The 144179-nt window shown below is 39.6% G+C and overlaps 8 protein-coding genes, 1 long non-coding RNA gene and 1 pseudogene across 13 annotated transcripts in view; 6 read left to right on the top strand and 4 right to left on the bottom strand.

Moving 5' to 3' along the window:
- LOC135620357 (uncharacterized) overlaps positions 1–4691 on the top strand; it is a 31190-nt gene extending 26499 nt beyond the window's left edge. Inside the window, exons 12-14 of the mRNA XM_065123290.1 lie at positions 1477–1692; positions 3069–3912; positions 4064–4691. The gene's annotated coding sequence lies outside the window, so the exon portion shown is untranslated. The remainder of the gene's footprint in view (positions 1–1476; positions 1693–3068; positions 3913–4063) is intronic.
- Positions 4692–5839: 1148 nt separating this feature from the next.
- On the top strand, positions 5840–9466 carry LOC135618295 (uncharacterized). The gene is made up of 3 exons (XR_010488960.1): positions 5840–6052; positions 6928–7680; positions 9150–9466. It is a non-coding gene; the product is annotated as an uncharacterized LOC135618295 (long non-coding RNA).
- Positions 9467–45065: 35599 nt separating this feature from the next.
- Positions 45066–55291, bottom strand: LOC135586163 (protein ROOT INITIATION DEFECTIVE 3-like). Its single transcript, XM_065123286.1, has 8 exons — positions 54514–55291; positions 54300–54413; positions 53844–53977; positions 53602–53749; positions 52766–52965; positions 51840–51967; positions 46472–46704; positions 45066–45446 (listed from the first exon to the last, which is right to left on the bottom strand). Exons 1-8 carry the CDS (start codon positions 54718–54720, stop codon positions 45348–45350), a joined length of 1263 nt encoding a protein of 420 aa, XP_064979358.1. The 5' UTR covers positions 54721–55291; the 3' UTR covers positions 45066–45347.
- A 29557-nt stretch (positions 55292–84848) lies between these two features.
- On the bottom strand, positions 84849–90246 carry LOC135620458 (brefeldin A-inhibited guanine nucleotide-exchange protein 1-like; annotated as a pseudogene).
- Positions 90247–92178: 1932 nt separating this feature from the next.
- Positions 92179–94566, top strand: LOC135620355 (probable pectinesterase 53). 3 transcript variants are annotated; one of them, XM_065123285.1, is made up of 5 exons: positions 92179–92462; positions 93281–93470; positions 93552–93758; positions 93896–94131; positions 94221–94566. In XM_065123285.1, exons 1-5 carry the CDS (start codon positions 92209–92211, stop codon positions 94384–94386), a joined length of 1053 nt encoding a protein of 350 aa, XP_064979357.1. In that variant the 5' UTR covers positions 92179–92208; the 3' UTR covers positions 94387–94566. The 3 variants fall into 3 exon arrangements, with proteins under 3 accessions (XP_064979357.1, XP_064979355.1, XP_064979356.1); XM_065123283.1 differs by having other exon boundaries at positions 92180–92579; XM_065123284.1 differs by having other exon boundaries at positions 92181–92579; positions 94224–94566.
- Positions 94567–97747: 3181 nt separating this feature from the next.
- Positions 97748–104408, top strand: LOC135581583 (uncharacterized). Of its 3 annotated transcripts, XM_065123280.1 has the most exons (12): positions 97751–98041; positions 98145–98193; positions 98285–98434; positions 98833–98966; positions 99042–99111; positions 99346–99436; positions 99552–99621; positions 101186–101281; positions 102045–102144; positions 102244–102330; positions 102700–102791; positions 103979–104408. In XM_065123280.1, the coding sequence occupies exons 1-12, from the start codon at positions 97835–97837 to the stop codon at positions 104120–104122; spliced, it is 1290 nt and encodes a 429-aa protein (XP_064979352.1). In that variant the 5' UTR covers positions 97751–97834; the 3' UTR covers positions 104123–104408. The 3 variants fall into 3 exon arrangements, with proteins under 3 accessions (XP_018685887.2, XP_064979352.1, XP_064979353.1); XM_018830342.2 differs by lacking the exon at positions 102700–102791 and having other exon boundaries at positions 97748–98041; XM_065123281.1 differs by lacking the exon at positions 98285–98434.
- Positions 104409–105426: 1018 nt separating this feature from the next.
- On the top strand, positions 105427–108977 carry LOC135620354 (RNA pseudouridine synthase 1-like). The gene is made up of 2 exons (XM_065123282.1): positions 105427–105805; positions 107915–108977. The coding sequence occupies exons 1-2, from the start codon at positions 105442–105444 to the stop codon at positions 108601–108603; spliced, it is 1053 nt and encodes a 350-aa protein (XP_064979354.1). The 5' UTR covers positions 105427–105441; the 3' UTR covers positions 108604–108977.
- A 1399-nt stretch (positions 108978–110376) lies between these two features.
- LOC103995513 (ubiquitin carboxyl-terminal hydrolase 14) lies at positions 110377–130965 on the top strand. The gene is made up of 19 exons (XM_009416110.3): positions 110377–110700; positions 110813–110984; positions 113045–113157; positions 113234–113570; positions 116030–116124; positions 117167–117300; positions 117403–117459; positions 117561–117638; positions 120888–120942; positions 121880–121960; positions 122867–123065; positions 123143–123200; positions 123281–123403; positions 128090–128178; positions 128271–128360; positions 128473–128643; positions 128777–128904; positions 129141–129267; positions 130495–130965. Exons 1-19 carry the CDS (start codon positions 110590–110592, stop codon positions 130671–130673), a joined length of 2397 nt encoding a protein of 798 aa, XP_009414385.1. The 5' UTR covers positions 110377–110589; the 3' UTR covers positions 130674–130965.
- Positions 130966–134058: 3093 nt separating this feature from the next.
- On the bottom strand, positions 134059–135139 carry LOC135618293 (NDR1/HIN1-like protein 1). The gene has a single exon (XM_065119172.1). It carries the CDS (start codon positions 134928–134930, stop codon positions 134301–134303), a length of 630 nt encoding a protein of 209 aa, XP_064975244.1. The 5' UTR covers positions 134931–135139; the 3' UTR covers positions 134059–134300.
- Positions 135140–138653: 3514 nt separating this feature from the next.
- Positions 138654–142392, bottom strand: LOC135618292 (ABC transporter G family member 22-like). The gene is made up of 10 exons (XM_065119171.1): positions 142344–142392; positions 141755–142137; positions 141223–141326; positions 140891–141129; positions 140665–140820; positions 140400–140583; positions 140018–140323; positions 139342–139920; positions 139109–139216; positions 138654–138983 (listed from the first exon to the last, which is right to left on the bottom strand). The coding sequence occupies exons 2-10, from the start codon at positions 142125–142127 to the stop codon at positions 138732–138734; spliced, it is 2301 nt and encodes a 766-aa protein (XP_064975243.1). The 5' UTR covers positions 142128–142137; positions 142344–142392; the 3' UTR covers positions 138654–138731.
- Between the last annotated feature and the right edge of the window lie 1787 nt (positions 142393–144179).

The raw sequence follows: 144179 nt of genomic DNA, 5'->3' as shown, positions 1-144179 counted from the left end.
GTACCTATCTGATACCTTATTCATTAGATAATTTTTTCGTACGAGTGCCCTGTGCTTAGTCTGTGAATTCAAAATTTTTTACTACCATTCATACACTTGTTGCTTTTCATGGAGTGTCTTTTGCAAATGGTTCTTCTTACGAATGACAAGCTATTAATGATGGATAGAATGATTACTGGCTACATAATGTAGTTTGCTTGTCATTTGCAAGGTTATAAAGTTGGACAAATTTTGAAGTCTATGTTTACCTAAAATCCAATGATTACAAACTAGAAATTATTTAAGCAATAGGAACATGTACATTGCCATGCAGATTTTCGATTATGTAGGTCCAAATGAAGGTTTTTTAAAGCTTTATTTTCATTTGGATCTATTATTTTAGATGTTTATTTTTGAAGAAAGTTCATTTGGCTCTGCTATAATAGTTGTTTATTCTGTGACTTGTTCTGGATTATTGTAACAGGGAAGCCATTGTTTTGCTAAGTGAAAGGCTTGCATTTACCATCTCTTTGTTCTTTATATAACTATATGCTTGTCAAGGATTTTAAGATGTCGACCATTTGGAGGTGTTACTGTATTATTTCCCTAAATCATGTGTTTCGTTGTGGCTTTCAGTTTCTAGAAGTGCCACTTTTATTGGGGTAGCAACCATGAAAAGTCAGAACATGTTCTGAATGTTGTTATATGGTTTAATTGGGAAAATGAACTGTTCTGAGTATGATTTCAAGTTTGTCATAATTTCCTTGGTGTAGGATACTTTGGGTCATGGGTACAATCCAAGCATGGGCCATGCTGCTTGGTTTTTGGTATGTGGGGGTAGGGATAATGTTGACTTTTTTGGATTAGTTCCTGATAGTTCTGTTGCTTTTCGATCTTGTCGTGTATGATGGCAATCTGGAAAATACAGTATTGCAAAACAGATCAACAACCTGCATCATAATTTCAAGTAGTATGATCAAAGTAAATAGAAAGCATCTTCTTGTTGGTTTGTCTTTTTCTCAACACTCCTTTTCTCTTTCTGGAATAATGTTGTATTTTGCAGAGAACAAAATTTCACATTTATTCCCAAGGTCTCAGTCCGTTGTCTTATTACTTTTAAGCAAGTCATTTAGGACTATCAGTTTAACAGATTCTGCCTGTAAATTGCTGCCCTAAAAAGGTGTTACTGGTTAGACTGTTGCAACAAAGCAAATGTTAATGGAAGTCTTGGTTTCTGTGCCAAAATCAGTTGATATGGTAGGAAACGTGAACCCTCTTCTCCATATTATTATTGGTTATGTTTGACAATTGTGTGTTGGTTTTGAACCATTGCATAATATGTTTTCTTTGTTCAACTAAATAAAATAATTAGATGTATACTTTTGTTAGGGGCTTGAGTGGTAAATATCTTATTGGAAAATAGTAAAACAAAATCTTTCTTGTTATTCTCCTTAGATTTCAGTTGTTTGTACTTTAGAGTAAGGCATTTTTTTGTAGGATGTTTCTGTATCTCTTGCAAAAGTGGAGGAAGCTTATAAGCACGAGAAACAAACCAAAGCAGCAATCTGGGAAGCAGTTCAGTTGCTATCACTAAATTATCTGAAAGATGGGATGGAGGCTGCAGATGAGGAAGCTGACGAGAACAGAGTGCTTCCAGCAATGAACATAATCTGGCCTTATTTGATTCTTTGCCTTAAAAATAAGGTTTCAGTGGTATGATAGATTTTTTTTTTGCTAATTTAGTAAATCTCTTTGGTCTTTTTTCCGTTAACATTTAGTCTATTCTGCGACATCGTACTTTGCTCAATTGTCTGATTTATGCTGACGCTTCATATATATTTCTCATGTCTTATCAATCTTTTGTTGACCGACCTAGCTGAAAAATGGACTTTTGGATGACTGGACGCATAGGAATCTTCTAGATCTTATTATTTTGACTATATTTGGCATCTTGGAAGATGTAACTTATATTGCACAGTTGACTTGCCATTTTAAAACTTGTGACATGATTACTAAGCAACTGGTATCACATTAGAAATCCTGTTATTTTAGATGTAGTTAGTTTATGTACCATATGTTATAACCATTTTCTGGCTGGAGGAGAGGCCTGATGATTGGTTAATGTTGGTCCACAACATCATTCCTAGATCAAGACAAGAAGAGAATGTCATCACAAGCATCGTGTAACAGACCTATATGTTGCAAGAAGAGATAGACATTTTATGTAATCCTTCTTGCTTTATTTGATAATGAAGTTGTAACAATTGTTAATGCTTGACAGCTCCAATAACACCATATTTTGTTTGATGTTTTAGTGGATTATGTATGGTTATGCATATAAGACAATAGGGGGGTTTGGAGCTTTAGGGCTTATGTAATGAGAGAGTTAAGAGGTAGGATAATTGGGGGAGAAATAAGATAGATATTAGGTGGATATCTTGGATTCACTCAAGTCTACCAAACTCACTTCATGGGAAGATTGTTGACATCACATCACACTGTATTGTGGTCACATGAAATTAAATCAAGTTAGTACAATCATAGGATACATGCTCATAAAAACTATAAGTATTTTAAAAATGTTAAGAAATTAAATGGTTGTTCTGAAAGTTTGGTGTCAGAAGGTGTTGATTTGGTTTTTGAAACTTTGCCCAATTGCAAAAAAATAAAAAATAAAAATATTTGGGCTACTGATAGGCCATGCCAATGTGTATTGTGTATTGTGTCTTATGCGGTGGTGTTGGAGCATTTGATACATATATGAATATGGAGTGTTGGTACTTCCAAGTTGAAAAGCCTTGACATGTGGCTCCATGTTATTTTGGACTTTTAGTAACCATTAAAGGATTTATGCTATTAGGGTTCAAATATTGTCTTCTGATGTTTCTAACTTGCTGTATTTAGCCATTAAAGGACTTTTAATATTTTGTCTTCTGATTATGCAGTGATGTTTCTACTTTGCTGTATTCCCAGTTAAAGGATTTATGCTGTATTCCCAGTTGAAGGATTTATGCTGTATTCCCAGTTGAAAAGCCTTGGCATGTGGCTGCATTAGATACAGCTTTGATTTTTCTTTTATTCTTTTTCAGGTTGTGATCAGGAAATGCTTGAATATGCTGCATAAAGCAGTTCAAATTGGTGGCGGGGACTTTTTTGTTCACCGGTTTCAGAATGATGGGCATACTATATGGAAGTTGCTTACTTCATCCCCATTTCGAAGGAAACCAATGCTATCAAATGAGGAAAGAATTCTTCTCCCTTACCGAAGTAATTCTATCACTTCAGAAGAACCTATGGCTGAAGTCTCCAGCCAAAAAATCCAGGCAGCAGTATTGGACATGATTACCATGATATGTTCAGACAAGAGGACTAGTTCAGCATTACAGACAGTCCTGAAGAAGGTTAGTGGTATTGTCGTAGGTATTGCTTGCAGTAGCATGGCAGGTCTCAAAGATGCATCTCTAAGGGCATTATCAGGACTTGCTTGCATTGATTCAGACCTTACCTGGCTTCTGCTTGCCGACGTCTACTATTCCCTGAATAGAAGGGATGTTATCCTTCCACCATGCCGAGATCTGGCTGGGATTTCTGAGCTGCTTCCTGCCGCATCATCCAAAAAGGAATATTTGTTTGTGAATTATGCAGGAGAAGATTTAGGCCTTGAGATAGATCCTTCATCCGTGGAGGTAGTATTTAGAAAGATGGAATCAGAAGTTCTTTTATGATAATATTTGTACAGTCGGATCTGTATCATGTTGAATGTACTCTGTAAATTTGTGGGAGATGTTAAAAATCATTGAGAATGTAAAAGGGCATTAGATGTCACTTTGCACATGGTAGTTATAAGATTATGTTACATGCGGAGGCTTTTAGTGCACGTTTCCCAAATGTTCGAGGCAATGTTTTCAAAAGGCATTTTCCTTTTCTAGCAAGGCAAGTTTGGGTAACTTTTCTTCAGTGAGATAATTTCTTGTATATTCTGCCTCATGGAGTTAAATGATTTCATTTGTATGATGTTCATGAAACTCTGAAATCAACTCAAATGTTTGGTTATCATACCATTAATATTGCAGTAGCATGGCAGGTCTCCAAGATGCATCGCTAATGGCATTATCAGGACTTGCTTGCATTGATTCAGACCTTACCTGGCTTCTGTTTGCCAACGTCTACTATTCCCTGAATAGAAGGGATATTATCCTTCCACCATGCCGAGATCTGGCGGGGATTTCTGAGCTGCTTCCTGCCGCATGATCCAAAAAGGAATATTTGTTTGTGAATTGTGCAGGAGAAGATTTAGGCCTTGAAATAGATCCTTCATCCGTGGAGGTAGTATTTACAAAGATGGAATCAGAAGTTCTTTTATGATAACATTTGTACAGTCATCTGTATCATGTTGAATGTACTCTGTAAATTTGTGGGAGATGTTAAGAATCATTGAGACTGTAAAAGGGCATTAGATGTCACTTTGCACATGGTAGTTATAAGATTATGTTACATGCGAGGCTTTTAGTGCACGTTTCCCAAATGTTCGAGGCAATGTTTTCAAAGGGCATTTTCCTTTTCTAGCAAGGCAAGTTTGGGTAACTTTTCTTCAGTGAGATAATTTCTTATATATTCTGTCTCGTGGTGTTAAATGATTTCATTTGTATGATGTTCATGAAACTCTGAAATCTACTCAAATGTTTGGTTATCATACCATTAATATTGTGTGATTCCTCTTGTTATCCTTGGTTGTTTTTTAGGTTTACATATGTATTTTCAATTGGGGTACGCCGTAGTTGCGAAGCACAGTATCGGTTTGTGATTCTATCTCAGCCAACCATTGAAAAGATGAGAACATCACCTTGTCAGTTTGCAAGCGGAAATGATGTCGTGGGTGGGATGTCGAAATAATCATCTGGCCCCAATCATGTTAAACAGTAGGAAACAGTAGGTGTACGCTTGGAGCATAGGGTAGCAAACGGGGGCAGTTGTACCTAAAAGTCGAAGGAATGTAGATTGCTTGTCTTCATCATCAAATCAAAGAGGCAGTAGTATCATTCGAAGAACAGACGAGCAATCGCTAATTGGTAGTTGAACACAGTGCCGATGAGAACACACGGGATGATCGTCAGCGTTTCAATACCATTGATTGATGAGTACAAGCTTATCCAGGTACCTTTTTCTGGTTGACATGGGAGACTTGATGTGGTGAGACCACAGATTATTCAGTTGGAAATCGTTTTGTTAGTGACTCGATTCGAGATGATCGGATAGGCTGACTAAGATCTTTCTTGTTGTAAGATTCCTTCCTGGGACTAGGTCATTCAGGTGTCTTCGAGCGATCGACAATCCTACTTGACAGGGCGACATAGGAGGTTGTCTGACGTAATCTTTTCGATGCTTAAGTTAGCAAAAGGGGGAAGACAACAATATAAACTGTATGACTGAGTTAGTGTATAGAGACTCCTCTTTTGACATCTACTTAGGGGTAGTTTTTATATGCCTATGGGGACGATCGTTTGCAGATTGTTAGTGTTTGTTGATATTTTAAACGAGTAGTTTATTTGTTTTAGAGTAATTATTATGAATGTGACGACTGTTATTATTTTTTTAGCGGTTGCACGTGCCCGTACCGGCGCGAATGGTACCGAAGGCATCTCGTATATTATATGTCACTGTAGAGGGTAACGTGGTCAATTCATAGCGATGCCGTTATGCCACGTTGCCTGACAGTGATTCCGTGTTCGTGATGTCGTTACGGAGACGGAGGAGATCGTATTCCGTAAACGGATCGTTTCTAGCAACCCGGGCCTCCCTCTCACCGACCTATGATACTAGACACTCCACCCCTATATATTCTCCTCTGTCCTCCCCATCATATTTCTTCAAACGCCTCGTTTGTTCTCTGTCTTCGTTCTCTTCGAGCTCTGTCGTTGCTTCCGAGTTCTTGATATTTTCTTGACGGAACTTTGTATGCTCCCTCAAAGAAAATAGGAATCAGTGTCATTTAGTACGCGAGAGGACCACTCTCAGCCACTCCTTGTCGCCTCTCTGCTTTGTCTCCGAGAAAAGAGGGAGCCGCTTCGGAAGGGTAAAACCTTAATATCATGTGAATTCTTCCTTGATTTCTGGAGATCTTTGTCTATTTTCATGTTTTCTTCGTTTATCTGGTTGCTGATCGTGTATCTGACCGGGTTGATCGGCTCCTGTGTCTTTCATTTCGCTATTTTCGAGCCGCTTTAAAGATATTTTCAAGTGTGTTCTCTACTAAATTATGGATCGATGTGATCTTTGATTAAGCACTCCGTCAGACAGATATCTGTTCTTGTTTCCAGATCGGTATCATTCTTGTCTTTTTCGTGTTCATTTTCTGATCGATCTAGCGCTGGGAATCTTGTTTTAGAGACGGATATGGTGGGTATTAGGGTTGGTTGTTTGTCATGAAAACTATTAGATCAGGTAGATCTGCAATGGTTTTAGGGGTGGCCTTGTTCTATATGCTTGATTTTCTTTACGGACCTTTGTATGCACCCTAAGAAAAAAGAGGAATCACTGCCATTTAATACGCGAGAGGACCTCACTGTCATCCCGTTCTTGCGTTTCTGTCGCCTCTCTCCTTTGTCTCCGAGAAATGAGGGTGCCGCTTCGGAAGGGTAAAACCTTAATCTCGTATGAATTCTTCCTTGATTTATGGAGATCTTTGTCTATTTTCATGTTTTCTTCGGTTATCTGGTTGCTGATCGTGTACCTGAGCGGATCGATTGAGTCCTGTGTCTATCATTTCGCTATTTTCGAGTCGATTTGAAGACATTTATAAGTGTGTTCTCTACTAAATTATGGATCGGTGTGTCTTTGATCAAGCAATCTGTTAGACAGATATCTGTTCTTGTATTCAGATCGGTATCATTCTCTTCTTTTTCGTGTTTATTTTTTGATTGATCTAGCGTTGGGAATCTTGTTTTACAGACGGATATGGTGGGTATAAGCATTGGTTGCATCATCAGCTTAGCTTCCAAGGTAGAGGCTAAAAACGAAGGTGGCGATCAACAAGGAGGGTTTTCTATAGTTGCATCGATGGTGATCTCTTGCTTTTGCTTGTTTCCTACGCTATGGTGGCCATTCTATCGCAAATTCTTGATCCTTGGTGCAGAGAAGTGTCGGTACAAGGATTCTTTTGAATTGATTCGTTTGGTCACAGATTTTCATAGCAAGCTCTGCTGCTGCCTAGCTTACAATGAAGATGGCAATTGATGAGGAGGTTTTTTTCTCTCATTAGGCCGGTGATGCTTTGTCTTTCTTCCAGCCCTATCATTGATGTTTGATCACAGATTCTTGATCTCTTGGTCCAGAGGAAAAGAGTCAGTAGGTTGGTTCTTTGGGATATGGAGTGTTCATTTGCCACATGATGGATTTCTGCCCATTGGCAAGGAAACCTTCTGTCAATGGCATAATTGTATTGATAAAGGAACCTGAGGTGGAGTAGATTATTTGGTCATAGTGTGTTGCTATGATCGTGCTGTTTGTGCTTCTTATGGATGAAGAAGAGATAATTGGATTGGTTGCCAATAAGTGGCTGAGAAAGTTTATTCATTAGTGTTTGATAAATCCAGCTAATCTGTTTGTAATACTATGATCAGCTTAGTGAGTGTGGGAAGTTCTTTATGGCAAGCTAAGGAGGGCACCGACCACAGCCAGTAAATCAATGTGATATTTATTCAGGTAAGCATTGTTTTGATTGAAGCTTATTGGACTTTCGTAGTTCTAATGCTTGAGTGAATATTCTTGTGCAATTTAGTTTAGTCTCTTTTCAATTCTTTTAATGGAATGTTATACGTAGGTTTTTATCACATGATATTATTTTAGTAATCTCTTTTTAATAGAAGCTATAATTGATTTGCATTTTCTTTCCATAATGCATTTTCATTACTAATTCTGTTACATCTGTCATATGATATGTTATACATGTCAATACGTCATCGTATATAAGACTTTTGGTTGACTTAACGAATATGGATTCATAAATCTAATATCTATATTTTCCCCTAAAATTCAATCTTTCTTGAACTTTTTGCTATTTCCCTCTTTATTGTAATTTTAATAATTAAGCTAGTATTTATTTTGTTGAAATTTTATTTTTGTGCCAAAAAGTGGGAATCCATCTTGAAATGTTAAAATTTTTTATTTTTTGAATTAATATATTATGTTATTAATATTTAAATAATTTTGTATACAATTTTAATAATATTTAATAAATTTCTTCTGCATTACTGTACTTATGATGATTATTTTTTTCTAATTTTTTAATTAGTATTACTTTTTTCCTATTAATGAACAATAATGGGCCTATTGTGAGTAGTAATGGCCTGCCTCTGCACAGTAAAAGGCTAGTCATTTACTATCGCCAATGTGGCCTAGTTATATAATTCATATATTTTAGTAATATTTATATGTTTTACTAAATCTTGATGTTAATATGATAAACTCTTCATGTTAATGTGATAAATCCCTTCGTCTCTACTGCTCTACGTAGCTCCCTCCCCTCGCTTCCTAACTCCCCACAACTACCTTCTTGAGCCTCCTCTACTCAATCCATAGACATTTTCATGATCGCCTCATTTGTCCCTTTTCTATCCTTCCTCGAGATAAAGGATGTCTGTCATCACCTTTGCATCTCGGGAAATCTATGGAAGAGCAGTTATCGGATGAACCAACAAGGCCTAATTTCTCTTGAACAAGGAAGGAGATGGTATTTTCCCATCTTTAAGGATTTGCTTTCTTTCTATGTCATTGTTGGTGACATTGTTGATATGTGAAATTATTTAATTATTTATTTAATACAAAATCTGAAGTTCACATTCGTTGAGCCCTATAGGAGTTTCTTAGAACCTTATCTCTAGATCTTGTTTGATTTTGATGATTATTTTGTTGTATGCGGTGTTGGCAATTGATGTTGAAAAGCACCATCGATTTTAATTTCTCACATGCTTGCATTTTGTTATAAAATATTTGCCTGATTGCTTATTTCTCTTTTGCTCTGCTTTCTTGAGGAAAGAAAAGTTATATAGTGTAGTAGGGCCTGTAAGATAATCTCCTCTTTAAAATTTGGATTGTGTCGGCAACCTAACTAGGTTTATAGCTATGAAATTTGGATTGAATTAAAAGATACTCCTCTTTTGGTTCTATTGTAGGATCAAATGACAAGGATGAGCTCTGGTATTTATTAGCATCAATGTCATCATGGAAGGTGGCATCTTTTATTACAATATGCAGTAAGCCAACTCTGTTTTTGACAGAAGACCATGTCCTTTCCAAATTGGATTAGTTCTTCCTGAATAATGTCTTTTTATCTTATCTATATTGAGATATTTTTGCAAAAGTGTATAATTTGGTAATTTTATTCAAAGTTGGTCTTTATGTTCTTTTAGAACTTCACTCATGTTTAAGTATGTACAAAATTTGCTGCTATTTTAACTTCGTATCCATAATTTATATTCTTCTTTCTGAATTTTGTCTGTTATTTTTCCAAAATTATTGTAGCCTACTTTTTAATACTCCGTGAGTCTACAAACCATGTTCTTGTATGGTAATTAAACTGGTATAACACAATTGCCTTCACATGAGAAATTTTAGAGTTTTTAGCACAGAAGTCCTATTCATGTGAGATTTTCAGCAAGAATTTATTGAACATGACATCTAGATCCTTCCTAGAATTATTTTTGTGCATATTTTTTTTGTAGGTAGTAGATCCTTTACTAGAAAACTACTTCATCTCATGAATCTGCAATTTAAACCTGCATTTGTCTTATGAACATGATCCTTTATTCTCTTTTCATGTTGGCCAGGTGGACATTTGTGCTGGTTACCATTTATTTTTTGTTGTCATTAAACTTTGAACATTTCTCCACTAGGCATTATGATTTATTCTCCTTATTATATTTCTTATGTGCATAATATTTTAGTCTAGAACATGTGTTTTTTCCTTAACATAGGCATTCCAAGTGCTCTTAAATCAATTTAAAAGTTCTTTGCTGAGTACTCATATATGAAACTATGCTTACAACTCAGCTCATAAATGAAAGTTTAGCTGGTGGTCCATCCTCGATGGAGGAGTGTCACTAGCAATCACCAAGGTCACATCTCCAAGAAGCTTGAGGAAGCAACCAATATTTGATTGCTTCCTTAGGGTTTGCTAGGGATGAGTTGAATTTGGAGATGTTTAATCTTTAACCATATGATTTGATGATCTTACAGTACAAATATTTAACCATAGAATTTGGAGATGTTTGATCTTGGCCGGAAGATGCTAAGGCAAAGAAAGGGGGAAGAGGAAAGGGGGATATGTTGCCAGCGATAGTGGGTGTGACAACAATTTCTGTAGAGGAGAAAGTGCAGTGGCTTCTAGGAAAGGGAGAAGAGGGAAGAAAGAGAGAGGGGGTTACCACCAGAGGAGACGGGTTGTCAGTAGTTGGTTATTGATTGCCAATCGCCAATCACATTACTACTGATTGCAAGGAGAGTTGCAAGGAGGGTAAGCCAATTCCGTTAGGCAAATCATTTCTTATTTAGGTATTCTTAGCTTTAGTGTGTTTAATTTAATATATATAATCATATATAAAAAAATAAATATATAAATTATTGGCAAAACATGCGTTAAATTTTGATGACAGAAAGTACACCATGCTTCATGATAGCATATACTTGATGATATAAGAAGGATTCGATATAAACTTTCAAGGCATTGACCATCGATTTGAGAGTGATAAGAAGTGCTAAACTTGATTTTCGTGTCCATAGATTCTTATACTTCTCTCCATAATCTAGAAAGCCATAAGGATTTAAAAGGAGACTATGGTCAAAAATTAAAAATCGGATATCATATTTAAAGCTCTGAGCATATGCTGATGTGGTAGAAAAAGCTATAATAATCGAAAAAAACATTGAGGATATTCAAGAGATCAAGGGCAAGGATGGTAAGGATAAGCTTCACTACAAAAATAATAGAGAAAATAAATCATAAAGTGATAACATGAGGGTTAAAGGCATCTAGATTGGGAAAGAGAAGCCATCAAAAAGGCTCAATCTTGTCCAAAATACATATTAAATCATTAAAAAGTCAGTGGTTTCGGTTGATTGGAGCTTGTTTTTCTTATGCAAAGTTGGATCGTAAAGTAAAAGATTGCCCTTCGAATAAAAAGAAATAGCCATTGCCTCCAAGATCATCGGCTCATTTTAGAGCGTTTAAATCGAGAGTCGAATGTATTATTCAAGTTTCTAATTGAAATGTAAAAGTTTTATTTAACCATGGTTACAATCTATCTTTTGTTTTACAATATTTTTATTATCACTTAGGTGTTCATCCTAGACTAATAAATTATATGCTATATGTAACTACGTTTGTTGGGGATTCTTTGACAATAAATTTGATCTATCCATCTTATTTGATTTCTATTGGAGAACACAAACTTTTTGCTGATTTGATTCTCTTAGAGATTCAGTATTCTGATATTGCACTTGGTATTAATTGACTATCTTTATATTTATCAGTATAGATTATTCTACAGAAGTGATCATTTTTTGCATATCAACTCAGCCAATTCTTTATTTTAAGGGCATTAGGCTTGATTCACCTTCTTGCCTTATATCGTTACTTCAAGCTCATCGACTTATACAAAAGTGCTATTGTTGCTATCTTGTATTTGTAAAAGAGTATTTAGATCAAGAAACTAATTTAAATAAAACTCTTGTATTTAGAGAGTTCTCTATTTTATTCTCAGATGACTTGCTCGGATTACCTCTAAATGGAGTAGGCGAATTTGCTATTGATTTCATCCTCGGGGATAACCCCAATATCTAAACCTCCATATAGAGTGGCACCTCTCAAGTTTGTGGAATTGAAGAAGCAACTACAAGAGCTGTTAGATAAGAGTTTCATTCGGTCTAATGTTTCATCATAGGGTGCTCCGATGTTGTTAGTTAAGTAAAAGGATGAACTATTGAGGTCTTGTATCGATTATGCATAGTTGAATCAGGTGTACATTAAGGATAAGTTTCCTTTACCCAAAATTGATGATTGATTTGATTGATTGTATAGTGCACAAGTCTTTTTGAAGATTGATATGAGATTTGGTTACTATTAATTGAAGACTAAGAAAGAGGATCTCTCAAATATAGCTTTTAGAACTTGATATGGTCGATGCGAATTCTTAATAATACCATTCGGATTGACAAATGCCCTAGCAGCTTTTATGCCCTAGCAGCTTTTATGTATCTAATGGATAGGATATTTCAGTCACTCTTGGATCACTGTATAATTATATTCATTGATGATATATTATTGTATGCGAGGGGTAACCAAGTGCATAAAGAACACTTGAGAAATGTGTTGTCAATACTAAGAGAAAAAGAGTTGTCTGTAAAGTCCATCAAATGTGAATTTTTGTTGAACGAAGTTGTCTTCTTAGGCCATATGATTTCAGCGAGAGGTATCTTTGTTGATCCAAAGAAAGTGGAAGTGGTAGTTAAATGGGAAATATCAATGAATATGATAGAACTTAGAAGTTTCTTGGGCATAGCAGATTATTACAAGAGATTTCTAAAGGGATCTCTCGAATTACTACTCCTCTCACCAAACTAACCCAAAGGAATGTGACATTTGAATTGAGTGAAGATTTTGAGCGAAGTTTTCAAGAGTTACAATAAAGATTGACTAGTGCCATGTTGTCTCTATTTCAAATGGTAGCGAAAGATTTGTAGTTTAAACAGGTATTTCGAGAAAGGACCTTGATTGTATTTTGATGAAAGATGGGAAAGTGATTGTTTATACTTCTAGACAATTGAAAAGTTATGAATAAAATTATTCAACTCATGATTTGAAATTAGTTACAATTATTTTTGCTATAAAGATTTAGAGATATTATTTATATGGGCGAACATTTGAAATATTTACTGATCACAAGAGTATAAAGTATATTTTTACCTAGAAAGAATCTAATATGAGATCATGGAGTTATATAAAAATTTTAAAGGATTATGATTGTACCATCAGTTATCACTTAAGTAAAGCTAATATTGTAGTTTATACATGTTTTAGAAAATATACCAGTTTTATGGCTAATCTAGTGGTGAAGCAACGGAAGTCATTGAAAAAAATTATGACCTTGAGTATAGTGCGAGACTCGATGATTTTGATAGCCTCTATCTCGGTTCTATCTTATCTCATTTGATAAATTAAAGAATGACAATTATAAGATCCACGTTTAGTCTATTTGAGGAATGAAGAAGAAAACTGATTAAAATCAGATTTTTGTGTCTTCGAGGATATCCTATTGAGATTTCGAGATAGATTATTCGTTCTTAGTAATCCAAATATCTAGAAACAATTCTAGTTGGGATGTTATAATTCCAAGTACACCATGCTTCTTGATAGCATATACTTGATGAAATGAGAAAGATCCGATATAAACTTTCAAGGCATTGACCATCGATTTAAGGGTGATAAAGAGTGCTAAACTTGATTTTCGTGTCTATAGATTCCTATACGTCTCTCCATTATCTACAAAGCCATAGGGATTTAAAAGGAGACTATGGTCAACAATAAAAAATCGGATATCAGATTTATAGCTCTGAGCATATGTTGATGTGGTAGAAAAAGCTATAATAATCGAAAAAATTATTGAGGATATTCAAGAGATCAAGGGCAATAATGACAAGGATAAGCTTCACTACAAAAATAATAGAGAAAATAAATCATAAAGTGGTAACATGAGGGTTAAAAACATCTAGATTGGGAAAGAGAAGCCATCACAAAGGCTCACTCTTGTGCAAAATACATATTAAATCATGAAAAAGTCAGTGGTTTCGGTTGATTGGAGCCTTTTTTCCTATGAAAAGTTGGATCGTAAAGTAAAAGATTGCCCTTCGAATAAGAAGAAATAGCCCCTACCTCCTAGATCATCGGCCCATATCGGAGTGTATGCTATCATTGTATAGGATTTCTGAGCTTTCAAATCGATAGTCAAATGTATTATTCAAGTTTCTAATTTAAATTCTAAAGTTTTATTTGACCTTGGTTGCAATCTATCTTTTGTTTTACAATATTTTTCTTATCACTTAGGTGTTCAACCTAGACTAATGAATTATATACTATATGTAACTACGTTTGTTAGGGATTCTTTGATAACAAACTTGATATATCAATCTTATTTGATTTCTATTGGAGAAAACAAACTTTTTTGCTGATTTGATTCTCCTAGAGATTCAGTATTCTAATATTACATTTGGTATTAATTGACTATCTTCATATTTGTCAATATAGATTGTTCTACATAAGTGATCACTTTTTGGATACTAACTCATCCAATTCTTATTTTAAGGGCATTATGCTTGATTCACCTTCTTGCCTTATATCGTTACTTCAAGCTCATCGACTTATACAAAAGTGTTATTGTTGCTATCTTGTATTTGTAAAAGAGTATTCAGATCAAGAAACTAATTTAAATAAAACTCCTGTGTCCAGAGAGTTCCCTATTCTATTCTCGGATGACTTGCTCGGATTACCTCCAAATGGAGTAGGTGAATTTGCTATTAATTTTGTCCCCTAGGACAACCCCTATATCTAAGCCTCCCTATAGAGTGGCATCTCTCAAGTTTGTGAAATTGAATAAGCAAGTACAAAACTGTTCGATAAGATTTTCATTTAGTCTAATGTTTTATCATGGGGTGCTCCGATGTTGTTAGTTAAGAAAATGGATGAACCATTGAGGTCTTGTATCGATTATACATAGTTGAATCAGGTGCACATTAAAAATAAGTATCCTCTACCCAAAATTGATGATTGATTTGATCGATTGTATAGTGCACAAGTCTTTTCGAAGATTGATATGAGATTTGGTTACTATTAATTGAAGACTAAGAAAAAGGATACCTCAAATATAGCTTTTAGAACTTGATATGGTCAATGCGAATTCTTAATAATACCTTTCGAATTGACAAATGCCCTAGCAGCTTTTATGTATCTAATGGATAGGATATTTGAGTCACTCTTGGATCACTGTATAATTGTATTCGTTGATGATATATTATTGTATGCGAGGGGTAACCATGTGAATTTTTGTATAATTGTCTGCAATGTCCAACAAATGTGAATTTTCTTGGGCATGGCATATTATTACCAAAGATATTTAGAGGGATCTTTCGAATTGCTACTCCTATCACCAAACTAACCCAAAGGAATGTGACATTTGAATTGGGTGAAGATTTTGAGCGAAATTTTCAAGAGTTACAATGAAGATTGACTAGTGCCCTGTTATCTCTATTTCGAGAAAGGACCTTAATTGTATTTTGATGAAAGATGAGAAATTGATTGATTATACTTCTAGACAATTGAAAAGTTATGAATAAAATTATTTTACACTTGATTTGAAATTAGTTACAATTATTTTTGCTATAAAGATTTAGAGATATTACTTATTTGGGCGAATATTTGAAATATTTACTGATTACAAGAGTATAAAGTATATTTTTACCTAGAAATAGTTAAATATGAGATCATGGAAATATATATAAATTTTAAAGGATTATGATTATACCATCAGTTATCACTTAAGTAAATGTTAGGACTTTAGCTTGGAGAATCCTAATTGAGAGGGACATTCATGTAAAACTGTTAGGACTCTAGCTAAGAGAGTCCTAATTAAGAGGAGCATCCATTTAAAACTATTAGGACTCTAGCTAGGAGAGTCCTAATTGAGAGGGACATTTTGTTAGGACTCTAGCTAGGAGAGTCCTAATTGAGAGGGGCATTCATGTAGGAGGTGTTTTCTTAGAGAAGAATTAGGAGTTGTAAGGGAATAGGAGTCTTGACTAGGAGTCCTATTAGGAGTTGGTTAGAAGTAAGAGTCTTAAGTAGGAGTCCTATTAGGAGTTAGGGTTTAGAAGCCCTATAAATAGCCATGTATTCTTTCTCTTTTGATAAGCGATAGATAAATCTTTTCTGCAGCTTTTGAGCAGCAACTTGGAGGGAGGAACCCCTATAGAGTTCCAAGGAGGCCGATCCCCTAAAGAGATCAACCCCAAGTTTAGAATCTGCAAGGGTTCTAACAGTAAAGCCAATGTTGTAGTTTATCCAGGTAGTAGAAAATGTGCAAGTTTTATGGCTAATCTAGTGGTGAAGCAAAAGAAGTAATTGAAAAAAATTATGACCTGAACATTTTGAGGATAGTGCGAGACTCGATTATTTTGATAGCCTCTATCTAGGTTCTATCTGATCTCATTCGACAAATTAATAATGACAATTACAAGATCTATGTTGAGTCTACTTGAGGAATGAAGTAGAAAATTGAATGAAATCAGATTTTTTATGTCATCGAGGATATCCTATTGATATTTCGGGATAGATTATTCGTTCTTAACAATCCAAATATCCATAAATAGATCTAGGAGGAATGTTATAATTCCAAGTACACCATGCTTCTTGATAGTATACACATAATGAAATGAGAGAGATCCGATATAAACTTTTAACGCATTGACCATCGATTTGAGGGTGATAAAGAATGTTAAACTTGATTTTCGTGTTCATAGATTCCTATACTTATCTCCATAATCTAGAAAGTCATAGGGATATAAAATGAGATTGTGGTCCACAATTAAAAATCGGATATCAGATTTATAGCTCTGAGCATATGCTGATGTGGTAGAAAAAGCTATAATAATCGAAAAAAGTATTGAGGATATTCAAAAGATCAAGAGCAAGAATGGCAAGGACAAGCTTCACTACAAAAATAATAGGGAAAATAAATCATAAAGTGGTTACATGAGGGTTAAAGACATCTAGATTGGGAAAGAGAAGCCATCACAAAGGCTCAATCTTGTGCAAAATACATATTAAATCATGAAAAAGTCAGTGGTTTCGTTTGATTGGAGCCTGTTTTTCCTATGGAAAGTTCGATCGTAACGTAAAAGATTGCCTTTCGAATAAGAAGAAATAGCCACTACCTTCTATATCATAGGCCCATATCGGAGTGTATGCTATCATTATACAGAATTTCAGAGCTTTTAAATCGATAGTCGAATGTATTATTTAAGTTTCTAATTGAAATGCAAAGTTTTATTTGACCCTGGTTACAATCTATCTTTTGTTTTACAATATTTTTCTTATCACTTAGGTGTTCAACCTAGACTAATGAATTATATGCTATATGTAACTACGTATGTTGGGGATTCTTTGATAACAAACTTGATATATCAATCCTATTTGATTTCTGTTGGAGAACACAAATTTTTTTTGCTGATTTGATTCTCCTAGAGATTCAGTATTCTGATATTACACTTGGTATTAATTGACTATCTTCATATTTATCAATATAGATTGTTCTACGTAAGTGATCACTTTTTGGATACTAACTCATCCAATTCTTATTTTAAGGGCATTAGGCTTGATTCACCTTCTTGCCTTATATCGTTACTTCAAGCTCATCGACTTATACAAAAAGGCTATTGTTGCTATCTTGTATTTGTAAAAGAGTATTCAGATCAAGAAACTAATTTAAAGAAAACTCCTATATCCAGAGATTTCCCTAATCTATTCTCGGATGACTTGCTCGGATTACCACCAAATAGAGTAGGTGAATTTGATATTAATTTCGTCCCCGGGGACAACCCCAATATCTAAGCCTCCCTATAGATTGGCACCTCTTAAGTTTGTGAAATTGAAGAAGCAACTACAAGGATTGTTGATATTTCGGGATAGATTATTCGTTCTTCACAATCCAAATATCCAGAAATAGATCTAGGAGGAATGTTATAATTCCAAGTACACCATGCTTCCTGATAGTATATACGTAATGAAATGAGAGAGATCTGATATAAACTTTCAACGCATTGATCATCAATTTGAGGGTGATAAAGAGTGCTAAACTTGATTTTTGTGTTCATAGATTCCTATACTTATCTCCACAATCTAGAAAGTCATAGGGATTTAAAATGAGACTATGGTCAACAATCAAAAATCGGATATCAGATTTATAGCTCTGAGCATATGCTGATGTGGTAGAAAAAGCTATAATAATCGAAAAAAACATTGAGAATATTCAAGATATTAAGGGCAAGAATGGCAAGGATAAGCTTCACTACAAAAATAATAGAGAAAATAAATCCGAAAGTGGTAACATGAGGGCTAAAGACATCTAGATTGGGAAAGAGAAGCCATCACAAAGGCTTAATCTTATGCAAAATAGTTATTAAATCATGAAAAAGTCAGTGGTTTCGGTTGATTGGAGCTTATTTTTTCTACGGAAAGTTCGATCATAAAGTAAAAGATTGCCCTTCGAATAAGAAGAAATAGCCATTGCCTCCTAGATCATCGGCCCATATCGGGGTGTATGCTATCATTGTATAGGATTTCTGGGCTTTTAAATCGGTAGTCGAATGTATTATTCAAGTTTCTAATTGAAATGCAAGGTTTTATTTGACCCTCGTTACAATCTTTCTTTTGTTTTACAATATTTTTCTTATCACTTAGGTGTTCAAACTAGACTGATGAATTATATGCTATATATAACTACGTTTGTAGGAGATTCTTTGATAACAAACTTAATATGTCTATCTTATTTGATTTATATAGGAGAACACAAACTTTTTGCGCATTTGATTCTCCTAGAGATTCAGTATTCTGATATTGCACTTGGTATTATTTGACTATCTTCATATTTATCAGTATAGATTGTTCTATAGAAGTGATCACTTTTTGGATACTAACTTAGCCAATTCTTAATTTTAAGGGCATTAGGCTTGATTCACCTTCTTGTCGTATATCGTTATTTAAAACTCATCGACTTATACAAAAGGGCTATTATTTGCAATCTTGTATTTGTAAAAGAGTATTCAGATCAAGAAACTAATTTAAATAAAACTCCTGTGTCCAGAGAGTTCCCTATTCTATTCCCGGATAACTTGCTCGGATTACCTCCAAATGGAGTAGGCGAATTTGCTATTAATTTTGTCACTGGGGACAACCCTAATATCTACGCCTCCCTATAGAGTGACAACTCTCAAGTTTGTGAAATTGAATCAGCAAGTATAAGAACTGTTCGATAAGAGTTTCATTCAGTCTAATGTTTTATTATGAGGTGCTCCGATGTTGTTAGTTAAGAAAAAGGATGAACCATTGACGTTTTGTATCGATTATACATAGTTGAATCAGGTGCACATTAAGAATAAGTATCCTCTACCCAAAATTGATGATTGATTTGATCGATTGTATAGTGCACAAGTCTTTTCGAAGATTGATATGAGATTTGATTACTATTAATTGAAGACTAAGAAAAAAAATACCTCAAATATAACTTTTAGAACTTGATATGGTTGGTACAAATTCTTAATAATACCATTCGGATTGACAAATGCCTTAGCAACTTTTATGTATCTAATGGATAGTATATTTCAGCCACTTTTGGATCACTGTATAATTGTATTCGTTGATGATATATTATTGTATGCGAGGGGTAACCATGTGAATTTTTGTATAATTGTCTGCAATGTCCAACAAATGTGAATTTTCTTGGGCATGACTAGTTATTACAAAAGATATCTAGAGGGATCTCTCGAATTGCTACTCCTCTCACCAAACTAACCCAAAGGAATGTGACATCTGAATTGAGTGAAGATTTTGAGTGAAGTTTTCAAGAGTTACAATGAAGATTGACTAGTGCCCCTATTATCTTTATTTCAAATGGTAGCGATGGATTTGTAGTTTATAATACTAGACAATTGAAAAGTAATGAATAAAATTATTCAACTCGTGATTTCAAATTAGTTGCAATTACTTTTGCTATAAAGATTTAGAGATATTATTTATATGGGTGAACATTTGAAATCTTTACTGATCACAAGAGTATAAAGTTTATTTTTACCTAGAAAAAGTCAAATATGAGATCATGGAGATATATAAAAATTTTAAAGGATTATGATTGCACCATCAGTTTTCACTTAGGTAAAGCCAATGTTGTAGTTTATCCATGTAGTAGAAAATGTGCAAGTTTTATGGCTAATCTAGTGGTGAAGCAAAGGCAGTTATTGAAAAAAAATTTTGACCTAAACGTTTTGAGGATAGTGTGAGACTCGATTATTTTGATAGCCTCCATCTAGGTTCTATCTGATCTCATTCGATAAATTAAAGAATGATAATTACAAAATATACATTTAGTCTACTTGAAGAATAAAGTAGAAAATTGATTGAAATCAGATTTTTGTGTCATCGAGGATATCCTATTGATATTTCAGGATAAATTATTCGTTCTTCACAATCCAAATATCTAGAAATAAATCTATGAGGAATATTATAATTCCAAGTATACCATGCTTCCTGATAGTATAAACTTGATGAAATGAGAGAGATTCGATATAAACTTTCAAGGCATTAACCATCGATTTGAGGGTGATAAAGAGTGTTAAACTTTATTTTCCTGTCCATAAATTCCTATACTTATCTCCATTATCTAGAAAGTCATAGGGATTTAAAAGGAGACTATGGTCAACAATCAAAAATCGGATATCAGATTTATAGCTCTTAGCATATGCTGATGTGGTAGAAAAAGCTATAATAATCGAAAAAAATATTGAGGATATTCAAGAGATCAAGGGCAAGAATGGTAAAGATAAGCTTCACTACAAAAATAATAGAGAAAATAAATTATAAAGTGGTAACATGAGGGTTAAAGACATCTAGATTGGGAAAGAGAAGCCATCACAAAGGCTTAATCTTGTGCAAAATACATATTAAATCATGAAAAAGTTAGTGGTTTCGGTTGATTGGACGTTGTTTTTCCTATGGAAAGTTGGGTCGTAAAGTAAAACATTGCCTTCGAAAAAGAAGAAATAGCTATTACCTTCTATATCATAGGCCCATGTCGTAGGGTATGCTATCATTATACAGGATTTCAAAGCTTTTAAATCGATAGTCGAATGTATTATTCAATTTTCTAATTGAAATGCAAAAGTTTTATTTCACCCTGGTTACAATCTTTCTTTTGTTTTATAATATTTTTCTTATCACTTAGTTGTTCAACCTAGACTAATGAATTATATGCTATATGTAACTACGTTTGTAGGGGATTCTTTGACAATAAACTTGATCTATCTATCTTATTTGATTTCTATAGGAGAACACAAACTTTTTGCTTATTTGATTCTCCTAGAGATTCAGTATTCTGATATTACACTTGGTATTAATTGAATATCTTCATATTTGTCAGTCTAGATTGTTCTATAGAAGTGATCACTTTTTGGATACTAATTTAGCCAATTCTTAATTTTAAGGGCATTAGGCTTGATTTACCTTCTTGCGGAATATCGTTACTTCAAGCTCATCGACTTATACAAAAGGGCTATTATTGCTATCTTGTATTTGTAAAAGAGTATTCAGATCAAGAAACTAATTTAAATAAAACTCCTGTGTCCAAAGAGTTCCCTATTCTATTCCCGGATGATTTGCTCGGATTACCTCCAAATGGAGTATGTGAATTTGCTATTAATTTTGTCACTGGGGACAACCCCAATATCTACGCCTCCCTATAGAGTGACACCTCTCAAATTTGTGAAAATTGAATAAGCAAGTACAAGAACTGTTCGATAAGAGTTTCATTCAGTATAATGTTTCATCATGGGGTGCTCCGATGTTATTAGTTAAGAAAATGGATAAACCAATGAGGTCTTGTATCGATTATACATAGTTGAATTAGGTGCACATTAAAAATAAGTATCCTCTACCCAAAATTGATGATTGATTTGATCGATTGTATAGTGCACAAGTCTTTTCGAAGATTGATATGAGATTTAGTTACTATTAATGGAAGACTAAGAAAAAGAATATCTCAAATATAGCTTTTAGAACTTGATATGGTGGGTGCCAATTCTTAATAATACCAATCGGATTGACAAATGCCCTAGCAGCTTTTATGTATCTAATAGATAGGATATTTCAGCCACTCTTGGATCGCTGTATAATTGTATTCATTGATGATATATTATTATATGCGAGAGATAACCATGTGAATTTTTGTATAATTGTCTGCACCGTCGTTGCTACTTACCGATCAGTGACCACCCCCCTCATCAGTGACCATCCCCCTCATCAATCCCATCCCTCAGTGACCCTTGGTGATGCTCCTCCCAGCTATGCCACCACCATTGCCTCTCGACCTCGGGCAGCAACTTCCCTCCTCGCGGCGACCTAAATAGGGCAACTCACCGATTGTCATTTTTCCCAATCGCGCCACCATTGCTTCTCCGCTAACATCGACAACAGCCATTGCAGCCTTGTCCTCAGCTACTCACAATCATTCGGCGTCGCCAGCATCTCCTTCTGCAGTGCGACAAAAACATAGCACCCTCTGCTGCCGCAACCATCGGTTGCCACCATCGTTGCCTCTCAACCCTTGTCAACGCCGCCTCCCAACCATGCCCTCAACACTTCCTTAGTCAATGCCAGCCTCCTAACCATGATAGCAGCTTCAGCAGCTTCGGTAGCTACTTCCAGTCGCACCACCATAGCCTCAACCCCCGTTGTTCGACGATTGCTCCCCATGGGTCACAGCAACTGCAGCCACACGCGCAGCTACCCTCAATCACTCCCCATGCTAACGTCGCCGCCTACTAACCTCTGGTGCTCTCACCCCACGCAACGATAGAAAATAAGAATTGGGGATTACATATTTACAATCTTACGCAATGGCTACCAACAACTCAGTGAAAGCTCAAATTGAAGTATTGGAAACCAGAATTGAAAACTGATTGTAAGAAACTCTTGACGATTTTAAAAACAATCTATTGGAGATCTTTAGCAAGTTTCAACAAGATGAAAATTCATGTCTTACATTGAATCAATCTGGAGACACAGGGAAAAGAAACCAAGAACAAGACACAAGTTATCCACGCATGAAGGTAGAATTTCCAATATGGAAAGATGGAGATTTTGGCTAATTAGATGTCTAGGGCCGAAAAAATTTTCAGTTTTCATAGAACTTCAGAAGAATACAAGGTGGAAATAGCTTCAATCCAACTAGATGGGGATGCAATCCAATGGTATGATTGGTACGAAACTTGACACAGGGTCCTCTCGTGGGAGCAATTCAAGAGAGGGTTTTTCGTTCTCTTTGGACCATCTAAATATGAGAATGTTGATAGGCAGCTCGCTAAAATTTACCAGAATTCTACAATGCTAGAATACCATAGCAAATTTAAACGATTTTCAAATCAAGCCAGAGACTAGTCCGAACAATAATTGGTGAGAACATTTATTAAAGGACTTAATCCAGATATCTGTTGTAAAGTCAAAGCTTGCCAACCCTGCACTATGACAACTGTAATCTCATTTACACGTTTGTATGAGGAAAAAATTAGCATGAAAAATCATCGAAATAGAAGCGACAACAAATAGATGATCAGCAAGCCACCCGCCCCATCTATTCCTAACCGAAACCCTAACACCCAAAGACTAATCCGAGGAGAACTCAAGGAAAGATCAGTGAAGGGTTTGTGATGGCACCGTGATGAAAAGGAGTAGGGAGCATCGATGTAAACAAGAGCAACTTCTGATAATTGAACCAATTGGGGAGGAACGAGAAGCTAATAATGTGGACTCCGATGTTATTAGTTAAGAAAATGGATAAACCAATGAGGTCTTGTATCGATTATACATAGTTGAATTAGGTGCACATTAAAAATAAGTATCCTCTACCCAAAATTGATGATTGATTTGATCGATTGTATAGTGCACAAGTCTTTTCGAAGATTGATATGAGATTTAGTTACTATTAATGGAAGACTAAGAAAAAGAATATCTCAAATATAGCTTTTAGAACTTGATATGGTGGGTGCCAATTCTTAATAATACCAATCGGATTGACAAATGCCCTAGCAGCTTTTATGTATCTAATAGATAGGATATTTCAGCCACTCTTGGATCGCTGTATAATTGTATTCATTGATGATATATTATTATATGCGAGAGATAACCATGTGAATTTTTGTATAATTGTCTGCACCGTCGTTGCTACTTACCGATCAGTGACCACCCCCCTCATCAGTGACCATCCCCCTCATCAATCCCATCCCTCAGTGACCCTTGGTGATGCTCCTCCCAGCTATGCCACCACCATTGCCTCTCGACCTCGGGCAGCAACTTCCCTCCTCGCGGCGACCTAAATAGGGCAACTCACCGATTGTCATTTTTCCCAATCGCGCCACCATTGCTTCTCCGCTAACATCGACAACAGCCATTGCAGCCTTGTCCTCAGCTACTCACAATCATTCGGCGTCGCCAGCATCTCCTTCTGCAGTGCGACAAAAACATAGCACCCTCTGCTGCCGCAACCATCGGTTGCCACCATCGTTGCCTCTCAACCCTTGTCAACGCCGCCTCCCAACCATGCCCTCAACACTTCCTTAGTCAATGCCAGCCTCCTAACCATGATAGCAGCTTCAGCAGCTTCGGTAGCTACTTCCAGTCGCACCACCATAGCCTCAACCCCCGTTGTTCGACGATTGCTCCCCATGGGTCACAGCAACTGCAGCCACACGCGCAGCTACCCTCAATCACTCCCCATGCTAACGTCGCCGCCTACTAACCTCTGGTGCTCTCACCCCACGCAACGATAGAAAATAAGAATTGGGGATTACATATTTACAATCTTACGCAATGGCTACCAACAACTCAGTGAAAGCTCAAATTGAAGTATTGGAAACCAGAATTGAAAACTGATTGTAAGAAACTCTTGACGATTTTAAAAACAATCTATTGGAGATCTTTAGCAAGTTTCAACAAGATGAAAATTCATGTCTTACATTGAATCAATCTGGAGACACAGGGAAAAGAAACCAAGAACAAGACACAAGTTATCCACGCATGAAGGTAGAATTTCCAATATGGAAAGATGGAGATTTTGGCTAATTAGATGTCTAGGGCCGAAAAAATTTTCAGTTTTCATAGAACTTCAGAAGAATACAAGGTGGAAATAGCTTCAATCCAACTAGATGGGGATGCAATCCAATGGTATGATTGGTACGAAACTTGACACAGGGTCCTCTCGTGGGAGCAATTCAAGAGAGGGTTTTTCGTTCTCTTTGGACCATCTAAATATGAGAATGTTGATAGGCAGCTCGCTAAAATTTACCAGAATTCTACAATGCTAGAATACCATAGCAAATTTAAACGATTTTCAAATCAAGCCAGAGACTAGTCCGAACAATAATTGGTGAGAACATTTATTAAAGGACTTAATCCAGATATCTGTTGTAAAGTCAAAGCTTGCCAACCCTGCACTATGACAACTGTAATCTCATTTACACGTTTGTATGAGGAAAAAATTAGCATGAAAAATCATCGAAATAGAAGCGACAACAAATAGATGATCAGCAAGCCACCCGCCCCATCTATTCCTAACCGAAACCCTAACACCCAAAGACTAATCCGAGGAGAACTCAAGGAAAGATCAGTGAAGGGTTTGTGATGGCACCGTGATGAAAAGGAGTAGGGAGCATCGATGTAAACAAGAGCAACTTCTGATAATTGAACCAATTGGGGAGGAACGAGAAGCTAATAATGTGGACTCCGATCAAGAAAGTATGGATTCTGTTGAAGAAGTTGGACTTATCATACATACAATACATGTATTAGCCGGCTAGTTTAACTCACAAACTATGAAAGTTTGAGAAACTTTGGAACATTAGTATGCTACAGTTTTGATTGATACTGGTAACACTAACAATTTTGTGGACAATAAGGTTGCTGACCGATTGGCCTATCAAATTAAAGGCTATGTTAAATTTGAAATAAAGATCGCTGATGGACGGATTTTAACTTGTGATAGCAACTGTTCGAAGATAAAATTGATTATATAGTGCCAAGAGTTGCTTGGGACTTCTTTTTTGTACCCTTAGAAGATTTCGAAGTGGTGCTTGGAATTAAATAGCTATCAACCCTGGGTGATGTTTGTTGGAATTTTTTTTAACTAATCATGAAATTTTTTATTAATGAAAAGTATGTGATCCTAAAGGGAAGACGTAGAAGTAAGGTCACAACTGCCACTAGCCATCGAATGGAGAGGGTTCTTCAGAAGACTATAATGACTTCTATACTGAAAGGCCGACCTATTGCTTACGCTATTAAGAAGTAGAGACCATATTTATTTGATCAACGGGTTTTGATGCACCATAGACCCTATGACTGAAGTGTTGAAAGAGAAGCTTCCCGAGTTTGATGCTGCTCAGCCTTAAGGACAAAGCTCATTTGAAGGGGGAGGAATTGTTAGGATCCCTTTATTTTGTAAGCTTTGAATAATATTTTGTTGAGTTGATCTAGTTCAGTAAGAGTCGAATAGGGATTTATTTGATATTTATTTATTTATTAAGAATCTAAGTCCTTGTGGGCTCTGGGTGGAACTCTATAAATAGGGATATATCTGTTTCTTTTCGGTAATTAATGAAATATAATTTCAGTCTTTTGACAAACTCTAGGAGGTCGATACCCTCGAAGTGATTAAGGAGGCTGATCCCCTCGAAATGATCATCCCCTTTTCCTCCCTTTCTTCTATGATAAAACCCTAGGGTCTTATCAATAATGGAGAGGTAGCGGTTTGGCTTCTTCTTCATCGCATTCTTCGTCGAAGGCCGAAGATGCCTACAACCTTCGTTGAGTTCTTTACCGAAGGCCGAAGACGTATGCGGCCTTCGACATCTTCGCCAAACACTACAGATGAGGAGAAGACCACGTTCTTCTCCTCATTTGACACGATGAGAAGAAATGGAGGTGACATCGCCGAGGCAGCTTATGCCTCCTTTTTATATTTTTTTATATTTTTATAAATTGATTTTTATATGTTTATTATGAATATAAATACATAATAAAAATATTTTTTTTTTAGTTGTACAATACGAAATTATGAACATTGGTTTAGGTGTTGCAACTTTGATCATTGTCATATGTGGTGTCCCTTGGGAGCCAGCCAATGCCTGTTGGTATTTGGAATATTATTTGAGTATTATTCAGGAGATTATTTGAAGAAGAATAAAGTGAATTTGTCATTACTCAAGCATATTAAATATAGATCAATTAGTTGTAGAGGGCTTGCCAGTTTCCGTAGATGTTGATTACATTGATAGCATGAATACACTTGCTCTCCTGTTGTACAGACTAGACTTATCTTTGCAATTACTACTTATTTGCATTCATGGATTTACATTTTTTCTCAATTTTGAATGACTTAGAAACAAGCATATTAGTTTTTTCCAAGGTCTATCTTTATTATGTCAACAAAGCTCAAAAGAAAACCAACGCTATGCATGGAGGAAGGTAATGAAATTTATTGGTTTTTGGTTTTTTGTCTGTTTACTCTTCTTAGACCTTTCACAAGCATTACTGAAACTTTAAATTACAAGCACTGCAGGTGCTGAAGCACTGTCCATCAGCATTCCTCTACTTTTGTTTCACCATCACTAGCTGAAGACATGTTCACTATTTGTTGCCAGAACTAAAGCCATAACTTAAATTTTGGTAATTATGCAAGACCATGATGTTCCTAAGCCTCTTCTATGGTATGACATATTGTTCCTACCATCTTCTTTGGTTTCTATTTTACATAGACTATTATACATCTGCTAAAGAGCAATTTTAGTTGGCAATATAAGATACTTGGATCTATTGTTCTTAGCCTTCTACATAAATAAATACCTTCTTTTCAGTTTCTCTACATTCAGTATTTATCTTGGTTCCAAATGATAATGTGGATTGCAATTATGCTTAATTATAGTTTCTTTTTAAACTAAGATGAGATTTAGGTTCAATATAAATAATTTTCCATGTGTATATAGGACTTGATAAACAAGTCTTTTCAGACCTTTGGTTTTTTTTGACTCAACTGTATCTTTATTAACATGCTTAATTAAATTCAGTAATTTATATTTTTTAATTTATATACTTAGGATTTAATAGTTGGTGATGGGCTTTGTGTGACCTTACTGTCATTTTTTTAATATTGATCTAAACTTTATTGTATGCCTTACATGATCTAAACCTCACATAAGCATTTTACAAAAAAGGAAGCACGATAAACCTTCAGAAGTTGAGAATATAATATTGAAATAAGATGAACTAAAAAATAAACATATCTGTAAAAGAAACGAAATGGTAACGTTCTCTCTCTTTTCTCTTGGAAGTGGAACAGCATAACTGTTGCTGATTTTCTTAGCATAAAATTTAGCTATTCCTTTTGCAGTTACTCTCTATATATTGATTTTGCTGAGCTTCATTTATTAAGGCCATACTTACAATCTTCTAGAATATTAGTTTGTGTTGATGTCTTACCAAGGTAATGCCTCCACTCTGACATTAATTTTTATTATATCATGTTAATTTTAACAAAAATAACAAAGAATGTGGTGCATTATGCCCATTGATATCAGGTTAACAAATTATCATTCAGAATTTATAAGCACAACACAACTTTTTTTTCCTAAATTGTTTATGAAATATACCAAAAGATTATGCTGAAAATATTAGGGCAAGAGAAAAACAATAAATATTGTTTGGGTCTTATTCAGGAGATTATTTGAATAAGAATAAAGTGAATTTGCCTTTACTCAAGCGTATTGAATCTAGATCAATTAGTTGTAGAGGGCTTGCATGTTTCCGTAGATGTTGATTACATTGATAGAATGAATGCACTTGCTTTCCTATTCTGTACAGACTAGACTTATCTTTGCAATTACTACTTATTTGCATTCATGGATTTAATTTTTTTCTTAATTTTGAATAACTTAGAAACATGCATATTATTTTTTTCCAATGTTTATCTTTATTATGTTGACAAAGCTCAAAAGAAAACCAACAGAGGCTATGCATGGAGGAAGGTAATGAAATTTATTGGTTTTTGGTTTTTTGTCTGTTTACTCTTCTTAGACCTTCACAAGCAATATTGAAACTTTAAATTATAAGCACTGCAGGTTCTGAAGCACTGTCCATCAGCATTCCTCTACTTTTGCTTCACCATCACTAGCTGAAAACATGTTCTCACTATTTGTTGCCAGAACAAAAGCCATAACTTAAATTTTGGTAATTATGCAAGACCATGATGTTCCTAAGCCTCTTCTATGGTATTACATATTGTTCCTACCTTCTTCTTTGGTTTACAGATGCCTTTCTGCTCTACTTTACATAGACTATTATACATCTGCTAAAGAGCCCTTTTAGTTGGCAATATAAGATACTTGGATCTATTGTTCTTATCCTTCTACATAAATAAATACCTTCTTTTCAGTTTCTCTACATTCAATATTTATCTTGGTTCCAAATGATAATGTGGATTGCTGGATCAGAAGAAAATTATGCTTAATTATAGTTTCTTTTTAAAATAAGATGAGATTTAGGTGCAATATAAATAGTTTTCCATGTATACATAGGACTTGATAAACAAGTCTTTTCAGACCTTTAGTGTTTTTTGACTCAACTATATCTTTGTTGACATGCTTAATTAAATTCGGTAATTTATATTTTTTAATTTATATACTTAGGATTTAATAGTTGGTGATGGGCCTTGTGTGACCTTAGTGTCATTTTTTTAATATTGATCTAAACTTTATTGTATGCCTTACATGATCTAGACCGCACATAAGCATTTTAAAAAAAAGGAACCACGATATACCTTCAGAAGTTGAGAATATAATATTGAAATAAGATGAACTAAAAAATAAACATATATGTAAAAGAAACGAAATGGTAACATTCTCTCTCTTTTCTTTTGGAAGTGGAACAGCATATCTGTTGCTGATTTTCTTAGCATAAAATTTAGCTATTCCTGTTGCAGTTACTGTCTACATATTGATTTTGCTGAGCTTCATTTGTTAAGGCCACACTTACAATCTTCTAGAATATTGGTTTATGTTGATGTCTTACTAAGATAATGCCTCCACTCTGACATTATTTTTTATTATATCATGTTAATTTTAACAAAAATAACAAAGAAAGTGGCGCATTATGCCCACTGATATTAGGTTAACAAATTATCATTTAGAATATATAAGCACAACACAACTTTGTTTCCTAAATTGTTTACGAAATGTACCAAAGGAAAAGGCTGAAAAGTTAGGGCAGAAGAAAAACAATAAATATTGTTTGGGTCTTATTCAGGAGATTATTTGAAGAAGAATAAAGTGAATTTGCCTTTACTCAAATGTAGAGGGCTTGCCTCTTTCCGTAGATGTTGATTACATTGATATCATGAATACATTTGCTTTCCTATTCTGTACATACTACACTTATCTTTGCAATTACTACTTACTTGCGTTCATGGATTTAAATTTTTTCTTTATTTTGAATAACTTAGAAACATGCATATTAGTTTTTTCCAAGGTCTATCTTTATTATGTTGACAAAGCTCAAAAGAAAACCAACAGAGGCTATGCATGGAGGAAGGTATTGAAATTTATTGGTTTTTGGTTTTTTGTCTGTTTACTCTTCTTAGACGTTCACAAGCAATATTGAAACTTTAAATTATAAAAAATAAACATATCTGTAAAAGAAACGAAATGGTAACGTTCTCTCTCTTTTCTCTTGGAAGTGGAACAGCATATCTGTTGCTGATTTTCTTAGCATAAAATTTAGCTATTCCTGTTGCAATTATTTTTTATTATATCATGTTAATTTTATTTAAAATAACAAAGAAAATATCGCTTTAAATTGAGCATGGTGCTCTATTTTTATAGTCTTGACTTTCATATCCTAGTTGGTAAATGTGTGCTTATCAAGATACCACATTAAGGCAATCTCTTTGGAACTAGGTCTACAAAAGAGGATATGTTTTGCTGGCAAGGGCTGCGGCCGTAGCAATTCTGAACAGATTGGGGTTTGACTACTCTACAAAATAGACCATTCATAACTTACAATCATATGTTATGAATCAAGCCATCGAAATGTGAGAGAATCCTTAGCAGCTCCTTTTCTTCAAACTTTCATCTTTATATAAATTTGGATGAAAGATAAGGATTTTCTCACATTTTTGATGGCTTGATTCATAACATATGATTGTAAGTTATGAATGGTTTATTTTGTAGAGTAGTCAAACCCCAATCTGTTTAAAATTGCTACGCCGCAACCCTAACCATCTACAGCGAAACATAATATATACACCAATCAAGAATGGACTCATTATAATACATAAGAAAAACCTGTTCCAAATTGTGTATGACCATAATATATACATAATCAATATCACAAAAATTGGTGAGCCCATGGATCTGTCGGTGGCAATTCCACCTCTCCTCATTTTTTTTAGGAATTTTGGGTGATGTCATTGCTAAAAATGTCTAACCCCATAATCCTTTTGGTTTTGGTGATATTTTAATAGATCTAGAAGAAACAAAAATAATTAAAATATTAGTTTAATGTGGGATATATATATACTTCATTTTGCTTTATGCCTTACTATCGTACTTAATCCTGCATATGTAAAAACACACTTCGATCTAGACAATTATTACTAAGCTTAAATCATGTTGTCCGTCATGTCATTGGTCCATCGACGCTTCATCCGATTCTTCGACGCATCGTTCTCTCTTGCGGCCTATTGCCCAATCAGCTAGTTGACTCCACAACTCTGATATCCTTGGCTCAATATACGCTCTTCTTGGCCCGATGCCCGAATCCATGACCCGAAGCCTTCTGTCGATACGTCAATCGATCCTTCGGCCCGACGTTCAATCTTCTGACATGTTTTTCTTCGGCCCAACATGATTTTTCCTGCTTTAATTGTCTCTCACTGATCGAAGCATCCTAGGTCACTCAAAACGCAGATTAAATCATAAACACTTATCAATTGGTTTCTGTTGAATCTAGTATTTTAATGATGAAACTACTTGATATATGTTTATGATTTAATCTGCGTTTTGAGTGACGCAGGATGCTTCGATCAAGATGAGACAATTAAAGCAGGAAAATCATGTTGTGCCGGAAGAGCATGTCAGAAGATTGGACGTCGGGTCGGTGGATCAATCGACGTATCGATAGAAGGCTTCGAGCCGTGGACTCGGGCATCGGGCCAAGAAGAGCGGGTATTGTGCCAAGGATATCGGAGTTGCGGAGTCAACTGCTCGATTGGGCAATAGGCTGCAGGAGAGGACGATGCGCCGAAGAATCGGACGAAGCGTCAAGGGACCAATGACATGCCGGACAACTTGGTTAATTGCTTAGGATTAATTGTCTCGATCGAAGTTTTGTTTTAAGTGTGCAGGATTAACTACGATAGAAGAAAGACATGCAGCAAGAGTTGCGCCGGAGTCAAGACAATGATCACGTTGGGAGTTCGAGAGTTCGACGGAAGTTCGGACAGTCATCGGAGTTTCTTCGGGAACAAATCCGAGAAGTCCATGAGTTTGCCAAAGAAGCTCGTCGGAACTCGCAAGTGGATCGTCGCAAGTCCAGGAGTTTGCCGGAAGTCCGCAGGAGCATCACCGAGGGTTCATCGGATGATCGACGGAAGTTCGCCGGAAGAAGCGATTGATGCACCGGAGCAAGTTACAGTAAATGTCTTAGGAAAAATCGTAGTTAGCACATTGATTAAGTTGAAAATGGGAGGTGATCCCATTAAGTTAATCTTAGGGCAATTGGGCCCCTGAAAAACCCAAATTGGGCCGAATGGATCAACCCATTCGGACCCTGATTTCTGCCAGGCGGTTGAACCGCCCAAGGCAGGAGGTTGCACTGCCTGGGCTTAGTCTCCGAGTGAGACTGGGAGGTGCAACCGCCCCAGCCAGGCGGTGGCACCGCCTGAGCTCAGTCTTCGAGCTCTGCTAGGCGATTCAACCGCCTCAGTCAGGAGGTGCAACCGCCTGAGCTCGGTCTTCGAGCTCTGGCAGGAGGTGCAACCGCCCCTGACAGGAGGTAGTACCGCCCAGAGGCTCAGTCTTCGAGCTCTACTAGGCGGTGCAACCGCTCCAGTCAGGAGGTGCAACCGCCTGATCCCGGAATTCCGGGAATTGACAGTTTTGAGCTCCAAATTTGAACTGGGTTGGAGCCTATAAATATCCCACCCATTCAGCACTGAAAGGGCAAGAACAACACCGAAATCTTGATCTTTTTCTGTGATTCTTAGAGCTCAAAATTGTTGTAAAGGCCAAAAGTTCTTCTCCCTCTTTTCTTCCAAGTTCTGAGTTGTAAAGAGAGGAGAGAAAATTCTGTAAGGGTTGTCTCCTAAGCCCGTCAAAAGGTGTGAAACTGTAAAAGGGTGGTTGGCCTTCGCCTATTGAAGGAAGGCCTCTAGTTGACGTCGGTGACATCGTCGGTGGAGGAAGCCAAAAGTGGAGTAGGTCAAGATTGACCGAACCACTCTAAATCTCGGTTTGCATTTACTTTGAGCATATTATCTTTACTGCAAACCTCCTCTAAAGCTTACTGCTTTCTACGTATATACGATCGGGTTTTAAGCTTTGCACTTTCCAAATCAGTGTTTAGACGTAAATCTGTTTTTTCGTACGATCATCATATTTCAGTTTGCGTTTACATTTTGGTTTTCATCATAACTGCAAACTGCCTTCATAGATTGACTTTAACGCCATCTCGCTTGATCTTAAGTTAAAGTAATCTTAGAATCGGCTTTCATACCGAAATCGTTTTTATCGTTCGAACTTAGTTTTTATCGTTGAAAGATTTCAACTGCACTAATTCACCCCCCCCCCCCCCCCCCCCCCCCCTTTTAGTGCTCTTGATCCTAACAGTTTCATCATCAAAATACGAGATTCAACACATACCATGCTTAGAACCCTATCACTTGATCTTGTTTTATTTTACGGATTGTTTTGTTGTAAGTGATCTTCAAAATTGATGTTGAAAATGTTGATAGAATGGTTTGTTTCTTATATCCTCTAATTCTAGGTGGAATGTTGGGAATGCCAATCATCTTCTTGACACCATCAATTTTAATTTCTCACTGGCTTCATTTTGTTGTGAATTATTTGCTTGAATGCTTGTTTCTCTTTCACTCATATTCTAGATAAAAGGAAAGTTTTATTACTTTAATAGGGCCAATAGATAATCTCCTCTTTAGAATATTGTATAGTTTCTGCCTCTTTTGTTTGAGTTTTTTTCATATTCTTGGTATCTAACGGAAGATGGCTCAACCGTTTTAAAAGTAGTTTTTGTCATGCTATTGTAACATATCAGTGATTTTTCATATATGCTTTATGTAAGCACTAAGCATTCATCATTTGTCTATCATTATTTACAAGGTGATAGTTTTTTTTTTTCCGTGATTTCTTGATTATCTTCTGAGCTATACTTATCCCTATAGGTTTATAATGTTTCTGGTCACCTAATATATATAGTTTACACAGTACGGATTTCCTAATATAGACAAGATTATTAGGAATCTTGGCTTTTCATTGTAGCACAATTTATATTTAAGATTGGGATAACAATAAATTGATTTAATAATAATTATTTTATCTATGACATTCTAGTGAATTTTCTGATTAAAATGTATAATCAAATCAAAGTTTAGAACAATTTAACTAGCTCTAAGGTTGTTGTCAATGATCTTAATATCCCCCAAAGATATAGATCAAGTTGACATTTGGTAGTTGATGGTTCATTGTTGATGTATAAGTCATGACACCTACAAGTTTAGTCACATAAGTTAGAAATATGGATTGAATTATGGATTGAATTAGCTGCTCTAATCAAAAAGATAGGAAATAAGATCCTCCTCTTTTGGTTTTATTTATTATAGGAACAAATCAGTAGAAAGATATGAAAAAACTGACTATCTATAAACGTTTATCTATATTGACCTTATTGTCACAAATAAAGTTGTAAACGGGATGTTTGATGGAATGTTCATACATGTCCGTATCTTTAGCTTTGTTTATGCTTTGCACAGCTTAAAAAGGTTGGCCGTAGGCTTGGCAGCCCCATTTTGATTGGCTTTGGTAGTCGTTTTAGGCTTGTAAATGAAGGTTGTGTCATGTGGGCACTTATAGGGATTTCAGTCTATAATAGACTATTTTGGACCCTCTGTTGTGCAACCATTCAGATCTTTTGAAGTCTATGTTTGTAATTTATATTGGCTATAAAGTGTTTGCTGAAATGGTTACTTGCGGATCCCGAGTGAAATGCTTTCTCTAACTCTTTATCTTTTTATAGATCTTAAGGGACCATTGGAGGTTTTATGAAGACTAACCTTTGTAGATGGATACACAAGCGTGCCGCATGACTTAAGCTAAATCAACTAAATTCGTGACATTACATAGGACCATATAAAGTGGTTCTACTACTCTTATAATTTCATTCATGACCTCCCAAAATCTAAAAGAAAGAAATACCTTTTCCATCTTTTTTTCATTACTCGATTTGGAATATCTTGAATTCGACCATTCTTGTGATATGACCATTGCTATGAGATTATGCTTCTTTTGTTGGATTGATTTTAAAGCGATGAAATTTATAACAAATCGAGTTATGGAGGGGTCAGAGATACCAAATAGCTCGAGAATTTTCTATTCGACATAGAACAATACTTTCGAGCTACGAGACCTGATTCTGAAGGCACCAAAGTTTCCACAGCAACCATTTATCTGAATGGAGATACAAAACTTTGGTGAAGAACCCGTTGGGAGATCCAACAAGGTCAATGTCGAGTTGACACATAGGAGGACTTGAAGCAGGAGTTGAGAACTCAGTTCCTACTGGAGAACACCGAGTTCGTCGCAAGAAGGAAGTTGAGACAACTCTACCAAAATACATCCGTCCGAGACTACGTGAAGCAATTTTCTGCGCTAATGTTGGACATCCAAGACATGTCCGAGAAGGATAAGCTGTTCAGCTTCTTTGATGGTTTGAAGCTATGGGCGCAATAAGAACTACATCGAAGGAATATCATCGATTTGATTGGGGCAATTGCTGCCGCAGAAAGGCTCACCAACTTTGTTTCCTCCGAAAACTTAGGAAGAAGGAAACAATCTTCAAGCAATCACCCTCTAAAATATTCTCGAGAGAAGGAGTTCGGAGGCAAACAAAAGAAGAAGAGTTCCCACAAAGGGCTAAGCCTGAAAGGCAAGGCCTCGAAACCTGGCTGATGCTTCTTGTGCAGAGGGCCGCACATGGTGAGGGAGTGCCCACAAAAACAGGCACTCAATGCTTTAACAGCTTCCATTCACCCCCCGAAATCGGACAATGGCAAGGCTATCGCTCTTAGTTCGAGTAGTTCTGAAGCTAGCAACGACGATGAGAAGTCGCAAGGACCCCGGATGGATACGATGCGTTTGTTGAACGCAATGCGGGGTCAAGTGGGGGAGAACACGAAGACAAGGCTACAAAAAGCAGGAAGTGGCAAGCTGATGTACGTAGACATAAAACTCAATGGCCAAACGACCCGTGCAATGGTGGACACGGGCGCTACTCACAATTTTATTGTCGATCAAGAAGCAAAACGACTTGGGTTGATCTTGGAGAAGAGCCCGAGTCGAATGAAGGCAGTGAACTCAGAGGCTAGGCGAATATCCGGGTTGGCAAAGGGAGTTCCCATCAAGATCAGAGCATTGAGCGGGAGCACAAACATGATGGCGGTGCCACTAGATGATTTCCAAGTGATTCTTGGAATGGAGTTTATGCACGCGGCAAAGTTGGTGCCAATGTCGTTCCTTAACTCACTATGTGTGATGGGCGGTGACGACCCCTGTGTGGTTCCCGTCTCTCAGAGGGGAACCGAGGAACCCTAACATATATCGGCATTACAACTGAAGAATGGGGTACGAAAAGGCGAACTGACATTCGTGGCTACTATGAAGCTAGAGCCACTCGACTAGAAGGCCACTCATGAACCTGCTATGGTGGCGAATGTCCTGAAAGAGTTCAATGACCTTATGCCCCCCAAGTTACCGAAGACTCTTCCGCCATGCAGAGGCGTGGATCATAACATCGAGTTGGAGCTAGGAATGAAGCCTCCAACAAGACCACCCTACCGCATGCCCCCGCCAGAGTTGGCAGAACTCAAAAAGCAGTTAGGTGAACTGCTAAGCGGTGGTCTCATCCGCAATTCGAAAGCACCCTTCAGAGCTCCAGTTTTGTTTCAAAAGAAACAAGATGGGAGCTTCCGACTATGCATCGATTACCGAGCCCTCAACAAAGTGATGGTGAAGAACAAGTATCCCATCTCGATCATCATGGACTTTTTCGACCTTCGATCGGGGTATTGGCAAGTGCGCATTGCTGAAGGCGACGAAGCGAAGACTACCTGTGTGACCAGGTATGGAGCATTTGAGTTCTTGGTGATGCATTTCGGCTTAACCAATGCTCCGGCCATATTCTGGACTCTCATGAACCAGCTATTCAAAGAGTACTTAGATAAGTTCGTGGTTGTCTACTTGGATGATATCGTCGTCTACAGTCAAACGCTGGAGGAGCATCTTGAGCACCTTCGGATAATTTTCTAGGTTCTCAGGGAGAACACTTTATTCGTGAAAAGGGAGAAATGCTACTTTGCTCAAACAGAAATCTTATTCTTGGGGCATCGAATTGGTGATGGCTCCATTCGGATAAATAAATCGAAGGTTCAAGCGGTTGCGGAATGGCGAACTCCAAAGAAGGTGCCAGAGTTAAGATCCTTCCTTGGTTTCGTCAACTACTATCGATGCTTCATAGCGTGATATTCGAAGCGTGCAACTCCACTGACGGAATTGTTGAAGAAGGAGCAGTCTTGGAAATGGTTTGATAAATGTGAAATTGCATTCCAAGATCTAAAGGCTGCTGTTTTGGAAGAATCGGTGCTCAAATTGCTAGACTATGGAGAGCCTTTTGAAGTCCATACAGATGCTTTAGACTTCGCTATTGGGTGAGTACTCATGCAGGAGGGTCATCCAGTGGCCTACGGGAGTCGCAAGCTCAACAAGACTGAGCGACGGTATCTAATGCACAAGAAGGAGATGACAGCGGTGGTCCACTATCTACGAGTTTGGCGACACTACCTTCTCGGATCGCGATTTGTGCTGAGGACAAACAACATCACTCTGAGTTATTTCCAAACGTAGAAGAAACTTTTCCCAAAGCAAGCATTGAGTCAGAAAGTGGAGCGCGTGAATGTCGTACAATTGGAGGGCAGAGGCCAAGCAAGTTAGTTGCACTCCAACTTCCTTTCTAGGATCAGGGATGGACTGTATAGTAGTGATCCCCAAGCAGTTATCCTGATGTAGCTCATCAAATAAGGCAAGGCACAATGATTTTGTGTCCAGGAGGGACTTGTGTACACAAAAGGGAATAGGGTTTATATTCCTCGAGTGGACAATTTGAGGCGTGAACTCTTAAGAGAGTGTCACGATTCCCTTTGGGCTGGACGCCCAGGTATTCACCAAACGTTGGCTCTCATGGAAAAGGCCTTCTACTAGCCGAAGATGGGGACTGGTGTGGAGGAATATGTTTAAACGTGCCTCACTTGCCAACAAGACAAGGCGAAGCAGCAAAAGCCGGTGGGACTTTTGGAACCATTGCCCGTACTAGAAAGGCCATGGGAGAGTATTTCCTTGGACTTCATATCAAGCTTGCCACTAGTAGGGAGACTCGGATCGATACTCATGGTTGTCGATCGATTTTCAAAGTATGCAACTTTTATTGCTGCTCCCCTACACTATTCAGTAGAGGAGGCGGCCAAGCTGATGATGAAGGATGTGCTGAAGTATTGGGGAGTCCCGCACAATATCATCAGTGATCGAGATGCTCGGTTCCTAGGACGATTCTGGATCGAGCTATTCAAACTGTTGGGATCCAAGTTATACTTCTCCATAAACCTCCACCCTCAAACGGATGGCCAAACCGAGAGGATAAACTCGCTCCTGGTGCAATATCATTGGCATTACGTGAGTGCCAACCAACGAGATTGGGTGAAGCTGTTGGACATTACCCAATTCTCCTACAACTTGCAGCGGAGCTCTGCATCCTACAAGAGCCCCTTCGAGATTATTACAGGACAACAACCGTCAACTCCTCACACCATAACAATCGGGTATGCTGGGAGTAGTCTGTCAGCCTACCACTTCGCAAAGGAGTGGCACTGAAATGCAGATATTGCGTGGGCTTACTTGGAGAAGGCGGCAAAAAGGATGAAGAAGTGGGCAGGCTTGGGAAGGCGACCGCAAAAGTTCAAGGTCGGCGATTTGGTATTAGTAAAGCTCCAACCAGCATCACTCCAATTCTTTAGGAGCAAAGTCCACAAAGGATTGGTGCGCAAGTATGAAGGGCATTTTCCAATTATCAGCAGGGTAGGCAACGTCTCCTATAAGTTGTAGCTGCCGGCGTGGTTCAAAATTCACAACGTTTTTCATGCCAACAACCTAAAAGCCTACCACTCGGATCCGCTAGATGCTTCCCGAAATGTTCCAACTTGATTACCCCCCACTAGAGTCTCTTACGAGAAGCGAGTTAAAACCATTTTAGCGGATCGCAAGATAAAGCTACCAATGGAGCTGAGCAGATCGAGTACTTGGTGAAGTGGCGAAAGCTTCCCTGAACTGAAGCCAACTGGGAGCCCGAAGATGCCCTATGATATGAAGAAACAATTATCAACAACTACCAACAAGCATCGACAGCTAAAGTGGGGGAGAATGTCACGAACAGTCGTCGCACACCCACAACAACTCCGTTCAATGAACCGTTCATCGCCCTCATCTACATGTACAGCTACTTGGCAGCATGTTTTGTCTTGGTTTTGAGTCCTTTTGTTTGTAAAAATATAAGTTCAAACAAGTTGCAGTGCTATAGTGTGACCGCTCACCGAACCAAGCAAAATAGCCCCCAAAATAGCCCAAAACGGCTCCGTTTTCACGTGCCACGGGCTGATTTCTGCAGCCCGTTGTTGCAGCCAAAACATCAGCCATCTCAGCCCCTTGGAATCACCCGAGTGGCACAGGGCTGGATGGGGCTTCGGTATAGTGTCAAGCGTTGAACAATCTTTCGGAAGTTCGCACGTTACCTTGATGGGAACTTGTTGTCACGCCCGGCACCCGATGAGCAGCTGTTTGTGGACTTGCAGCTGTTCGTTTAACCTTCTAAAGTCCTTGTTTTCCCCCTCTCCCTCTTTTCTCTTGTCCACGTAAGGTGCTCGCTGAATTGCTTGTAAAGCTTTCCTTTTTCGCGAGACGTCGGGACTTGTCCGTCGCTCGTTCTTTGAACTAATCAACTTTCTCCTTTTACAGGTCTTTCGGGACCTGCGAGAGGTTGCAAGTGGGCTGATCTTTACAGACACAAATCACAAGGGCGAAGCGCGACTTAGGCAATGCACGCTAAGTTCGCGTCTTTGCCGCAAGGGTGCCTCGCGACTTAGGCAACACAAGCTAAGTTCGCGTCTTTGTCGCAATGGTGCTTCACGCCTTAGGTAATTTCAGCTAAGGCCATGACAATGGAATAGTATTTTACGCTTGTTACCCAAGATTCAGAGCTCACGTAGGTACTAGTTATGTTTATATACGAAATGAAAGAGAAAAGCAATCGATGATTTTGAGTATATGCGCCAAAGCTTATATAACGTCGACATAAATCGTTGTATTTCCAACCATCGTATCATATTGAGATACAAATATACATATAAAATGTCAACCTTTGAGAAATTTTACACCTAACATATGAATATATACGCATAAAGTCAGCTTTTGGTTTATCAAGTTTTCTGCTGTTATAAGACGGAGGTGGATTGTTTAGTCTCTAGACTCTGTTTTGGATGTCAGGCCACATTGCTTAAAGGTGAGCCATATGCAAGAGACATGACTGATGTGATCTAGGAATTCCAATCTACTAATCAGATTCATGTTTGCAATTATTGGTTTTTCAATTTTGATTATGCTATTGGCTTTAATAATATTAAATTGATTTGATTTGGTTAATTCATATATGTATATTGAGTTAGTGGCATTACAAACACTAAGCAACGTAGTCATCGGTTATTAAAAGGCTAACATTAGTCATTAGTTTAACCTTGATTAATGATTAGTCTAACAAAAGGTATAAATTAGTTGGGTTTTGCATATCATGCTCCTTGAAATTAGAAAAAGTTCTGTGCTTAAAATACATGACAATTTCAATTTTCCATTTTTAGATTTTCTTCTGTATATCAATTGTTGATATTTATTGTTTCACTATTAATGTTAGATTCAAAATATTCTAGTAAATAGGACCAATAAAACTGAGCCATGAAATGTATACTTGTTTTTTAGATTTAAGACCTTGTATCCATTCTTATCCGTGTCATTTACTTGTATATCAGGAATATGTCCTAGGCACCATGTTGTTGTAATCTTCCACTTGTTACTTAAATGCCTATCATTGTAGTTCAGGCTGCTCAACTTTTACCACCAACAAGCATATTATTATTAGTTAAAAATATGTTGCAGTGTTTTAATTTAATGCTGATAGAATTCTACATCCTCTCTAAATTTTGTATGGCTGGTTCCCATTCAGGATTATGTACGAAAATACATTCTTTAGAGTTGGATTTTACTTAATAGATCGAGTGATTGATAATGCTGTCACTTCTGTCACCTTAAACATGCTTTTTCTTTGAGATTTTCAGGCTAAGATTTAAAGTTGCTTGACATGGCGTGGGAAAATAAAAAATTTCCATAATGTTGTCCCAAGAGCTCAGTTTTTTTAATGCCCTCAAGTCGTATGGGTATCACAACGATAATTATTTGTGAAATATAACACATTTCTTAGATATCGTGAGTTTTTTTGCTGGCTTGTAGCATAAGTGCTCTTTCTCGCCCTAAATCTATACTTTTTTTTTTTTTTGTGCATAAGGCTTTTTTTTGTGCTAATAATCCTAGTGTGATCGGATTTAATAGTACATTGTTGCGTGGCAAAACATCTATACCCATAGAGGCTTCTTACAACAATAATTATTTTTAAAATATAACGTATAACCTATACTATATGGATTTTTGGTTTTTTCATATTTATAGAGGTTTCCTATCAGTCCTATCATATTGGGTATTGGATTTTTATCCAACTATTCAAATCATTTAGATTAGTGGATCTTTATCCAATAATCTTTCGTTGACTCTTATTGAATCTCATCCACATGATCCAATAATTCAAGAGCTTATTGGATTTTCAATAAGATAGGGATTCCGATAGATATCTCATATCCAAACTTTTATTCGTCACAATGTGTACCATATGCGTGTGACCCTCTAGGCTCAATATCGAGCTAATTATGAGTTCTTCCGTCTATCCTCACTTATCATAAACCTTAGTCCCTTATCCATCTAATATCTCAGATATCATATATCGGGCATGGTACTATTAGACCCATACGGTTTCTACTCGAATCTCGCTCTAATCAAATTCTCTTGGAGAATTATTTTTCTCTCAATCCAAATGACTTAGATTAGAGATTTGTTTGAGGAAGAACACATAAGAGGTTAGAGATTTGTCTGAGTAAGAACACGAGATATTTCTCTCATGACACCAAGAGCATATGATCCTCTATGGACACTCAATAGCCCGCGTAAGTTTGATTGTCACTCCCGATGATCGGTTGTGCTAGATCTAGAATTTTCAAACCTATAAGTCTGATATCAAAAAGTAGAGTACTCATACAAAACATCCTTGGTATCTTAAGTCTAAGGATCAGATACACCATTAGGATAACAAAATCGTTGTTTGACAATAAGGTATCATTAACTATCTAACATTCCATAAGTGGAGCAATCAATGAACTTATTCTCCAATGAGCATATATATTGTAGTCCTAGTGTCTCCACACGAGCAATTATGAGACCAATTGCCTCTATCATATAGATGGGTATATAACACACTAGTCTATCCGATTATCTCGTTGTCCTTTTTGAGTAACCTATGACGAAGGTTATTTAGGTTATGTGTTTAAAGGTGAATCGGTCTCATTATCATGATCTTATCACCATGAGATGGATAGGTCGACAAAGCTCATCATAGATCGCACCATGTCTAATTGTGTACGATTTCTCTTTAAGATATGGTTCTGAACCAGTATCCCTTAGTCATCCTGGCATAGAAGAGGCTCTTAGATATCACATATCGTTGAGTTCTTCCATGTTCCATTATGGATTAGATTCGTCGGTATCTCTATGCTCATTATCGTGATCTCATCACGATCCATTCTCATTACACAAATCCATAGACATCATAATATATATATATATATATATATATATATATATATATATATATATATATATATATATATATATATATATATATATATATATAAGTAATATAAAGTGATAAAATACTAAATAATATAATAAATAAATAAAATGTATCATATCACACGTGTCATCACTCACGTGTTTATAAGGCACCTTTGACTAGCAGTTTATATACCTACGAGATAAGTATATATATTTGCATACGATATAGATATATATTGAATATGTATGTGTATAACACATCATATTAGGAGAAATAAAATCCTCCTGTCTCGATAATATTAAGTTGATAAACGTAAGGCTCACCTATATTATGATTCAAGATCTTACCTATAAAATAGAAGCTTATATGTTATAGTTTTAAAATATAAAAAAAATTAAAAAATGAGTAAATTATAAGGGTTTAAGAGATTCATGACTAGAACCATAGAAAATAAATCTTAAATCTAAATTGCATATATCATTATATTAATAATTTATTATGATTTAACATACCATGTAAATAAATTTTCATATTTATTAACTGATAAAAAAATTATATATTAAATTTTTTAAAATATATAAATTATTTTAAATATGAGTAAATCATAAAAACTTAAGAGATCCAAGATCTAAACCATTAAGGTTAAATAAACCTTAATTATTTTACTAAATATAATATTCCTTAAACTAAAATGTGCAAAACATAATTTAAAAGGGCATTAATCTGGCTGATTAAAAAGAATGCTCTCCGAAAAATGTGAGTAAAAAACAATAAACATGTTCAAGCGAATAAAAAGATGAAAGTATCTTCTCGTGCTACGTGTCAGGTGCATAAATGGACACATGATCTTACAAAATGTTTAACATTAATATAACAATCTTGGGCTAAGAAAATATTTCAACTGTTCAACATCATGCAGCCAAAAAGAATAGGACAGAACAACAATACATGCCTAAATATGAAAAGTAAAATTAAAAGTTGGCTATGTGAAATTGCAGGAATCTTATAACTGTTGCCCAGTAATTCAATTTTCTACCTGGATGATGAAAACCAGATATGGAAACCTCACAGACTGACAGGTAAAAAGTAAGGAAAGATGGAAGGTGAGAATAATAAAACGGAAGAAAAGCAAAAGCAAACATTCCAACAAATGCAATTGACGGGCTGACATAATCTCGTGACTTGCTATAGACAGTTGATCCCAAAGCAACGTTTTTAGATCTCCATCTTACAACAGTCTCCATAGCCATCCATAAAAGATAGCAATATAGATCACTGAAAAACCAACTCTAAGATACATGAGATCCAAGTAGAATAGCATATGATCCAAAGAGATTAGGCTCAGAGAAATAGCATATGATACAAGAAAAGCATGAATCTCCTTAAAGAAAACCTGATTAAAAAGAAACAATAAGAGAATCTGATTGTTTAACACCCATAGCACCCAGGCTAGACTAGATTGCACTGGCTGTGGCATGCTGGTTTAATACATGCTAGGTGCCGTGTGTTGATCCACACATGCTAGGTGCGGCATGCTGGCCGGCACATGCTGGGTGTGGCGTACAGGTTGAACTTACAAGATGGCAGCTGGTGCTGCATGCCATCAATGTTGAAATGTTGAAGACAATGAAACACATAGGTGCCTTTTATTTTCACTGGAACAGAAGAAGAGTTATCACAAGGCAAATGACATTTCCATGTAATTTGGAAACCTCTTATAAATATTGTACAAGCACAGACTTTGGTAACACTAAATTCTATTATAAAGATCTACATGCAAAATTTTTACCATGGGACCAAATCTTACACCCACATCCAAGCTGCATGGTTTGGCCATTCAATGTAATTTTGCAAATGTTAAGTCCATGTATTGCCTGTGATTTATCAGTGTGTGTCAAAAGCTAGAGCCAAGTTTCAAAACCCATGTCTTTTTGTCATCCTCTCTTGATAAGATGTACAAGTAATTGCTTTTTTATAGAAACTTCACTGACGCCTTGGGATAAGGAGTCCACGGAATCAGTAATTCTAGCACAATATAAAAGATGGTACATGGAGAAACCCAAGATTACACTAAACCATAGTAAGAGATGGCTTTCATGATTACACTAAAGCTGTTCTTATGCTGCTGCTTTTAGCTGTCGTTCACCTGGGTTCCATCCATCAGCTCATTTACACAGAGAGACTGCATGTCCTGTTACAACTTCTTCCACTGCTGAACCAGTTGTGTTTTCCTTTTACATTCCAGCATAAGTCTTTCCATCTCCATTTCAGCAGCACCTGAAGTGTTCTGTTTCTGAAGGGGAAAACAAAGAAAGAAACAGATATGTCATCATCAGCACTCAGCAGTGTGCTTGTTTCTTGATCATTTAGAGAGGCCAAGTTCATATGAAAACAGACAATGTCCTTGAAGAATGCCAGATTATATCATGAGCTAAGGACCATAAAATTGAACCATTCAAGTAGAGATAAAAGGCCATAATTCTTCTTTAAAGACTATTGTCTCTTGGCACTGAACCTCCTTCCCAGATATGGATACCAGCATTCCAGAATTATCAAACAGGGAAGGACATGGCACCTTCTTCAAACAGCTACTCTTTTTGTTCACTAACAATTGTGTGGGGCATTACACAAATTTTGAGCCCAAGCAATCAAGCATGCAGGAAGAGTTTTGATTTCATAAACAAGAGGCTTCACTTCTTATCACATATGCATTTCTTTTCAGAAAGTAGAGGTTTTACAAGACACGGATGTCATGGCAAAGTTATCTGTAAGAGGTTAGTGAGAAGCATTTTGATTCTTCATGGATCATAGTCAAAGTAATAGCCTAAGTTGGACTAATTAGAAAAAAATATCAAGGCTTTTGTGATGATAAAAAATGAATTAAAAGTGATAGAATAAAAAACTTCATCATTAGCAACAAGCAATATGGAAAGTTTCTCCAGCTACAAATGCATTCATTCTAGCATATTCCTTTCAGGCACGTGCCCAGACTGGTATAGTTTTGTGCAATGTATGATAAAATAACCTACCTGACGAACTATATCTAATTCAGTGCCTGAATATGGGTACAGGTTATAGCATAAAGGTGTTAATCATAAGTCCAATCTGGGTTTAAAATACCTACTTGGATGGTTTAGACTGAAATAAGCATTGCTAAGACAGACATTAAGATCATGCCCCTTCAGATATCAAAGGTTTCTTGGTAAGTTATACAATGTATATATAAAAGAAACTGCATCTAATGTTCAGATATACAGACATATTACTTGAACTCGAATGCTTTCAGCAGAAAATGGGTATCATAGATAAGTAAGATACCTGAAGCTCTTTGATTTGCCTCTCCATCACATATGAGCTGCAAAATCTTATTTCTTCTGGATCATGGCAAGGAGACTGAAGCAATACAATAGCATTAGTTTTAACTTCTGCATCTGTAGAATCAACATACTTGCTCAGTGGGGGTGGCAATGACAAATTCAAATGCTTCCTGTTCACTGATATAGGATTTCGAAGTAATGGCTGTCTAACTATAAGAACATTGTTGATAGGACCTGTCACAAAAAATCAACCATCAATTTAAGCCTCCTACTTGTTAACTATTAATCACTAGGAAAAGAAACTAAAAGTTGAGGTCTAAATTAGTAGTCACTGCAACAAACATACAACCGTATCGTATTGTTTTTTTCCGGATTAAAGGGGAGGTGCATCAAAGTGCATAATTACAATTAAGAATATATCAACATGAATTTGTATGCAGTTAGGGAAGTGAAGTATCATGGTGATAATGAAGATTTCAATTTTCAACAACTTCAAACAAGTTCTCAAAAAATGGAGAATAATCCATAATAAATAAATAAAAGGATTCAGTCTATGAAAACTGGGTAATTATATAGATAATAAAGCATGAAAATAAGCAATACGTCACGCTTTGCATTGACGAGATACTTGAGGCAATTGTAGAGATCTTTATAGCTAATAATAGAAAAGTTATAGAACAGAAGCATCAACATAGATCCTTTTTGTTTATGCATGTATGACTAAAAATATGTTAGGACCCTTTTTCTGAGTTTTTGAATAATGTTTATTAAGTCTATTTAGTTCAATTGCTTAGTGAGTCTGTTTAATTCAGTTAGAATCAAGTAGAGGTTTATTTATTATTTATTTATTATTAAGAGTCCAAGTCCTGGTGGACTCTAGGTGGAACTCTATAAATAGTGATGTAACCCTTTCTTTAAATCAATCAATCAATGAAATGTTATTCCACTCTGTAGACAAACCCTAGGAGGCCGATCCCCTCAAAGTGATCAAGGAGGGCCGATCCCCTCGAAGCGATAAAGGAGGTCGATTAACCCTTTCTTTAAATCAATCAATCAATGAAATGTTATTCCACTCTGTGGACAAACCCTAGGAGGCCGATCCCCTCGAAGTGATCAAGGAGGGCCGATCTCCTCGAAGTGATCAAGGAGGGCCGATCCCCTCGAAGCGATCAAGGAGGCCAAGCCCCTCGAAGCGATCATTATCATTCTCTTTTCTCCCCTTTCTTCCACAATAAGATCTCAGAGGCCTTATCATTTGATATCAGAGCGACAATAAGACTTTAGGGTCTTATCAATTGGTATCAGAGCAGCGTTCTTGTTACAGTTCATCTCAAAAAAAAATAAAAAGGGAAGAAAGAAATAAAGAAAGAAAGAAAGAAGAGAAAGAAGAGAGAGAAGAAGCCGCAGCCACGCACCCCTGCTTCCCTTGCTTGCGGCCAGCCCACCACCGGTCGTCGCTGCTCTCCGGCCAGCGACCGACCCTGCCCCGCTTCCGTCAGAGTCCACCGTGGTCATCGCCTCCCACTCGAGTCACCACCGCTACTAGGAGATGACACTGCCAGCGTCTCATCCTGCCGCAGCGATCATTACCATTCCCATTTCTCCCCTTTCTTTCACGATAAGACCTTAGGGTCTTATCATTTGGTATTAGAGCGGCGATCCTTGGTGTTCTCGCTGCAGTATTGCCATAGCTATCTAAAAAAAAAAAGAAAGAGAAGGAGATCGTTTGAGAAAGGTTGAAGCTGGCGGCCACTGACCACCATTGCCTTCTCCACCGACGCCGCTGCTTCCCGGCCGGCGGCCACCGCCGCCGTTGTTCCCCGACCAGGAGACGACGCTGCCAACGTACATCCGAGTACTACTACCGTCGCCCGCCTTCCCTTGGGTCGCAACCGCTCGACCTCCCCTCGTCGGCGATCGTTGGTGACGCTGCTTCCAACTGCGCCACCACTGCTACCTCCTTCACCGCCGCACCGTCGTTGCCAGCATCGCCAGCGGCTCCGACTGTGGTGCGATAGAAACAGAGCACCCTGTTTCCCATCTCTAGCATTGCAACTTCCAGGTCAGCGACGACGCTCGCTGCCGTTTTCTCCACCGTCGCCGCTGCTTCCCGATCGCTCGATCACCGCCGCCCGCCTCCCAGCCGCAACCCTCGCCGTGCCCCCCCTGGGGTCGCAGCCGCAGCCGCCGGTTGCCGCAGCCCTCGTTGCAACGGTTACAAAAACAGAGCTTCCTCTGTTGCTGCAGCCCCTGTTGATCCCGGTCGCGACCCTCGCTGCCTCCTCCACTGCCAACGCTGCGCTCCGGCCAGCGACCACCGCTGCTGCCAGCCACCGCAGCCTTCTCCTCAACCGCTCGTGATCCTTCCGGCCAACTCCTTCGGTGCTGCGACAAAAACAAAGTACGCAGTAACCACCATGCAGCAACAAAAACAGTGGCACCCTCTGCTGATCCCGGTCGCGACCCTCGCTGCCTCCTCCACTGCCAACGCTGCGCTCCGGCCAGCGACCACCGCTGCTGCCAGCCACCGCAGCCTTCTCCTCAACCGCTCGTGATCCTTCCGGCCAACTCCTTCGGTGCTGCGACAAAAACAAAGTACGCAGTAACCACCATGCAGCAACAAAAACAGTGGCACCCTCTGCTGCCGCAGCCGCCGATTGTAACCACCACCATCATCGCTCCCGGCCAACGACCAACCTCTCGTTCTGCAGCAGCCACCCTCTAGCAGCACACGCAGCAACCGCAGCAAGTACACTGCCCTGCCTCAACCCCAACAGCGCATGCACCACCGATTCTCTTCTCAACCCCGGCCGCTCCAACGCCACCTCCCTCATATTCTGCATCTACTGCTGCAGTTGTCGGTTGCCATCACCGCAGCCTCAACCCGGCTGCTCGGCGATTGCTTCCTTGGGTCACAACAGTCACAACCATCACCTTTCAGCCTCGGCGATCTCATCTCACGCAGTGATAGAAACACAGGGCAGCAACTCTTCCTCCGTCGCAGCCACCATAGCGGCGAGCCCTTGCCGGTGCTGCCCCAACCGCACCACCATCGCTGCCTCCTAGCCCTCAACAGCAGCGATCCGTCCACGCAGCGATCGCAACAAGCATCGCTGCCTCCCACGCGGTAACCGCAGCTACATCCTCGCATTCTCGCAGCAACCCTTCATTCCAATAGTGCTACCACCGATTGCATCACAATAATAGCACCGAGTAGGGCAATGATTTATGCCCTAGTCTTGACACCATACACAAGAGTTGAGATTACAGATTTGCAGTATTATGAAATGGCCACCAATAACTCAGTGAAAGCACAAATGGAAGCATTGGAAATTAGAATTGAGAACCGGTTGCAAGAAATACTTAATGATTTCAAAAAGGACTTACTAGGGAGCCTTAGTAAATGTTAACAAGGTAGGAGCTCAAGTTGTACGTTGCACAGATCTGGAAATACTGGAAAAGGGCCCTAAGATTGTGACACAATCTACTCATACACGAAGGTGGATGGACAACTCGCCAAAATTTATCAGACTTCTACAGTGTTGGAATATCATAGTAGGTTTGAAAGATTGTCAAATCAAGCTAGAGATTGGTCGGAACGACAACATCTGGATACATTTATTGAAGGGCTTATTCCAGAGATCCGGTGTGAAGTTAAGGCTCGTCAACCCCGCACTATGATAGCTGCGATCTCATTCGCACATCTACATGAGAAAAAAATCAACAGGGAAAATCATGGAAACAGAAGTGACAACAACCAGATGATCAGTAAGCCACCCACCCCATCTATTCCCAACCAAAGCCTTGACACCCGAGGACTAACCCAAGAAGAACTCAAGAAAAATTTAACAAAGGGTTTGTATACTATAATGAAAAGTGGAGTATTGAGCACCAATGTAAACAAGGGCAACATCTGATGATTGAGCCAATTAGAGAGGAACCGAAAGCAGAAGAGTTGGACACCAATTATGAAGGTGTGAAAACTAATGAAGATATTGAAGTCATCACATATACAGTGCATGCATTGGCTGGCTATGCTAACCCACAAACTATGAAAATCAGAGGAACTTTGAAGCATCAGCCTGTCACTATTTTGATTAATACGTGCAGCACTAATAATTTTATGGACAGGAAAGTTGTAGCCCGATTAGCTTACCACATTGAAGGTTGTGACAGATTCGAAGTAAAGATAGTTGATGGACGAATTTTAACTTATGATAGCAAAGGCCATGAGTTTCTTGCAACGATTACTACACTGAAAGACTTACCTGTTGCTTACACTGTCAAAAAGTGGAGACCATACTTACTTGATCAATGGATTATGATGCGTTGCAGATAGCCTATGATTGAAGTGCCGAAAGAGAAGCTCACCGAGATTGATGTTGCTCAGCCTTGAGGACAAGGCTGATTTGAAGAGGGAGGAACTGTTAAGACCCTTTTTCTGAGCTTTTGAATAATATTTATTAAGTCTATTTAGTTCAATTGTTTATTGAGTCTGTTTAGTTCAGTTAGAGTCAAGTAGAGGTTTATTTAATATTTATTTATTATTAAGAGTCCAAGTCCTGGTGGACTCTAGGTGGAACTCTATAAATAATGATGTAACCCTTTCTTTAAATCAATCAATCAATGAAATGTTATTCCACTATGTGGACAAACCCTAGGAGGCTGATCCCCTCAAAGTGATCAAGGAGGGCCGATCCCCTTGAAGCGATCAAGGAGGTCGATCCCCTCAAAGCGATCATTATCATTCCCTTTTCTCCCCTTTCTTCCACGATAAGATCTCAGAGGCCTTATAATTTGGTATCAGAGCGACGATAAGACTTTAGGGTCTTATCATTTGGTATCAGAGCGACGATAAGACTTTAGGGTCTTATCAAAATATGGACACAGTAGCTAAACCATCTATTTGTGGTCACCCTATATGGAATTCTATCCACAATTTTGCTCTATTGTAGGTAATATCACTGATTAAGATTAAAGGTTTGAAATCTCATCAAACATATTGTGAAAGTCCTAGCTAACTTAGCATATAAAGATTTTGACAAACTACCGAGCTCAAATCCCGCCTTCACTACTCGTCCGTTGCAAAAATATATATATCACTAATTAAACTAAGAACCGGCAGATCATTTTTTAATTGACTAATAAAGATTTTTTTAATCTTCCCCTATCTCTCCTTACACCACTAATCATAACTTGTGCATCTATTGATAGTGAAAGGTCCAAGTAAATACATAATTAGAAATCATAGTAACATAGGAATCCATTACATGCACATGTCATAACAGGAAGAGGAAACAGCATCACATACTTAGGCATCCGAAGTAATTTAAACATTTTTTATAATAGAATCCTAGTTATTGATGTACCTTTCGCATGTTTCAAAACACGAGTAACATGCTTGGTTTTCGTATCCCAAACTCTGACAATACCATCTTCAGTCCCAGACACTAGAGTAACTCCATCCGTGCTAAATGCTAGGCATGTTATTGCCTTACTGGATGACAAAAACAGCTTAAATTAAATCACGAAAAGGAAAATGCTGAAGAAGAAAGCAAAATTGTGATTGAATCAATATACAAGATACAGAAAGTGCACTTGAAGTACAAATATGTCTAACACATCTTGCAGTAACAAGACAATGACGATTTCCCAATTGAAACTTAACAAGGGTCAACAAAACATGAAACAATTATGATTACCCACAGAGCTTAGACTAAGCATTGAAGTTACACCTATATATTAGTGCATATAAGCATGCATGCAAGTCAAACTGCAAGCTAAATTACTTTAGTTATGTATCTCTCTAATGTAAAATGTTAAAGTCAAAAAAATATTTCAGCTAAATATTTCTTATAAAAGAAAGCGATTAAAGTCTTTTGGAAAAAAAAAATCAAAAATAAGCAAAACCTTTGGTAAACAGACTCTTGGAACCCCGGGTCTTCTGCTACTGTTATACTTGATGCAGCCGAACAAACAATAAGGGCAGGAAAAGATGGTGAGATGTAAAATTCCAAGACCCAAAGGTAAAGTTAAATTGACTTTTGAGGAAATGCAGAATGACAAGCAATGACAAGCTTACATGAAAAATTCAAACTAAAACATCAAGATAAAGGCAATTTGGAAATAGAAAGCATCAAATACAACAAACCTCTGATATATCTAAGAACACAAATTAGATATATACAGTCTAGTCTCTTCATAGAAATTTGCCAGAACACACAAAACACAATTGTTAGTAAATATATACATGTATATAAGTGATTATCAAAACTGACTAACAGCATATTGAGACCTGTGATCATATAAGGCACCAATGATGAACATCCCGTGTATGCTATTGCGGTTGCATTCAGCATTTAGCGCTGCAATATATATTTTGCCATCTCGGCCACCAACATAGAACACATGCTCCCCAGGATCCATTACAATAGCATCAATTATGGAAGGAAACATAATGCTCCTCAATAACAAACCCTCAGATAGGCTCCATATCTGGAACATATGCAGTAGTCAAAAGAAGTTATCTTCAAAATCTAAAATACGAACATAGACAATTAGCACTGGGAGGAAGGGGGATCAATTTTCTAACAACAGATTAAAATTATCTTTTCAGTTCAACATATAAGTAAATTAAGTTAAGCTTGCAGTAATAGAACTGACATTCTGCAAAAAAGGTGGTCATACCATTGAGAGCACCTTGACCCTAATAAGCATCTATAATCTACTTTATCATTACATTCATAAGGTCAAAGTTTAAATTGGGCTAGGACAAAGAAAGAATAAAGCAAATAACTTTTGTTCAAGCTACCAAGATACTGCCACTACAGTAAAATTTTGAAAAGAAAGATTCTTACCATCAGCATGTTCCACTTGAGGAGCAAAGTTAGACTTTGTTTTGAAACAAAGACTAAGAGTAAGTTATGAGGTAATATATTATAAGCTATCATCTAATTCAGGGAAATTAACCTCTTAATTCAGATGCATCATTTGTGCACCTCAAAATTTTTCAGTTGAAGTTACACAACAGTGAAGTCCCTCGGCATCTGGTTGTGTTCCTAGTGACAACTAATTTCCTAATATAACCAACTACTCTTTTCAAAGAAGTACAAAGTGTAACAACTAACGAACCTTACATGTTTGATCCTCTGAGGTTGAGATGATAATGGAGTTGCATAACCCATGTCCCGTAACAACATCAGTGACACATAAAGCATGTTCCAAAAAGCTATATCTATAAAGAACACCAGCAGAAGCCTTTGCCATGTCATCAAACATCCTGACAAACATTACAAAAATCATATTAGCATTTTAGACAAGACAACATAAAGGAACAATTTCGACAAGAAAAAAACTAAGTAAGAATTACATACATCATAAGGGACCAAACTCTGACAGAGCCATCCTCAGACCCTGATATTAGCAAAGACTCGTCCTTGGAGAGAGTGAGACAGGTGACAGACCGATAATGTGCATGCCACCTTGTGAGCAATTTCCCACTAGCAACCTTGATAAATTTAAAGATAAATCTAAGCTTTTCTTATGAGTTTTTCTATGAAGAGAGGGAGCTAACAAGACAAACATTAGAAAACAAAACAAAACAAAGTTTGCAATCAAAACCAAAATGAAAGCATAATACGGCCCCTTTGACTTTAAACAAGGTGGATGAGAGAATCAAGAACAGATTTGGACACACAGACCAAAAGTCGTGCATCAAAATTTTGAGTCCCAAGCAGACGGAAAATTCTCATACCAGTGTCTTAAAGAGAAGACAGACAGAAAAAGCAAATCTTGCCTAAGAAATCAGAAGTGGAAAAGCAAAAGATTACCTCCCATTGGTAGATGATGCCGGATGGTCCTCCTCCCATGATGTAAGTGCCTTCTGAATTGGAAACAAGCGATCCAATCGGCTCAGCCGGAAAGCTCCTAACTTCCACCTGAGGCTGAAACATAGAGCGAGAATTTTGAGATCGTTTATCCAACACGAGTATGAAACAGGGCGTGAAGTGGAGATGTGGAAGAAAGGTTCGGATTAGGACTCACCTTATCCCAGGACCAGAAGAAAATGGGGCAAGAGGCGGAGGAAGGGGAATCGCGGAGCTGCGAGGAAGCGAGAAAGCGGCCGGCTATGGAGAGGAGGCCATGTGGAGCGGAGGAGCACGAGCGGTACCGGAGCAGCTCGGAGCCCGAGCGTAGGTCCCAACAACCGATGCCGACGTCCACCGGGGAAGAGGCGATCACCACTTCCATCGGTGGCGAAGAGGCGCCGCCAAAGAAAGAAGGGGTTTTGAGGATTTTAGAGTAGGCGTTTCGGATAACGAGAGTATAAACGGAGCTCGCGGGCTACCACGGTGCGTATATGCTATCTCTGTCACCTTCAAACAAAATATGAGCAGAAACTGCCAATCTCTTCTCAAGGTTCCGGCAGGGTTGTGCGGCACTCATCACCCTCCACCGTGATCGGACTTCCGGAGAACCGCTGGCGCGTCGTCGGGGACAACGGAGGAGAGGAGTATTCGAAACGCCGGGGACTCTACGAAGGTGGCGGCGGAGACCAAGAAGTGGCCGGAGAAATCGAGGAGGCGGAGGAGGAGCCTGCGGACGCCGCTCTTGGCGCCGATTGCTCCAAGCAGGTCCTAAATCGTACCCTCCGGTTTTGTTTTCCCATGTTTGTCCACATCGATCTAACGGATGAGATCCATTGGCTGAAAGCATCTCAACCGTTAATCGATGTGTATACACCTATGATCTTATTGGACACCGACTTCGATCCACAAGATAGGCTAATGTAATGAAGATAGCCTAATTGGGTGAGCAAACGGATCAGGTATTGGGTTAAACGAATCCGAATCCGCATACAATTTCAAATAATACTAAATTCTAGTATTTTTTTTTATATGTGGCTTTACGTGTCTATATACTTTCAAGTTTGGCATTAACATATATTCCTTTCCAAATTTTAATATCTCATTTTCATATATAACTCATACAACACACTACACACACATACACAAACAACTCATAACACACACACACAACTCATAACACACATACAAATAACATACACTAACACATACACATACATATACAACTTATAACACACACCACATATATACACAACTCATAATACACACGAACAACACACAACACACAAAAAACAAATACTACACACACAAAACACAAACATATATAAACATAACTCATAACAATACACATTATATACAAAACAGGCATAACTCACAACAAACACAACACACTATACATAACATACACAACACACAAAACATACATAACTCATAACAATACAAACTACACACACAACACACATATAACATATACAACACATACATACAAATAACATACATACACACACACATAACATATACAAAACACACACATATATACACACACCACACATACAAACAACACACATATACACACAACTCACACTACACATAACACACACACAAACAACACACACTACATACTACACACACTGATAACATACACAACACACACACACAACATACTACACACACAAAAACACACTACACACTACACACACATATACACACACAACTTATAACACACACCACACATACAAACAACACACACTACACATAACACACACACAAACAACACACACTACATACTACACACACACATAACATACACAACACACACTACACACAACACACACACAACATACACAACTTATAACAACAACACACACACACGCAACATATACACACAACACACCCAAATACACACAACTTATAACACACACTACACACATACAATACACTACACACACATAACATACACACACAACTCATAACATACACACAAACAACACACACAATACATACAACTCATAACACAATACACACACATAAACACAACTTATAACACACAACTACACACACACAACACAAACAATACACTACACACACACCACACACACATAACATATACACACAACTAATAACAACATATACACACACAACTCATAACACACACACAAACAACACACACAATACACACACATAACATAACACAACACACACTATGCACAACACACACACAACATATAATATACACAACATATAATATACAAAACACACACACACAACGCACATAACACACACACAAACAACACACAACACACTACACACACATAAACACACTACACACACATATACACACACAACTTATAACACACACCACACATACAAACAACATACACATACACACAACTCACACTACACATAACACACACACAAACAACACACACTACATACTACACACACGTAACATACACTACACACACTACACACAACACACACACACAACATACACAACTTATAACAACAACACACACACACACAAAACATACACAACACACACACGCAACATATACACACAAACAATACACACAACACACACAAATACACAAAACTTATAACACACACTACACACACAACTCATAACATACACACAAACAACACACACACATAACATATACACACAAACAATACACACAATACATACAACTCATAACACAATACACACACATACACACAACTTATAACACACACTACTACACACACACAATACAAACAATACACTACACACACACACCACACACACATAACATATACACACAACTAATAACAACATATAAACACACAACTAATAACACACACACACAACATATAACACACACAATACACACACATAACATAACACAACACACACTATGCACAACACACACAAAACTCATAACATAGATACACATACACATACACATACACAACACACACACAACGCACACACAACGCACATAACACACACACAAACAACACACAAATAAAACACTACACACTACACACACATATACACACACAACTTATAACGCACACCACACATACAAACAACACACACACACACAACTCACACAACACATAACACACGCACAAACAACACACACTACATACTACAGACACACATAACATACACAACACACACAACAAACAACATACACACACAACATACACAACTTACACAAAACATACACAACACACACGCGCAATATATACACACAAACAATACACACAACACACACAAATACATACAACTTATAACACACACTACACACATACAATACACTACACACACATAACATACACACACAACTCATAACATACACACAAACAACTGTTAGGACTCTAGCTTGGAGAGTCCTAATTGAGAGGGACATTCATGTAAAACTGTTAGGACTCTAGCTAGGAGAGTTCTAATTGAGAGGGACATTATACTAGGACTCAAGCTAAGAGAGTCCTAATTGAGAGGAGCATTCATGTAAGATATTTTTCTTAGAGAAGAATTAGGAGTTGTAAAAGAATAGGAGTCTTGAGTAGGAGTCCTATTAGGAGTTAGTTAGAAGTAAGAGTCTTAAGTAGGAGTCCTATTAGGAGTTAGGGTTTAGAAGCCCTATAAATAGCCATGTATTCTATCTCTTTTCATAAGCAATAGATGAATCTTTTCTGCAGCCTTTGAGCAGCAACTTGGAGGGAGGAACCCCTATAGAGTTCCAAGGAGGCCGATCCCCTAAAGAGATCAACCCCAAGTTTAGAATCTGCAAGGGTTCTAACACCTGGTATCAGAGCAGCGTTCTTGGCGTCTCGCTGCCCTTCCACAGCCATCCATCAACCCTCCACAATCATCCAAAGCAATTCCCACAATTGCTTAAAAGATCGTCACCGAATTCCGCCATCATCTCCACCACCACGGATCATCCTTTGATCTCCCCGTGAATTGTAACAGGTTCTGGTTTCCTACCTTACTGCTGCTGCAATTTAGTTATCCTTATTCGAAAATCCAAAAAAAAAAAAAATCGTTCCTATATTGCTGCATAAACTTTTCGTCACAAAGTTTTCATCTCTACGACGAAAGATATATTGCAGAATTCCAGCCGCATAGCACCATCTGTTTGATCTTGCTACTGTGCTTTTTCTATCCAAATTTCTACGAAATTTTTATGACATCTTTGACACTTCTTAACAGTGGATTTCCCTTTAGTTTCATCAAAAAATTCTCAATATAAACTACTGATCTTTTATGTCCAATCTGCTGCACTTGAATTGTAGAATTCAAGCCGCATAGCACCATCTGTTTGATCTTGCTACTATGCTTTTTCTATCCAAATTTCTACGAAATTTTTATGACATCTTTGACACTTCCTAACAGTAGATTTTTCTTTGGTTTCATTGAAAAATTTTCAATATAAACTACTGATCTTTTATGTCCAATCTGCTGCACTTGAAAATCTATGCTGCAGAAAATTTCAGCTGCATATCGTTGCCTTAACCCATCTATTTGCATTTTTTTTTTGAATGAAATTTCTTATACACTTCATAGATCATCTTGGCTTCCATCTAAGATTGATCTATTAAGAAATTCATCTCTAAAAATGATTTTATGTTGCTGCAAATTTTCATCGTAACCTGTTGAAATTTTTTGACGATAATTCTGCAATTGTAACTTGCACCAATTTCCTTGCTGTTATACTGTCGAAATTTTCTTGATTGAATTAGATATCCTTGCTGTCATATAAACTGTGATTTTGCTATCAATTCCCTCCTCAATTCTCTCAAGTTTTTGGTGGAAATTACGTCAAGAAACCATTGTTTCTTCGACGATAATTCTACTCTTACAAGACAGCACATACTTGCTGCAACTTCCACGGATTTCTGTCAAACCTTTGCTGTCATCTACCACAGATCCAAAACTTTCATTCACAGCCCTAAAACTCCACTAAATTACACCCTCAAACTGCACCCAAAACTTCCACAAAACAAGCCTAAATCCTAGCCTACATCCACCGATCCACCAACCCTTTCGACCATCACTTCTCTCAACCTATACATGCCTTTAACCTAACAACAAAAGAGAGATCTTAACATCATAGATTTGGAGGCATATACTATGGCATCTAAGGAGGTAATCAATGCTAAATTCGAAGCCTTGGAGGCGCGAATGGAGGATAAGATTCGGACGCTCTTTACCGAACTCAGATTGGACCGCCGACGAAGCCCGAAGAAATCATATCAAGGAGAGAGCTTTGCCCAATCACACCAAGCCCAAAGATATGACTTCCAAAAGAGGGTAGGTTCTATGACCAACCCCAACTATCCATGCATGAGAGTGGACTTCCCTACATGGGAAGAAGGAGACCCGATTGGTTGGATCTCGCGCGTAGAGCGATATTTTTGGTACCACAAAACCGCAGATGTATCTATGGTGAAAATTGTAGCTATACATCTTGAAGGGGATGCTATACAATGGTTTGACTGGTTTGAACATACTTATGGAGTCCTTTCATGGCGACAATTCAAAGAAGGACTGCTGATTCGCTTCAGACCAACCGATTACGAGAATATTGATGAACAACTAGTAAAGATCCAACAAACCTCCACCATTCAAGAGTACCAAACCAGGTTTGAAAGGTTATCTAATCAAACTCATGATTGGTCTCAAAAACAGCTATTGTGGACCTTCATTGAGGGCTTGCAGCCGGAGATCCGAGGGGAAGTTAAAGCGCGACAACCGTATACGCTTATGGCAGCCATCTCTTTCGCACGACATCAAGAGGAGCAATTGAACCATGAAGCTCGGAGGACTAGTGTAACATCCCCCATTTTTGAAAATTTAGTAAAATATTTGTTTGTAAAAATAAGGATTATTTAATAATTATTTTATATTAAATAATATTATATTAAAGTTTATGGCTAAGGACCTAAGAGTAAATATTAAAATTTTGATATGATTTATAGAATATTCAGAATTGAGTAAATAAAAATAAAATAAAATAAAAATTAGTGGACATGTGTCACTAGCTAGCCTAATGGTGCCACTTATCTTTGCTCTAAAGATGACACCTAGCCCTTTTCATGCATGCATGACACCTTGCAACTTTTGCATTAGCCAAAACCCAAATAATTAGATGAAAAGTTAAAGAAAACAAACCTGAAGAGTTGCAGCCAACGTGAGTTTGAGAAGAGAAGGGAAGAAGAAGAAGAAGAAGAGGAATTGAAGAAGAAGATTTGATTGAGGTTTTGCATCAACTCCCCCCATTTGGGAATCAAATTTGTTTAAGGCAAGTGTTCTAACCTCTTCCTACAGAATTCCTAATCTCTGTTTTCCTTTTAATTCTTCATAAATGCAAAAGATTTCAGCTTAGTACCAAACCGTTCTTTCCTTTTGATACAAAGCCATGAATCTGAAATTTTTCGGTAATCTGACTTCTGTACATTGTTTTCGATCTAACTTTTAGCACTAAACTCTGATTTAGGTAAAACCTATTCCATTTGAAAGTAGACTCAAATATCTTTATTTTGACACTAAGATTTAATGATTTGGAGTTTAAATGCCTACTAAGACTTCTGTTTCAATTAACCCTACAGATTCTGCAAAATAGAGACTGAAATTTCTGACCTCTTGTTGCTTAACTACTTATAACTTTCTGCTGTGAACTCAGATTCATACAAAGTATGATTTATTCGAAGCTAGACTCAAAATGCTTTCTTTATATACCTGATTTGAAATTTTCGGAGAATAATTGCTAACTAAAACATCTGCTTTGATCGACCCAATGAATTCAGTAAAACAGAGCAAATATTTTCAGACCTTTGGCTACGAAATTATCTGTAACTCCCTGTTGTAAATTCCAATTCTTGTCAAACTTAATTTTCCTAAAATTAGATTGATAAAGCTTTCTAATGACACATATTTTGCATAAATTGGAGCATAATTGGTTATCGAAATAGTTCATACAATGTCCCTATCAAATTCTGCCAGAATCGAGCTTTGGTCGATTTCGGCTCTCCTTGTTTCTTCTCTTTGGAAATCGATTTCGGCAAACACTCTTCAGTTAAGCTTTACATTATTACCTTAAATTCCTGTATACTTTTGTCCTTTATTTATTTGTCTGCAGCTATCATCTAAAGTTCATGTTTTCAGCGTAATGATTCGGCACATGCATCCCATTGTTCCGCATTTGCTTTCGATATGTGCCTCTTCCAGTTTCATTTCTTTGGATATTGAATTCATCTAACTTTCTTATTTCAATTGAGCCATATGTGATTTCTTGAAATCCTTGTATACTCCTGCTTTTGTTTCCTTTTAAATCTGAATACATTTGTGAAAGATTCTGTTTGTATTGTATTGACTCGAAAGGCATATGTACATTTCGTTGTTCCGCATGTGCTTCTGATATGTGTCAATGTTATTGTTCATACTACCCTTTTGTACTCTGGTGTCTTGTGGGATATTGTGAACCTTTGCCAGAAATGGTAAAGGGAGTTATGCTTAGAGCCCGCGATTGCTCTGCCGGCCCCATTGACTTCACTCAGACGTGGGTGGATGGAGCTCCCAGACGTGGGAGACTTATGCTTGGTGGTCATCCAGAAATGGATGGACCATATTATGTTATGATCCCACTTCACCTTCTATCTGTTTGATATAAAATTCAGAGCCGACCTAGCACTTGGGCAGGGTGAGAGGGCTCGAGTAGGAAAGGGCTACCCGTGGATGGAGTCGAGAACTCATCACGGCGTGGAGCCACCACTGAGTTAATCCTCACATGCACTATGCTAGAGTACGACGTTTGAGCTTCTATTTCATATTTGTTCTTTGATATGTTATGAAATGCTTCTTATGCTTCCGAAATATTTCCATATGCCATTGATACGTTCTGAAGCATTTCATTCACTATTGATATGTTCCGAACTGTTTCATATGCCATAGATATCCAAAATGCTCCTTACGTCTTTGTTATGCCTTGAAATTATCATATGTCATCGATATGCTCCTTATGCCAATGATATGCTCCAATTTCCTTTCTCCTATTGTTATATCTAATGCCTGTTTTTGAACGAGGTAAACCTTTGTGATTTTATATCAAATGAGATGACTTCAAATGAAGACTTGTATTTCTACTTTTGTATCTTGATACTAAGCTTGCTTGAACTTCTCCTATCGCCATGGATATGTTAGACGCTTGCTGAGCTCTTTATGCTCACCCCGTTGCTATATAAATTTTTCAGGGTAGCTTGTCACGCACTGAAAAGCTAAAATTGGGTTAAAGCAATGAAAGGCTAGAAGATTTTTGAGCTAATCTTTGTTGGATGATGGTTTTTGTTGTATAGTAAACTTTACTTCTGATGTAATGTTAAGGATCTATTGATACTTATGTGTTGTAAAATGTCTAAGGACCGCTCATGTGTATGGAATGATAAGTTTAATATGTGTATGGATAAGAACTCATGGTAAATAATTATCTTTTTGTGATTGTATATACTTCTATGATTATGGATTTGTGGTGTGGTTGATGTTTAGTTGAGTTGTCTTTGGATTTTGTAAATCTCTGAGTGAAGTGGATTATGATTATGTAATGTACAGGTTTATGAATTTGTGAATAGAGATTTTTGAATGATTCTTAGTATCCTCAAATTGTTAGATTGGATCCTGGATTGAATTGATTGATGAATTATAATATTATTGATTTTTAGACAGGGTCACACTTCCTGAATGTGATAATTCAGGGCGGGCGTGACAACTAGGGTCTCTCCTCAACCAGTAATATTGAAGCCCTTAGCCCTCCCTACTGTCGACCAAGTCCCTACACTAAAGAGGTTAACAAGAGAAGAGCTTCGGGAGCGATATGCGAAGGGGTTATGTTGGCATTGTGACGAGCCATGGAGCCGTGAGCATCACTGTAGTAAAGGGGACTTCTTATGATTGAACCGATAGAAGAAGAGGTCATTGAACATCCAAAAGAGAGCCTAGAACATGAAGAAGAAGATGCAGAAGAAGAGCTACATAGTAAGCTTGATGTTCGGATATTATTACCTATCGAGAATTGCTGCAGGTTTGATGTTAAGGTCACCGACGGACGGATTTTGAATTGTGATCATAGGCGCTTGCAGGAGAAACTATTGCTGCAGGACCAAGAGATAATTGCAGATTTCTTCCTTCTCCCTCTTAACAATCATGAGGCCATGCTCAGAATTAAATGGTTGATGACATTAGGTGATATTTCTTGGAATTTTATGAAACTAATTATGAAATTTTACAGTAAGGAGAAACAGGTGACATTGCACGGGAAACGTGGGGGCGACATAACAACGATTTGCACATAACAAATGGAGAATGTTTTGCATAAAGCATGCAGCGGCTTTTTGGTACAACTTGAGCAGCAAACTAAGGGAGAGCCAACAGAATTTGAAGATCCAAATCTACTTCCTTTGCTTGCTGAATTTTCAAATATATTTGACGAACCGCGCAACCTACCTCTTACCTGTCGGCATGATCATTGTATAATGATTCTTCTAGGCAAATCTTCAGCAAATGCTCAGCTATATCAGTATCCACATCTCCAGAAGGATGAAATAGAAAGGATTATAAAAGAGATGCTCGAAACAGGAGTTATTCGACCAAGTTGCCACCTCTACTCTTCGCCGGTGCTACTTGTACGCAAGAAGGACGGAACAAGGCGAATATGTGTTGATTACCGAGCTCTCAATGGCATAATCATCAAGGATAAATACTTTATTCCAATAGTAGATGAATTGCTAGATGAAAGGGAGCACAAATCTTTACAAAGCTGGACATTTGATCCGGGTATCATCAAATACGAGCATGCGAAGAAGACATACGGAAAACCACCTTTTGAACACACAACAACCACGAATTTTTGCTTTCTTCAACAAAAGGTGGAATATCTTGGGCATATCATATCAGAGGAAGGTGTGGCAGTGGACCCCTTCAAAATTGGAGCAATGCAAAACTGGCCAACCCCAAGAAACATAAAATTGCTACATGGCTTTCTGGGTTTAACAGGCTACTACCGCAAGTTCATGAAAAACTATGAAAAGATCAGTGCACCACTTACTTCCTTACTAGAAAAAGATGTCTTCCAATGGTTGGACAGAGCCTCCGCTGCCTTCGACAAACTTATGGCAGCCATGACGACGAGGCCGGTGCTAACACTACCAGATTTCAACCGACCCTTCATTATTGAGGCCGACACATCTGGAGTCAGAATTGGAGTCATTCTCATGCAAGATGGTCGACCACTTGCATACACTAGCAAGGCATTATCTCCCTCCTATCAAAATAAGTCAACATATGATAAGGAGATGCTCGCCATTGTGCGCGCAGCAACGCGTGGAGACCCTACTTGATTGGTCGACGATTTCAAATTAAAACCGACCATAAAAGCCTCAAGTACTTTTTAGAGCAAAAGATATCATCCCCTGAGTAGCAAAAATGGGTAACAAAACTTCTTGGATTTGATTATGAAATAACTTACAAAATGTTGAAAGAGAATATTGTTGCATATGCGCTTTCACAGCTACTTGAGCAAGCTGAATTTTCGGTCGTTTTACTTCCAACCAACGACTTCCTTGAGGATATTAAGATGGAATGGCAGGAAGATTCGGAGACCAGTAAGATACACAAAAAATTAGAGGAAGCACCAAGCTCCGTGGCTCATTACAATCGGGACTCAAAAGAATTATGCTATAAGGGACGCATTGTGCTTGTGACAAATTCTACTTGCAATTTCAAGAGCAGATTTTGGACAAAATTATTCTATATGCAGGGTACTAAATTAGAAAGGAGTACGACATATCACCCACAAACCAACAGCCAGACGGAAGTTTTAAATAGGTGCTTGGAGATAGCCCAAAGCCACCCACCAAATATGACTAACCCAAAGAGAACTCCAGACCCAGCCAAGTGCCATTATTGATCGACAGATCGTGACTCGACGACGACGACCCACTAATGAAGTGCTAATACAGTGGACGAACCTACCAATAGAAGATGCCACTTGGGAGAACTATGATGACTTGAAGATCAAATTCCCAAAATTCACGAATCATCAGCCTCGAGGACAATGCTGATTTGAAGAGGGCAGGTCTGTTAGGACTCTAGCTTGGAGAGTCCTAATTGAGATGGGCATTCATGTAAAACTATTAGGACTCTAGCTAGGAGAGTTCTAATTGAGAGGGACATTATGCTAGGACTCAAGCTAGGAGAGTCCTAATTGAGAGGGGCATTCATGTAGGAGGTTTTTCTTAGAGAAGAATTAGGAGTTGTAAAGGAATAGGAGTCTTGAGTAGGAGTCCTATTATGAGTTGGTTAGAAGTAAGAGTCTTAAGTAGGAGTCCTATTATGAGTTAGGTTTAGAAGCCCTATAAATAGCCATGTATTCTATCTCTTTTCATAAGCAATAGATGAATCTTTTCTACAGTCTTTGAGCAGCAACTTGGAGGGAGGAACCCCTATAGAGTTCCAAGGAGGCCGATCCCCTAAAGAGATCAACCCCAAGTTTAGAATCTGCAAGGGTTCTAACAACAACACACACACACAACATATACACACAATACATACAACTCATAACACAATACACACACATACACACAACTTATAACACACTACTACACACACAAAACACAAACAATACACCACACACACACACCACACACACATAACATATACACACAACTAATAACAACATATACAAACACAACTAATAACACACACACAAACAACATACACACACAACATATAACACACACAATACACACACATAACATAACACAACACACACTATGCACAACACAAACAAAACTCATAACATAGATACACATACACATACACATACACAACACACACACAACATATAATATACAAAACACACACACACAACGCACATAACACACACACAAACAACACACAACACACTACACACACATAAACACACTACACACTACACACACATATACACACACAACTTATAACACACACCACACATACAAACAACATACACATACACACAACTCACACTACACATAACACACACACAAACAACACACACTACATACTACACACACATAACATACACTACACACACTACACACAACACACACACACAACATACACAACTTATAACAACAACACACACACACACAAAACATACACAACACACACACGCAACATATACACACAAACAATACACACAACACACACAAATACACAAAACTTATAACACACACTACACACATACAATACACTACACACACAACTCATAACATACACACAAACAACACACACACATAACATATACACACAAACAATACACACAATACATATAACTCATAACACAATACACACACATATACACAACTTATAACACACACTACTACACACACACAACACAAACAATACACTACACACACACACCACACACACATAACATATACACACACAACATATAACACACACAATACACACACATAACATAACACAACACACACTATGCACAACACACACAAAACTCATAACATAGATACACATACACATACACATACACAACACACACACAACATATAATATACAAAACACACACACACACAACGCACATAACACACACACAAACAACACACAACCCACTACACACACATAAACAAACTACACACTACACACACATATACACACACAACTTATAACACACACATACACACAACTCACACTACACATAACACACACACTACATACTACACACACACATAACATACACAACACACACACACAACATACACAACTTATAACAACAACACACACACACAAAACATACACAACACACACACGCAACATATACACACAAACAATACACACAAATACACACAACTTATAACACACACTACACACATACAATACACTACACACACATAACATACACACAAACAACACACACACACAACATATACACACAAACAATACACACAATACATACAACTCATAACACAATACACACAACTTATAACACACACTACTACACACACACAACACAAACAATACACTACACACACACACAACATATACACACAACTAATAACAACATATACACACAACTAATAACAACATATACACACACAACTCATAACACACACACAAACAACACACAAACACAACATATAACACACACAATACACACACATAACATAACACAACACTCACTATGCACAACACACACAAAACTCATAACATAGACATAACACACATACACATACACATACACAACATATAATATACAAAACACACACACACAACACACATAACACACACACAAACAACACACAAATAACACACTACACACTACACACACATAAACACACTACACACTACACACACATAACATATACAAAACACAAACATACACACGCAACTTATACACACAAACAACACACACAACACACACATATACACAACACACAAACACACACAACATAAACAACACACAACTCATATCAATACACACAAAACATACACAACACACAACTCATAACACACACACAACTCATAACATACACAACACACAAACAACACAAACTACACACACAACTCATAACATACACAACACACACATAATATACACACATACAAACAACATACACTGCACACACACACATAATATATAAAAAATACACACATACATACGTAACTTATAATACACCACACACACAAACAACACACACACATACACACACAACTCATAACACACACACAAACAACACACACTACACCCATAACACACACAGTACACAACCAACACACACATAACATATACAACACACACATACACTCAAAACTCATAACAATACACACTACACACACACATAACATGCACAACACATAACTCAACACACACACTATACATAACACTCAAACACAACATACACAACACACATACACACATAACAACACACACACATAAAACATACACAATAAACACATACATACACACGCAACTCATAACACGCACATACACACAACTCATAATAACACACTACACACACATACACACAACTTATAATAACACATACTACACACACATAACATACACACACAAACAACACACACAAACAATACACACTACATGCACAACTCATAACATAATACACACACACTTGCACACAAAACTCATAACACGCACACAAACAACACACACAACACACAAACAACACACTACACACACACACATAACATACACACAACTCATAACAACACACACACATAACATACACAACACACAACTCATAACACACACACATAATATATACAAACAACACTTACACTACTCATAACAACACACACAACATACACAATACACAAACATAACACAATCAACACAAAAAATAACCAACAACAAACAACGCACAACACAAAAAGACACACACACAATACACAAACATAACACAATCAACACAAACATCGCACAACACAAAACATACACACACACATAACATACACAACATAGACACATATACACAAAACTCATAACATATACACACAACATATAATATACAAAACACACACACACATACACACAACTCAAAACACACACACAAATAACACCACACAACACACACACATAACATACACCACACAGACATATACACACTACACACAACACATACACAACACACAAACACACAACTCATAACAACACACATATAACATACACACAACACACACACATACACACAACTCATAACACACACATATAACATACACAGCACACACAACTCACAACACACATACAACTCATAATACACACTACACACACACAACTCATAACAATACATACTAAAGACAAACATAAACAACACACACTAGACACAATACACATATAACACACACACACATAACAGACACATATAATACCCACACACATAACATACAATACAGACACACAACTCATAACAACACACTACTATACACACACACATAACATACACAATAAACGATACACACAAAAATAACACACAAAGACATACAAAATACACATACACACACAACACATAACAAATACACATATAACATACCCAACACAAACACTTACACACAATACAACACATATACACAAACACAATACCCGCACACACAACATACACAACACCCACACACAACACTCATAACACAACACACACACAACTCATAACATATAAACAACTCACAATACATATATACAAACATAACTCACACATGCACACAACATAGACACATACACACAACGCACTCACATAACACACTCACATATACACAACAAACAACACACAATACCCACACACACACAACACGTATAACACAACTACACTCAAACACAACACACCGCACACACACACAAATCTCATAACGCTCACACACATAAAACACACACACATATACACAACAAACAACACACAACACCCACACACATCACACATAGAATTCATAACACACACACAACACACAGACGTAACATACACAACACAACACACACACAAGTCACAACACACACACACAAACACAACACACACACACAACACAAACAACAAACAACACACAACACACAACACACACACGCAACTCATAACACACACACAACTCACGACACACCCACAAATATAATACATACAACACACACACATAACATACATAACACACACACACCACACACAACTCAAATTACAAGGCAGCACAAAGGAAAATACAAGAGGGCTTTTGAAATTATATTTATACATTTATAAATATGTAGCAAACGATTAAGACTTTCAAGGAAAACCGATTTGGTAGGCCTCGATGAAGCAGTTATATACAGATTTTAGGTTATAATTACTGAATGGCCCAGCCAAATAGTAGGAAAACACAAGCCCAGTCAGTATGCTATACTTTATTCAATATCAAATGAGCAATGCTAACAACATAAATGTAACTAATTTGGGACCCCAAAAGTCATGCTTAAGCTATATATGCCATTAGAATGTTCCAGCATTGAATGGTTAAAGACTTCATGTGCTTTAACTTGGAAACAAATTAACCAGTATACCCTGTCAATACTCAATACATCAAGAAAAACCTCTAATGTAAAGGAACAGCTGAGAAGAATATTGCTATTATGAGGGAAATGTTACCTGTACAATTTGGAGCTGAACACTTTATGTGGTTCTTCATTCTGACGATTGCATATGATGATGTTTCCATATTAGCCCTCCCCTTCATCATCGTTAATAAATTCATGATCTGAATATTGTTCACCATCAGAATAAGGATGGTTTCTATCAGGAACCTCAACATTTTGCATGATCTTGGTGATGTTCGAAAAAACAGGTAGCATTGAAGCAGCCAAATGGAGTAAAGCAGCCATCCCTGTGTTAGCATACTGCTTAAAACACTTGTGATAATAGCTACAACATTTTCAAGCTGTGAACGCATTGCATCGAAAAACCTGACAAAGAAGTCGACAAAGCATTTTGATGCTAATGTATCGGTTTCAGAATTCCATGAATCATCTTCTAGATATTGAGAGTTACGCATTGGTGAAACCTGGCCAACAAGCATATGCCGTGGATTGTTAACAATGGAGGAAATTGCAGATTTAAGGATGTTGATCCAGAGATGGGATGAAAATAGGTGACCATGGTCCTTGAGAATGTCAAAGAATACTTCTAAAGCACCTTTTCTGATAGTTGGCGGCGGAGGTGAGGAGTATTCGAAACGCCGGGGACTCTACGAAGGTGGCGGCGGAGACCAAGAAGTGGCCGGAGAAATCGAGGAGGCGGAAGAGGAGCCCGCGGACGCCACTCTTGGCGCCGATTGCTCCAAGCAGGTCCTAAATCGTACCATCCGGATTTGTTTTCCCATGTTTGTCCACATCGATCTAACGGATGAGATCCATTGGCTGAAAGCATCTCAACCGTTAATCGATGTGTATACACCTATGATCTTATTGGACACCGACTTCGATCCACAGATAGGCTAATGTAATGAAGAGAGCCTAATTGGGTGAGCAAACGGATCAGGTATTGGGTTAAACGAATCCGAATCCGCATACAAATTCAAATAATACTAAATTCCAGTATCTTTTTTTTTATATGTGGCTTTACGTGTCTATATACTTTCAAGTTTGGCATTAACATATATTCCTTTCCAAATTTTAATATCTCATTTCCATATATAACTCATACAACACGCTACACACACATATACAAACAACTCATAACACACACACATACACAATACACACACAACACATAACTCATAATACACACGAACACATAACTCATAACACACACACATACACAATACACACACATACATATGCAACTTATAACACACACCACATACACACACAACTCATAATACACACGAACAACACACACACATACATATGCAACTTATAACACACACCACCTACACACACAACTCATAACACACACAAACAACACACAACACACAACCAACACATACCACACACACACAACACAAACATATATAAACATAACTCATAACAATACACATTATATACAAAACATACATAACTCACAACAATACACACTACACACTATACATAACATATACAAAACACAAAACATACATAACTCATAACAATACACACTACACACACAACATACACAACACACATATAACATATACAACATATACACACATATAAACAAAATACATATACACACACATAACCTATACAAAACACACATATATATACGCAACTTATATAACACAAACCACACATACACACAATACACACATAACATACACAATACACACATACACTCAAACATCATAACAATACACACTACACATAACATATACACAACACATACTATATGATAGGGGTAAAAACAAATAAGACATGACGCACCGGATTTGACGTAACACCGCCCCATATCAAGCCACCCCCAAACAGCACACCGCACAAAGAGACGAGCATTAATACCGGCGTAACGCGCACCCTCACTGACCATACCCGCACGACCTCATCATGCTGACCCCGCACGACCGGACAGCGCAGGGGAAGGCGTCGACCAAGGCTGGTCATATCCTACGGCAACTTGGCCTTACCGAGCAATGCCCACAACGGCAACGGACGCGATCAGGTGTACGGCCCTGCCCCGGTAGGATGGCGCGTCAGGTAAACGTCGAGCTCACCTATAAATACCCTCAGGCTCCAAGCAGGTAGGGTAAGCTGAAAAACTCAGGATTCCATCCAAGATTCCCCTCCTCGCTTCTAACTTGATCATCGGAGGGGTCAGGCCGAATCACCGACCCGACCAGTGTGCAGGTACTCGGCGAAAGCCGACTCGACCCGGCGACACGGAGCACTTCAGCCCGATTCCCCGTGACCGGTCACCCCGAGGATCCCGCGAGGAGCATCACCTGATCCTGGCCGCTCGGACCCTTGAACCAGCCGTACCGACCCCGAGGTAACGACTAAAAAAGTTACTTGCCGTAACAGATTGGCGCTAGAAGGAGGGCCTCCGAATGGCAAGCGATCAGCGAATCCACTTTGGCGAGCCCCCAGCTGTTGGGCTCCCCACCCAGGGGGAACACCCCCCGCACAATGAAACTCGTGACGAGCGCCCTGCGGCGGCGTCAGAACGATACTGGCAACTGTTCAATGACCCAGGCTTGTCACCTCCCGACGGTGCACCCGCGGGCCCATCGCCGGTGTCTCCCGTGGCCTTTCAGGACCTCGCTCATCAAGTCCGAGCCCTGACGAGCATGGTGCAGACCATCATCCCGATTGTCTCGCAGCGGACCACTCCGCACGTGGCTCACCCTTCACAGCAGCAGGAAACCCATGACCGAACTCACATATCCCCCTCCGGGCTCCCTGGCTCGCCCCAAAACCCGATGACTCGGCCCGGGAGCCGGGAGGAAGAAGACACGGCGAGCCGCCCCGAGCGCGAGGCTCCGTCTGCCGACTCCACGAATGCCCTACGAGCCCAGCTACGCCTCGTCAGTCAAAGACTCGACGAGGTACAACAGGAAGTCCGTAAGTCGAAAGGAGAGCTCGGGACGGACGGGCAGCAAGGATCCCCATTCACCCCCGAGATCCAAGACCAGGCGATCCCATCACATTTTCGCCTCCCCTCGCTGGACACATATGACAGCGTCGCCGACCCAGCAAACCACGTGGCCGCTTTTCGCGCCCAGATGGCGCTATACGGGACCTCCGACGCTTTAATGTGCAGGGCGTTCCCGACAACCCTGCGGGGTCCGGCCCGCGCATGGTATGGCGGCCTGAGGGCCGGGACCATCGCCTCCTTCGACCAACTCGCCAAAGACTTCGAGCTTAGCTTCCTGGCTTACGCTCGACCAAAACCGTCCGCAGCATTGCTCCTCGGACTCAATCAAGGGGAGGACGAGCCTCTCTCCCTTTTTGTGAACCGCTTTATGACACAAATCCGCTGACTATCAGATGCTCACCCCTCTCTATTGATGCAGGCGTTCATGACAGGCCTGCGGCCCTCCCGGTTCTTCTGGTCTCTCATGGAGCGACCCCCTGCTGCGATCCCCGAACTGATAAAGTTAGACGACCTGGTCCTCCGAAGGACCGAGGTCAGCAACCCAACCCGAGCCAGGGGGAAGCTAGCCCCCAAACGGGAAGGACCTTATCGGGTCATAGAGATAGTCCGGCCGGGTACTTACCGACTCACATCGATGGACGGTTCTCCCGTACCGAGAACCTGGAACATCGGGAACCTCAAGAAGTTTTTCGTCTGAGCCGGGAACCTGAAGAGGAAGAGCTTTTTCGTCTGAAAAGTTTTTCTCCCAAAAACGAAAGCTTTCGCCTAGGAAAAGAAAAGGGAGTTGACAAAATGAAAGGGAAAAAGCCTTTTCTTTTAAAGCAAGCCAAAATACAGGACCCGACTTACAAAAACCGACCAACTAGCAAAACAAAAAACAGGACGCCTTTTTCATTGCCCAGACTCCTCCAGGCGATCATCGAAGGGGACCTCCTCGGGCATATCCACCCCCTGGTCCTCGGGGTGAGGAGCGAAGGGGTTCTCCTCTACCTCAAGACCAGGGTGGCGAGCGCGGAAGCGGGATGTGGCGATACGGTAACCATACTCAAAGGACACCCGCCCCGTCCGCGTGAGCCCGAGCTCGAACCCCTCCGACTTCTTGTAGGCCTCGAGGAGCTCCTTGTCTTTTGCAGGTCGAAGTCGGGCCTCCTCCGCCAGCGCCTCCGAGGCCGACCTCGCTTCGGCCTTCGCCTCCTCTAGCTTCTTACTGAGGGCGCACGCCTCCGCTTTCACCAGGCGGAGCTCTGTCCGTTCGACCCTTATTGTCTTTTGGAGCCCCTCATTCGCCTCCTTGGAGGCCTCGAGCTCCGATCAGAGACGTGCCGCCTCCGCTTCCAGATCCGCCGCCCGCTGCTCTGCGGCTGCCACGGCCTCCGGACCAGTTCCGGATCGAACCTCCTCGACCTGGCGGACGAGCTCGGCGTTACGGTCGGCGAGGCTCCCGATGACTCGGCCGGCGTCGCGCACCCTGTCCATCAGGGCCGTCGCGTAATGGGTCCCCTACGCAAGGAAGCTCGGGTCAAGAAAGGTGGCGCCGGGCAGACGAGCCCAGGAAACGGAAACGTACCCAGACCAAAGACTGGGCGGACTTATTGAGCAGCACATCCGAAGTGAGGGTGTACAGGTCCCGAGCCATGTCGGGATGAAGCGCCCCTCGGAGAAACGCTGCGGAGAGATCTCCCCCGGCCCACACCCTGTCTCCTCGGGACAGGCCTTCCCAACGAGCCACCAAGGGTTCGGCGGCCCCAGCAGGCGGGATCTCACTCGCCAGCCGTGTCAGGAAAGGCTCCCCGTCTCCGGCTGGGAGTCGGCACAGGTCGCGCACGGAGATGGGGCGCGGGCCTTTCCCAGATGGCCGTCGGCTAGATCCGGCCCCGCCGCGGCGGGGGCCCGCCTCAGGACCCCTCGACGGGGTTGTCTTCGCCTTCTTCGAAGGGCGCTCAGCCTCGACCTCCAGAGGGGCGGCCTCTGAACCGGGCTGCGGGTCGTCTGGCTGAGTTGGGAGAGAAGGTGTCGGGTCGCCCGGCGGAGTGGGGAGAGGAGGTTGCGGCGCCGGAACGTCCAGGAACGACCGGAGCTTCACCATTTCTGCAAAAGATGGAACGGGTCAGTACCGAGAATCAGCTAAGCCAAAACCCTGATCCAAGCGACGTTTAACGTACCCAGAGGCACCGGGCTAAGGCCCGCCTCGACCAGCCACTGTTCGGTCATGGTCCGGATGGCCTGCGACTTAGGGAGGATCTCTCTCAGCCTCCCCAGAGCTTGGCGCTCCACATCGCCCAAACAAGGGGTGGTGTTATCGATCGCCCGCGCGGACCATCGGACCCTGAAGCCCCAGTCTTGCTCACGACTGACATAGAAAAACCTCCCCTTCCATCCCTTGTTGTTGGAAGGGGCACCCCCGACGCGAAAGCCCGTTCGGGCCGACAGAAAGTAGCCCCCCAAGCTCTTGCAAAGACGGTAACAAGAGAGAAAGAGATCGAGGGTAGGGGCGATGTCGGCATAATGGCATTCCCCTAGGAATGCCACTAGGTAACACCAAGAGTTCGGCGTCACCTGAGACGGCGAGATCCGCCAAAAGGACAGGCAAGATACGATGAGTGGATGGAGAGGAAAGCGCAAGCCCGCTTCCAGGGCGTCAAGGGATAGGGCGAAGCCCCTCGGGACGGGATCATACGCCCGTTGCCCCGGCTCGGGGGCACAGAGGATATAGTCCTCCGGGATATGATAACAACCCCGGAGTCCTTCCAGCAAAGACCCGCTCACAACGGAGTCCAGGTCGTGTGGCCACATCAAAGCTTCAAGAGCCCGTGCTACTTCTCCGTCAGAAGACTCAACAGGGGACGAGGCAGGGTTCCCCTCTCTAGCCCCGAGGATAGGGGGAGGAGAAGGGGACGAAGAAGAAGAAGAAGATAAAAGGGACGAAGGAGAAGAAGAGGACGACATCTCAACTGACCTTAGGAGGGGGAAAAACTACGCAGGAGAGCGGGAAGAGGGTCGGGGAGACAACGGCAGAACTCGAAGGAGGAAACGCTGCAGCAGAAGATAGAGGCAAACCTCGGCGTCCGCTATTTAAGGGTGATGTCCCGCCAGAATCAAGGTCCCTTCGCCTCCCAAGAGCGGACAACAGCTCACCCACGCACGCACCCTGCCGTCACGTCGCATCGGAAGACACCCAAAAGGCCCTCCGCCTTAATGAAGGTAGCACGTGGCGACCCCGCCGAAGCAGCGGCAACCGGACGCCTCGACCTCAACGACGAGCCAACTCGCCCTTTCTAAGGGAGGCATTAAATGCGGTAACTTTTCGACCCCCACCGCCGCCAAAAATCAAAAACACGGCCCTCGGCTGCACGCCTCCCGAGACCACGCCTGCGCGGTAACCCGCCTGCGTCGTGCTCCTCGGCCCTCGGCTGCACGCCTCCCGAGACCACGCCTGCGCGGTAACCCGCCTGCGTCGTGCCCCTCGGCCCTCGGCTGCACGTCTCCCGAGACCACGCCTGCGCGATAACCCGCCTGCGCCGTGCTCCTCGGCCCTCGGCTGCACGCCTCCCGAGACCACGCCTGCGCGGTAACCCGCCTGCGTCATGCTCCTCGGCCCTCGACTACACGCCTCCCGAGACCACGCCTGCGCGGTAACCCGCCTGCGCCGTGCTCCTCGGCCCTCGGCTGCACGCCTCCCGAGACCACGCCTGCGCGGTAACCCGCCTGCGTCGTGCTCCTCGGCCCTCGGCTGCACGCCTCCCGAGACCACGCCTGCGCGGTAACCCGCCTGCGCCGTGCTCCTCGGCCCACGGCAGCACGGTAACCCGATCGCTTTGTGATACTCGACCCTTGTCGGCCCTATGATCATCACGTTCGGCCCCGTCCGACCGACCCGTCGACGACTCACTCCTTACACTCACGTGGCCAAGTCACCAGGAGATAGGAGCCATGCCTCGGGCCCCCCCCTACACGTGAAAACCGACGCATAGCTCCTTCCGGGGGGGAGTATGATAGGGGTAAAAACAAATAAGACATGACGCACCGGATTTGACGTAACACCGCCCCATATCAAGCCACCCCCAAACAGCACACCGCACAAAGAGACGAGCATTAATACCGGCGTAACGCGCACCCTCACTGACCATACCCGCACGACCTCATCATGCTGACCCCGCACGACCGGACAGCGCAGGGGAAGGCGTCGACCAAGGCTGGCCATATCCTACGGCAACTCGGCCTTACCGCGCAATGCCCACAACGGCAACGGACGCGATCAGGTGTACGGCCCTGCCCCGGCAGGATGGCGCGTCAGGTAAACGTCGAGCTCACCTATAAATACCCTCAGGCTCCAAGCAGGCAGGGTAAGCTGAAAAACTCAAGATTCCATCCAAGATTCCCCTCCTCGCTTCTAACTTGATCATCGGAGTGGTTGGACCGAATCACCGACCTGACCAGTGTGCAGGTACTCGGCGAAAGCCGACCCGACCCGGCGACGCGGAGCACTTCAGCCCGATTCCCCGTGACCGGTCACCCCGAGGATCCCGCGAGGAGCATCACCTGATCCTGGCCGCTCGGACCCTCGAACCAGCCGTACCGACCCCGAGGTAACGGCTAAAAAAGTTACTCGCCGTAACACTATACACAACACACACACAACATACACAACACATACACAAAACATACACAACACACACACATACACACCCAACATATATACACACAACACACACAACTCATAACACAATACACACACACAACACACAAACAAAACAATACACACACACAAACACACACCACACACACATAACATATACACACAACTCATAACAATATATACATACACAACTTATAACATACACATAAACAACACACACACAACATATACACACAATACACACAACTCATAACACAATACACACAAACAATAACTACACACGCACCACACACACATAACAGACCTCGAGCTCCGATCAGAGACGTGCCGCCTCCGCTTCCAGATCCGCCGCCCGCTGCTCTGCGGCTGCCACGGCCTCCGGACCAGTTCCGGATCGAACCTCCTCGACCTGGCGGACGAGCTCGGCGTTACGGTCGGCGAGGCTCCCGATGACTCGGCCGGCGTCGCGCACCCTGTCCATCAGGGCCGTCGCGTAATGGGTCCCCTACGCAAGGAAGCTCGGGTCAAGAAAGGTGGCGCCGGGCAGACGAGCCCAGGAAACGGAAACGTACCCAGACCAAAGACTGGGCGGACTTATTGAGCAGCACATCCGAAGTGAGGGTGTACAGGTCCCGAGCCATGTCGGGATGAAGCGCCCCTCGGAGAAACGCTGCGGAGAGATCTCCCCCGGCCCACACCCTGTCTCCTCGGGACAGGCCTTCCCAACGAGCCACCAAGGGTTCGGCGGCCCCAGCAGGCGGGATCTCACTCGCCAGCCGTGTCAGGAAAGGCTCCCCGTCTCCGGCTGGGAGTCGGCACAGGTCGCGCACGGAGATGGGGCGCGGGCCTTTCCCAGATGGCCGTCGGCTAGATCTGGCCCCGCCGCGGCGGGGGCCCGCCTCAGGACCCCTCGACGGGGTTGTCTTCGCCTTCTTCGAAGGGCGCTCAGCCTCGACCTCCAGAGGGGCGGCCTCTGAACCGGGCTGCGGGTCGTCTGGCTGAGTTGGGAGAGAAGGTGTCGGGTCGCCCGGCGGAGTGGGGAGAGGAGGTTGCGGCGCCGGAACGTCCAGGAACGACCGGAGCTTCACCATTTCTGCAAAAGATGGAACGGGTCAGTACCGAGAATCAGCTAAGCCAAAACCCTGATCCAAGCGACGTTTAACGTACCCAGAGGCACCGGGCTAAGGCCCGCCTCGACCAGCCACTGTTCGGTCATGGTCCGGATGGCCTGCGACTTAGGGAGGATCTCTCTCAGCCTCCCCAGAGCTTGGCGCTCCACATCGCCCAAACAAGGGGTGGTGTTATCGATCGCCCGCGCGGACCATCGGACCCTGAAGCCCCAGTCTTGCTCACGACTGACATAGAAAAACCTCCCCTTCCATCCCTTGTTGTTGGAAGGGGCACCCCCGACGCGAAAGCCCGTTCGGGCCGACAGAAAGTAGCCCCCCAAGCTCTTGCAAAGACGGTAACAAGAGAGAAAGAGATCGAGGGTAGGGGCGATGTCGGCATAATGGCATTCCCCTAGGAATGCCACTAGGTAACACCAAGAGTTCGGCGTCACCTGAGACGGCGAGATCCGCCAAAAGGACAGGCAAGATACGATGAGTGGATGGAGAGGAAAGCGCAAGCCCGCTTCCAGGGCGTCAAGGGATAGGGCGAAGCCCCTCGGGACGGGATCATACGCCCGTTGCCCCGGCTCGGGGGCACAGAGGATATAGTCCTCCGGGATATGATAACAACCCCGGAGTCCTTCCAGCAAAGACCCGCTCACAACGGAGTCCAGGTCGTGTGGCCACATCAAAGCTTCAAGAGCCCGTGCTACTTCTCCGTCAGAAGACTCAACAGGGGACGAGGCAGGGTTCCCCTCTCTAGCCCCGAGGATAGGGGGAGGAGAAGGGGACGAAGAAGAAGAAGAAGATAAAAGGGACGAAGGAGAAGAAGAGGACGACATCTCAACTGACCTTAGGAGGGGGAAAAACTACGCAGGAGAGCGGGAAGAGGGTCGGGGAGACAACGGCAGAACTCGAAGGAGGAAACGCTGCAGCAGAAGATAGAGGCAAACCTCGGCGTCCGCTATTTAAGGGTGATGTCCCGCCAGAATCAAGGTCCCTTCGCCTCCCAAGAGCGGACAACAGCTCACCCACGCACGCACCCTGCCGTCACGTCGCATCGGAAGACACCCAAAAGGCCCTCCGCCTTAATGAAGGTAGCACGTGGCGACCCCGCCGAAGCAGCGGCAACCGGACGCCTCGACCTCAACGACGAGCCAACTCGCCCTTTCTAAGGGAGGCATTAAATGCGGTAACTTTTCGACCCCCACCGCCGCCAAAAATCAAAAACACGGCCCTCGGCTGCACGCCTCCCGAGACCACGCCTGCGCGGTAACCCGCCTGCGTCGTGCTCCTCGGCCCTCGGCTGCACGCCTCCCGAGACCACGCCTGCGCGGTAACCCGCCTGCGTCGTGCCCCTCGGCCCTCGGCTGCACGTCTCCCGAGACCACGCCTGCGCGATAACCCGCCTGCGCCGTGCTCCTCGGCCCTCGGCTGCACGCCTCCCGAGACCACGCCTGCGCGGTAACCCGCCTGCGTCATGCTCCTCGGCCCTCGACTACACGCCTCCCGAGAACACGCCTGCGCGGTAACCCGCCTGCGCCGTGCTCCTCGGCCCTCGGCTGCACGCCTCCCGAGACCACGCCTGCGCGGTAACCCGCCTGCGTCGTGCTCCTCGGCCCTCGGCTGCACGCCTCCCGAGACCACGCCTGCGCGGTAACCCGCCTGCGCCGTGCTCCTCGGCCCACGGCAGCACGGTAACCCGATCGCTTTGTGATACTCGACCCTTGTCGGCCCTATGATCATCACGTTCGGCCCCGTCCGACCGACCCGTCGACGACTCACTCCTTACACTCACGTGGCCAAGTCACTAGGAGATAGGAGCCATGCCTCGGGCCCCCCCCTACACGTGAAAACCGACGCATAGCTCCTTCCGGGGGGGGGGGGGGGGGGGAGTATGATAGGGGTAAAAACAAATAAGACATGACGCACCGGATTTGACGTAACACCGCCCCATATCAAGCCACCCCCAAACAGCACACCGCACAAAGAGACGAGCATTAATACCGGCGTAACGCGCACCCTCACTGACCATACCCGCACGACCTCATCATGCTGACCCCGCACGACCGGACAGCGCAGGGGAAGGCGTCGACCAAGGCTGGCCATATCCTACGGCAACTCGGCCTTACCGCGCAATGCCCACAACGGCAACGGACGCGATCAGGTGTACGGCCCTGCCCCGGCAGGATGGCGCGTCAGGTAAACGTCGAGCTCACCTATAAATACCCTCAGGCTCCAAGCAGGTAGGGTAAGCTGAAAAACTCAAGATTCCATCCAAGATTCCCCTCCTCGCTTCTAACTTGATCATCGGAGTGGTCGGACCGAATCACCGACCTGACCAGTGTGCAGGTACTCGGCGAAAGCCGACCCGACCCGGCGACGCGGAGCACTTCAGCCCGATTCCCCGTGACCGGTCACCCCGAGGATCCCGCGAGGAGCATCACCTGATCCTGGCCGCTCGGACCCTCGAACCAGCCGTACCGACCCCGAGGTAACGGCTAAAAAAGTTACTCGCCGTAACACTATACACAACACACACACAACATACACAACACATACACAAAACATACACAACACACACACATACACACCCAACATATATACACACAACACACACAACTCATAACACAATACACACACACAACACACAAACAAAACAATACACACACACAAACACACACCACACACACATAACATATACACACAACTCATAACAATATATACATACACAACTTATAACATACACATAAACAACACACACACAACATATACACACAATACACACAACTCATAACACAATACACACAAACAATAACTACACACGCACCACACACACATAACATATACACACAACTCATAACAACATATACACACACAACTCATAACATACACACAAACAACACACACACAACATATAACACACACAATACACACACATAACATACACTAAATAACACACAACGCACAACACAAAAAGACACACACAACATATAACATACACAATACACACACATAACATACACAACACACACTACACACAACATACACAAAACTCATAACATAGACACATACACAATACACACACAACATATAATATATAAAACACACACACGTAACGCATAACACACACTACACACTACACACACATAACATATACAAAACACAAACATACACACGCAACTTACACACACCACACACACAAACAACACACACTGCACACACGCACACAACACACAACTAATATCAATACACACATAACATACACAACACACACAACTCATAACATTCACAACACACAAACAACACACACTACACACGCAACTCATGTAACATACACAACACACACATAATATACACAACATACATAACTCATAACACATATACAAATAACATACACTACACATACACATAATATATAAAAAACACACACATACATACATAACTTATAATACACCACACACAAACAACACACACATATACACACAACTCATAACACACTACATACACACAAACAATACACACTACACACATAACACACACAGCACACAAACAACACACACATAACATATACAATACAAACATACACTCAAAACTCATAACAATACACACTACACACACATAACATACACTACACACACATAACATACACTACACACAACTCAACACACACTATACATAACACACAAACACAACATACACAACACACATACACACATAACAACACACAGACATAAAACATACACAATATACACACATATACACACGCAACTCATAACATACACACATACACACAACTCATAATAACACATACTACACAAACACATAACATATACACACAAACAATACACACTACATGCACAACTCATAATACAATACACACACACATACATGCAAAACTCATAACACACACACACACATACATGCAAAACTCATAACACACACGCAAACAACACACACAACACACAAACAACACACTACACACACACATAACATACACACAACTCATAACAACACACACACATAACATACACAACACACAACTCATAACACACACATAATAAATACTAACAACACTCACACAACTCATAACAACACACACACTTAATATACACAATAAATACTACACACAAAAATAACAAACAACGCACAACACAAAAAGACACAAGTACAAAATACACAAACATAACACAATCAACACAAACATCGCACAACACAAAACATACACACACATAACATACACAACATATACACAAAACTCATAACATATACACACAACATATAATATACAAAATACACACACACATACATACAACTCAAAACACACACACAAATAATACCACACAACACACAGACATAACATACACATATACACACTACACACAACACATACACAACACACAAACACACAACTCATAACAACACACATATAACATACACACAACTCATAACACACACATAAAATATACACAGCACACACAACTCACAACACACATACAACTCATAACAATACACACTACACACACACAACTCATAACAATAAATACTAAAGATAAACACATAAACAACACATACTAGACACAATACACATGCACATATAATACACACACACATAACATATAATACACACACAACACACAAAACTTATAACAACACACACTACTATATACACACACATAACATACACAATAAACAATACACACAAAAATAATATACAAAGACATACACAATACACATACACACACAACACACAACATATACACATATAACATACCCAACACATACACTTACGCACAACGCAGCACATATACACAAACACAATACCCGCACACACACACATGCAACATACACACATATACACAACACCCACACACAACACTCATAACACACCTACACTCATAACACAACACACACAGCTCATAACATATAAATAACTCACAATACACATACACAAACACAACCCACACATGCAACACAGCATAAACACACATACATACAACACACTCACATATACACAACAAACAACAACACACAATACCCACACACACACAACACGTATAACACAACTACACTCAAACACAACACACAATACACACACACACAACTCATAACACTCACACGCATAAAACACACACACATATACACAACAAACAACACACAACACCCACATACATCACACACAGAACTCATAATACACATACAACACACAGACATAACATAACAACACACAACACACACACATCATACACAACACACAACACACACACATAACTTATAACACATACACAACTCACAACACACCCACAAATATAATACATACATAACACACACACCACACAACTCAAATTACAAGGCAGCACAAAGGAAAATACAAAAGGGCTTGTGAAATTATATTTATACATTTATAAATATGTAGCAAACGATTAAGACTTTCAAGGAAAACCGATTTGGTAGGCCTCGATGAAGCAGTTATATACAGATTTTAGGTTATAATTACTGAATGGCCCTGCCAAATAGTAGGAAAACACAAGCCCAGTCAGTATGCAATACTTTATTCAATATCAAATGAGAAATGCTAACAACATAAATGTAACTTATTTGGGACCCCAAAAGTCATGCTTCAACTCTATATGCCATTAGATTGTTCCAGCATTGAATGGTTAAAGACTTCATGTGCTTTAACTTGGAAACAAATTAACCAGTAAACCCTGTTAATACTCAATACATCAAGAAAAACCTCCAATGTAAAGGAACAGCTGAGAAGAATATTGCTATTATGAGAGAAATGTTACCTGTACAATTTGGAGCTGAACACTTTAGGTGGTTCTTCATTCTGACGATTGCATATGATGATGTTTCCATATTAGCCCTCCCCTTTGTTAGTGTAAACAACCTTAAGCCGTAGCCACGGGACCGACGCGGCTTGGTTCATATCTGGATGATGAGGATCTTCCTGGGACATTCCTCGAGACCGCTGAGGTGGCCGGCTGCGATGGTCCAATCTGGACGGGATCATCATTTCCTCCGAGAGGAGGCCTCCTCACCTGGGCGTCTAGCGGGAGGCCTCCGTCTTCGCACCTGCACATAGGTCGGGTCGGGAGAGCTCGACCCGACCCCTCCGACGATCAAGTCAGTGAATAGTCGCAAGGGGTTTGTTGGTTGTCTCCTCCTCTCCTCATTCAGAACACGAGGGTATTTATAGGGAAGCTTACTGTTTCCTGATGTACCCACTTGCAGGGGGCAGGTTCGTACTCCTGGTAGCGTCTAACATCAACGTTGGCGTGGCGTGAAGGATCGAGCCTGAGTAGGATGTTAATGTGCCTCGGTTGACGTTCCAGTCCGTGTTGACCAGGTGCTGTCAAGTTAATAGGGGCGCGAGGCGTCATCTGACGTCAACCCGAGTCTTATTGCCATTATTACCCTCATCATATTCCCTCCCCAAAGGAAGCTATGCGTCGGTTGTTGTAAAGGGGGGTCTGAGGCATGGCTTCAGCTTTAAGAAACTATCCCTGCCAAGCAGTTGCCGGTCCGTTGCCAGGGGTGTGAGAATTGTGAAGTTTAGTAACTAAGGAGGGTTGGATGTGCAACGGTGACCCCGGGTAGTATGCGGCCGAGGAGCACACTCAGTAGAGTGGACCGAGCAGAGGCTGTGGTCTCGGGGAGCATGGAGCCGAGGAGCACGACGCAGGCGGGCTGGCCGCGCAGGTGTAAACAACTCGTCAGAGCTCGGACTTAATGGGTCGGTGGAGCCCTCCTTCTAGCGTCAAAATGTTAGTGTAAACAACCTTAAGCCGTGGCCTCGGGACTGACGTGGCTTGGTTCGGGTCCGGATGACAAGGATCTCCCTAGGACGTTCCTCGAGACCGCTGAGGTGGCCGGCTGCGGTGGTCCAATCGGGACGGGGTCATCGTTTCCTCCGAGAGGGGGCTCCTCGCTTGGGCATCTAGCGGGAGGCTCCGTCTTCGCACCTACACACAGGTCGGGTCGGGAGAGCTTGACCCGACCCCTCCAACGATCAAGTCAGTGAATAGTCGCAGGGGGTTTGTTGGTTGTCTCCTCCTCTTATCATTCAGAACGCGAGGGTATTTATAGGGAAGCTTATTGTTTCCTGATGTGCCCGCTTATAGGGGGCAAGCTCGTACTCCTGGTAGCGTTTGACATCGACATTAGCATGGCGTGAAGGATCGAGCTTGAGCAGGATGTTAGTGTGCCTCGGTTGGCGTTTCGATCCGTGTTGACCGGGTGCTATCAGGTTAACAGGGGCGTGAGGCATCATCTGACATCAACCCGAGTCTTATCGCCGTTATTACCCTCATCACCCTTCATCGTCGTTAATAAATTTGAATATTGTTCACCATCAGAATAAGGATGGTTTCTATCCGGAACCTCAACATTTTGCATGATCTTGATGATGTTCGAAAAAACAGGTTAGCATTGAAGCAGCTGATTCTTTCAAGGAACCACAATATATCCTTCCATTCTGCTACTAATAGCTTGCTTCCTAGACTAGCAGCCAATTGGAGTAAAGCAGCCATCCCTGTGTTAGCATACTGCTTAAAAAACTTGTGATAATAGCTACAACATTTTCAAGCTGTGAACGCATTGCATCGAAAAACCTGACAAATAAGTCGACAAAGCATTCTGATGCTAATGTATCGGTTTCAGAATTCCATGAATCATCTTCTAGATATTGAGAGTTACGCATTGGTTAAACCTGGCCAACAAGCATATGCCGTGGATTGTTAACAATGGGGGAAATTGCAGATTTAAGGATGTTGATCCAGAGATGGGATGAAAATAGGTGACCATGGTCCTTGAGAATGTCAAAGAATACTTCTAAAGCACCTTTTCTGATAGTTGGTCTAGGATCAGATGTCAACTTAGATAAACCTGAAAATGCATATTGTATAACTTATTAGAATAAATTCCAAAATTCCAGCAATGTAGAACTAGCAAGCATGAAAATAATAAATCCCAAAAACTATACCATCAAGTAAAGGTAGCCAAAAGAAAGCATGATCATCTTTTTCAGTCAAATTATTTCCATCTGAAGCATCTCCATTTCCTAAATGACCATCAGAGTTCTTGTCGTAGCAAACCAATCCACCTTCTGCAAGTTTAACAGCACAGAAACGAAGAAATGCAATAGCATTGAGGCCTGCATCACTATTGAACCTGCTGTTTGTAAAAGCAATCAGGCACCTAGCACAGTCGATGAACGTTGTGGTTTCTGTCTCAGTTATAAAAGGAACATAATCCCTAACTATTTTCTCCATTGTCCCAAAAGCCAACAAAACAATTGTTTTGCGTTCACCAGCAGCAGCAATTGTAAAAACCTATTAACATGCAAGCAAGTTTAATCTTCAGTATAAATAGATGAGAAAGTTACAAAATTCTAATTCAATATTTCACCAAAAAGGCCATTCTCATTTAAGGTAATCTCTGAAAGTAAGACCAGTATAAGCACATAGAACATAAGAAGTATAAAAAAAAAAAAAATTCAAACATACCATAAAAACACTTTTCCAACCAGATTTCACATGATTAACACGACCCAAAACCATATGTGAAACACATCGAACAATTAGTTCACGAATTTTGGAAGATACACTCTTCTGCGTAATAACCACAAAAGGTCTAAAAAATTCATTCTGAAAATTATAATTAGCAAGTTCCTCTCGCTCCAAAAACTTCATAGCCAACTACCGTAATGAATCCATTACAAAGATTACAACTGAAAGATTTTCTGACAATCCTACTGAAACAAAAAAATTCAGCAAGGACATTCCAGATGCGAGACCAAAAAACCAATCGAATGCGATATCATATTATAATTCCTGCATGGATTAAATATGTATCAATGAGATCAAAGTGGGTAGCTTGTACACTTGTTTGAAGAAAACAAGACGCATCTGCAGACATAAATAAATCACTAAAAATACACTTACACGATTTCGATTATTTTTGTGAGGCAGAAAACTCGAGCATCTGTTGGAGATTGTAATTCTGTCATAGAAACCTTACAAAGGGCCCTCACAAAAGCTACAATTGCATCACCATTCAATCTTTGGCTATGAGCAAATATGTGGTTTAGCTCAAAGCTACCAATATGATCCAGCAGATTTAAGTTGGAAATAGAGCTACTAATCTGATCAGGGGTAACCAAAGCAGAAGCTTTAATTCCCACAGATGCACTATCATAAGAATCACCTCGAACAACAGCCCTTACCGCTGGATTTTATAAAGCATTTCCTTTTCTCTTCATGGATGTAACGGTAAGTGTTTTCTGTGATCTTTCTTCTGATTCAGCGAGGGGTGTTGTAAAGAATGAAGCATCCTCTCCTAGCATGTGTAAGTGCTCAAACCGTGAAAGACATGTAAATATATGCTCCCATGATTCTTGCAGATAATTACCATCTTCAATGGCAATGGATACAATAGCCTGTTAACACATAAATTAGTCTGGTATATAATGGTCACAAAGAAATTGTTAATGATTATCAAAAGAGATATTAATTGATATGAAGCAGAATATTAATTCCAAGAAAAAAGTGGAAGTTAAAGCCTAAACAGATATTGCTGATCAAAAATAAAAGCCGTATGCTTCTGCCTATTGCATCATAGCATGTACTTCAAACATTATACATTTTGTATCCTTGTGCATATATGTCATAAAAAGGAAGACAAAGCAAATACAACCGAGAATACCAATACAATAAAGAAGCAGACAAAACCAAATTTTGACTTAGTATAATTGGAATGTCAGTATTATTAGGCAACCCAATGCTTGAGGGTCACAAATCCTTAACCCTTAAAGTAGAGAAGTTGTTTTAGTGACTCGAACCAATGCCTGAGGGTCACCAAGGACCAACCTTACCATTGTATAAGGGCTCATCCTCATATATCAGCATTTTCATGCTGTATATTTTTCAAGTAATGCTAATCAGTAACACATATTTATAACTTTAGGACAGACTATCAAATGTTTATTGAATACAAATGTCAAACTAAGGTATAAAAAATATAATATTTAAGATGTAACATTGTTTGAGTCATGCTAATCAGTGATTAAGTAGGACTATTAAGTGTTTATTTAACACAAATGTCAAATTAAGGCATACAAATTAAAAAAAATTATGATACTAATTAAAACTACCAATAATAAAACAAATCCAAACATATCAAGCTAAAATACATATGAAAAATTGACCATATATCAGATCATAACAGATAAGAGGTAAATATTGTCATTCAGACAAATTAACATGCATATGGACTTGACCCATTCAATCTATAAGAACAGAAACAAGTTATGAAGAACCCACAAAAGTGTTATTCTCCAAGATTAAATTTTAACGGAACAGAAGCAATAAAAAAATATAATCTATCAGCTAAGCTATTGTGCTCTTGACTGCGTGGTAGCATGACAGTTTTTAATGTTCAAAATTAAATGGCAGACATTAATCAACAGACAGCACACCCTCTGAGTGATGTTGTCAGTAGAACAAGTGATCAAGTCATATATATGTGTATATATTAGTTGCAAACATACATCAAGTCACGTTCTACAAGTAATTTCATATAGTTGCATTATTCACAATTGTTCATGTAATGAGATCATTCAAAAGGTGATCAGATCCTTAATAGAATCAAAATATTTTTACTAAAAGGACTACAACCATAAGGAGATTCTAAGCAACTGTTTAATAAGTTTGCATTGTATTGGATGAGACTGTATCACAAGGTTGGATGGGTCATAAACAATGTTCTATTTGTTACAATATCAAAAATTAGAAATTAATATATATATATATATATATATATATATAATGTTATACAGATGTTTAATTGAAATAGTTAAGAAAATCTAGGGAAAGTCCTATATATGATAGGATACGTTACCCACCACCCAATTATCAGGAAATATCTAAGACAAATTTCTTTAATAAAACTAATACAGTTTGTAACTGGAGGAGAAAAATATCCATTAACTCCAGTGGTTCACCTTAACAGCATCAACATTCTTCTGCTTCATGTCCGCAGCACAATGAAGGTACCATGATTGAATGTATTGCCTTTCTAAGGTTTGCATTCACAGCAAATGTTGTTGCATCCTGTTGTTTGACCAACCACTAGGATGGCGAGGTGTCTTACTTGAGGCCAGCAAATATTTGAAATATAGTAGTATTGTATGATGACTCTTCCACCAATGACACGGACTTGAAAATGTTATGTGATTGGCAGTGCGAGTGATTTGATTTTGCTAGGAATCTCGAGTGTTATATGTTGGTCACAAACACCAACTCGCCAAATAAATGGCCTAAAGCTAAAGGAAATACTGAATGCATCGAAGCTTACAGATCACCAAGTGCAGGTACACAGACCAGACCACGGAGTTTCTACTTGGTATCCCGCACCAATTTCAACTCCCATCGTGAGTGGGTCTGCGGCCTTCTCGAGAACCAGCTGTAAAATGGACCGTCTCCCACGAACTCCTCTGTGCTGCCACCATTGCCATCAACAGTTGAAAGTTTCAAACAAAATTCAGTGCACTTTATCATGCCGTTTTGGACATTGGGATCCTTCCATTGCCATCCAACCACTTGCTCATGGCAGATGGAACAAGTCATGGAGGTTCAGGCTGAGCTGTTTTACATGGTCCCAAATTGCCCAATCAAAGTTTCCAGCTCCGCAACTTAATTTCTCGTCGCATGCTTCTTTCGTGGGGGCTGTTCTACTGGATCTTAACACTGTTTGATCGTTGCCTGATTCCCGGGGGACGAGTCGACGGCTACCATGACCATCAAAAAACATAAACAGGTTCGATGTTTCTCCTTTTGGAAGTCTCCTGATCTCCGACTTGTGTTAACGAAGCATCAATATTTCCCTCTTTTATTTGATTGTTCTAATTAACATCAACCAGAAGAAGAAGAAGAAGAAGAAGAAGAAGAAGAAAAAGAAAAGCTGTGATAATCAGTGAGAGGCCGAATCCTGAACCCCAATTTTGTGAATAAAAAAGAAGGTAAATATTACTAATTAGCAGTTGGTTGGCATCTCGATTGGGCAGGAAAATCCCGACCATGGACCTCATTCCTTGCCCCGAGCGAGAGAGCATCAATGGCGATCGTCTCTCTCAGCTCACCTGGTTGATGAACGCGTGGCGTTTGCCCAGCGAACAGAAATTTGATGGCACTAGGCCGTGTCATTGGAATATGTTACGTCGTCTTTCCACCATGGAGACAGAGAGAGAGAGAGAGAGAGAGAGAGAGAGAGAGACAGTTGTCATGGACCATTCACGTTACATTTTTTTATTTTCTTTTTTGATAACATCAATCATGGGGAACCAACCAAGAGATGATACAAATACGTGCGAACCACGCGTGGTCAAACTGATCATCTCATGACGTCGTCATTAGAACGTCATCGAGATGTCAAACTGGGTTCCAAATTTTTGGTAATTACGAATAAGTAAAACAATAAATAAATAGTATTCTCCATTCGGTATATATGATGCTATAATCCATGAATCTGAACTGCTGTTTATTTATTTGAGGGGCTGCAAATTCATGACCATAAATCTAAACTGCCTGCTCATCCAAGAGGCAGGCAACCTACTCAACCTGGCTACCATCCAGTTGATATTCAGATACATGATTAACCTATTCTAGAGGAGTGACAAGTCGGAAGAGGAGTGTGAAATTTGTGATAGCTCGATGTGTGGTTAGGCATGGATTGTTTCAACCAAGTGATCAGACTGACAATGAATTATAAAATATAAAAGACATGGATTGTACTCGAGTCATGTAAATGCCCAACCACCTAATCTCCAGTGGCTGAAGGTTGATATATACTTCTTGCTGTACATCTTCCTGCTGTCGCAGTCATACTTTAGGAATCAGACAAAGGCATCTTATACGGTGGTGGTTCAGTGTTGCCATTAGCTCCGGTGGGCCCATCTCAGTCATCCAGGTATCCAGATATTTAGTGCCACCTGCATGCCATGGCTTTTAAAAGACAGCATTTGAAACCTTCCAACTTATTCACTCTCGATCCCATGGCTCCTCACCTTACCACTATCCACTATCTCTTCCCCTCCGTACGAGTTCTCACCTTTCTTTCCTTGGCATCTCTTTCGGCCTCCCTGGAGAACGGAGATGATTTTGTGAGATGGGTGTCTTGGAACGTGGAGAACTATAAGCAGCAGTCCGCCGCCACATTCCGGCCGAGTTTCGTCTTTGGCGAGCCAGGAGTCGTCGGCCCGAGAGCCATCGACCTGAAACTTTCCAAGGCAGAAGCAGCAGCCGTGAGGTATATCGTAAGCCAGGATGGTACTGGCAATTATAGGAGCATAAGGGAAGCCATAGGCACAATCCCGTTGCACAACACGAGGAGAGTGATATTAGAGATCAGACCAGGGATCTATAGGTAAAGTTGGCTTCATGCATGCTCTAGTTTACTCAAGTCAACATGCATCCATCACTCTGATTACCATAAAATCATATCGGATCGGAAACATAATGCAAAATCTCCAAAAGGTGTATGTTTTCTTCTTTCCTTTCTTTTTCATGGTCCGTTCTCTCGTTGTTTATTAGCAACCACTTGCTGTGACACTGGACTTTGCCAAAGCCCAGTCATCCTTCAGCCACTATGGAATATCTTTTCGTAGTGGGTGTCAAAAGAAAGATTGTCCTCAGTCCCACTTCCGTTGCTAATGCGCGGCTAATTAATTAGATGATGATGCTTGGACTAGAGTGCGTGCTGAAACTTATCCTGCAACGGATGCTTCCGGAAAATTAATAAGCTTTCTCCATAAGAGAGAAAAAAAAAAAAAAAAGACTTACTGTTCAGCCAAACCAATTCTCTAAAGAGGAGGAAACGCAGATAATAAACGAATGAAAAGAACGCAAACTTACACTTGCTGAGGACAAGCCGAGTTAAAAGCATTCATTAATTAACAAGATAAATCATTTTGTGTCAGTGAAGGTCGAATTTGTTTATTATTATTATTATTATTATTATTATTATTTAGTTGTATAACAGTGGATGCTTCCTTTCGTAATTTGTCGGTTAATGGTGTTGAGAAGCTGCATCTTCATATGCTCTGAATTCCCTTGGCGGGCTTGCAGGGAGAAGATAGTGATCCCAAAATCCATGCCCTTCATCACCTTGTTAGGTGACCCGGCGAGCCCACCGATCATTAGCGGAAACGACACGGCTGCCAAGATGGGCGACAACGGGAGGGCTCTGAAAACCTTCCGCTCTCCAACCGTTGCGGTTAATTCCAACTTCTTCCTAGCTGCCTACATCCAGTTCGAGGTAATGCTTTCATCTACATAGGATTCCCATGGCCCATACAATTGAGACCTCAAGTCCCTATATATGTATATATTGGTGCAGAACACAGCTCCGGTCCCGGATGTCGGGCAGAGGGGAGGGCAGGCGGTGGCAGTTCGGGTTTCTGGAGACAAGGCTGCCTTTTACAATTGCAGCTTTTATGGGGAGCAAGACACTCTGTATGATCACAAAGGTCTTCACTACTTCAAGAATTGCTTCATCCAGGGATCAGTGGACTTCATCTTTGGATACGGCAGATCTCTGTACGAAGTAAGTTTACTCACTTTAACAAGTGATTACGGGTTTAGCGAGCTGATGACCATGCACATCGCAACCACTAATTGCTTCACCCAGGCGGTGCCCAACCATTGTTGTATGCATGAAATATGTTGTGTATATGCATACAGAATTGCTACCTCAACTCCGTAGCGAAGAAGGTTGCAGCACTAACTGCGCAGAAGCGGAACATGGCGTCGATGGAGAGCGGGTTCTCGTTCGTCAGGAGCACCATCACGGGAAGCGGCCTGGTGTACCTGGGGAGGGCATGGGGAGACCATTCGAGGGTCGTCTTCTCCTACACATTCATGGACAAGGTGGTCATACCACAAGGCTGGAACAGTTGGCGCATCCACCGCCCTGAAGCGTAAATCAACTAAGCTGCTCTTCTCGTTCATTTTGTTTTTGGAAACACGCACCGCTGAGGTCCGTTTGATCGCTTGTTGTTGGTTGAAGCAGGAGCGGGGTGTATTACGGGGAGTTCCAATGCGGTGGGCCTGGTGCTAACTGGACAGACAGAGTTCACTGGGCTCGTCTACTCACCCACGAGGAAGCACAACCTTTTCTGGGGACGTACTATGTCAATGGCGATTCATGGCTTTTAGGACCACCATCAACGTAATTGCTGATGCCGCTTCATGAGCGTTGGTAAGGTTGCTCATATAAGTTTAATTTGGAGCTACGAGCTGTGCGTGTTTTCCTGTGTTTTTATTTCATGTATAAAATAATGGGCGAATGCAACTCGTACGAGTGACTTGTGTGGTTTTAAAATGGAATGGAACTTGTCGTACTTTGCTGCGTACGTATCCCACCCTTATAATCTTCTTTTATTTGTGGCCTTCGCAACCTTTGTTGGATTTTTTATATATATATTTATTTTCTTGGCTCCCTCACTTCTTTTTGAATTTATAAGCGAAAAATATAATAAAGATTAATATGATGGTGGGTTTGTCAAATAAAAGAGGGGGCGGCCCGTAGACGATGGACAAGGCGGTGGTTGGAAAACAGAGAAGGTTCAGGTCTTCTGCTCTCCGACTGCAGTAGCCGCTCAATTGATCAGATATGATCATAACTCAGTTGATATTTGAAATGTGAAGAAAGAAAGACAAGATCAGTTCTCATAGTTCAGATATGATGATGAAATATATCCGAAAAAAGATAGAAGACGAGACTAGTTATTATAACTTAATTTAATCAAAAAATTAATAAAAATAATAAAAATTTTAATAAAAAATTGAACAAGATGTCTCGTGAACACATGGATAACACATAGAGGCATCATCCTAGGTAACCTATTAACTCTCCAACTATAATAATAACTTCAACTCAAATAACTCACGAAATAATTTCAACAATAATCACTATAACTATCAATTATTCTTACATCTCAATAATAATAATTAATAAAAAAGTATTTATCAACTCTGTGATAAAATTAGATATATAGGAAAAATTTGTGGATCTCGACCTAAGCTTATAACTATAAGAAAACTTCTAATTCTATGAGAAAAAGATTTACTTTTTGAAGAGAGATTATAACTCTTTTTTTTCCTAAGTATTCTTTTGTCTTTCCTACTTTTTTTATATTATCCAAGCAGAAATGAGTGGGATATTTATAGACCCTAAATGACTTAAAAAATGAGCCTCTTAATGGGTCCAAATCAACCCCGATTCAAGCCCAATGACTCCTAATTGAGTTAGCATGATTATACTCGAAACTAACTCAATTAAGACCTAAACAACTTCAATCTACATACACGATTACAAGTATGAATCCTATGTTGTCCACTATGTTATTGGTTCATCTAACGCTTCGTTCGAACCTTTGGCGTATCATCCTCTCCTTTAGCATATTACCCGATCCATCGGCATATTGACCTCCCGCAACATCCAATCTTTTTGACGCAATATCTAATTCTTCTGGCCCAATGCTCGAACTCATAGCATGAAGTCTTTTCGGCATAACGATCAATCATCTGGCCCGACGTCCAATCTTTTAACATGTTCCACTCTAACCCAACGTGTGATTCTCCTACATCAATCGATTTATCTTTCCATGATCGAAGTTAGTCCTATGTCACTCAAACGTTGATTAGATCATAATTTCATCATCAAATTTTAAGATTTAACAATCTCCCTCTTTTTGATGATGACAACCAATTGATGATGGTGTTTTAATTAAACTCCTCCTATCTATATGCTACATCAAAATAAAATTGAATTCAGAAAATGATAACCTTAAAATGCAAGTTGAAGTGATTTTAATCATCAGTTTCGTCGGCATCTCAATGCATCTCCATGCGTCATGATTATTCGTCTTAACCTCATGGGTCCTATTATTACCTCCATGCTCTCGTTGTGTCTCCTTGTATAATTACAATATAATCACAAGCATACGGTCTTGATAATAAATGAGAAAAAATAGAGGCTTCTAAGCTCAAATAATAATAATAATAATAATAATCACATCACGCACATATATCATATCACACGGTCTATAATCATTCGTCCACATCATATATCACATGTATATATCATTATATAGGACTACTAGATAAATAATAATAGTTAATTAAACTTTTAATTAAATATATTTTTTTAAATTTGGGGATATGTAGGGGTTTTTTTGATTTATGAAGGATATTTATGTAATTTAGAAAAAAAGGATAAATCTCAGAATTTCTAAAATTGAGAGGCGTAAAATTATCTTTCCATCCAAAAAAATCTTAAACCCTTCTACGTTGTTACCGTCGCCACCCCGCTAGCGGCTCACACGCGGGTGCTTTACCCACAAGCGGCCCGCATGCGAGCGATGTGCTCGCAAGCGCTGCCCTTGCGATAACGTGGTGGTCCAACTGCCACCTTTCAAGCGATTGCCTCTGTAGGCGAGTGTCACCCTTACCTATAGGCGACCTGCCTATGGGTGCCCTACCCGTAAGTGCCACCACTGCAGGCAGACATTCGTCGGCCGCCTACGGCCCCTACCCGTTGGTGGCTAGGACGATAGCAAGGGAGCTCTCGCCCAAGGTTGTAAGCAGCCTTGAGCCAACCTATAAAGGTAGCAACAGTTGTTGCCCTTTCTCTCCTTTTGGGTCAATAATTTTGACATCAAAAATCTTTCTGAAACATAACACACGTAGTTTAAAAACTAATATTTTGTATAAATAATCTGGCTCTGATATCACTATTGAAAAATCTTAGGGTGACATCATATGCATAGCAAAAAAATATAAAATAAAAAAATCTCAGATTTTCACAAAAAGGTTTCATCATCATGCGAAGATTGGTGCACAAAAACCAAAATCGAAAACTACGTGTATAAGAAAGATGTGTTTTAGTTAGGGAGATCGTATATCCTTAAAATTCTATATATGTGTCTGAGAGGATGAAGGATGTCAATTGTCCTCCTCTCTAGCGATGATCCACATGGTACGGGCTGCGAATGTAAGAAAATCTTATGGGGCATCACATGAGTGGAAGAACACAAAAATAAAATCTTCAAATTTTTTAAAGATGTGTTTATCGTTGTGAGAAGATTGGTGTGCAAAAACCCATGAAACTTAAATCCATGTGTGAGATAGTATTTTACTTAGGGAGATTGTATATCCCGTGATTTATGGTGTATAGTAAATTCTTCAATAATAATATTTATTTTTTAATAATTTTGATTATTTTCAAGAGATAGCATTAATTATCTATTTCAAAGAGTGCACTTATACATTAAAAAAAAAAGAGCATTTATATATGTGTTAGTACAGGAAGAGAGTCGATATCTCGGGGTGGTCTTCGTAGTTAGGGTAACGAGGGAACGCTGGCCGGGATCTAAGTCTCGCTCGCAACCGTCCGTGAAAACGGTCGTACGTGCCGTTTCTAATATCATGTCAACGATCGACCGGTAATAAAACATCTGTCACGCCTTTAGATTCGCGCCGATACTTGATTGGCTCCTTCTTGAGACCCGTGCCTGAGCTATACGGCAGACGGTTGGCAAGCCAAGATATTTGTCTTTGCCGAAGTAGGTGGAGACGGACATTATCCGCTCCTCTTCTTCGAAATCCCTCCATCGACCGATGCCTCTTCCCACGGCCTTCGCTTGTTGTGCATACTCGCCTCCGGCCCTCTCGTTGATTTGCTCCGATCCCGGCGGGCGTCTCAGGTCCGTCAAGACCCTCGTCCGCTCCACTGTCGAGATCCCTCCTCCGTCGCATCTCCCCCATCCCATCGAATCCCTCCGTCGGGGGAATTGGGTCAAGCTCATCTGCGGCGCCAGTTTCGAGGTAAGAGCAAGGCAGTAATATGATCCCAACATCCCAATCCCCGACCCTTCTTTCTTTCTTTCTTCTGACCGCACATTTCCCTTCCTTCCTTTTTCTTCAACAGGACGCGGCCGATGTCAGGAATCTATCCCTCGTCTACACTCTCGCCGGAGGTATTTAAGATCCTGAAGTTTGATGGTTTCGTATCCCACCATATTTCAAGAAAATTCTTGTACTGATGATGGGCGACGGGGATTTGCGTAGTGGACTGCATTGATTGTGCAGCAGATGAACCAGTGGTTAATGCCGTTAACGAGGGGATCGATGCTGCGATGTCAATCTCTATGGTTAACCGGCCGTGGGTGATGATCAGTGTCAACGATGACAAAGAAGATCTTCATTTCCGTAAAGCTGGTTGAACCATTGCTCTCAATGGACAAATAGTGAACCTTATTCTAGCTCAAGTTCTTCGAGTTATAGATAGAGTTCATTTTCATTTAGCCATGTTTATATAGTCATTTAGTTTCTGAATTCACCACGGCTACAGGATACTATGCTTGTCACTAGCCAATGGTTAATTATCTAGGATACCCGGACAGGAAACAAGTTTCTTTAGGAAATGTATGCCTGCCCAGTAGACTTAAATAGGGAGAATTTAACTGCTTGTTATGCATTAAATGCTACTGAAAGCTGCTATCTCGTATGAGAATCCACGCCCTCTTGCGATTGAGATATCAGTCTATTAAAAACCAGTATTATACAAACTTATGAATAATTTCTATTGAAGCATTAAGCTATTCTGCCTTGCCCAGAATTTGATCCCGAGGATTGTCCATCTGATTGTCCTAGACCATGTGAAAAGGTTTGCCCTGCTACTGCAATATTGCTACAGAGAGTGTTTGAGGAAGGTGAGCTTGTGCAGAACACAGAATGGGGTAAACTTCAGGTGTGAATACATGTTGTCTTGTTAATATTGTGCATCTTTCTGATGTGGCTTTTAGTTGACTTATTCATTGTCCAGGGTGGAGTGATCACAGAACGCTGCTATGGGTGTGGACGATGCTTCTCCATCTGTCCTTATGATAAAATAAGTGGGTACTGTCTCCTTTTCATTACTTCAGAATTACTGCTGTTTGTCGTTGTCTTATTCTCCTATTTGTTACATTGACCAAAAGGGATATTTGAGTTTTTCTATTTGTTCTGTTGTTCCTGTTACTTATTCTAAATCTCTGAGTCAAGTAAAATTTCATGTTGTATGACTTACCGAATTCATATTATTATTTGTCATATTTTGTTGAATTTCTGTTGTGTTTGATTTCTTTTAGGAGCTATTACTTATGTTAGGGATCCTAGCACTACAACTAAGCTTTTGCAAAGGAGTGACGTGGATGCAATAGAGATACACACTAGTGCAAGGTTTGGGTTATTCTGTTTTCCTCAAGAAACCCTTTACTAGGAATTGGCCTTTTGAATAATGTTGTCTTTGCAATATCTTGGTGGCTTAAGTAACATATACTGTAAAACTTGATAGGTGCACTGATTTATTCAGTGAGCTTTGGAATAGCTTGGGTGATTCACTAGAAAATGTGAAGTTAGTAGCAGTAAGTTGGTTCCAGAATTTACTGAGTAATATTTCTTCTTGGGAACATCTTTCATGTTGTCAACAACCAAAATCTATGCATTTTCTTAATTATAAACAATTGCAGCTGGCATCCATCCTCCCATGCAGTAAGTAATTCTTATTACTTCATAAATTGGAAGATCCTTCATGTGATAGCATAATAATCTTGGTCTTAGGCTCTTAGCTTATTGATGCTAAAGATCATAGGTTTAAAATTAAATTGATGCAATACATGACGTTTATGTTAATGATGCATAAGAGTGTTACTTAAACGAGTCCTGAAAAGTCATCAGTTTGTTAAACATGCGAGTACAAATTGTTGACAATTTTTAGGTGGGGATATTTTAGGAACCTTGTTACACTAGGTACAATGATAAGCCTATAATCTTTAAGCATTAAACAAACTAGTTTAATACATATCATAGCTGATATATTGGTAGATTTATTTTTTACAGGTGAAAAGGGGTAATTTGAGCAAGCCTATGACACCACAAATATGGAGAGTAAATTATACCTAGAGTTACAAATCAAAGAGGTTTGCCATGGTATGTAAGACAATATGGACTTGCTACTAGTAAACTAAGCTGAAGCATTTTGGGTCTTACAGTCAAAGGTCTGTGTTATCCTAGTTACTGGACCAGTGGAGCTATCATGTCGGGTCATGACATAATTTACATGACCAGCAAAGTGCCAGAATATAGATCATTGATCGATTACATGTTCAAATTGAAACAAGTTTTTATATCAAAGTTTTTCCTTACCTAGAGATATGGAGGTTAGGTTTACAGATTTGGAAAGAAGATGGAAAATGAGAAAAGGAAGCTGCAATTAACTTTAAAGTTCTTATGACAAGAATGAATTTGGAACATATCTAAAGTTTCTCAGTAGTTAGAAGCAGTATTTGGTTATTTTTCTTTTTTGTGGCAAAGGCTTATAACCAGAAGAGGAGTCTTGGAACATATTATTTATTACTCTACTCAAGTTAATGGCTACTAGTAGATTATGATAAAGTTAAAACAAATGTCATGAGTAAAATTGTATGGTTGAATTATTTGGGCGAGAAACCCATGTCTAAAATTATCAGAATAGACATGACAGTTCTTGTTAAGATTTTTTTCTCTTTTCTTCATTGTGTAATGTTGTCTTTTAAGCAACGCTATTATCTGTAGTAAAAAAAACCACGTGTAAGACTATCAGAATAGATTTTTTTTCTCCCTTTTTTCACTTTTTCTTGTAATGTTGTCTTTTGAGTGATACATCATCCACTCATAATGTCCCTATGGGTAGCTAGTACTACTAAGTGCAATTCATTTTGACCAATGTGCTAGTCATTTAGATTCTCGGAACGTATGGGTTTTAAATTTGGTTGGACAAAGAAAACTCCTTAAATGTTTCATATGGATAATCTAAACGTGCATTTAAAACAGATGATGTAAATTATCTGATTAAAATGCAAATCATTTAGCCTTTGTCTTTTCTGATACATTATCAGATAACAATAGACAAAAACAACAATTTTTGACATTTTATGCTTTACATTTCAGGTTAGTTTGCCCAATGTTGGTGAATCGACTTTGCCTGTGATGAATCTGATATATGCAATAATGAAGCCTTCTATTAAATGCTACAATCTATGGCAGGTCAGTATACAATGGTGATTTTGCAAATTAACGTTAAATATTTGGTATTTGCTGTTTTTGGATCCTTGTCCAGGTTGTCATTCACAAGTTTTACTGGATCACAAGATTAAAGTTTTTCTAGCATGTTTTGAAATGGACCAGATGATCTCCATGTTACATTATGTTTTCACCTCTAAATCTTAGCCTGGTTTAGTTAGACAGCTTAAATATGATAAAGCAAATGCTCCTACCTATATCCTATTATACCAAGGTGAAGTATCAAGAAATTAGCCAAATAGAGAAAGAAGACTAAGTATCATTAGCAACAAAAAAATGTAACTAGGAACAGAAATGAATTTGATTAAAGTGTTATGAGAAAATATTGAACTACATGCAGTCTGATAAAAATGCAGAATAAAGTGAATATCATTGTTTTTATACATTAGTAAGACTTTGTTATATTTTTATGAATGGCCATATGGAGGTCTAGAATGTATACATACAAGTCATACAATTTGTCATATTCCATATCCCTGTGAGTCATTTGTTCTTGTTTATATATTATATTTACACCTTGGCACAACGGTCCTATCAAATTCTACTAGGATATACCATATGGTGGTCCATATTTGTATATATCTTTTGCTTCCGAAGTGTTCTGTTTTGTGTTTTGCTATTTCGAAATTATCTCTGTACTCATGTACATGTGTATAATGCCTTCCATATATATCTGTTATTCTGTCCTACAAAATGACATTGTAAATATATACTTGCATTACAATAGTTGGATGGCCGGCCTATGAGTGGAGACATTGGTAGAGGTGCAACAAAAGAGGCGGTAGACTTTGCTGTTCATTTGGCTGCTGCAAGAAACAAGCCTCATGGTAGATATGCAGGATAACACACATGGATTAGGTAAATAGTGATCGACATAAACCTTTCTGAAGCAGGATCAATAATTCTACCAAATTTGGCTTCTTAAGGGTTTTATCAGTTGGCTGGTGGCACTAATGCTTTCACTATCAAGAGCTTAAAGAAACAAGGGATCTTCCAGACGATGACCATTGATGGTAGGCTCCTTTGTATTTGGTGCACCATAGGTTGTCTGATTTTACTCTATTACAACTTCTCTCTGGGTTTTAGTGAATTTACTTCAGAGCTTATTCTGGTTTCAACTGCTCAAGAGCAATTAGTGTTAGCTGGAAGTATATGCCTTATGCTTTATGATATTTCTTTACATACTCTTAACCAATGTAATTGACCAAAGCAGAATACTTTGCTTTGTGAAAAAGACAAGAAATGACAGGGTTGTCTTAGTTATTAATTTCTTACTGTAGCTTATTGACTGCACACTAGCAATTAGCAGTTCATTGCTTACAGCTTCATCAGATGCATAACATATGTGATGACCTATGATCTATTTGCTGTATTTACTATAGGGAACTCTTTAGAGAAAAGTAATGAGGATAAACAAGCTCGTCCTGAACAGGCAGATATTGGTGGAATAGCTTATGGCGGCTATGCACGAAAGGTCATAATTTACACTAATTCAAGCAAAATTTAGCTAATTCTCTGCGTGCATGCTACACTTTTTAACTGGTTTTCAAGATGAACTTTCTTTTACCAAGTTTACAGTCATTTTTCTGATCAATAGCATTACTACCTTGTATGTCTGAGTAATAGTTTCTTCCTAATTGGATTTTGGATCAACGTTCACGCATAGATCTGGTCAGTCAGGAATATATGTTTGTATTTTGGTTTCTTCTTCCTTTCTTCTTTTGATGAGTGTGGGGATTTGAAGATGTTCCCAAATTGCCATAACATAATACAAATCCATGGTCGAGTTGGTGAACAAACATGCATCATGATGCATAGTGTATTATATGGGACACTCGATATACATTCAAAGTAGATGTCTTCATTATATAATGGATTATTGGTCTAGATGGTGTGAGTCGACATTTGTAATACCCTATGTATGGACCTTGGGTGATTGGGTTGTAATATACACACAACTAGGAAATAAGTAAGATGTTCACTTTTGTCCTAGTGTTACAATGACAAGCTAAAATTTAGAAGCTGCAATATTGAACTAACTGATGAAATGGTATGTAGAAAAAAAAATGGTAACTTAGGCAAGCATACAGTTGCTACTTTACATTGTATGTTCACATTATCCCTGGCTTTACAGCAAAGCTTGGTAGTCATAGATTTTTTATCAGTGAATATTGAAATTGTCCCTTACCGATAGATAGCGAAGAGGTCTAAATGATAAATCACTTATTTCTTGCTGCTGACCACCTTTCTATGGCCTGTAGTATGTACATGTTGAGCCAGTGTATTGACTCCCGAGCATGTCCTGATTTTTCTATTTGTGATGGTTACTGAATTGAACAATTAGCATTATATTCAGCTTCTCTATTCTAATAGGAAACTTTACTATGTCATCGATGCAGAATGTCTCCCCTTAAGTTTGTGGGATGTTTTATGTTTAGTTTAAATTCTCTTAAAGGTTTGCTATAAACTCAACAAATTTTGTAAGTTTTAAGTTTGGTCAAAAGATTTAGATTCTGCATTGTAGTTGGGTTTCCATTTTAAGCAAAAAGAGAACAGCTTTTCAGCTTCTTGGTTTGGGGTTACTGCTTTAGGACTTGCACATTTTTCTTGGTTGTAGACTTTTCTGTCACTCTAGTCATTACTAATGACAATGTGCTGCAGATTGTTGGAAAAATTTTGGACAAAATGCCCACCCAGCATGGTCTTCCACGCATAGAGGACCATCCAGAGTACCTAATGGAGGCAGTTAAAGAAGCTCTGACTTTAATAGGTCCTGTTAAGGGCTACGCAGAGCTCAAATTTTGATGGTAACACTATGAGATTGGTTGTGAGATAAGTATAATTTACAGGCATGACAGAGTATGCATGTCAGAACAGTCGTATGATGTGGTGTGCAGATGTTTATGGTGTTCTTGCTTATTGGAAGGGTTGAAGGAAAGCTAGTCTTAGTTCCTTCTAACAGTAGTTGTCCATCAGATGTCAAACTGTCTCTCTGTTTGTCTGATCTCACCGGAATGATTGTACATTTCAAAATTTTTCCCTGCACAATTGATTGCAATAACTAGTGGCAAATAATTTGCCTATTCATGGATCTCCGGGAGTGCCTTCCAGGACAAGAATCAACCTTACCACCAATAGATAATTTTATATAATGACCATCCACAAATATAGTGTTCAACTATAATAGAAAAAACAATTGATGATATATGTTTAGCAGAAGAGTATAAGCTATTTGTTTTTGAACATTTGAAGTGTGGTTAATAAGGGCTAGAACTTGAGGTAAATTTTACCTGTTTATTAGTTAAAGGCTGATGGTGAATATTAATACCATTTTGGAGTATGTGATAATGCGTTAATGAACAAAATCACAGAGTGGAATATATATCCTTTCTTCATCAAACAATGATCAATATATCATTGTTTAGAAGATTGAAAAAGAAAAAAAGTATGTACGCCTGTGATTTCATGATCGCATATGTAAGCTGATCGAGCACCATAAGAATTACAATCGGATTGGTCCACCTACTCCTTTGTGGTTGTGCTAGTAAAATCCCGAGTCGACTGGCGAGTGCATGCATCCGAGGTGAAGTGCCACAACCAAGTACTAACAAGATCGGACGTACCTTCCAGCGATACATGGCTGGGCGCTTTCAGTCCTCATCTTTCCTTACTCCAGTCGCGCAGCAGGCCGCCTGCGTCCGGGATCGTCTTCCACGACATGTGGTGTGGATTCTGCTCACTGCAAGTTGGAACAAGAGCGCCGATTTTTTTATGATCTCGCAGGCAAAATAATCTTTTTGAAGCGCTTTGTTCATTTTCCGGATCACGGTACGTTCACTGAAGAGTCCGCTCACCTCCTCCTTCAACTAAAGTCCGGTCGTCGCGCGAGTGAGACTAAAGGTGCGCGAGTGAGGCGAGTCCGATCGCCGATCGTGAGAAAAAAGTTGCTCGACTCGGACGATTTTGCAAAAAAAAAAAAGAAAAAGAAAAAAAGAAAAAAGTCATCTTGTTATCTTCGCGGCGTGAGGTAAGCTTACGCAACGGTTTGCTCACCCACGGTGGTGTGAATATATATATATATATATATATATATATATATATGATCGCTCTCCGACTTTTTTGTGATGACCAAAATACCCATCCACACCAATTGTGTTCTCTCCTTTCAATCGCAAACGCTCCGCCTCATCCACTCACCACCGTCGCTCCGGTCGATGGCGGCCCTGTCGACGAAGGATCCCGGATGCGGAACCTCGGACGGGCCTGCCGAGGTGCTTTCCGGAAACTACCCGACCCCCCTGTCGCCGCCGTACCCGCCGCTGTCGAAGAACGTAGAGCTCCATCGAGCGATGTCGGCGGCTGCGAGGTCCGGGGAATACGCACTCTCTGCCGCCGATATCGTGTTCGAGGACCAGTATCTGGTGGTCGCCAACAAGCCCTCCGGGGTGTACTGCGAGGCCATCCTCTCCTCGCTTTCCTCCTCTTTGGGTTGGTTCCAGATCTCATATTATTTCCTTCTGTCAGTTTTAGGTGCAACGATATGGCTCAACATGACGAATTGAGTGGTGATAGAAGGAGATAATTTCTCAAAAGCACATGATTATCGTTTCAAATGCTATTGAATTTGTCTTTAAGTAAAAGCAAAATAGGACCCTTTTTTTCTTTATGTAAATTTGTCTGCTAATGATAATTACGTACACGGTAGAGTTGATAGGAAGGACTCATGATTCAGTGATATGACAATAGAAGAGAAACAGGTGAAACCGGCTTTACCTGACGTGGAATTGGCAAAAGAATAGAGCTCAGCGACTCAGTTAAAAGCAGATAGATGCCTGATTCTTAGAAGGTTATAGAGAAATTTGGGGAGACAAAGAAGGAAAGAAAAAAAAAAAAAACTATCATTAGAACATATTATGTGTCATTACCAATCGATTGTCTGATGGAAATATCACAACTGAACTGTGCCACCATCTTGGAGACAGAGATTTCTTTCTATGGGAGGTTGTGTATACCAGAGATATGCATTGTGAATAACAATGCACAAAAACAGATGCATCACGTAAATGCACAACCATTGGGTAGGCAAGGCTGTTTATGCTCACTTTGTACTGAAGGTAATAAGTTACAAGGACCTTATATCATCTAGGTTGACAATGAAGACTTAATTTTGGTAAGCAAAGCTGAATGGAACACCACAATACAAAGGACTTATTTAGATTCTAGTCAAAAATTAAAATTATTTGGCTACTGATATGAAATATGTTGGAGGATAAACAATAAGGATAGATCACAACACAATGATGTTCAGACACTGGCAAAATAGATGCTAAAATTTATAATACGCTTATGATTTTTTGCCGAAATTAATGAATGTAAAAACATGTTTTTGAAGTTTGAGAAATTCTTAAATATAAAATCTGACTTAATCTCGAAAATGTATTCTGAAAAGTCAAAATAAGTTATAGGTTTTTGTATCTGATTCATATTTTTTTCCTAAAGTTTGAAAATGTTCTTAAATAAAAACTTAAACTTTTAAAATATATTCTGAAAGTTAGTATTATATTTTTGTATGTGTTATTGTTGCAAATATCTCATATAGAACATGGAGAACATTTAATTGAAGTACATTTGATGATACAAACATAAAACAATCATGTTGGATCTTACCATCAAAGGTATTATTTCGTTCAGGATTTGGATTGTTTAGCACCATCTCGGTCCATTACAGAATTCGGATCATTGAAGTCCAAAATCCTGAGTAAACTGGGGAATCCCAGCTCACATCAAGATAAATCCTTTGAAGTAATACCAGCATCTTTAGCACTAGTTGCTCTCCCTAAAGCAAAAAACTGAATTGTGGATGAACAAGAGAGGATGATGCAGAAAATACTGGATTGAAAAGGAAGTTGCCGACTTATTCTATTTGGTGTATTTCCACCTGTTAACATTAGTGATCTTCCCTTATTCTAGACTAATCTCAGAATTTCAGATTTGATAAGCTTCTATCTCCCTTTTTATCTATATGAATTTCTATTGTGAATCAGCCTTTTAGTTCTTGAGGCAAGTTCCTATGTGGCATGAACTTGTCTCGGTTTGGTACTTGCTATAGAAAGTTGGTGTCAGGTGAACATAACATCTGTAGAGCATTCTACATCTTACACGAATTCCGATTCAGAAATAGCTAGGATGTGGATAGCTCCATGTAAAATTGGTTTAATCTACACACAATCATGACAACCCAAGATGACCTAATTCATCTCCCTCTTTCTTTTCTTATTTTCCCTTCATGAACACAGAGACTATCGTTTAGGCTGAGTGATTACTTCTTGCTGATCGTAAGCTACCATTCCATTTCAGTTCTGGTCGGGTGAACAAATGAGCGAGTTGTCAGTAATTTGAACCAGCATCTGCTAGACATCTTCCAAACATGGAGAATTGATGAAAGAAGTACTTATGTATTTTTAGTTTGCTGATTCTTAAGGAAAAGCTAAGTCAATCCATCTCAAATGGACATAAAATGGTGTTGCGAGAGTAGAAGCTACAAAAACTTTATACTTTTACCTCTTTCAGGTCTCTTCTGATGTCCCAAATTGACAGGGTCTGTGATCGTCAAACCTGAATTTCATCTGGCGAACCGGCTAGACCGTGATACTAGTGGTCTTATGGTCATAACCAAATCCCACAAAGCTGCTGGTAGATTGGTGAAGGCATTTACTGATCACAAAGTCAAGAAAACTTACCTGGCACTCTGCATCGGGTATGCACCAGATTGGAACAAGATCAGGATAATCTCTGGTCATGGAAGATCAAAGTTTGGTGCATGGCGCGTGTACTCCACGGAGGAAATTGGCAGGACACTTCCAGGTGGATCCATGGTGAAGAATATGGTCACATCCTTTGAAGTTCTATTCGTAAATGGAAAAGGAAAAATCAGAGAGCCTATTGATCACGAAGTGAATGATGTAGAGTCGGTGGTAGTCCAAAAGGAAGCTGAAAGGAGCATAGATGATGGCAAGAAGAGCGATCAAATTTTGATCAGGGCATACCCTCAGAGTGGGCGCACGCATCAGATTCGCCTCCACTGCCAGTATCTTGGAATTCCAATCAGAGGTGATGTCAAGTATGGTGGGTTTCATGAATGGAAGGGAATAACATACGACACTCATGCATTACATGCGGAAAGTTTGTCATTTGAGCACCCCATCACTGGCATGCCTGTCCGGATTCAGGCTCCATTGCCGTTGTGGGCAAGTGAGATATGTGGAGATATGCCACAGAAATCATGACAAGGCTGTCCATGATATCAAGTTCCTGATTTATGCTGCACTGGGGCGATGCTGATTGTTCTTCACAGTGTCGGTCTGTTTTTTAATGTTAATGGCCTTTAGAAGATGAGGTATCATGTAATATGGGGTGACACTGATTGTTCTTCGCAGTGTCGGTCTGTTTTTTAATGTTAATGGCCTTTAGAAGATGAGGTATCATGTAATATGGGGTGACGCTGATTGTTCTTCGCAGTGTCGGTCTGTTTTTTAATGTTAATGGCCTTTAGAAGATGAGGTATCGTGTAATATGTAATGTTTATTTAAACCAGCAGACTGTCTTGGTCGAACACATCAATCTCCGTTTCCCAGAAATACGATCCAACCAATTCGTGCCATGCATGTATCATATGGTTGAATTGAAGCCGTTAGTTGCTATTACAAGATTGTGTGAGCATGGCCAATCTGATTCGTACGCCCACTCTAAACCCTAAACCCCAAATCTTAAATCCTAAACTCAAAACCTTAAAACTTCAACTCTAAAATCCTAAACTCAAAACCTTAAAATCTAAACTCTAAAATAATTTTGCATCACTACTATTAAAGACCAAACTATCTTGTATTATTAGGGAATTTTATAGAAATTCAAGCAATATATAAAACTAACATTGAAATATCATTATTTATTTTGTCACTTAGAAACTAGGCTAAGAATGTACAAGCTTCTAAAAGTCACATCTTAGTGCACAAAGATGGTATTCACTTAATTTTAAATTTCATAAAATCCTAAGTTTAACACTTATTAAAAGTATAAGAGCTCATTGTATATCAATGGGTGTCAAATCAAATTAAATAAAATTCTTTTTGAAAAATAAATAATTCTGAATACTTTGGCTAAAAAATCTATAACTCTATCACAAATTTTAGATTAAGGCAATACATGAATCCATTGAATCATAAAAAAAAAATTATACAAAATATATCTAAATATTAAAGATTAATTTGAAACATAAATTACTAAAAAAGCATATGAAAATATTAGTTTACCAATGACTAAGCTAAAACTATATTTACAGCTAAGGAAGGGTTGGACTTTCTTACGTTGTTCTTTCTTAGAATTAGGGTTTTCTTGGCCTCTACGAAGGAAAGATGGAGAACGAGGAGAATATGTGAAAAATGATAGAAAATGATCATAAGGACAAATTAGAGGGGAGGGGAGAATAGTGCATGTTTGGGCTGTTTAGTGGACTCGCTTGATGGATTGGGCTCAACCTATTAGGCTCATCTTAAATTTTTTTATAATATAATTATTCATGAAAAATACTTAAAGCTATTTTATAATATGAAAATATCTTCTAATCACTATATACAAACTTATATATATATATATATATATATATATATATATATATATATATATATATAAAGCACTTGATTTTATCCTTACAAATAGATAGATTCTTTTTCTCCGTTATGACATCCTTTGCACTATTTTTTATTATAAATTTTTATTTTCATTATTGATAGAAAGATATGAAATTGAATTACCTGCATTTCTTATCATTTGCAAAATGATAAAAGAATCTTATCAAATTTACAAGTCAGAGCAATTTGACTACCCATCGAAAAGAAAGGAAAAGAAATCAGAAGCAACTTTATAATTAATTATTATTTTTCTGTTACTGTAATTATTCGACCCTTGATTCTGGATTAAAAAAACCAAGTTAAGGCTCCGTTTATATTTGGATTCTTGTGCCTATAAACCTATTTCATTGCCCGTTTCCATTTCGTTGCGCGTTTGCCGATAGACTTCGGGGCGAGTCCACTTCTACCCACTCCCTAAAGGACTTGAAAAGCCCCTCTTCACTCTTTCGGCGCAGCTCAAAAGACCTCGCCGCAAGAGGCGAACACAGAGTCCTCTCCTTCTCCCTCTCCTCGATAAGCCAAGAAACAAACCCTAGCCCTTGTCTCTTTCATCTCATCCTCCCTCGACCCCCCGAACCCTAGTCGATGTTCCCCTCTCCAATGGAGCTCCTCCGCTCCCACCTCTCCAGGGTTCGCATCCCCGAGCCCACCAACCGAATCTACAAGAGCGAGTGCTGCATCTCCTTCGACACCCCGGTAATTCACTTCGAATCCCAGCGTTCTCCCCGATCTCTTCGTGCCCCATTCTTTCTGTCACTTCGCTTCGATTCGATTCTGATCGTTTGATCGCGTTCCCGGTCGCGTTCAGAGGTCTGAGGGCGGCCTGTACGTGGATCTAAGCTCGTTTCTTGCGTTCGGGAAGGAGTATGTGGGATGGAACTATGAGAAGACTGGGAATCCCGTCTACCTTCGCATACAGCAGAGGCCGAAGCCTGTACCGGAGGACCGACCTCTCAAGAAGCCCACCCTTCTCGCCATTGGTACCTTTCAGATCGCTTCTTTGGTTTCTTCTGTTTGACTACTTTGGTTATCTTGTTCTTGAAATTATTCGGAGTGTTTGAGCTAACTATATTGACTTTGATTTGTCCTTTAGAATAACCAGTGGGAACATTCAGAGCGTAACAAACTTTTTTACAGTGCCATTTGGCCCCTTTTTGATGTTGGTGTTAATTTTTGAAATACTCCACTTGATTTAGTTTGACCTTTAGAGCAATGTGAAAGTTCTTTTCTCATCTAAATCATTTGTTTAGTATATATTTTCACGCTTTCACAAAAGAAATGTGATGACTCTTTTGCTTTTTTAAAATATTATTTTATTAATCCATTGCATAATATGTATGTACAAAATTTTTTTAAAGCAACAATTTCATGAACTGGATGATTCCAGCTAATGATCGTGTAACTCAACTAAGATTCCTGGTCTAGATAGCTTATATTTACAGTGGCATGCTAAATTCACATGTTTTAGGATGCTTTCTGTGGTTGTTATATTAAAGCAGTAATGTATTTTCTTTCATTCATAGGTTGCATTGGTGGAACATATGAATGGTTATAGATCTTGATTATGCTTCTTGATTACTGTCAAATGGGTCTTTATTTATGGATTTTTTGGAAATTGTCCAAGGTCTGATAATTTTTTATTTGTTGGCTTGTCTTTGTAGCCTATGGTTCTTCATTGCCTTGGCATTACCTCAATGCTGACACTTGGAATCAATTTAAGAGGAAGTGTTCTTTACATGCCAAATATCATGAAAGGTGGATGGAGATGATTAGATCTATTTTTTTAGAAAATTGTGTCTGTTTAAGATACTGAATCAGATCCCTACAGGGAAGTCTAGAACATGCTTATGGCAGGTCATGATAAACCTGCATGCAGTCACTAACAGGGGCAGCAAACGAACAGCTGGCTTCTATGTTGACTGGGCTGACTGCGTTACCATAACTTGCTTGGTGATTGAGTCAAAAAAATAAACATTTGCAAAGAACTAAAAATAGTCAATTTCTAAAGGTCTAAAAGAAACAAAGAAATGATATGCGCAAACATCCTGACTAAACAAGACAGAATTCTAACTTTTATCATACGCTCCGGATGATATCGGGTTGGCCAATTAGAGTGCTCTCTGAGATCTATCATGCTTCATAAGGTATGCTTCCATCTCAATTTGGGTCATGACAGAGAGGTGCAGATGGATGCTGCTTAGAAGAGGAAATTTGCCTTTCAGATTGTTTAGGAGAAATTCAGCGTACTGCTAGGGCTACTGAAAATACCCAATTCTATTTGGAATCTAGCCCAAAATAAGGCAAGATAAGGTGTATAATTGGGAGACTCAACAACATGATTCCTACTTGGGGTGGAAAACACAAAAATAACGCTTACTGCCCCTGTACTAGTGCCTGTACGTAATACAGGCATCAACCCCCTCATGTGGTCCTTACATTGCCAAAAAGGTATCAGACAGAACGCTTAAGCCACAGGCACATTGTAGGTTGTGTTAAGGACTTTTAATCTCTTTGGGATCATTACGGCCAGAGAATTATCGATGGGTGACTTGTATTAGGAAGCCAAGGCAGTGGTAGCCCGTATGCTAAGCTTCTAAGTGCTTGAGACTGTATTGGAGATTGGTTAATATTTTTATGCAATGAACAAGTGTTACATTGGATGGTAAGTTCTCTTTTCCCCTTGTTTTGGGAGGTCTTTTTTCTTTCTTGGAACAAGAGAAACACTCATTAGGATGTAAATCTGATGAGCACATTTAATTATTTTCATAGTGGCTTAAGCAGACTACAGGTGTTAGTGATAAAGTGTGAATATGTCATAATAATTTATTCGAGCACTTAGGTAAGTTTTCTTGGTTGATGTCAGATGATTCGGCTGGATACATGGTACTATTAACGTCTGATTAAAACTGACTAAGGTTACACTATGGTCCTTTAATGTCCACTACTTGCCTTATAGTCTTTTGCTTCTCAACAAAGTAAACTAATTTCACTTCAGATGTTCCTGAGGAAAGGGCTCCTTTAACATACCATATTTTTGCAGGAGTGGATGGAGGATTTGATTATCAAGAAACCGACTACGAAGAAACTCACAACATTGTTATATTACCTGATTATGTGTCTCTTCCATTTCCATCTGTTGAATTGCCAGAAAAGGTATTTGTCTTCAGTTTTCTGTAAGGCCTGCAGCTAAGGCTTTCTTACATGTGTTTTATGTTTGAGTAATTTATAGGTTAGGTTGGCTGTTGATGCCATTTTGATAGCTGAAGGTGCCGAACGCAAAGAGCAATTAGCAGCTTGGACTGCAGAGAAGAAGAAAGTGAGTGCCTATGTGATGAATTTGCAACAGATTAACAGTGGTGTTGTTGTGCCCCCATCTGGTTGGAAATGCTGCAAATGTGACAAAACTGATAATCTTTGGCTGAACCTAACTGATGGAATGATATTTTGTGGTCGGAGAAATTGGGATGGAAGTGGTGGCAATAATCATGCTATTGAACATTACAATGAGACAAAGTATCCTCTAGCCGTGAAACTTGGTACCATAACTGCTGATTTGGTAGGTGCAGGTAATGGTTTTTCTGCCCTCCAAAAGCATTTAAAGTTTTTTCTGTGATGGTTTTGCTTGCATAAATCTTATTTTCTGGCATCAAGTTTGTGCTTATTTTTTTTTAATAATTCCTTGTTTCTTTTGTTTTTTTATGCCAATGTTTCTAAGTTCTCATTTATATATAATTGAAATTTCACTCTTATTATTTCTCCTGCATTGAATCTTAGCATATCTTAATATACCAACATGCATTTCTGGTGTTATTCTTGAATACTCAATTGACTTCAATTTTGGTCCAAAAGTTCACATGGCTTGTGTTTATTTTGATGTGTTCCGATCAATGTATGACTTTGATATCTCTATTATGCCTATTTTTAGCACTTTCAATTTTGTTGTGTACAACAATTAGTCAGCAGAATTAATCTATAGCGCTCATTTATAGTTGCCATCAATTTGCTAATACTGGTACCTTCTATAAAAAAACTTGCGGTGGCTACAGGTCCATTCAGCTGGGATTTGTGTTGGGGTTTGAATTTATATACCAGTACAATCACTGCCGAATCTAAGCTGTTTCATTATTTTGTATGAAATCTAAATCTCAATGTGGCTGCTGGCTTATCCGAAACACCTTCCAACTTAACCAGCTTAACCTGTTTAATAAACGAACTGTTTCTGGTGCAGCCAAGGATGTCATGATTTACAACTCCTGAAATGGTTTGTTGGTACATAGGTTTACGGACAACTCTTGATTCACCTGATTTGACTATTTATATTGGAGATAAACTCAACATGGTTGACAAGATAATTGTGAAACATGTATAAAATGATTAATAAAAAAATGTAATATAGTTAAAAGTTGATAATTATTTCATTTGGGTTAATTATCTGAAACTAAAATGTAATTCAAGAATGGTTACAACTGGTTTATGGCCCCAAACCCACATAAGTTCAAGCACCTACAAATTTCATGATGATTTGGGTAGATTTGTTTAGTCAGATCAGGAAGTGTTAACCAGCTAAATTTTCTAGCTCATGGATGATGCTATGATTGTAATGGAATGGGAATATGAGTAAACTTTTTTTAAATCAGAAAATTATAATGGAGATCATTTTCATAATTTTTGAGAAAAAAATATTTGCCAGTATATGATTAAGCTATTCTATTCAAGCAATTGCCTTAAGTCTTTCCATTTGCTTTTCTAAAATCTGTTTGTCAAAATAAGCTATTTTCTACAGTCTCATGCTTTGGTATGGTGAATGACCTGTTCTGGGATTTGGTAGCTAGGGAAACAGGTAGCTGTTTCTAATGGAGATGCGATCTGTTTCCTATGTTTCTATCGTGATGATACCTAAAAGCTGATGTGCTTGTTGGTTTTGCGATGTAGTCTTCAGAATGTTGAGGTGGCATGCTATAATAAAAGGAAACTTAGTGTAAAAGGAGCTGAAGGACAGTATTTAAAGACAGAGGAGATGGATGAGTACAGTGAGTTCAAAAGTTTGCAGGCTTACTATCATACACCGAATATTGGAAGGATGAAGGTTATGTAGACGAATAAATTTGACTCATTTGTCATGAAAGCAAGATGTTAAACTAGCTTTCTGGAAAAGGACCTAATGTAAACAAGGAGATGGAAAAATTGGTGTTACACACCAGCATGGGAGTAGAGAAAGATTATGTTACTACAAATACTAATTATGAGTGAGCCAGGAGTATCATGATGTCCCACAATATCTAGAATAAATACTTGGTGCTTGAAAGCGGTTTTGAACTGCATTTGTGGAGATTGCCTTGTGGCCATGCCACATATCTGCTGTGTTCCATAGCAGAGATCCAACAAGCCTAAGCATGTGCGGATATTCATATAGTATAGTGTTTCTTATTTCTTGTATCTTTAATTGGTTGTGTATTTATGCTTTACTTAATGTTTTATCCTTACCATATATTTTTTAATATGATATCGAGTCTTTAAAAAATTACTATTCATATCTCTTAACATAAAAACAAAAGCTATTTTTGCATATGTGTTTACATAATGAATGCATATTATTAACAGGCTTGATTGCCCAGGATGTTAACTCACATGTATTCTTAAAGTCATATTTAAACTATGAAACACCCAAGGAATAACTATAATTGCATCCAAGAAACTTTAGGAAAGCAGCCAGATGAATAATGAGGTGTCAATAAAACATAATATCAAGATTTACTTGGAAATAATATTGTGGGCTACGCAGATTATGTGCATTCCAAAAGATGTGTAGTTTTTGATATGATATATGCATATTAGATCTCAACTTTGCTCTCATATTTGGTACTTTGAACATAGTGAGGTGTATGTATTAAGATTAGAAGCATGACAGTGGAAATTGATATGTGATGTTAACCTCTTTTCTATTATAAATGATATCAATATAGCACCATGCTTTTGGTTCTTCTAGTAAGATATCGCTTATAGTGTAACCATTATGGCAGCTCAGATGTTTTTTCTTACCCCGAGGATGATACTGTTGAGGATCCCTTGTTAGCTCAACACTTGGCCTTTTTTGGTATCGATTTCTCATCATTGCAAAAGGTTGGTGATGACTTCGTCTCATTATAGATGATTTTACTTTTTTTGGGCTTGAACTATTTTATGTTTATTCATTTTCCTCTTTACTTTTTGCTAAGAAAACAATTTTTTTTCCTTGCTATGCTAAAAGGTTGTTGTTTTCATATCGTGTCATGTCTCTGTAGTGAATCCATTCCTGTTTAGTATCATTGCTGGTTTAATCAATATTGAGATGTTTGATGCTTTTGATGTTGCAATATGCTTCATCAGCTCTCCTAGTGGATAAATACTAGATAATGGTGTAAAACTTTGCAACAAGAAATATGCAGAATGATTTGACCCCTTAATGTCATCAACGAGTTCTACTTGGAGGTTAATCAAACTAATTATGCAACACAAGTACCTCCATATTGTTTGTTAGTGGACCATCTATTATTGCACACTCATAAATTAAACACTGTCTATTGAGTTTTGCATACTCATTTTATTGGTGCCTAACCCAACATCTTATGATAAGTACATTTCAATTATGTATATTGTCACATGAGCCAAAACTGTCAATGAAGATGTAAAAATAAATTCATTAGATACATTATCTTTCTTTCATCCATATCTAAAGTAAACATAGGAAAGCTATAATTTGCAATAATTTTAATATTAAATTTGACAAGACACATGAAATTATGGTTCAGAATTAGTAAAAAAAAATAGAGATGTAGAATGAATTAAATTTTATGAACTTGTGCATGGATAACTTGAGATCTTTATTTGTGAGCGTATATGTTCTATGCTCTATTATGAGGGATGGGGAAGGTTATTTATGCAGAGTGTTTGACATGAAGTTCATGAACAGTAGAGACTGATTATTAAAATTTTAAATGTACTATATACATTGACTTTGAAAGTTTAAATTCATGTTGTGATGAGGAAGGCTTCTTTTAAGTGGTTGTGGATGAAATGACAACCTGTGTGATGCTTAATATGCTTCTGGAATATTTTCAGAACTTGGGGGTCCTTAGTAATGCTACAAACAGATTTTTCGAGTTACGTTGTCTTATTTTTGCAGACTGAAATGACTACAGCTGAGAGGGAACTTGACCAAAACACAAATTTTGACTGGAACCGTATTCAGGAAAGTGGGCAGGAAGTGGAACCCTTATTTGGACCAGGCTATACTGGTCTTGTAAATCTTGGAAATAGGTATTCATATGATGATGATACAGTGTTGTTTCTCATCAACAAACTAGTTTGATGAATATTAACTACTTATTAACTGCTTTTTGTTGTTTATTTCTTTGTCAGCTGCTATATGGCATCGACAATACAAGTAGTTTTCACAACTCGTGCTTTTATCTCTAGGTTCATATCCATTTTGTGTATCTAAGATTTCTTAACTGAGGCCACTTGTAATTTATTGGATGTATGATGCTTTTATAATCATGTAATTGTGCTCCATACAGATATTATGAACATCAAAGTTTGAAGATGGCATTTGCAATGGCTACTTCTGATCCAACATTGGACTTGAATATGCAGTTGTAAGTGAAGATTGAACTTACAATTTTGTAGAAAACAAACAATCTATGTTGATTAAGTGTCAACTGATATTCATTGTGCCTAGATGTGTTTCATTGTTCCAACTTATTGAACTCAGCTGCATATTATTATAAGCCGACTATTAATGTGATAATTGTCCATGCTTGTCTTGTCATACCCAAGGACTATTGTGCGAAACATGTATGTTTTGAAATTTCAGTGTGTTTGGAAAAGCTCATTAGATTGGCTAGTTGACCATGAACACCACAGACTTTAAGTTGTGAGATCATATTTTCCAATCTACTATTGTTATGTTGTTTAGGATCAGTTTTGAATCCAATGCTTTGCTAGAACTGGTGTCTTAAATTATTCCTATGCTGAATTAATCTTTGAATCTTATTCTTATTGGTGGTCTGCCTGGTACTGGGCAGCATTTTGTTGAAATAAACTGATTATTTGATAAGTTACACAAAAAAATCATGAATATAATTTTTTTTTGTGATTTGGTCCATAAAATTATCTTTGTAAAACAAACAAGACTTTAGGTTTTATACAAGGTATCTTGTTCCGTGGGTGCCTTCCGCATGTATATCTAGTTCTTATGATATAAGATGTGCTGAGTACTTGGTTGGTCAGTGTTATCTAAATTTGATAATAAATGTTTCATATTATTATTAGGAAAACAATGCAAATTAATGCAAGCAAAGACCGATGGTTTAGATACCTTGTATGGTTGTACCATGTGAACCATTATTTTTTGTATCTACTTGGTTGGTCAAAGATATGCTTTTTTGAATTTATGAACTCGAGTATGATGGCATGCCATGGTTTTGGAAGGGAAGATATGAAATTCGAAGTTGATTTTTTCTTGCTTTCAAATAATCTCGTATATAGATGTCGTTTGACCCTCAATTTTAGAGAACCATAAGCCCTAGTATGAGTTTTTTCCCTCCTTCCATCTCTATTGTCAGTCATCATCATGGTGGTGCTGTCGACCTCTATCATTGGTCATCAAATTGATGGTGGGGACTTGTGTATATAGATCTAGTGGCCGATTACTAATAGCTTAATTTAAGCATTTTTGGTCTTTCCATTGAGGTTTGCATCATGTAATTCATTAGGCTATTATATCATTTGTATTTAGGCAATATCAAAGCTACTTCTTTTAGGTCTTTTCTCATGGGCTTTACATGTTGACATGGGGTTTACCTCGTGTGCACTGACATGATGTTTTCTTTGGTCCATATATTTTTAGGATTTGAATTGAGTTGGGGATTTCTTTAGTTCATTTTAATCATGGTACTGAGTGCTTTCTAAATGATTGGAAATTGGTTCCAATAGAACTGTCTATACCTGGTTTGACTGGTTGATAACTAGCTAGACCTTATGGAAGTTAGTTGGGATCACTTAGTCCATCCCTAGCATTCTTGGCAACATGGTTTGCCTTATCTGTCTGTACTAGTATACCAACCAGTTGTTGGTATGGTATGTACCAAATTGTACCGAGCCATACTGAGCGTACCAACACATGGTACATGGGGGTATACTAATATACCACCTATATCAGTCCCCTGTTGGACCGGTATATATCACTCGTATCGACCGGTATGACGAACCTTGCTTGGCATTCCTTTGAGAAAATAATAGTTTCAGTGTTACTGATCAGTGATTTAAAAAGGCGCTCGGGCGCTCGCCTAGGCGCTCGGGCGAGGCGAGGCGAGGCCTGAGCGCTTCGTTAAACTTCCAGGCGGCGCGCTTCAAGGAGGCGCCGCCTAGGCACTCGCCCGAGCCCAGGCGTTGGGCGCTTCGAGCGAGCGCCTATGTTAAACCAGGCGACCGAACCAGGATTTTAGGTCTGGTTCGGTCTCCGGTGGTTAGTTGGTTCAATCGAACCAACTAAAATCGATATCAGTTGTTGTTGCCCAACCTTAACCGGCTAACCCTGCTCGTTGCCGCTGTCGCTCTCGCGCCCGCTACTCGCCGTTGTCGTTGCTCGCAACCGCTGTCGTCGCTATCGCCACTCCCGCACCCGCTGCCTCCTTACACTCCCGCTCCTGCTGTCGTTGCCTCCTTACATTCCCGCTCCCGCTGTCGCTGCATCCTTACACTCCCGCTCCGACTCCTGCTGCCGTTGCCGCTTCCTCTTTTCTCAGTCAGTACCCCCTTACACTCTTCCTTCTCCTTCTGTATACTGTTAACAATATACTGTATACTGTTAATATTGTTAGGTTTATTTGAAATTATTAATTTTCAATACTGTTAATAGATTAATAATATATTATTTTAATTTTAATATTGTTAATTTTTATTTATTTGAAATTATTGTTAGGTTTCAAGATAAATGGCAAGTGTACAGAGCAACTTAATAGAGTCTCCAATTTTCATTTATGATTTTGTATCATAGATTTTCTTAATTTAATAGCATATTTTTATTTAAAATTTTAAATAATTATATTTATTAATTATATTATATATTTTTATATTTTAGCGCCTCGCTTCGTTCGGGCGAGCGCCTAGCGCCTCGGACATTTTTGGACCTTAGTGCCTTTTGACACCTAGCGCTTTTTAAATCACTGTTACTGATATTGCAAAGCATGCTCAACTTTGGTTTATGCCAAGGAATCTAAAAGGTGAACTCTGCTATTTTGTGCCTTGGTAAGCAAGTCATGTATTTTATTTGGGGAAATTCTCTCATCTGAAATAATAGCAAGGAAATACTTGAATGATTAATATCTACTTGTATACATGGAAGGCTTGTTAGAAGTAAATTTGAGTTAGCAAGTCACTTTGGTCAATACAAGTACTTAACTCAGTTGTGAGATTCTTTATTGACTTATCTGTTCAGTACATTTTGGATGAACCAAAGGAGTTGCATCAAAGTTTTGGTAGATAGACTAACCAAAGGTTAAATGAGAGCTAAAGAAATGTGCTTACTCTGTCATATCATTTTCAGATTATGGACAAATTAAGACAACAAAACTAGAGAGTAGGATGGAGTTGGTACAACGAGTCCTTTTTGTTTATCTTATTGAATCGACTGTTTCATTGTCTAATGTGGATATGTGCATCTTGAACTTTTCTGAAGTAGTTTTTTCATCTCCATTTGCAATTTGAGGATTATGTTAGATTATAATTAGTCTTGTGTTTTTTTGTTTTACAGCATGTAAATGTCGGCTCTTTAATGTTCATGACCTGAGTGACTTGCATGGGTGTTGACATTATTGTGATTTTTGAATATATTTTTCACACAGGACGAAACTGGCGCATGGTTTGCTGTCTGGTAAATATTCTGTGCCGATCCAAGAGGTATGTTCTTATACATAAATGTGGCTATTTTTAATGGGAATAAATGATTAATAATCAATTCTTTCAACCGGATCAATGAAGTTGACAATTCTAAAACCACAACTTCCAGTTCTGTAAGTTCTGGTATACCTTTAGACCTTTTGCAGATATCGGAACTGAACCATTGGTATTGATTGTTTTAACTCTAGTTAGCTCTGTTTGGTATTATGATAAAGGCTTGAAATATATATGGGACATATTGCATTTGCCAGCATAGCAGCTATGCACTCTGTCCTGTCTAGCTCATGCTTTATTTTGGAGGAACAGTGCAATTTCTAGTCATCATCTGTCTTCCATACTTCTAGATCATTATTCATAATATTTTATTTTATTGCCTTTGCTGATCCACATATATGGAAAATTGTATTTATGTAATGACTCATGAAAACCTCAGTAATGAAAAGAACTAAATTGAACTGAAAAAGAACAAGAGTACAAGCAAGAACTCAGTAAAGAAGTGTAGCAATTAGTAATTTTGATTTTAAAGCTGCTACTGAGGTAAGTTTCTATCTTTTGAACTCCTGTCATGATTAGCTGTGATTAAAATTAAGGTATTGTTCTTTTAAAAGTTTTCTACAGCGTTGTTGAAGTTTTAAGAATAGAATAGTAAGTGGTTTGATAAATATTTTTGTGTTTAACAGGAAGCATCCTAGTTGAAGGTGAATATTGATATTAATTTCGTAGGTGAAATTGGAAACTTCACATGACATTAATCATGTATCTTTCAGTATGCTTTATTAAGAAGTTATACCTGTAACCAATTCAACTTATTAGGGAAGAAGATATTTGAGATTGATGTTCATCTAGATTTGGTCTATATGGAGCTGTCTAGTAAGATGTTCTGTTGGTATTTTTGGTTTTTGCTGATGCTAGGTCTTATATTTCCTTTTTGCTTCAGAAGCAAGAAGGTGTTCCCCCTCGCATGTTTAAAACAGTTATTGCTGCCAACCATCCTGAGTTTTCAAGTATGAGGCAACAGGTACTTCTTTTTCCTGAGAATTGAAGAACTTGTACATGGAGTTAATGTGAGTCTCAAATTCGTTTAGTTACTTTTTGACCAAAGTTATTTAAAAAATAGTGAAATGCTATAATATGGCCTAATACTATTAAGTTTAAGTTTTAATTTATTTGAAGCCATAAAGTAAAGCAAGGTGAGATGAGCCAAAGCTGAGATCTGTAATACGTTTGTAGGTTTTATTTAACTTTTTTATCCCATTCATTACCTTGTTTTCATATATTTCTTCATTGGACTAAATATTCTGGGTTTATTGGCCAAGTGTTTCCTGGGATTTTCTTGTGTTCATGGTTATTGACAGTGACATCTAGACCAGTAGGTAAGTGGTTCCTGTACTGTACTTGATTACTGTTGGATAAAGTATCCGGATATTGGTGTGTCTTATTGTAGCTTGATATGCATGTCAAGGACCAATATGGAGCAATGACACATTTTGTTGAAACATGTGGGCCTGCAACATGGAGGCATATAGCTTGATTTTAATGCACTCTTTCTGCTGTTTCTTGTGATAGCTGTATCATGTTAACTTGTAACTTCTTTTTTTATATATTAATAAGTTTCGAGTACTTTTCCTTTTTTGTGATTTATTTGAACTCATTTAAGATTGGCTATCTTTTTCTTCTTTTTTTGGGCAACGCCTTACACTTTTGACACTGTTAAATGACTATAAGATCTAGCTTTTGCATTAGCAATGTACAAACATTCCCAAGACACAGGCAAAGTGGATGGTCTCTAGGTGTATACTTGACCTGACATTGGCCATTCACCTTGCCAATATCTTTTGTATGGTTTTTGTTGCTATTGTTCTTGTTTAGTGAGTATTATCCTCTTATTAGTTTGTTAGACTTGTGACTTATGTTGTTTATTTAGGATGCTTTGGAGTTTTTTCTGCATTTTCTTGACCAAGTTGAACGGGTCAATTCTGGTAAACCTGAATTGGATCCTTCAAGGAGTTTTAAGTTTATAATTGAAGAACGTCTTCAGTGTCCCTCTGGGAAAGTTGCTTATAATAAAAGATCAGATTACATTCTCTCTTTGAGTATACCACTTCATGAAGCTACTAACAAAGGTAATTTGCTTAACCCTTCCATTTTCTTGATATTGATATTTGAAGGTAGGCATTATTCTCTCCTTTTAATGATTCAGAACAGCTTGAAGCCTTTCACAAGATGAAAGCCGAAAGAAAATTAGAAGCAAAGGACATGTAAGTTAGAAGAGCATTTTCTCTATGTTTTTTGTCATTGAGTTCTGTAGTTTGTATTTTTTCCATGCGTCTTTGAACAGAGATAGGGATGAAATTGTACGACCAAGAGTTCCGTTGGAAGCATGCCTAGCTAGTTTTTCAGCTCCTGAGGAGGTCCATGACTTCTATAGCACTTCACTAAATGCAAAGACAACAGCAATCAAGTATGTTTGTAGAGTAGCTGCTAACAAATTGATATTTTTCTGATTTGACAAATCTGAGAACAATATTTTGTTATTTGTATGTTCAATATTCAAATGCATAGAGTACCTCTGAACTCTAATGTTTTAGGTGTAAATTTCAAATTGATGTCACAAGAAGTGATGTGCATTCAAATACCAAGTAATGTTAACAATATAATTCTTAATGATGAGAGCCAATGGTATAATTTGGGCATTCTATTGTGCCTATGAAACAAAAAAACCCTCGTATCACATTTAAATAGAGATTAGACTTCATTCAAAAAAGTGATGAAATTTGAGAATAATTATGAATCACATATACATAAATTTAAATCCTGATCATACCCAATTATAAAACCTTTTTTTTACTAGTCAAATGGCTTGAAATTGAGGCTTTCGCCAGATAAGCTTATTGCAACAAGCTTACTAAAAAGTAAGGTAACTAATACTTAGTGGTCGTTCTATCGAATTGTCATGGACTTAGTTAGAATTGTTAAAGTCGTGAGGCACCATTACGATAAGGTCATGGACATCGCACCCTTGTGCTAATGTCACAGGCTTAGTTGGGATTGCCTAAGTAATAAGGCACCATTGCATTATCCGTCTACAAAGGGTCAGTATAATTGCAACCTCGCTCAGGTCTCGAAGAACCTGTAAAAGAGCAAATTGATTAGTTCGAAAATGAGTGATGGACAAGTCTCGATGTCTTGCGAAGATGGTAGCTTTACAAGCAATTTAATAAACACTCAGTGTGCAAGAGAGAAAAGAGAGGAAGGAAAAAATAGGGACTTTAGAAGACAAACGAATAGTCGCAAGTATGCAAACAATTGTTCACCGGGTGTCGGGCATGATGGCTAGTTCTCGTAGGCTTAACGTGCGAACTTGTGAAATCCAATCAACGCTAATACTATCCCAAACCCCTATCTAGCCTGGTGCCACCTAGGGTGTTCTAGGGTGCTGCGATGGCTGAGGTTTTGAACCTTACCGCACTTTGCAGAAAACAAGCTGTGACACACGAAAACAAGGCCATTTTGGGGTAGTTTTGCCCGTTTTGGTGAGCAGTCGCTCCGTAGCACTGCGTTTTGTTCCTACTCGTATTTTTCAAGCAAAAACATACAAAACCAAGGCAAAACACGCTGCCAAGCATATGTACAAGAAAACATGCTGCCAAGCATATGCGATGACCAAATATTTGATCTGCTATGCTTTATTGGGTAGCTTTGTCATGCGATCCGCTAAAATGGTTTTAACTCGTTTTTCGTAGGAGGCTCTGGTGGTGTGGGGGTGTAGCTGAGTTGGAACATTTCGAGAAGTATCTTGCGAGTCGAAGTGGTAGGTTTCCAAGTTACTTGTGTGGAAGACATAATGAATTTTGAGCCACGTCGACAGCTACAACTTGTAGGAGACATTGCCTACCTTGTTGATAATTATGAAGGATCCTTTGTACTTGCGCACCAGTCCCCTGTGCACTTTATGCCTAAAGAACTGGTGTGATGCTAGTTGGAGTTTCACCAACACCAAGTCACCAACTTTAAACTCCTATCGTCGCTTTCCCAAGTCTTCCCCACTTCATCTTTTTGGTCGCCTTCTCTAAGTAAGTATGCGCAATATCTACGTTTTGGTGCCATTCCTTTGCAAAGTGATATGCTGACAGACGACTCCCAGTATAATCGATCACCAAGGTGTAAGGAGTTGGCAGCTATTGTCTCGTAATGATCTCGAAGGGGCTCTTGTTGGATGCAAAGCTCCGTTACAAGTTGTAAGAGAAGTCGGCTATATTCAACAGCTTTACCCAATCCTATTGGTTAGGACTCACATAGTAGTATTAAAGGTATTGCTCAAGGAGCGAATTTATTCTTTCGGTTTGACCATCCGTCTAGGGATGGAGGCTTATGGAAATGAACCCCTTTGCCAGTCCAAAGATCCACTTAGCTTTCGAGTTCACAGCTTTCATCCGACTTGAACTCTTCTCTAGGTTCAACCCAAGTTGTCTTACTTCTCAATTGACAATGAAATTATGGGTATCGGTCGTGTCTACCATCGCACGAGTTGTTCGGTCATTTAGCTTGATGTCCATGTACATCGGCTTACTGCTCCCTATTTTCTGTGGCTTCATCTTCATGTTCTCCCCTACTTGATCTCGCTACGCATTTAACAAATGCATTCCCATTCGGGGTCCTTGCGACTCATCGTTGTTGTTGGATTCCGAACTTCTCGAACTAAGGGCAACGATCTTGCCCTTTGTCCGATCTGGGGGGTGGATTGATGCTGATAAGGCATTGAGTGCTTACTCTTGTGGGCACTCTCTCACAATGTGCAGTCCTTCGCACAAGAAGCATCTGCCAAGTTTTGAGGCCTTGTCTTTTGAGCTTGGTTCTTTGTGGGGACTTTTCTTTCACTCGCTTTCAGACTCCTTTCCTCAAAAATATTTGGATGGGCGATTTCCCAAAAATTATTTCTACCCCAAGTCTTTCGAGGAAACAAAGTCAGTGAGCCTTACAGTTGTGATTGCCTCGATCACATCGGTGACATTCCTTCGATGCAATTTTTGTTGTGCCTAGGGCTTCAGGCCATTGAGGAAGTTGAATATTTTGTCCTTCTCAGACATGTCTTGTATGTCTAGCATCAGTGCAGAAAATTTTTTCACGTAGTCCCGAATGTAAGTACTTTGGTGGAGTTGTCTTAGCTTCCTTCTTGCAACGAAGTCTGTGTTCTTGGGTAGGAACTGAGTTCTCAACCCTTGCTTCAAGTCCTCCCGTGTGTGCACTTGACATTGACATTGTTGGATCTCTTTCTAATGTGTTCGTCACTAAAGTTTTACATCCCTATTTAGATATATGGTTGCTATCGAAATTTTGGTTTTTTTAGAATCGAGCCTTATAACTTGGAAGTTTTATTCCATGTTGAACAGGAAATTCTCGAGCTCCTTTGTATCCTTGGCACCCTCGTAGTAATGCAGCTTGGGTGCTCTCAAGTTTTGTGGTGAGGCAACGCGGGTGTTGCTCTCTCCCGCATTAAGAGCACTTGTGACCAATGTAACCTTGGACATGAGTTCCGCCATGACTTTGTGTAGATGTTGCATGGAGTCTTTGGTGTCTTTTATCAATCGATCGACTAGGGACTCGACCTTGTCAATCCAAGATTCTACTTCTTCTAGCGAGTTGTCTATCCTAAGAAGCCTTCGTTGGCCTTGATAGAGTTCCTCCAAACTCGCTTCAAGAACGTCAATGCAGGTTTTCGCAATTGTAAGCCTCTCCTTATGGCTTCTTTTCCTGGTTAACGCTCCAGATTGTGCTTCCTTCGCTCGCGGAGATTAGCCAACTTCTCACTCGTCTTGTTCATTGTCGTGCTTCTCTTGAGTGGCTCCAATAGCTTGAGAGCGAGTTTGCACTTGCAGCCCACCTACGACTGATTGAGGCAATGGTCCAGCTTACCCCATCTTGCTCAGTTCGCGACGATGCTTTACCATAGTGAGATTGCAAAACTTTTCATTGTTGCTCGAATTGTTTGTTCGCTCTGATACCACTATCTCATTGACCTAGCTAGAATTGTCGAAGTCATGAGGCACCCTTGCAGCAAGGTCACGGACTTAGTTAGAATTGCCTAAGTCGTGAGGCACCCTTACGCCAGTGTCACGAGCTGAGCTGAGATTGCTTAATTTGTGAAGCACACTTGTGTTAATATCACAGACTTAGCTGGGATTGCCTATATCGTGAGACACCCTTTCAGTATCCGTCTGCAAAGGGTCATCCTAGTTGCAACCTTGCTTAGGTCCTAAAGGACTTATGAAAGAACAAATTGATTAATTTGAAAGTGAGCGGCGGACAAGTCTCGACGTCTAGTGAAGAGAGTAGCTTTACTAGCAATTCAACAAACACTCGGTGTGCAAGGGAGAAAAGAGAGGAATGAGAAAACAAGGACTTTAGAAAGCAAATAAATAGTCTCAAGTCTGCAAACGACTACTTACCCGGTGTCGAGCGTGATGGCAAATTCCTGTAGGCTTAATGTGCAAATTTGTGAGATCCAATCAACGCCCAACACTACCCCAAACTCCTATCCAGCCTGGTGCCACCTGGGTGGTTCCAGGGTGCTGAGATGGCTGACGTTTTACACCGCTTCGCGGCCTATAGAAAACAAACTGTGACACGCGAAAATGAGGCTATTTTGCAGTAGTTTTGTCCATTTTGGTGAGCAGTCACTCTGCAGTGCTGCTATCTGTTCCTACTCACAGTTTTCAAACAAAAAACATACAAAAACCAAAACAAAACATGCTGCCAAGATGTTGTGGCCTGTTGTCGAAGATGCTGTGGGTGTGCGACAACCGTTCCTGATAGAATGGTAAGCCTATTGGTTAGTACTTGTACTCCCCATATTCAGTTCTCCTTGTTATGGTCCTTCTCTTTTTTGTCTTTTCTTCCTCTTCTTTCGATTCTTTGCTTCTCCTTGCCACCATCACTGCTCCTTCACCTCATCCTTCTCTACACATGCCATGCAACCTTTCTGCTTTTGCATGAATCCGTTAGGGTTAGTGATGTATGGAAAGGTAAAGGGAAAGATATGAAAACTTCATTTGGAAATAAAAAGAAGACATGACTTTCTTAATTTGACTACTAGTAAGAATTTTACCTTTTTTTTATCTTTGAAGCAACTGACCAAATGCCTTTTTAGGACTGCCAATTTTGCTACTTTCCCTGACTACCTTGTATTGCACATGAGGAAGTTTGTGATGGAAGAAGGATGGGTGCCAAAGAAACTAGGTATAATCCTTTTCTTGTCTCAAGTCTTGGTGTTTTAATTTTTCCTTATGATTCCTGCGTTGTTCAATAATAGTTTACAATATGCATTGCAGATGTTTATATTGATGTTCCTGATGTAATTGACATCACACACATGCGTGGCAAGGGTTTGCAGCCAGGAGAAGAACTACTACCAGAAACAGGTCGGTAATGCTTATCTTTTAGATTCTCATCATGTTGGTGCGTTTCTGAAAAAATGGATCATCTGTTCAGCTTTTCTTCTAAAGCTTATAATTTGATGGGTAAGTTTTGTAGGTCCTGATGGTGATGTTGAACACACCCATTTAGTTGCCAGTGAGGACATTGTTTCTAAGCTCGCAGCCATGGGTTTTAATTATCTGCATTGTCAGAAGGCTGCTATAAACACTGCAAATGCTGGAGTTGAGGAAGCAATGACTTGGTTGCTATCTCACATGAATGATCCAGGTTTGTGTATGGAACCACGAAGCAAGCTATTAACACTGAGTTTACTTGGCCATTATGTGAATAGCAACCAGTATTTTTTTATCTTATCAAGAAAATAATTGGTGAATAACTTGTTTTTCGGCACCCGATGCAGATATAGATGATCCTATTTCCCATAGATCAGATGCTATGGAACTTCAATTTGTTGATGAAACAAGTGTTGAAACTTTGATTTCATTTGGGTTTCAAGAAGATGTTGCTAGAAAAGCACTGAAAGCTTCAGTAAGATTCTTTTTTAACTTAAACTCCTTTTCATGAAGTTCCATATACTTGTATTATTTGAAATGACCCTTTGACTGTTGCTGCTATGCATATATCACTTTTAGTTGGTTGCAACTTTAGTTCTTTCATCCTATGTGGCACTTTTCTCATCTACATCCAGAAGTATTTCCTATAATTTGGTATTATCAGCTAGTCTGCTGGATGCACTAACTTTGTTATGGTTTACCCTTAAATAGGGTGGGGACATAGAGAAGGCTACAGATTGGATATTTAGCCACCCCGAGGCATCTGCCTCAGCAGATACAGATGCAACCTCAAGTGGCATGCAGGCTGGAGATCCTGGAGTACCAGATGGAATTGGCAGTTAATTTCCTTCAACTTTTGCCCAATTATTCTAAGCACATTAGGATAATAAGTTCCACTATATCCTTGTTTGCATTTACTGTTTATTTCTTTGTGTTTACTTACAATGAGACATGCACTTGGTCGCTTTGATATGCCCAAGTTCTGGCACTTCATTTATGATATCAACTTTGAGAAATGAGCTGAGGCTTGAGTGACAAGCACCCAAGGGTAGTTTTCTCATAATTTTAATTGCCCTCAGGTGCTTAGAATATATAATGTAGAATTTCTAGCCTTTAGTTGAGTAGAGTTATCTTTTCGGACAATAGAGAGGTAACTGTTTTGTCAAATGTTTTTGGGATTTGTAGATTTCATAAATCATTCAAATATCTGAATCTTTGACACTAGTTTTCTAAATCCTAATTTCATAGGCTGATCATTTTCTTTTTGAACATTAGATATCAATAGCACTTTGTTAGGGAAAACAAAGTGTGGTCTATGAGCTTTCATTAGTCATTAAAACATTTGAATCTTTGTCATACGTTCTTAAACTCAGTTGCATGGGTTGATCAGTTTCTTTTTTAACATGAGATATAGATAACACTTTGTTTTGTTTATTAAAACATCATGTTTCTTTCTGAAACTCAGTTGCATGGGTTGTTCTCAAATCTGTGTGATTTTGCTTTGTTTGTCTTTTCAACTCCTTATCATACTAGTGGTCTGTCTTATTTTTTGAGTGCTTAGTTGTATGATAAAGCTTTATATATATATATATATATATATATATATATATATATATGTATGTATATATATGTATGTATATATATGTATGTATATATATGTATGTATATATATGTATGTATATATATGTATGTATATATATATATATATGTATGTATATATATGTATGTATATATATATATATGTATGTATATATATGTATGTATATATATATATATATATATATATATATATATATATATATATATTTGTGTGTTTTGTCTGTGCTTTTAAAAATATCATTGCTGGCAAACTATGTTTCCTTTTGTAAACTGGTTTTGTTTTGCTGGAGGGAAAATATTATGCCTCGGGGTGTATGGTGCTCTTGAATTTTTTGAACTTTGTTGATCTTGGTCAGTTGTGACCCATCTCTTATGCAGTTGAAAGTTTCTGTTGGCTCCTCTGCCGTGTTGGTTGCATGATTTTGTTTTCTTTTCCAGGTGTCATTTTAACGATTTTAATGTGCAGGATACAAGCTTATGGCATTAGTTAGCCACATTGGGACCTCTACCCACTGTGGGCATTATGTGGCCCATGTGCATAAAGATGGAAGATGGGTGATATTTAATGACAGCAAAGTCGGGGCTTCAGTTGATCCACCAAAAGACATGGGATACTTGTACTTCTACGAGAGAATAGATGGATAAAGTCGCACTTGGTCAACCCTCTATTGAAATCAGCAAATCTCTGGTGAGAGGGGAAATGACTAGCATTTGACAGGTCATAAAATTAACATCCCCCCGCTTATGCTTCAGTTCGACATCAAGCAACTTTTGTTTAGGCATTGTTTTCTATGGTTTGTTTTATTGGTGATTTTCTGTTAAATTATTCCTGATGTGAGGTCGATTGTCATGAATGGTTAAACAAAAATGCATTTGTTGCCTTTGCTCACAGACAAGATGATATTTAGTGTCGTCCAAACTCTTGTCTCTTCCTATATGTTCAACTGTGCAACTCATTAGATGAGATAGTCAAAGGTACTTTGGTAGTTGTGGTTTCTGGTTTACGATTTCTATAGAGTATAGGACCGTTACATGTGATTAGGTAGGAAGGAAACCATCTTGATCTGAAATTGGTTTGGGTGACGCTTGTGATCTGTAGCACTATTTGCTGTGTTGTAGTTAACAATATTATTCTATATATCTTCATAGCCCAGTTGGCAGAAATTTTCATTTCAATAGTGGTGAAATTGAAGCTTGCCAAAATTATACCTGATCATTAAGAGAGTAACCTGGAAATTGTTATAGTGTTAATGTTTCTGTGATATTACTGCTACGATAGTGATGCTGGAGCTTGGTAAATGTGGTTCTCATGCTGAAGGAAGTTTTCACCTACTCGGCAACTGTGTGTGTGTGTTGTTTGTTGTTTGTTTGTGTGTGTGTAGGTCGGGTCAGGGCGTTGTCTAACAAGTTCGCCCAAGGTTTTGTGTGTGTGTGTGTGTGATGTATAAATTGGGCTCATGACCGGTCGAGATGCATAATTTGTGTGTGTGTGTAGGTCGGGTCAGGGCGTCGTCTGATAAGTTCGCCCTAGGTTTTGTGTGTGTGTGTGTGTGCGTGCGTGCGTGTGTAAATTGGGCTTATGACTAGTCGAGATGCATAATTCAGGCTCATGGTCGGGTCAGGGCGTCGTCTGATAAGTTTGCCCAAGGTTTTGTGTGTGTGTGTGTGCGTGTGTGTGTGTGTGTGTGTGTGTGATGTATAAATCGGGCTCATGACTAGTCGAGATGCATAATTCGGGCTCATCACTAGTTGAGATGCATAACACGAGTGTAAATTGGGCTTATGATTGGTCGAGATGCATAATTCGGGCTCATGGTCGGATCAAGGCGTCGTCTGATAAGTTCGCCCAAGGTTTTGTATGTGTGTGTGTGTGTTTGTGTGTGATGTATAAATCGGGCTCATTACTAATCGAGATGCATAATTCGGGCTCATCACTAGTTGAGATGCATAACACGAGCATTGGTTAGCCAATACGTATAATTCGAGCATCGTTTAGCTAAGATGCCCTAGGTTTTGTGTGTGTGTGTGTGTGTGTGATGTATAAATCGGGCTCATGACTGGTCAAGATGCATTATTCGGGTTCATCACTAGTCGAGATGCATAACACGAGCATTGGTTAGCCAAGATGCATAATTCGGGCATCGTTTAGCCAAGATGCATAACTTAGCTTATGATTGGCTAAGATTCATAACTTGGGATATGACTAGTCGAAATTCATAACTCGGGTTTATGACTGGTCAAGATGTATAACTCAGATTTTGGTTGGTCAAGATGCATATCTCGGGCTCATTCGATTGTGACCCTATCGATGTGGGCCTTGGGTCTTTCTCGGCTGGCTCGAAAATCCTTAACGAGATGTATAGTTTTTTGGTGAGAAAACTTGTGTTTTGGCGAGACACTTGCTGGTAGGAAACTTTGGTGTTGGCAAGACATTTGTTTTGGTAGGAACTTCGTTTTTGGTAGGCTCACCCACCGGGGAGATTTGGATTCTTTGAATTCGATCGCTTTTTTCCTAGGAATCATGATGGCGAGGTGAGCTGTTTCCCTCTCCTAGGAAGGCGAAGGGTTGCGTCAGACAATAGGGTTTTTATAAACCCTCCATTGGCTGAGCGGTTCATTCCGCTCATTTGCTCCATTTTCCCCCATCGCCTCATTCCTTCCTCTCATTGGGCATTAGCAGTTCAAGTCAGAATGTCATCTACCTCCTCTTCGTCAAGTCGATTATCACCTGAGGTCGTAGCATCGTCCTCGAGTAGTCCTAGAGAAGAAGTAGTTAGTTCATCCTCAGGTGGCATGTCCCCAGTCGATATAGAGACCTTCAAGGCCTTACAAATGATGAAGTTGTCTCATGACTACGACTCAATCATGATTGAGCAGCTTCTCGAATGCCTTCGAGAACGCTATAACATCCCAGCCGACTATGAGCTTCATGCTCCTTGGCCCAAGCATCGCTCTTACGACCCCCTCCCGAATGGGTTCAAGCTGACGATCGATGCGCTCGAGGTGGGACTTCTGTTCTTACTACATTCGATTATCGAGGCTTACCTCGAGTGGTGGCGGATCTCGCCCTCATGACCCGCATCCTCTTCTTTGCATATTTTTACCTTTGCAAGGGATAGGGCAGCTACCACCTAATTGCCTGAGGTGGTTTTAAGGTGAGCGGGGCACCTTCTAAGAAAAGGGTGGAAGGTTTGTTACTTCTTTATAAGTTATAGTCAGAGATGGTGGTTCGGTTGTTAATCATAGATGCCTTACAAGCCAATCACGTGAGTGATGACACATGTGGTACGTTACACAATCTTTTTACTTAACTAAGGACAAAAAAATATATATAAATACTACTGGATCAAAATATATACAAGCTTAACAAAGGATAAAAAAAATACCAAAAAAGGAAAAGAGGCAAAACTAATGGAAGAGTTGGTAGAATATGGCTTGTTTGGTTTCTTCTGCCCTCCTTTTTCTTTTTCCTCGGCTTTTTGCCTCATCCTTTAGCCTCTGGTTTGCTGAAAGCATTTGAAGTGCATAATGCATATCCTCTCCTCATCCACGTTTCTTTTTCTCGGAATCAGCTTTTGATCCTACCTGGTTCCTTGCAGACCTGAGATGCAACGCTTTTGTGTTACTCGTGCACTGTCTACATGAGAAGAAAACAGTCTCTTCCCAAACAATAAGATAAGTTGTTCCTGAACAACAGGTGATCTGAGCTGAGTAACATGAGATTGTTTTGATCATTAGTAACATGAGATTTTTTGTTTCTCTTCATGAGAAAATTAAGACTGAATTCACAGCATCAATAAGCTTTAATAATAAAAAGCCAATTAGCCTAAAGCTTGATGATGTCTAGTGTTATGAGACTGAGAAGCCGACAGAGATGTTTGAACGCATCCAATCTCTTCAAAAACATCAGATTCTTCTTCCGAACAAGTATGTAGGCTTCTGTCTGCAAACCTTGTGATGCTCCCAATCCACTTCTTACCGTATAACCACGAATGAAACCATGCATTCCAATGCAAATTTAGAAGAAGAATAAATGAAACACCGAAATTAATATTGAACTGAACGAAATCAAGCAGGAAAGTAATATTTAATTCTTAGTAACATCATATATATCAGCATCGGAAACATGCCTTGACGATTACTACTATCGTAGTGTAACACAAGCTTGCAATAAACCAGGTGAAGATACACCTCAAATAGTTTGCAGGAAGAGCTACGGCGCGTGGAGACGATGACTCCATAGTTGACTATAATCATCGTCACCCTCAAGCCTCAGACGTCAACGCTACATGACGAAATCTGCTGCAAGTGGAACGACGGGGCGCTGCCGCTGCCTTTCCCGTTGTCGATCGCAAGGAAAGCCGGGCAGTTAGCCTGCAGGTGGTAGTGACCGGAGACCCATGTCCCGACCTTCCACCGGAGACGCCCCTCCGCCTTGATATAGACCAGAAGGAGCCCCGCCTCGCGGTCTTGGATGAGGGAGAAGGCGAGGTACGGCGCCACGGCGACGGCGGCGCCGTACAGGTAGGGCGACCACACGACAACATCGTCGTGGCCCTGGTAGCCGGTGGGGAGCGCCGTGGAGGCGGTGATCCGCTGTCCCTTGTAGGCTGCAAAGGCGTCGAGCTTGTCGTAGTATATGCCGACGCGGTCGTTGAGGTTGCGGGAGTCGAGCGTGACCTGCATGACGGTGGTGAGGAGGTTGGAGCCTGCGGTGAGGTTGAGCTGGAAGATGGAGGTGTCCTTGAGGTAGAACTTGGGCTTGGAGGGGCGGAGGACGAGCCAGACGACGAGGATGACGATGAGGACAACGATGATGAAGGTGAGGACGGTAGCGAAGAGGCGTCGGTACAGCTTGCGCCGCTGGCAGTGTCCATGGTTGCCACAGTCCTTCACCGACATGATAAAAGGATGATGAAGAAGAAGAAGAAGAAGAAGAAGAAGCAGGTTGAATGGAGCCAGAAATGTGAAGGTATATAGTGATACTAGAGAGTCAAAGAGAGGTGTGATGTTGGTAGGAAACGAGATTGAAGTGGTGTCATGCAAGTGTTACATGTATATGATCATTATTGCTGATGCAGTCATCAACTCTCATTGCTTCTTTTGCTGTCTGCGTCCTTCCACCTTTTCTGTGTCCCCCATCTTCTGATTGCTACAACCTAAACCATCCAATAATGACAATGCTGGCCGGTCATTCTTAAATGAGTTTGAGATCTTTCTGTTGACTTGCACACTTGGAGCTATCAAAAGGCTCATATCTGCAAATTATTTGTTTGCTTATATAAAAAAAAAACTTGTGAGCAAGGTTTTAAATACCGGTGGATCCATAGATATTTACTAGTTTGTGGAATGATTAATATCAGATCATATTATTGGTTATTGATCGACATATTTTTTTTGTTTTTTTTCCTAATATTGGATGTTAATACAGTGATATCATACTAGTTTGTTGTTAACATGTGATGATGTAATTTTGAATAGTTTGAGCATACATATAAAAGTAATTCCCAAGGCTTAGAAAAGTTACTGGAGATGGCAGACCAAGGAAGCCAAGGATATCCCAAAACCTACGATGGAGGGCTTCATATATGAAAGAAAATAGATAATCCTCAACACTAGTGCTTTTTGAAAAGCTTGCAAACTAAATAGCAGCAAGAACTGTTTGATTCCTGAACTTGAATGTTTGATTAGAGAGGGAACAGGATCAGCAGTGAAGAGAAAAGAGATTCTGTGATGTAGATGATGGAAAAGATTAAATGGAATATGCTAAGAGAGAGAAAAAGAAAAGGAGCAAACGGCAGCATTAGCTAAAGTTGAAGTGGACCACGGTGGAATCTCACAAAGTTGAGGCAAGAAACATGTTGACATTTGGTTCACATCAAACCATCATCATGAATTATAGCAATTCTTATTATGTTAAAAGGTAGGCAGAAAACAAGATGGCTGATGAGTGTTTTTTAAATTCTGAAGTTAGTATTCTTGGATATTAATGAATTCTAGTATGGAAAGACTCTTAATTGAAGGAAAAAATTATAAAGTTTAGGATTTCATCATTGTATAAATACTATGTGTCCTTGGGTTATGGTAAGTCAGGCTCTTGGAGCTTTAAAAGTGAGTCATTGGGTTATAAAGTTTTAGAATGGAAACTCATTCTAATGCATCGGCCCTATAAGATTTAGTCGGGAGAATTCTTGACAAATACCTCTCTGACGATAAAATCAATTTTTAATATTAAAATATTAAGAACTAGTTGGATTGATCAGACTAGTCAAACAAGCTACTGAGATCAAAAGAGAGAATGTTTTGAATGTGTACCTTGAAGTCTCTTTATAAGGTAATTTGAAAATGGTTATGTTTGAGATCGTTGGTAGAGAAAGGGGATCCATCCCTATGGCATTTTGTGCAAGGATGTGTCGTGATATTCACCACTCTTAAAGCTCATGTTATCTAACTATGTCTATCACAGGGTCAGGAATTAGGCTACATACAGCTTGTAGCGACCATGTGTCATTAGATCCGATCGCCACCTATTGATCGGATTTGACTAATATGTTGTATAGATCATCGACTCATCGGCTTTGTGTTATGTTTTAGCTTGTGTTAGGATGCACATTTGGCCCACAGGTTGTCCATCATCAAAATACACACTTGGCCCATAGGCTATTTGTCATCGAAGTGCATGTTTGGCCCATAGGGATGGTGGTGGTGCTACCGCCGGTGGTGGTGCTACCGCCTGTCAATTTTCACATTGACAGTGTTCTGGTAGTGCCACTGCCGGAACTCTCGGGTGCTAGGCGGTGCCACCGCCCAGTTCGGTGGTTCCATCGCCCGACCTTACCGGTCATTGGTTGGGCTTCAAATCCGACCCAAACCAAGTCATATTCGGGCCTAGTTGGCCCCTAACCAGGATATAGGATTATTCTTTAATCCTAACCCTAATTACATGCAAACTATACAACTGAAAACATAGTCCTAAGCAAGTCTTTAACTGGCAAACGTCGAGTGTCCTTCCGACGATCTTCCGGCGGACTTCTGATACATTGGGCGGTGCAACCGCCCAGGTCAGGCGGTGGAACCGCCTGGGCTCAGTCTCCGAGTGAGACTGGGCAGTGGTACTGCCCCTTTCATGCAGTGGTACCGCCTAAGCTTGATCTCCGAGCGGTAGTACTGCCCAGTTATGACGGTAGTACTGTCAGGACCCCGAAAATTCAGGAAATGACATTTTTAAGCTCCAAATTCAAACCAGTTCGGGGCCTATATAAACCTCACCCTTTCCTGCATGAAAGGGTACCGAAAGTTTGATCTTACTCTGTGATTTTAGAGCTCAAAAGTGTTGTAAAGGCCAAAAGTTCTCCTCCCTCTTTTCTTCCAAGTTTTGATCATTTAAGAGAGGAGTGAAAATTCTATATGGGTTGTCTCCTAAGCCCGTCAAAAGGAGTGAAACTGTAAAAGGGTGGTTGGCCTTCGCCTATTGAAGGAATGCCTCTAGTAGACGCCGGTGACCTCGTTGGAGGAGGAAGCCGAAAGTGGATGTAGGTCACGTTTGACTGAACCACTCTAAAATCTGGTTTGCATTTCCTTTGTGCTATTTATCTTAACCGTAAATTGTCTTCCTTACTTTACTTCAAATATGTTTCCGTAAGCTTTCAAAGTTATTATCTGTACCGAACGACTTTTACGTTGGAATCGAATTTCAACGTACGAACGTAGTTTTAATCGTCGAAAGTTTTCCGCTACACTAATTAACCCCCGCCCCCCTCTTAATGCTCTTGATCCTAACAGTTTCAAACCCACTCTTTTAGAATTTAAAGTCATACGGCTTCTCTATTCCTTTATAAAAATTTTGAGGGATCTTTCATACTTAAGAGTTGGTGGTGATGAAAGTCCTTCTTGAATTCTTCTTCATCGAGTCATTAATAAATCAAGAAGAAAGTTTTCTTGTCTCTCTTCCTCACGCCACATGCATAGCTTGATTTTGACGCTTATTGTACCCCTTCTCTATTATTTCTCACACGTATTATGATCCAAGCAATACATGAATGCTTTAATTTTTATGATTACTAATGAGATCAGGGGATAAAAAATGATATTGATGGTCATTTTTAATAACGTGGCTCTTATACCACTATGTTAGAAATGTGATAGAATTGTGAAATAAATATTATAGAGGAAGTAAATAAAAAATATAACTTTATTGGTTCTAAATGTTCAAACTTATAATCATAATAATTTCTTATATCTATTTATAGGATATTAGAGTGCAAGATTACATTCATAAAAGACAAAACTAAAAATTACCTTAATTTTCATATATTTTCTCTTTAATAGATATCTTGATAACTTTCCACGAGAATTACATTATCTTCTAAGATAACTTTACCTTTTTCTAAAAAATATTAAAGATATTTTTTTATCTTGGACTTGAACTTTTGAAGAATTATATTATCTTCTAAAATAATTTTACCTTCTTTCAAAAAATATTAAAGATATTTTTTATCTTGTCACAAGGTACATACACTTGTCAAGATATCAGAATGTTTCAACCATAATTATCCTTTTTTTGCTCTTTGCTTTGATTTTATTAGTCTTCTGAAATGATCAAGATCTACTAGTAATTACTTGCCATCTTCTTATTAGATCATTCAAACACCATACAAACTAAAATTGGCTTGGTATCTGACTTCCATGCCCGAAGGGATGTTCTCAAGTATTTCTCAGTTTCATCTTCCTAAGGAATAGATAAGCCAACAATCTGTAGCCAAAGACCATGGCTATCATGGTTCCTACCTCCATCCCTCTGTTGTCCAGTCCAAGTTCTTCGATGAAACGAGACTTGCAAGGATTAGCGTTGTGGTGGCTTGTGCTCGCGCATCCATACTGAGCCTGGAGGAGTAACCGGTATGCGTGATAGTTGAAAGACAGATGCCGAATCCATGACATGAAGAATGGAACCCTCTGCAATCACAACCAAGTTCATTTATGTTGCTACATTTTATATATATATATATATATATATATATATATATATATAAGGATCAGAAAGAAGAGCTGCTACTGACTGATGCGTCGACGATTTTTACCTGCACGAAGAAACCAGCAGATAACATGAAGGTCATGATGATGACAGAAGCTAATGTTGTTGCCTTCTTGATATCCATCAGAGCTGCACCAACGGCTAGTCCCAAACCCTGTCAAAGATTGCAGAATATGTTGCTCATTTATTATTATGAGTATAGCTAGTCTTGCAGTTCTGATAAAAGGCAGTGTTTTCTTAAGAAGAGAATGGGATCATCCAACACCATGACTTACATACCTGGGCAGCTACAATGCTTAGAAATATTGTCAGCAAGCTTTCTAGAAATGTTGTGAAGTCTGATCTCAGGCCTGCCATGAAATAGACAATTAACAGGAAGACTATTGGCAGTGTGAGATCCAATGGCAGATCACTCGTGGTTCTGGCAATGAAGTATGCACTGAGCTTGTACATGCCCACTGATCTCTCTTTGGCCAGTATCTCCCGTTCTTTAGGGAAGGTGAAGATAGCTGCAAAGACTGGGAAATAACCCCAGAACACCGAGATGAAGAACAGCAATCCTGCCTGATCTTGTAGGTTTTTGGGCGTGGAAGCATCTGAATGCCACCACAGCAATCCAATAATGACTGCAGTGGCTACAACCTGAATGACGCGGATACAACTCAGGTATTCGTGGCGCCTTTCCTTTAACCCCCTCCAGAAGAGGATGTGGCACTGCTCCCACCAACCCACCCTCGATTCATCCAAGCTGCAGGGGCCTCGTCCTTGCATCATCCACATCGTGTCGATGGGAGCTGGCTTGAGAAGCTTTTGCTTCTCTATTCCGGCAACCCTGGTTTCGTAGGCACCCACCAGGTACTGCATTGCCAAGGAAAGCTGAATGCATGAGCCCAAGATCTGAAACGAGGAAGAAGCGATCGATGTAATGAATGTGGATATATCAGCTTATACGTACTTCATGGATGTCCATGGACGATGACGATCTTCCTTCGATTTCGGGAGTTTTGCATAGGAATCTACGTTGCTGCAGTTCCAGAGGTACCGATTTGTCGTTGATGTTGCCGTTGGCGAGATCTATAAGGAACTCAGCTGGGTTCATCGGAATGAGAGGGCTGCAGCCAATCGAGGAGAAGTAGAGCATGGCTTCCGATGTCTTTCCGAAGTACAAGGTGCTGCCTCGCCCCAGCAGAATCAACTTGTCGAACATGTTGAACAGCCTGCTCGAAGGCTGGTGTATGGTGGTGACCACCGTCTTCCCGGCCTGCAGAAGAAGTGCCCCCGGTTACAACTCGCGAATCCCAAACTTTTGAGTTGAATTTCCAGTTCAACAAACATACAAGAGCAATGTTGTGGAGCATCTGAGCTATCCGAAGTGCCGTGGTTGAATCGAGACCAGATGTTGGTTCATCCAGAAACAGAAGTGATGGATCGAGAAGGATTTCATTTCCGATACAGACCCTCTTCCTTTCCCCGCCGGAAATCCCTCTCGTGTATGCTCCACCTATTATGGTATCTTGGCACCTGTGGTAGGACATCACAGATCTCGCTTCCTCAACTAGAACTGGTCGTGATTCTGTACGGATGATGCTAACAGTTCTTTACCTTTCAAGTCCGAGATCATGGATCACATTTATAGCTCTTTCTTCCTTCTGCTGCTTGGTTAATGTCTTGGGAAGGCGAAGAAGAGCAGCATATGTTAAGGTCTCTCTCACCGTTAGGTTGGGAAACACTACATCATCTTGCAGCACAAATCCTATCCTGCTCACCGGGCACAAACTTCAACTTTAGCATAGCTCTAATTGATAATATTGCACAAGAAGTTTGGTACCTTCGTTTAAGCCATTTAGAATAAGGCTGATCGTTGTAGGTTATGAGGCCTCCATGGTCCTTAATTCTCATCTTCCCACTGAGGAGATTAAGCAGAGTTGTTTTACCTCCTCCTGATGGTCCCATCAGTGCTAGAACCTCACCAGGTTCCACGGATCCTGTGACTCCTTGAAGGATGTAGTTCATGGCAACAGAGCTCGTTCCTCCATTATCTGCAAACTTGTATCCCACGTCCGAAAACTGCAGGATTGCAGAATTCTTTTGACACTAGTCCTAATAAATGGAAAACTACCTGAATATATCAAGAGCACGAAATTGTACCACATACAGTACCTTGAGATATATGGGGAAAATTAGATCTATCTTCATTGCCATCCAAATATCTGAATCCAGGTTTTTCTTGTTGTTCATGGATCCTTCAGCTTCATCATCTTTTGCTGGAATGTTAACCAATCGAAATGTACTTGAATTTTGATGTCCATAAGGCTGAACTCTTTTATAGATATAAACACAGTTTTCGATTTCTTGAGAAGTTGCCACTCTTATTACTCTATGGTCTTGAGCAGAATAGTTTTGCATATGGACTTCTGACCAGAAATAATGGTGATATGCAGATATATATATATATATATATATATATAATGTATCTTACCATTAGCTACAGAAAATATTTTAAATCAGCAGCAATTAGAAAGAAAAAAGATACCGCAACATAGCTATAGAATTTTGCATCTTAGTTGAACTCAATCATATGTTTTTTATTGTGATCCCTAAACTGAGATAATGTAGCTGCTTCGGCTGTAGTAATAGCTATCACCAATGTAGAACATGTCCTATAAGAGTGAAGTGGGCATGAATCTCTCACCATGTGGATGGTTCTTCCTCTGTGAAGTTTCTGGTGTCTCAGATGATGGCATGGAGGCCCAAAAGTCAACTACATGCTCTATTTCTCTTGAGCTCAATGTGCCATTAATGGCTAGTGCATCAGTAGCTACCAAATCTTGTGCTCTCTTTGCACATCCTGCAGAAAAATTTGATACTGCTGATCCACCCTTGCTTCCGTTCCTCTTCAAGTTGATCCTGATTCCATGTTCATCATCCTTCATGCTGCTGCTTATCATAGAGTCAGTGCTGTGAGATTTCATGATGCTATGGGCTGGCCTTGATCTCGGAATGACATGGTCATCCATGATAGGGAAGGTTTGTTGAGTTCTTGGTACGAGTGATTGCTCCTCCATTGGCAACTGGCTGTAATGTATCCGAGTGTCAAGACAAATTAAGCTTCCTAGTTGCTATTACAGAATTATAACATGAACTGGACTTTTGTTCTTTAGATTGATCTCTCTTATTGGTCTTTCTAACTGCTCGGTTGATTCCTACGCAACATTATTTCCATAAAAATTGAGCAAGAGGGAGCATGCATGACGAGAAGATATCTAGCGATTGATTATTACCTGAGAAGATGGAGCTTGTCAACGAAAATAGCCCACACTCGTGTGAACAAAGAGGAGATGGTTTGGAATGTGGGATGGAGTAGGGTGGCCTTTATAGAGTTTGCTTTGGGTTGGTGGATGTGCTTTAGACAATGTGAGCCGAACAGATGCCACAATGATTGGAAGAGTCGGAAGGAAAAATAATCAGCCACGTCACATGTATCATCTTTGCAAATTTATGAGCCCTCTGCATCACATTTCGGCAAAGTTGTATTTATTTACACCTTCCAATGTCTCCCACCGTAGTAGAATCACTGATGCAGGCCAAGGATGATGATGTTGGAGATTCAGTAATATTCACCGAAGCTAGTTCCCATGTGGGTTTACGTGCAAGAATCAAACGTTCAAAGGATATACATATAAGCAGTTTCCAAAAATGCAGCTTTAATTTGTTTGGCACTCACTACTTTTTGGATTCTTTTTTGTGTTTATCACTCATTTCTTATCGACAGCAGAGTATAAATAATATTCGCAAAATGTAAACAAAGAATTAGATATTACTCTTAGAAATTACTGTAAGCTTCATGCAAAGCACACATCTGTGCTTCTAGTACTGACATAGATTGTCCAATTTTTCGATGCGTTATTTGTTTGCTGAGAAGAAGATAGCTAGATGTTACTACTGCTGGCTTCCGGTTCTACTTGTGTGTGTGACAGAGATGGCACTGCAAAGTTATCTTCCATGGCAGCGTAAGTGGAACTGCAATGGCAAAGCGACAAACAGGTGAGCGCCCATGTCCAGTCCTCACGGCTGGCTTAACCGAGAACGAAATCGACACAGGAAGGTGGTTCTTCTTTTGTTTACTGCAGCAATTATGATGCTTAAGAGACTGATTCATTGTCATGTCACTTCTGATGGTCGTTCTTCATGGACAAGAACGAGTAGGACATCACAACACTAGTGTCAATCAAATCACACAGTGACCAGCTGCAGAAAAAAAAAGGGAGCAAAAGAGTCCTCCATGTGTTATTAACAGTGGCAACCGGATTGAAAGGCGTCCCCAAATCGCGCTCGAATGTTCGTCTCGGCCATTACGAAACTTTTACTAGTAAATAGCTAGTATAAATTAAGAATCATACCTTTTGTTGTTTGATGGGTTAGATCTTGATCATCCACCTAAAATGAGGAGGATGAAGCCGATCAAATTCTTTCATTGATTTCTCCTCTGACGTTGAAGTTAAAAGTTGCTTGGTAAAGGGGCTTCCTGAGCTCTGGAGAAGAGAGAAAGAGAGATGGAGGAAAGCGACGGTGGCGTTCACCATGGTGTTCTTGTGACTTGTGAGTATCTTGTCTGGAGATCACATCCGGACTAACAGATGTTGTTAAGGTGTCAATGTCTTCTGAGCCGGTCTGTCGTTATTATGAGGATGCTGATATCTTTCCAAGTAGTGTGCCGAGAACGCCGATATCTTTTGGATTGATTTGTCGATACGGAGGTCTTTTGTTGCAGTGAACATAACTACGTGTCAACAGTTGGCTGGTGTGGTATATCATTCGGTGAAATCCAATGTGGGACATAATGGCTCGGGTGATAAGACATGCGTTTGGTGGGTGTGTAGCAAGCTCAAGTGGTCAAACCCTCAGATGATGCGTAAATGCAGAAGCTCGTTGATCCTTCGACGAGTCGGCTGATCACCCTCAGAATGTGACCACAGCGAGCAGAAGCCATCACACAGGAGCGTACAAGCAAGGCATTAATAAATGCCAAGCCGTGCAGGCGGAGGCGATGCCCCGTTTTTTGGGGAACGAAGGCTGCCCACAATGGAGTGCGCTACCTCCCCGTCTTCTTCTTCTCA

Source organism: Musa acuminata, chromosome BXJ2-8, assembly GCF_036884655.1.
Source record: "Musa acuminata AAA Group cultivar baxijiao chromosome BXJ2-8, Cavendish_Baxijiao_AAA, whole genome shotgun sequence".
NCBI lineage: Eukaryota > Viridiplantae > Streptophyta > Magnoliopsida > Zingiberales > Musaceae > Musa > Musa acuminata.
Note: the sequence above shows the minus strand (reverse complement) of the source record. Positions and strands in the feature narration are given on the sequence as shown.

What these genes read in the sequence shown, in the direction of transcription:
- LOC135586163 (XM_065123286.1), bottom strand. Translation starts at nt 54,720, where the DNA reads ATGGAAGTGGTGATCGCCTCTTCCCCGGTGGACGTCGGCATCGGTTGT. An exon ending in TGTTTTGAAACATGCGAAAG is followed by an intron (nt 46,705 to 51,839) that starts GTACATCAATAA and finishes TTTTTGTGACAG; the next exon opens with GTCCTATCAACAATGTTCTT. An exon ending in GGCAAATCAAAGAGCTTCAG is followed by an intron (nt 45,447 to 46,471) that starts GTATCTTACTTA and finishes TTTCCCCTTCAG; the next exon opens with AAACAGAACACTTCAGGTGC.
- LOC135620355 (XM_065123283.1), top strand. Translation starts at nt 92,209, where the DNA reads ATGGCTCCTCACCTTACCACTATCCACTATCTCTTCCCCTCCGTACGA. An exon ending in CTGCCTACATCCAGTTCGAG is followed by an intron (nt 93,471 to 93,551) that starts GTAATGCTTTCA and finishes ATATTGGTGCAG; the next exon opens with AACACAGCTCCGGTCCCGGA. An exon ending in CGCATCCACCGCCCTGAAGC is followed by an intron (nt 94,132 to 94,220) that starts GTAAATCAACTA and finishes TGTTGGTTGAAG; the next exon opens with CAGGAGCGGGGTGTATTACG.
- LOC135581583 (XM_065123280.1), top strand. Translation starts at nt 97,835, where the DNA reads ATGCCTCTTCCCACGGCCTTCGCTTGTTGTGCATACTCGCCTCCGGCC. An exon ending in TGCAAGAAACAAGCCTCATG is followed by an intron (nt 102,145 to 102,243) that starts GTAGATATGCAG and finishes TGGCTTCTTAAG; the next exon opens with GGTTTTATCAGTTGGCTGGT. An exon ending in CCAGACGATGACCATTGATG is followed by an intron (nt 102,331 to 102,699) that starts GTAGGCTCCTTT and finishes TATTTACTATAG; the next exon opens with GGAACTCTTTAGAGAAAAGT.
- LOC135620354 (XM_065123282.1), top strand. Translation starts at nt 105,442, where the DNA reads ATGACCAAAATACCCATCCACACCAATTGTGTTCTCTCCTTTCAATCG. An exon ending in CTCGCTTTCCTCCTCTTTGG is followed by an intron (nt 105,806 to 107,914) that starts GTTGGTTCCAGA and finishes CCAAATTGACAG; the next exon opens with GGTCTGTGATCGTCAAACCT.
- LOC103995513 (XM_009416110.3), top strand. Translation starts at nt 110,590, where the DNA reads ATGTTCCCCTCTCCAATGGAGCTCCTCCGCTCCCACCTCTCCAGGGTT. An exon ending in TTTCAAGTATGAGGCAACAG is followed by an intron (nt 121,961 to 122,866) that starts GTACTTCTTTTT and finishes TTGTTTATTTAG; the next exon opens with GATGCTTTGGAGTTTTTTCT. An exon ending in ATGGGTGCCAAAGAAACTAG is followed by an intron (nt 128,179 to 128,270) that starts GTATAATCCTTT and finishes TATGCATTGCAG; the next exon opens with ATGTTTATATTGATGTTCCT.
- LOC135618293 (XM_065119172.1), bottom strand. Translation starts at nt 134,930, where the DNA reads ATGTCGGTGAAGGACTGTGGCAACCATGGACACTGCCAGCGGCGCAAG.
- LOC135618292 (XM_065119171.1), bottom strand. Translation starts at nt 142,127, where the DNA reads ATGGAGGAGCAATCACTCGTACCAAGAACTCAACAAACCTTCCCTATC. An exon ending in TTTTCCCCATATATCTCAAG is followed by an intron (nt 141,130 to 141,222) that starts GTACTGTATGTG and finishes GCAATCCTGCAG; the next exon opens with TTTTCGGACGTGGGATACAA. An exon ending in CATGATCTCGGACTTGAAAG is followed by an intron (nt 140,584 to 140,664) that starts GTAAAGAACTGT and finishes GTCCTACCACAG; the next exon opens with GTGCCAAGATACCATAATAG.